General features: G+C 40.0%; 3 protein-coding genes and 4 long non-coding RNA genes across 14 annotated transcripts; 3 read left to right on the top strand and 4 right to left on the bottom strand.

Moving 5' to 3' along the window:
* Positions 1 to 3,322: 3,322 nt before the first annotated feature.
* Positions 3,323 to 5,882, top strand: LOC143881717 (uncharacterized). The gene is made up of 2 exons (XR_013252012.1): positions 3,323 to 3,524; positions 5,502 to 5,882. It is a non-coding gene; the product is annotated as an uncharacterized LOC143881717 (long non-coding RNA).
* Positions 5,115 to 10,607, bottom strand: LOC143881716 (cysteine-rich receptor-like protein kinase 43). Its single transcript, XM_077384966.1, has 4 exons — positions 10,365 to 10,607; positions 10,151 to 10,290; positions 8,788 to 8,998; positions 5,115 to 5,693 (listed from the first exon to the last, which is right to left on the bottom strand). The coding sequence occupies exons 1-4, from the start codon at positions 10,426 to 10,428 to the stop codon at positions 5,305 to 5,307; spliced, it is 804 nt and encodes a 267-aa protein (XP_077241081.1). The 5' UTR covers positions 10,429 to 10,607; the 3' UTR covers positions 5,115 to 5,304.
* A 2,283-nt stretch (positions 10,608 to 12,890) lies between these two features.
* On the bottom strand, positions 12,891 to 18,424 carry LOC143881715 (uncharacterized). Of its 2 annotated transcripts, XR_013252011.1 has the most exons (4): positions 18,237 to 18,424; positions 17,999 to 18,129; positions 13,856 to 13,991; positions 12,891 to 13,283 (listed from the first exon to the last, which is right to left on the bottom strand). It is a non-coding gene; the product is annotated as an uncharacterized LOC143881715 (long non-coding RNA). The 2 variants fall into 2 exon arrangements; XR_013252010.1 differs by having other exon boundaries at positions 17,999 to 18,424.
* Positions 18,425 to 21,767: 3,343 nt separating this feature from the next.
* LOC143881714 (uncharacterized) lies at positions 21,768 to 35,589 on the top strand. Its single transcript, XR_013252009.1, has 2 exons — positions 21,768 to 21,995; positions 35,209 to 35,589. It is a non-coding gene; the product is annotated as an uncharacterized LOC143881714 (long non-coding RNA).
* Positions 34,814 to 39,861, bottom strand: LOC143881713 (cysteine-rich receptor-like protein kinase 43). 2 transcript variants are annotated; one of them, XM_077384964.1, is made up of 5 exons: positions 39,649 to 39,861; positions 39,435 to 39,574; positions 38,428 to 38,638; positions 37,496 to 37,547; positions 34,993 to 35,400 (listed from the first exon to the last, which is right to left on the bottom strand). In XM_077384964.1, the coding sequence occupies exons 1-5, from the start codon at positions 39,710 to 39,712 to the stop codon at positions 35,241 to 35,243; spliced, it is 627 nt and encodes a 208-aa protein (XP_077241079.1). In that variant the 5' UTR covers positions 39,713 to 39,861; the 3' UTR covers positions 34,993 to 35,240. The 2 variants fall into 2 exon arrangements, with proteins under 2 accessions (XP_077241078.1, XP_077241079.1); XM_077384963.1 differs by lacking the exon at positions 37,496 to 37,547 and having other exon boundaries at positions 34,814 to 35,400.
* Positions 39,862 to 42,128: 2,267 nt separating this feature from the next.
* Positions 42,129 to 47,691, bottom strand: LOC143881711 (uncharacterized). 4 transcript variants are annotated; one of them, XR_013252008.1, is made up of 4 exons: positions 47,479 to 47,681; positions 47,241 to 47,371; positions 43,096 to 43,231; positions 42,129 to 42,521 (listed from the first exon to the last, which is right to left on the bottom strand). It is a non-coding gene; the product is annotated as an uncharacterized LOC143881711 (long non-coding RNA). The 4 variants fall into 4 exon arrangements; XR_013252006.1 differs by having other exon boundaries at positions 43,096 to 44,289; positions 47,241 to 47,691; XR_013252007.1 differs by having other exon boundaries at positions 43,096 to 43,758; positions 47,241 to 47,689.
* Positions 47,692 to 51,043: 3,352 nt separating this feature from the next.
* Positions 51,044 to 87,493, top strand: TAF2 (TBP-associated factor 2). 3 transcript variants are annotated; one of them, XR_013252004.1, is made up of 25 exons: positions 51,044 to 51,229; positions 54,854 to 55,226; positions 55,358 to 55,503; positions 55,621 to 55,687; positions 56,693 to 56,892; positions 57,019 to 57,172; positions 57,885 to 57,969; positions 58,068 to 58,159; positions 59,540 to 59,665; positions 59,749 to 59,802; positions 67,218 to 67,286; positions 68,033 to 68,130; positions 68,240 to 68,587; positions 68,700 to 68,787; positions 70,435 to 70,560; positions 70,653 to 70,709; positions 71,315 to 71,394; positions 71,532 to 71,574; positions 74,058 to 74,144; positions 75,743 to 75,832; positions 83,894 to 83,952; positions 84,559 to 84,649; positions 84,727 to 84,895; positions 84,981 to 85,153; positions 85,950 to 86,087. XR_013252004.1 is itself a non-coding variant. In XM_077384962.1 (25 exons), exons 1-25 carry the CDS (start codon positions 51,114 to 51,116, stop codon positions 87,010 to 87,012), a joined length of 4,050 nt encoding a protein of 1,349 aa, XP_077241077.1. In that variant the 5' UTR covers positions 51,045 to 51,113; the 3' UTR covers positions 87,013 to 87,493. The 3 variants fall into 3 exon arrangements, 2 of the variants coding, with proteins under 2 accessions (XP_077241077.1, XP_077241076.1); XM_077384962.1 differs by having other exon boundaries at positions 51,045 to 51,229; positions 84,559 to 84,640; positions 84,976 to 85,153; positions 85,950 to 87,493; XM_077384961.1 differs by having other exon boundaries at positions 51,045 to 51,229; positions 84,976 to 85,153; positions 85,950 to 87,493.
* The last annotated feature ends 14,511 nt before the right edge of the window (positions 87,494 to 102,004 follow it).

Here is a 102,004-nt window from a genome sequence, read left to right as displayed (position 1 = left end):
TTGTAGGATCCACTACTGGACCTATTATATATGGGCGGTTGGCCCTATTAATTTTTTCTGGTAAAAGATTTTCCTCCGGAAATGTATTTTCTGCAATCCAAACAAAGGCCTCTAGGCAGGGGCGATGGCACATGAAAGGGAAGGGGGACAATTGCCCCCCTTAAGTTTTTGGGAAAAAATATATATGAGGAAGTCTAGCGTTTCGGGACTCTATTGGCCAATAGGGAAGGAGGACAATATGAAGCTATTCGGAACTCTATTGACCATAATGTGCCTTGTTGGCTTTCCCTTCTAAAACTACAATTAATACATCGGCAAAAAAATCGCCCATCTCCTCTTGACGCTAAAACTGACAGGCCGGCATTGATTTTGAAATAAATCTTTCTCTTAAATACCATCAATAGAATCCTAAATAGTCGGCATTTTCCTCACAATCCAAACCGTTGATTTGTTGCGCCCTTGCCCATAAAATCATCTCCATTAGATGATCCTAACTCTTCAATCTATAGATATTTCTAAATGTAATTTATCTACATATTAGAGGGTTAGGATAATCCTATGGAGATGATTTTTTCACCTATGATTCCTAAATCAAAGTGTATTAATAGACACACGCAGAATCTAATATTTGCACTCCATTTAATTGAAAGGTCTCAGATCCCTTGAGAGACATCTTTCAGAGAGGGAGATTATATGATGGCCGGTCATGTATGAGGGTGTAGCCCAGGCCCACATTATTTGGGTGATCCAAACCGTTCATTTGTTGGGCCCTAATGTATATAAGATGTGCCCCAAAATATCGTCTCCATTGGCTGATCCTAACCCTCCAATTTATGGAGGTTTAAAATTGACGGTACAATATAGAAATCTGCACATAACAGAGTGAGAGGGTTCGGATGAACAGTATGGAGAATTTTTTCAACAAGTTGACATGTGATAACATAGAAGTCTCAAGTAACTATATTTACTCCCTCAATGCCAGTCAAAAATAACGCTATAACGAGAAAGGTTCATTAAAGAATGGAGCATGGCCGACTATTTTGATCGGTTTTTTTGCCGATGTATTAATCGTAGTTAGAGAAGGGCAAACCAACAAAGCGTATTATGGCCAATAGAATCCCGAGTACAAAATAAGTTTAAAATTTTAATTTTACCATTTTTATATCTCTTCCTTCTAAAAAATATCTTTTTCTCTTCCCAAGTGAGGGTTTTTCTCTTCCTTTTAAAAAAATATGCCCCTCTTTTGTTTGGAGAAAAAAAATTACTATAATTTTTGCCCTCCTTGTGCAAAATTTCTGGCATCGCCCCTGGCCTCTAGGAGATAGTTTTTTAGTGTTTGTTTGGCAACTATGAAAAGGAATGCATGGAACATTGGTTTACACAAGGTGAATGGTAGATAGGGCTGGTGAGAGATATTTGATAGGGCGGTGAATGAAGAGATCATGAGACGAGGATGGAAGACAGAGGAAAAAAAAATCCTTATTTAAAAGTTTTTTATTTTCCCTGTTTTCCTGTCCCATCTCATGTTCATCACTCCCTAAAATATCATTTTTGTCTCTGGTCTCTTACCACCCTCTTACACAAGATAAACAAATATGCTATGGATTTTCTATGGTTGTCAATCATGCACTTGTACGGGATTTTTTTGTTTTTGTTTTTGTTTTTGTTTACAGGGAAAAGGCTTTCCTGGGGCCCTGTTTGGACTTTGGATTGTAGGGAATTTTCTAGAACAGTTTTGAAAGGAAAAATATTTCTAAATTTTTCTACAGATGGAAAAAGATTTTTTGAACCAACCTTATTCAATTTTTACCTATAGGGACCTTCAATTGATGATGGCATCCCCCTAATTTAGGAGAGTGATATCCCCCCCTATGACGGATAAACCCCCCCTTAACGTTTTCCGTTAAGTTTTAAAGGCAAATAAAAATGTTAGAGGGGGTGAATTTATCCTCAAGAAGAGAACCATTCTCACATAAACCGTTACAGGGGGGATTTTATCCATTTAAGGGGGGCAAAGTATCATTTCCCCTAATTTATCCATAGTCATATGATTTTGTCTTCTAAATTTTGGTAAGAAAATTTCTCAGCAATGTTTTACTTGAAATCGAAACGGGGCCTAGAGACTAGGGGTGGACATGGTTCGGTTCGGTTCGGTTTTGGGGTATACCCAGAACCGAACCATATATAATCGGTTCCCTGAAATTGGAACCGAACTAGAACCATATATGTTTGGAACCGAACCGAACCAGAACCATATATAATCGGTTCGGTTCGGTTCGGTTCTGGGTTTACCCGACCTTCACCAAATCAACGGAATTTATTCACAACAGTTTCCTCCTTTGTTTGAATGTTTGGTTATTTTTTTCTTGAGATAGAATAACTTTATGTTTCCAGCCTATCATTGTTGGGAAAAGCAGAGCACAAAAGTCTCTAATGAGATGATGAATATGACTTTGTGGGGGCGTTATACAAAGTTAATATTAAAAAGAAAAGCATGCAGTCACTTTCCCTTCCCACATCTTCTTTCCTGCCATTAAAATATTATGGCTTGTTTGCCAAACATTTTATAAAATCGAGTGAGTGGAATCAGTCCATTCACTTTATTTTTTGGGAAGTGCTGATTAATCTAAGGGTTTTAAGGTGGGTCGGTTCTCGGTTCGGTTCTCGGTTCCGGGATCCCAAATTCAGAACCGAACCGAATTTCCATCGGTTCCAGGTTTTTAGAACCGGAACCGAACCATATAACTATGGAACCGAACCGAACCGAACCATATGTGCCGGTTCGGTTCGGTTCGAACCGGAACCATGTCCACCCCTACTAGAGACGCACTTTCAGGGTTGAAAGACCTTTCGTGTGTTTTTTGGTAGGCAAGCTCTTTCTTGAAATTGAAAGACCTTTCTTGCCAAATAAATAAGCCTCTATCTTCCACACTCTCTCTTCACTCATGCATGGCCTACAAATACACGTGGCAGTCGGTGATAAGGCTCATTGATCTGGTGGGCCCACCACAGTACATTAGGATCATAGGCCCGGGGATCCACCTGATCCTAACCCGTCCATAAAAAAGGCCAATTTTTAGGAATTTTCCAATTAAAAGTTGAACATTACCATTTTCAGTCATAACTTGAACCACTAAGATCGTACGCTCATCAAGGCCTAGCTTTGGTAGGCCCGCTTAATATCAACGGACGAAAAAGTGCCCACAAGTAACATGAATTAGGTCACAAATATCTGGCCTTTTTTCACCGCGAAACTAAAAGGGTAAAAACGGGAAAAAAAAAGAGCCGCGGGGAATCTTGAGCGAGGGCTTCTATAAAAAAGGGTTCCTCTCGCTCACAGCTTAGAGTTGTGAGAGAGAGAGATTGAAAGAGGGGATTTTTGGGTAGGGTTTTTGTGAGAGATCTCCAATGGCAAAGCCTCGAAAGACGAAGAACGAGGAGCAGAAAACGGAGAATTCAGACGCAGTGGTTCGCCATCAGAAGCTCTGAATCTCCATCGACATGAAAAATCGCAGGATTTACGGGTAATTTAGTCTTACCCTACATCCATTTCCCTATTTCAGGTTCCCTTTTACTATCTTTAATTCTGTCATACATGATTTCAATTTTCTCAAAGTTTTGGGTTTTGTCTTGTTTTCCACATCAAGAGGGTTAGTTCTCCTTTGTGTCGAAGAACACAATTTCCTGGATAGATTTCATGATTCATTTGAAATAGACTACTTATATGTTATTTATACCAAATGGAAAACCAACTTGGCAGCTACTTGGCAACTTCCTCTAAAACTATTTACCCAAGCTATTCTAGAAACCCTAACCCTTATCTTTAAGAATACTATCCAAACTCCAAAAAGCTACAAAATCTAAATTAATTTGTTCCGCCTCAAAGATCCCAATATGCATCAGGTGAGCTAAGCCGATTACGTAACCCAGCACTCATGAGTATTACATCCACAACATATATTGGATCATTGGAAATCTATTGTTTTCTTGTTTCCCATAGTTACTCTATCTAGGGTTAGTTCGAAGATCTTGGTTTGCCTTTTGTTATGATCTCTAGGGAGAGGGATGGTGCTTTGTGCTATTGATTGTGTATTTTTTTAAAAAAAATATTAATACACTGCCAGGGGTCCCGCCTAACCCCTTAAACTAGAAAGAGTGTAGCAACCCCATAAGAGACTTGCTACTACCTACACGACAGTTTAATGCACCCGATATTGGGGCAGATCACATCTCAGGAATATTGAATTGGGGGGAAAACCCATAATTGATTGATATCCAAGCTCGATTAATATCTTTTTGAATGATGAGCTTATTATTAATGGGAAAGGAGAAGCGCCCCCACCGAGGAGGTCAGAGCTACAACTAGAAAACAAAAACAAAAGAGCACCAAGTAAAAATAAAACACAACGAAAATATTAAGGCGGAAGAAAATCAAAGATCTTCAAACTGGCCCGGGTAACTCCTGATCTGGCAAGATGATCCGTCTCGCTATTCGAAGATCTCCAAACATGCTAGAATGTGACTGGAAAGCTGGCTAGCTGATCTTGGTTCTCATCAAATAACCCTGCAGACCTCCTTGGGCGGGGGATACGATTTGTCCATCCACGTAATAACTTCGAGGGAGTCTCCAAGCTCGATTAATATCTTGAATAACAACACCTGAAAAAGGGGCTATTCAAGATATTAATCTAATTTATGACTTACAAAGGCTATGGTCTCTCCCATTGAAAATTCTATCATTTCTTTCCTTACAAATAATCTAGGGTTTTAAGGGAAAAAGTCTCTTCCAAAGACTATCAGGTCTCTTGCGTCCACTTTCCCCCCCATGCCCAAAGAGTCCCAAAAACGATAAATCAATTTTATTGGGATCCGGATAGACACGATATAATCCAAAGAAGTAACTCCATATCCGAGTCGACCTCTGACCATTAATAAACAAATGAGTTGGGTACTCATCATGAAAATTGCAAATGATACAATCAAGAGTATCACATTTATTCTTTACGAGCTATAGTCCCAAGTGAGAATCTTTGATGTGGCCCAAGGACGGAGAAATAGGAGAAAGAGGGGAAAATGGAAGAAGAAGGGGAAGAGAAAGGGAAGAAGAAGAGGAATGGGGGAGAATCTATGTTCTCAATTCATTAATCCGTCATCAAAACTAAAAACCCAAATACATGAGGGCCTTATATAGGCCATTGAAATAACTTGGAAACAAAATAACATGGAAAATAAAAGCCTTAAAAACTAAAACATGGAAATAAAAATCCTGGAAACTAAATAACATGGAAATAAATTCTCAAACTGTCATAACGGACAAATTTGTCTCTTATGGGGCCTACAATCTGCATCAATCTTTCCATGAATGACACCACAAGAAATGTTGTGTGTTGGTGTGGTCTTCAAATTTTTTTTAATATTAAGCAAATTAAACTCATCTAAGAGAGGAAAGGAGGCGTACTTGGTGCCCGCCACTCGGGTTTTGACGGAGGTCTGGTCTTCAGGGAAGAGTTTGGCCATCCCGAAGTCGGCTATTTTAGGAACCCACTGGTCGTCGAGAAGGATATTGCTGGCCTTGATGTCCCGGTGAATGATGCAATTGTGGGAGTCTTCGTGCAGATACAGTAGCCCTCGTGCCACCCCGACCATCAACTCGTACCGCTTCTTCCACTCTAATTCCGCCCGCCTCTCTGCATCTGCATGCCATTCAACTCACTTTATCTTATGACATTTAACTAGATAAACAAGGAGAGAGCATTCCTCCTTCAATCCCATATTCTACAACCCATGTGTTTTACTAATTTGAGCTTGATACTGTTGAAGTATAAATGATCGAATCACACCAACTCTAGTGGCTTAAGCTTTTGGAGTAATTGGTTGTTTCACATGGTATCAGAGCGATTGCCTAACAATAGTTCCTGGGTTCAAAACCCAACAGTCCCCTGACAAATATTAACATCAAGAGCTATTGGACATGTAGGGCCTTCAAGGCCTTGCATTGGAGAATGCTGGCCTTAGCATGGGGCACCACACAAGTTTCTCTGCGCAAAAAAGGAAAGGCCCATGACACGTGCTATCAAGGCAGAAGAATTCTGCACAAGCTCAAGAAGAATGCTCTGATAGTTGGTATCAATTGGTTATCAGGTGGCATATCAAAGCAGGTTGTAAATGCAAGAGCTCAACAAGGAGCTGATATAGTTGGTATTAGAAATGACATTAAATGCCGGCCAGCCTTCACCAGTGCAAGGCCATGAAGGCTCTACACGCCTAACACCTCTTGATGCTTAACTTGTGGATGTAATCTCCAAGTTGTTCAACAGGCTACTAGATTTGATCTTGTCATGCACCGCTTGATACTTTGTTCACGACCACCAAACCTTTCATCAAGCTACTAAGCTTGGACTTGCTGTGACCAACTTGGAAGTCACTCTCGTGATCAGCCTGCATCATGAGTCCATCGAACACCAGGCCGTGAAGCCATGTGCAAAGTTCATGATGATGCCATGCACCCATCCGCCAAGCCAAGTCTTACGATATGACAATTCAAGACACAAACCTATGTCATGAACCAATCCACATGGACCAAAGTCCAGCAAAACAACTCCAACCCTAGGGCCATCCTAGAAAAAGGGGGGCCACATGTGTGGGTGTTGAGGGATAAATGATTAAATAACACTAACTCTAACATCTTATGCTTTTGGACAGTGGCGTAGCCAAGATTTATACATACGGGGGGCAAATCCCTAGCAAATCCCATTTATAATAATATTATAAGCAGAAACCTAGATTTTAAGCAAAAAATTGGATTTTAAGCAAAAAAAAAACTGAATTTTAAGCAATTCACTTTTACGTAGTATAAATTTGTAAAATTATATGCAAAAACTTGGATTTAATCAGCCAAAACTGTGATTTTATAATCTTGGATTAAAAAATCCAGGTTCTAGTTGATAAAATTCAAGATTGAAATTGATTAGGGTTGCACCGTCGGAAATGGAGAGTTGGATTTTCTCGAAATGCGATTAGTGGCAACATCCCCTCTCAGGTTGGAGTCGGTCTATAGAATGGTGGAGAGATTGGCGGTTGTCCGTGAGCGCTCCTTTGAGATTTTACATCGGGAGAGATATTGGGGGTTGAAAGATTGTGATCTCAGGGACGAAGAAAAGATAAAAGGGAGACAAAGGGGTGGGTGAATTTGGTAAGGGGTGCCTAGGAGAAACAAAGGGACGGATATGATAAATAACTTACCAAATCGCAACCCAGCTAGGTACTCTTTTCAGAGATTTTGTACTGTGTAAGCCCTTATAGTCCCTTATTTTTCAAAAAGTGCTGGACGGACCGCAGTATAGGGTGATCCAAACCGTCCATATGAGGGGCCATAATGTAAATAGGTTGTGCTATGGAAATGATTTTTGGGGCACAACCTATTTACCTTATGGCCTTTCCATATGGATGGTTTGGATCATCCTATAGTGTGGTTCGTATGGTACTTTTTGAAAAATAAGGGACTATAAGGGCTTACACCATATAAAATCTCCTCTTTTCAACAATTCAAAACTAACAGCAGTGGTCCCCACATGGAACAATAATATCACTCGATTCCTTCTTTCACTTAACCCCTTTGCCTTTATTTTTGGAGTAGTTACAGGAGTACCTTTGCTAGGTAGCTTTAGCTTTAGCAACATTATCTTTCAAAAAGTGACTTTCCTTTTTTTGGTTTGTTGTTGACCAACTTTATCCCTCAATTTACATTGTGCATAGGTAGCTTTAGCTTTGAGCCTTTCAGCCTTAGAAGAACTTGGCCAACGAGTTGCTTTTTCGGATTTCCTTTTAAAAAGAAGTAACCTTTACCCGGTATTCCACTGCCAAGCTGCCCCCCTTATGCAACACGGTAGCTCCGCCCCTGCTTTTGGAGTAATTGATTGTTACACAGATACCCGATTTCTCGACCATGGAAAAACCAAGTCAATTGTGACTCAGCGAGTTTTTAACTAGAGGTTCTTATAAGTTTTTCTCCGACTGTAAAAAATGCAAGCTATCTATCTTTATCGTTGATAATTTTTATATTAAAAACTAAACAACCTCATTTATTCAAGAAGAAATGACTAGCAAGTCAAGGTGAAAACTCAAATTAAATATCGCCCAGCAAAGTGTTGTAATGGTTTTAGTGGAGGAAATTCCTTGTACAAAGCAAGACTTGTGTTAATATGGGATGGGTATATGTCGAAATGTGACGAGCCGTTCTGTAGAAAAGCCAATGCGAAAAATCCAGTCTAATTACACGCAAAGCAATGAAAGATGCAAACACACAAGCAAAAGATTTCCACATAAGAAAATTTGGCCAGAACTTGCGATAAATGTGAAGAAGAGAACCCAAAACTTTTGAGAAATCAAATGAAGAAAAATTGGCCAAGACGCTCACAAAGAGACCAGTGTACCCCTACCAAATTAGCTGAATATGTAATTCACAAGGGTTGAGTTTTTAGATCCCTTAGCTCTTAGGCCTAGCGATTTGTCGTCCATATGCGTAAGCCTTGGTTTTCCATCTCTCGCATGTTCCGAGTCATGGATTGCTTTGTGCCTGTTATTGTATCTTCTTTATATTTATCAAATAAACCGGTAGGGTTCCTGCCTAACTCTAGCTTACCCATTAAAAATAATCCACAAAGAAAAACACTTCCAAAACGGGATTTAGTTTGGAAAATAAAGACGAAAGTGATATTTGTGAAACAACAATTACTCCAGAAGTTTCTCTGGTGAATTCCGGTCGGAAAAGGAGAGAGAGAGACTTACGGAAAAGGAGCTTATCAAGGCTCTCGTTCGCGACATACTCGTAGACGAGAAGCTTCTCTGCGCCATGTGCGCAGTATCCCAAAAGGCTCACCACGTTCCTGTGCTGCACTTGAGCCAGGAGCCTCGCCTCGTTCATGAACTCATCCTTACCTTGTTTTGAGCTCCTTGACAGCTTCTTTACTGCTATCTCCCTTCCGTCTTTCAGCTTACCCTTTTTAATAATTAGAAGAAGGGTGCCCTCATAAGAATAACAAAAGATGCCTTTTAAAAGTTTTCTGATAGTAGTACTACCATGTTTTAATAATTGCACAAAATCTCACTGTCTTTTATTGTTTAAACAGCTGTCCAAGCTTCTTACACTTCCCAAAAAGTTCACAGAAGCTGATTAAAACAGAAAAGACAACGAGAGTTTGTGCAATTATTAAAACATGGTAGTGCCAGTCTCAATAGCCTTTTAAAAATTTTGATAAAGTATTTTAAAAGCACAACCATGTTTTAATAATTGCACAAATGCAGCTTGTCTTAACTTTTTTAAATGGTTTGTCATTGCATTTTGCGAAGGGTGAAAACCATTGAGAACTCTGGGTTTTGCCCAACGTTTTAAATTTCGGTTTCGGTACCCATTTCGGACCCCATCGAAATCCGAAATTTCGGGCCGAAATTCTGTAATGATTAAAAAATATTATTTAATTAATTTTGAAATTTCGGCCGAAATTTGGTTTTTTGCGAAATCCGGAATTTCGGCAAATTTCGGTTTCGGTCTCGGCCGAAATTTAAAACCATGGTTTTGCCCGAGGGCACTTCTTAAGCATCATTTAATGGCCCTCGGCGTAATGAATTTACACAAAATTCGATGGAAAAATCTAAAAAAGGGTGTAAAAGTATGTGTAAAATCATGTTCCCTAGAGCCGTTAAATGATGCTAAGAAAAACCCCTCTTTTTTTTTTGAAAAGGGCAACAGAATATATATATATATATATATATATATATATATATATATATATATATATAAAAACAGAACCGAGGTGGTCTTGAAGGAACAAAGATAATACAAAGATAGCAGTGCAATAATTCAAAGAGGTAGATAGTCAAAGCACTCAAACGCGGCCCGAAAGACTCCTTTCTTGGCAAGGGTGTCTGCTTCCGCATTGGCTGATCTCCTGACATGGCGAAAAACTATTGAGGAGCCCTTAGCTCTGTCCTCAATTTCCTCTAAGAGAGGCAAAAATCACCAAGGGGGGAGAAGCGTTACCCGAAAGCCAGCGAATAACATTTAAGAAAAACCCCTCTTTAAATGATAATATTTCCCAATATCATTCAAAAAATAAAACTATAAAATTAGTGAGAGAGAGAGAGAGAGTACCTTGTAGACGGGCCCAAAACCGCCCTCCCCAAGTTTATTTTTCTGGTTGAAATCTTGTGTGGCAGCGACAAGGGCTTCCAAAGAGAAAAGCTTCTTCTCACGAGCTCCAATCGTCTCTTCATCCTCCTCTTTCCGTGCGTCTGATACAACAACCTGTTAGAATCAAAGATAACAAAAAAAAAATCCTCGAAAGTAAGTGGGTTTTCTGTTTTACCCTCATCTGAACAGGATTTGAAGAGTTTGATGAATTTGCGGAGAAAATTTCCTGGTTTCGTCATGAACGGGGAAATCCTTTTTTTTTCCTTGGTTGGGTCTGTGCTAGGTAGTGTTTAACCCATGAATTTAAGAAATGGGTTTTCTTTTACTTGTTTTTGTGGGAAAGAAGAGAATGTGAAATGGTTCAACTTCATTATAGAAAACAATGAAACTAATAAATGCAAAAGTAGAATAGAAAGCTAACGGGGGAGAAGGAAAGTGTCCCTAAATTGTGTCCCAATAATACTTAACCATACACGTGTTACCACACAGTAGGAACTATGTATGGCTTTCTCACCGTCAGATCAGTCCTTTTTTGCCGTAAGACTGAAGTAGTCATTGCGGGACCCATTAAAATGGAAAGAAGAATCCTGGGTCCCATCATTTTCATTAAACGAAGAATCGTTGCAGCATCAAATTGGATGTCTTTTGGCCATGTTGCTTTTATAAGACTAGTAAAAAGGCACGTGCAACGCACGTGGGACGAAAGCCATGTTTAGCAACAATGAAAATTTTCTTAACGGAATATTTGTGGGCCCCATTATGTGAAAGTGGCATGTCAATGCCAATTTCAGTCGAAGTATTGACCCACGACCAAAACAACCCCTTGTTCTTGTCTTCGGAATCATATAGAGCACCCTCTGGGCTGGCCCTTCTTGGGGGGCTTAGTCTGTTTGCCTTAGGCATAGGGCTTGAACCCAGGAGATATGGCTTGTTTCATGGCAACGGCCAATGCAACCATCTGGTGATTGTGAGGAGTGAGGACCCCTTGTTCTTGTCTTCGTATGATTACAGAGCACCCTCGGGCTTGCCCTTCTTGGGGGGCTTAGTCTGTTTCCCCTTTGGCTCTTAAGGGTCGGGGTTGTGACAACATCACAGTACTCATGCGGGTTTAAAGCTTTCTACGTTATAAAGCCCGGAGACACCAGTTTTCGGGATATTGTTTCTTGATTTTAGGGACTTCACCCTCATCTCCACTTGGAGACGCTGATTTATCATGAAAATAAATTCCTGACAGCTAAACATGCCCTAAGGATTAGCAAATTTACAAGTTCCAAACAGAAAATTGAAGGATCCAAAATGTAGCATTATATGTCACAATAAACTTTGAATTGGGATCTAGAATTGAAATGCAGATGCAGTGGAGATGCAGTGGATCTGGACCAAGCATCCAAAAACCTAACACCCCAATAGAATATAACATCTTAACACTACCATCAATTTAAAAAAGCATGTCCAAAAATCAATCCTAAATATAAAATATTGCAACATTTTACAGTTAATTAGTCTTAGACCTGAACTTGAAAAATTACGTAGTACTTCACGACATCAAGGGCGCAGTATGAGACAGCAGAAAGTCCAACATAAAAAACCAGATCTGCAGATCTCATCCAAGATCGAGATCTGCTACTAAGGGTGTCAATTTTGGCTCGGGCTCGGAAGCTCGCTCGGCTCGAAAAAAGCTCGGCTCGAGCTCGGCTCGAGCTCGGCTCGAATCCTTAACGAGCCGAGCCGAGCCGGCTTGCCAGGCTCGTTAAGCTTAACGAGCCGAGCCCGATTTAGGCCAGGCTCGGCTCGGCTCGGCTCGGCTCGTTAAAGCTCGTTAATAAAACCCGTATAAAATAATAAAATAATAGTAATAAATATAATATAAATATGATAAAGTAGAAACAGCTGGAAGCGTAATTATCATAAGTAATAACTTTTTTCCGTAATTTCCGTAATTGTCATAACTTCGTAAGTTGGTAAATATTTTGTAATTGTAATAACTTTTTAACATCAATCGGTAATTTTCATTTAAAACTATACACATTAAAGCTATTTCACTTTTTTTCGTAATGATTACTTTTTTTCCTTTTTTTTGCTTTTGCTAGCAGCCTTAGCTGGCCTTTGCATGTGCGCGAATCTCGCAAAAATGATGTTTACATGCCCGAGAAGTCCCGTAGGAAAAGTTTGCTAGCAAATTTCTAATATAACCCAACCAAACAGCGGAGCTCGCGAGCGGCTCGCGAGCCAAGCCGAGCCTGACCGAGCCGAGCCGAGCCTAGTTCGAGCCCGAGCTGAGCCCGAGCCTAACCTTTGAGCTTAACGAGCCGAGCCGAGCCTGGCCAAGCTCGGCTCGGCTCGTTTACACCCCTATCTGCTACTGTTTAATAATCCAAAAGTGTGCCCCATTAGCTCATTCGGATCGATAGATAGGAACCCATTACTCGCAATCAAATCGAATATGTTTGATCTGACAGTTGAACACAAAAAACCAAGCATTCATCCAATGACAATCCTTAAAATCCGGGATCTAATGCAAAATTTATTCTTAAAAGGTAACATTCCATCACCTTATTCATGTCAATTGAAAGCCACCCTTTTCTCATTTCCAACCAGATCCATAAAGAAATCTAGTGTAAATGTCACCGGGTTAAGGATCATATTTCATAGATGTGCAAAATTTATTCTTAAAAGGTAAAATTCCATCACGTTATTCATGTCAATTTAAAGCCACCCTTTTCTCATTTCCAACCAGATCCATAAAGAAATCTAGTTTAAGGATCATATTTCATAGATGTGTATATTTCTAAGGTTGAGTGATTAGTCTATCCATAACTTTGCATACATGAAGCTACCATAAGAAGCATCAACACTTGTGCTAGAAGCCCACACATGAGGGATCCAAAGTCCCTGCTTACAACATTTTTAGTGATCAATAGATTTAGAAAGATCATTTGTAGCATGAGCGCATCGACAAAAGAAGATGAAAACCCGCCATTCCTCCAAGTCGAAAGACAAGCAAAGTGAATAGGAAAAGGAATACCGAAAACATAATAAGCTCCAAGATTGATAAAAGCACACATCTTCTGCGAACTGCATCCTCTAGCAGCACCTAAATGTTCAAAGGCACCAGTTAGAATAGAACAACTTTCAGAAAGATGTAGATGACATCGACTTTTAAGATGCTTGGTGGGGGTTAGATTCTTGACTTCAGTAATTCACATTACAATTTTTTTTTGAAGGGTGTAATTCACATTACAAATGGAAGACAAATTTTCAGAAAGATGAAGGAAATAATGAAGAAAACAGAGTGAGAGTAACTTCACTTCGTTGACATGATGAATGAAAGTAACATACCATCCTCTAATTTTTTTTTTCCTTTTTTAAGATGGATAGCAAAGTCTAGTACTGAAGAAACTATAAAACTCAAATTAAGAGAAATTAAAACTTTCTTTTAAGAGGAAAGAAACCAAAACTTCAAAGATGCTAAAAGCATCCAATCTAAATGGGGAAAGACTATAATTGGTTCCACCAAATGACCAAACCAGAGCATGCCTCGTCTCTAATTTACATGGCCAATGTAACTATCAGTCAAGTCAAGGATCCGAAGGAACTAAGATAACGGTTTGAATCTTAACATTGATTCTATAATATTCGGAACCAAGAACAGCTTAGTTTACTCACATTCTAAAATTTAAAGCTATTTATCAACTTTCATTGCTTGGGCAGCTTTGGCCTTTGTCAATGCCATCAATTTGTTCCTCAATTTTCTCTTCCCAACATGAAAATCGCCCGTACTCTTCTTGTTAGTACCACCAATCTAAACATTAGAAAAAGGACCCAAAAATTGTAAAAGAAATCCAAGCAAAAGAAATCTATTTTAGTTTCAAGTTGATTCTAACATCGATAAAAAAGAAAGATAAGGAATCTGGAGAAAGAATAGACATACCGTACAATATCATTCCAATGCAAGAAAGTGAAATTGCAACAAAAAAGGGACGAAAGAGGCAGCAAAAATGTGTTCATATATGAAATGGAATTCTGTGAAAATATAAAGTTCTTGTGATTCTGCCCCTCACAACATGAATTTTCTTTAGACATCATGTGTATGAAACTGGAATGAATAATATATCATCTCCTAGGTGGGGAAATCCAGCCACAAAAGATATGAATAAAAGCAAACATGAAAGCTCAGTTATAATGCAAAGGTCTCATTCATATGCAACGTAGTCAGTTTTTTTAAACGTTGCTTGGGCAGCTTTGGCCTTTTTCAATGCTGTCAATGTGTTTCTCAATTTTCTCTTCCCAACATGAATTGCCAGTACTCTTCTTGTTAGTACCACCAATCTAAACATCAGAAAAAAGGACCTAAAAATTTTAAAAGAAATCCAAGCAAAAGAAATCTATTTTAGCTCATGTTGATTCTATCACCGATGTTTCATCTATAAAGAACAAAGATAAGGAATCTGGAGAAAGAGCAGACATGCCGTACAATATCATTCCAATGCAGAAAAGTTAAATTGCAACAAAAAGGGGACAAAGAAGAGACCCCAAAAATCTGTACATAAATGAAATGAAATTCTGTAAAAATATAAAGTTCTTGTGATTCTGTCCCTCACAACACGAATTTTCTTAAGACATCATCTGTATGAAACTGGAATGAATAAAATATCACCTCCTATGTGGGGAAATCCAGCCACAAAAGAAATGAATAAAAGCAAACATGAAAGCTCAGTTATAATGCAAAGCTCAGTTTTTTTTATACGTACTCATGAGTGAGGAGAATTGCATACAAAAGTCACTTTTATGCTCTTACCTAAAAGACACTGATTGGACCATACTTGTGCCTCATTTATGTGATCAGATTTCTTAATTCAACTAAAACCACATGAACAGCAAAATGTTTACAATGATATCAAATAAATTGTTGATCACAAAATATATATGTGAAACAGAGAGTGCAACAGTCATGATAAAGACTAAAAAACTGATGTAGTCTTTCTCAGACACAAAGCAGCAATCATTAGACAGAAGCTAACCTAAATTCTTGTCAATCCAGACTTTGGCCAGGTTGTTTGCGACTTAGTCATCATTATACATATTTGGGTCTGACTAATCCTGAACTGACTTAATTTTTATAAGCAGTAGAGCAATCCAGTCACAGTAAAGGCTATTCTTAGACAGGCCTGTTGTATTCGACGAGAAAATTAACAATCTGCAAATATAGGTCCATAGTCCCAAATAAAGATATTTTCCAATTATTCTGTTACTTATGGAGAGAACTAATTACAACTGTAGAACTCTTTATATGGTCCTATCTTTTCAGGAAACTTCTATATTATTTTCCTAGATCAGAAGATTTTTTATAACAAGAAGATGATATGGAACAAGCAACAAAATAAACCAAAACTCAGAAAGTATAGAGAAACATTATCTCATCATGATATTATTTTAGTTAAAGAGACATGCAACACTGAGACTTCCAAAATCAGGCCCGGAAGAACTTAGGATATGATTGCTAATTTTTCAAGGTAGTAGAATTTGTATGACAACATGAAGAGACCATTCAGAGGCACTCGTGAGAGATTAGATGTTGAAATGGAAAAATTACAGGATCAGTATTCAGTCCTCAAAATGGACTAAATAAATTCATTCAATTCATCTGAGGTGGCCGCACTCTCATGCAACAGCCCGCCCACGAAATGCCTTATGCGAAGGTCCCGAACAAATCCCAAAAAATACAGCAAAGAGGTAAAAAATTAGATGGAAGAGGAAAGCTTGAGTTGTGTACTGTTGCTTCTGACATGTTTATTCCAAATCTCAACTTTGTAACTATGCACTCAAGTATGAACGGAAGCCTGTAAACCATATCAAATTTGTAGAGAAGCCTGTAAACCATATCAAATTTGTAACTATGAACTCAAGTATGAACGGAAGCCTTATGTGAAGAGACCATTCAGAGGCACTCGTGAGAGATTAGATGTTGAAATGGAAAAATTACAGGATTAGTCCTAAAAATGGAGTAAATAAATTCATTCAATTCATCTGAGGTGGCCGCACTCTCATGCAACAGCCCGCCCGCGAAATGCCTTATGCGAAGGTCCCGAACAAATCCCAAAAATACAGTAAAGAGGTAAAAAATTAGATGGATGAGGAAAGCTTGAGTTGTGTATGTACTGTTGCTTCTGACATGTTTATTCCAAATCTCAACTTTGTAACTATGCACTCAAGTATGAACGGAAGCCTGTAAACCATATCAAATTTGTAGAGAAGCCTGTAAACCATATCAAATTTGTAACTATGCACTCAAGTATGAACGGAAGCCTGTAAACCATATCAAATTTGTAGAGAAAAGGTGCATTCAAAGGGGTCCTCTTCATGATTCCTGATGCCCATTTTTTGTTTTGTTTTGTGCATTAAAGATGTTTTGTAGGTAGTGTGAACTGTGAAGACTCGTATTAACTCCAAGCTCTCCATCGTGAGAAGAAAGCTACTTTAAGTGGGGGGTTCTTATATGATGAATGCACATAATTTTTTGAGGAAAAATAATGATTTGATAGAAGAACAAATGGGTCCACTTGTTCAACAATCCAAGCCATTTCAATTAGTCCTTTGCTATAGATGGGTCATGTATCAAAATCCACTCACATCGGACAAGACCCCCGTGTTAACGACAGGGAATCTGTGAGCAAATCATCATAAACAATATCTTGAAGTCCAACAATAGCAAGATTGTAAGCAACATGATAGGACAGATGTTCAAAACATACACATGACTCTTACATGCAAATCAAAGTGATAGAAATCTAGGAAGTGTAGAATATAGCCAACATGAACTAATTTGTCTGACATTGAAGAGTAATGCAATTAGACTATTATCTTCTTAGTTAAGATTATATAATGTGAGGGGCACGGCCTTCATGTGTCCATGTGTTTTTATCTCTTATTGACTAAAATCCCTCACTACTTCTAAAATGGAGAAAGCAATAAGAATATTGAAATCCAAAAGGGGTATTAGATGTAAAAGTGGGATAGGTGGATTAATTAATTTTCATGTTAATCTAATGGAAGAATATGGCTTCTATCATAAAAAAAAAAAAAAAAAAAACGTATATGGGGCCCTGCAATATTCAATTTGAACGTTGTTTCACTATATCCTATGGTCACAAATACACAGTTCTTTATATCTGTCGTATATGGCTCCAACAGTAGCTTTAAAAGGAATAATTCATGCATTGGTATCTACTACGATGTAAGTTGGATAGAGCCCTTGGAAATGATGCTTGGATCCAAGATTCTCTCTGGTTTTAGACATCAATACTTCGAATGAGACCCTAAATTCATAAATCTCAGTCCTTTGGACACGTATGTATGATCTATACGATAGTTAATGAGTCCACATTAAAATTTCAAGCATATAGAAACCTTTTTTTTTTTTTTGGTCATATGAAAACAGAGGAACTAATAGGACCAGATACAACTATGGTTTTTATATGTCGCAGTTACACAATGCATGATTTTTGTATGTAACAACAAATGCAGCCATCGTCTTAGTTTTAGTATCAGTTAAAGGCAAAACCATGCATTTGTTTCCAGCATAATATAATTACAAAAATTCAAAAAAATTCAAAAAAAAAATTTGCTAAACTTCAGCTCCGAAACGTGCAAAAGATGTAGATACAGAATCACACCTTCCACCTGTTCTTATTGAAGAAGAATTTAACAATATATACCGCATTTGAAATAAGAAATCACATACAACTGAGTACTATGAAGACAAGAGTAATAAATCGAAAGAATTTTAGAAAGCATTATCTGCTACTCCACCTGTAGACACCCCATTTTTTGGGAACTCGTCCTTGGGCCACGGATCCAGACCACCACTTGTATAAATCCCCAAATCGATTTCCAACTTCCGTAGACCACCACGATAGATCTTCAACTTACATTTTCAAACCCTAATTCTCAAATACAAAAGCCAAAATCCATATAAAATGCCAACAAGCAGAACCCTGATTTCGACCAAACAAAAAAGAAAAACGAAGTGCCTAATCTGAATCTCCACCTATAGAGAAGTTGTGCGAGTCGCTCCTTTCGATTGAAGTTTAATCGAACACAGAGAAGAAACGATTCTTGGAACCTATGGTAGAGCATTCCGCCGTTGCTCCAACTTTCAATCCCTAAAATTTAAACGATAAAAGTAGAAAAAACGAAAAAACGAAAAAAGAAAAATCCCACCATGCAAAAGGAATACGACACCTTGCAAAAAAAAGCAGAAGAGGAAAACACATTTACGGAGAGAGACGTGGCAAATGGATATCAAGGGCAAACCAACAGCTGTCCGTTTCAGGGTGGCGAGTTTATTTTTTTTAATGGATTTTTGTTTTTTACGCTAAACAGGAAATGAGGAGATGACGCAGATGAAAACGACGCATGGCTTGGAGTAAGATAGGAATTGAAATGTCGAAAATGGCCCTACAAAAAAGGACATGAGAGGAAGATTTGGCAGCACAGGGGTATGGAATTTTAGCAAAAGTTGGTTGACGAAATTTCACGGCTTTAGGCTTTTAGAATAGTAAGGATTGATTAATTGTGGAAAAATGAGGCATCTAATACAGACAATTACACTTACATGTGGTGTGTGGAGATCTATCTTTGTAAGGTTTGTAAAAATAAATTCAGGTAAAACTTTTCCTGCAGAAACCCTAACCTGGAAATAATAATTCTTTAGATTGCAGGATTTTTTTTTTTTTTTTTTTTTGGAAAAGTTTAGAAAGGAAAACTTTTCCTTGGGACACGTAGCAAACAACAGTGTATCAATGGGGCTGATGTACTTTACAACACAACGATTCAATGGGCTGATTGACACGTACACTGCTGCTGGGTGTCCCAAGTAATCAAAAGGGGCGATATATCACTTAACCACTATTATAATTTGTAGGATCCACTACTGGACCTATTATATATGGGCGGTTGGCTCTATTAATTTTTTCTGGTAAAAGATTTTCCTCCGGAAATGTATTTTCTGCAATCCAAACAAAGGCCTCTAGGCAGGGGCGATGGCACATGAAAGGGAAGGGGGACAATTGCCCCCCTTAAGTTTTTGGAAAAAAATATATATGAGGAAGTCTAGCGTTTCGGGACTCTATTGGCCAATAGGGAAGGAGGACAATATGAAGCTATTCGGAACTCTATTGACCATAATGTGCCTTGTTGGCTTTCCCTTCTAAAACTACAATTAATACATCGGCAAAAAAATCGCCCATCTCCTCTTGACGCTAAAACTGACAGGCCGGCATTGATTTTGAAATAAATCTTTCTCTTAAATACCATCAATAGAATCCTAAATAGTCGGCATTTTCCTCACAATCCAAACCGTTGATTTGTTGCGCCCTTGCCCATAAAATCATCTCCATTAGATGATCCTAACTCTTCAATCTATAGATATTTCTAAATGTAATTTATCTACATATTAGAGGGTTAGGATAATCCTATGGAGATGATTTTTTCACCTATGATTCCTAAATCAAAGTGTATTAATAGACACACGCAGAATCTAATATTTGCACTCCATTTAATTGAAAGGTCTCAGATCCCTTGAGAGACATCTTTCAGAGAGGGAGATTATATGATGGCCGGTCATGTATGAGGGTGTAGCCCAGGCCCACATTATTTGGGTGATCCAAACCGTTCATTTGTTGGGCCCTAATGTATATAAGATGTGCCCCAAAATATCGTCTCCATTGGATGATCCTAACCCTCCAATTTATGGAGGTTTAAAATTGACGGTACAATATAGAAATCTGCACATAACAGAGTGAGAGGGTTCGGATGAACAGTATGGAGAATTTTTTCAACAAGTTGACATGTGATAACATAGAAGTCTCAAGTAACTATATTTACTCCCTCAATGCCAGTCAAAAATAACGCTATAACGAGAAAGGTTCATTAAAGAATGGAGCATGGCCGACTATTTTGATCGGTTTTTTTGCCGATGTATTAATCGTAGTTAGAGAAGGGCAAACCAACAAAGCGTATTATGGCCAATAGAATCCCGAGTACAAAATAAGTTTAAAATATTAATTTTACCATTTTTATATCTCTTCCTTCTAAAAAATATCTTTTTCTCTTCCCAAGTGAGGGTTTTTCCCTTCCTTTTAAAAAAATATGCCCCTCTTTTAGGGATATAACAATGAGCATATGACGATTTTTTTTGGAAACTATAATAGTGCTTTCTTTTGTTTGGAGAAAAAAAATTACTATAATTTTTGCCCTCCTTGTGCAAAATTTCTGGCATCGCCCCTGGCCTCTAGGAGATAGTTTTTTAGTGTTTGTTTGGCAACTATGAAAAGGAATGCATGGAACATTGGTTTACACAAGGTGAATGGTAGATAGGGCTGGTGAGAGATATTTGATAGGGCGGTGAATGAAGAGATCATGAGACGAGGATGGAAGACAGAGGAAAAAAAAATCCTTATTTAAAAGTTTTTTATTTTCCCTGTTTTCCTGTCCCATCTCATGTTCATCACTCCCTAAAATATCATTTTTGTCTCTGGTCTCTTACCACCCTCTTACACAAGATAAACAAATATGCTATGGATTTTCTATGGTTGTCAATCATGCACTTGTACGGGATTTTTTTGTTTTTGTTTTTGTTTTTGTTTACAGGGAAAAGGCTTTCCTGGGGCCCTGTTTGGACTTTGGATTGTAGGGAATTTTCTAGAACAGTTTTGAAAGGAAAAATATTTCTAAATTTTTCTACAGATGGAAAAAGATTTTTTGAACCAACCTTATTCAATTTTTACCTATAGGGACCTTCAATTGATGATGGCATCCCCCTAATTTAGGAGAGTGATATCCCCCCCTATGACGGATAAACCCCCCCTTAACGTTTTCCGTTAAGTTTTAAAGGCAAATAAAAATGTTAGAGGGGGTGAATTTATCCTCAAGAAGAGAACCATTCTCACATAAACCGTTACAGGGGGGATTTTATCCATTTAAGGGGGGCAAAGTATCATTTCCCCTAATTTATCCATAGTCATATGATTTTGTCTTCTAAATTTTGGTAAGAAAATTTCTCAGCAATGTTTTACTTGAAATCGAAACGGGGCCTAGAGAGTAGAGACGCACTTTCAGGGTTGAAAGACCTTTCGTGTGTTTTTTGGTAGGCAAGCTCTTTCTTGAAATTGAAAGACCTTTCTTGCCAAATAAATAAGCCTCTATCTTCCACACTCTCTCTTCACTCATGCATGGCCTACAAATACACGTGGCAGTCGGTGATAAGGCTCATTGATCTGGTGGGCCCACCACAGTACATTAGGATCATAGGCCCGGGGATCCACCTGATCCTAACCCGTCCATAAAAAAGGCCAATTTTTAGGAATTTTCCAATTAAAAGTTGAACATTACCATTTTCAGTCATAACTTGAACCACTAAGATCGTACGCTCATCAAGGCCTAGCTTTGGTAGGCCCGCTTAATATCAACGGACGAAAAAGTGCCCACAAGTAACATGAATTAGGTCACAAATATCTGGCCTTTTTTCACCGCGAAACTAAAAGGGTAAAAACGGGAAAAAAAAAGAGCCGCGGGGAATCTTGAGCGAGGGCTTCTATAAAAAAGGGTTCCTCTCGCTCACAGCTTAGAGTTGTGAGAGAGAGAGATTGAAAGAGGGGATTTTTGGGTAGGGTTTTTGTGAGAGATCTCCAATGGCGAAGCCTCGAAAGACGAAGAACGAGGAGCAGAAAACGGAGAATTCAGACGCAGTGGTTCGCCATCAGAAGCTCTGTATCTCCATCGACATGAAAAATCGCAGGATTTACGGGTAATTTAGTCTTACCCTACATCCATTTCCCTATTTCAGGTTCCCTTTTACTATCTTTAATTCTGTCATACATGATTTCAATTTTCTCAAAGTTTTGGGTTTTGTCTTTGTTAGACCTAAAATCGGTAACAGGTACAGCAGTGGCGTAAGAACTGAGAGCGAGTGACGAGGGAGGTTGAGTATGAGTCCTGTGGTGAGTGCTTAGTCCTGCACAAGGCAAACAAGGTCAGAAGACCAGACCGGATTTTACTCCGGACAGGTCCTTCGACACTCAAGTCAGTATGAGCAAGAGTGAAGGGAAATGTCAGAGTTTTTAGGGAGAAGAGGGTTTTTTTAGCATTACCCATTAGTCTGAGCTTTAGTCCCCTATTTATAGGGAAGATCTGTTGAGGTGTCTTGGACAGGTGTCCAGGACAGGTGGTGGTCTGTGAGAGGCTGGATCTCACCTACTCTGGGACAGGTGGCAGCCTGTGAGAGGCTGGTGTTTTCACACCCCATCAGTTGCCCCCCAGTTTTCCAAGTCATGGAGGGACTTGGGAAAGTGTAGTCGGTTGTTTTTCTGGATGGGCGGACGCTGTTCGGAGGTGAAATGGAGAGCCTGGAGTTCGCAGTCCGGAGATCGCAGTCCGCAGTTCGGAGTACGGCTTCAACCGGACTGGCTCTTGACGCTTTTCAGAATGCGCCGTATCCAGTCCGGAGGTCGCAGTACGGAGATCGCAGTCCGCAGTTCGGAGTACGGATTCAACCGGACTGGCTCTTGACGCTTTTCAGAATGCGCCGTATCCAGTCCGCAGTCCGCAGTACGGAGATCGCAGTCCGCAGTTCGGAGATAGCAGTCCGCAGTTCGGAGTACGGATTCAACCGGACTGGCTCTTGACGCTTTTCAGAATGCGCCGTATCCAGTCCGCAGTCCGCAGTACGGAGATCGCAGTCCGCAGTTCGGAGTACGGATTCAACCGGACTGGCTCTTGACGCTTTTCAGAATGCGCCGTATCCAGTCCGCAGTCCGCAGTACGGAGATCGCAGTCCGCAGTTCGGAGATAGCAGTCCGCAGTTCGGAGTACGGATTCAACCGGACTGGCTCTTGACGCTTTTCAGAATGCGCCGTATCCAGTCCGCAGTCCGTAGTACGGAGATCGCAGTCCGCAGTTCGGAGTACGGCTTCAACCGGACTGGCTCTTGATGCTTTTCAGAATGCGCCGTATCCAGTCCGGAGGTCGCAGTACGGAGATAGCAGTCCGCAGTTCGGAGTACGGCTTCAACCGGACTGGCTCTTGACGCTTTTCAGAATGCGCCGTATCCTGTTCGGTTTTTACCGGACTGTTTTTTGTCGTCTTGCGGCCAGTTCGGTGCGGACCGGACTGATTTTTTGTCGTTTTGTGAGAACGCGTTATATCCAGTACGGTTTTTTCCGGACTGAGTTTTGTCGTCTTGCGGCCAGTTCGGTGCGGACCGGACTGATTTTTGTCGTTTTGTGAGAACGCGTTATATCCAGTACGGTTTTTTCCGGACTGAGTTTTGTCGTCTAGCGGCCAGTTCGGTGCGGACTGGACTGATTTTTGTCGTTTTGTGAGAACGCGTTATATCCAGTACGGTTTTTTCCGGACTGAGTTTTGTCGTCTGGCGGCCAGTTCGGTGCGGACCGGACTGATTTTTGTCGTTTTGTGAGAACGCGTTATATCCAGTACGGTTTTTTCCGGACTGAATGCGGAGTGCGGAGTGCGGAGTGCGGAGTGCGGAGATCCATTCTTGGGACGTGAATGTTTACGCGCGTGCTTGATCGTATTGATGGTGGGAGAATGTGTCCGTCATAAATAGGGGACACGTGGCGCAATCCGGATGACCTCGAGATGCGTGCATCGCATTTATTGCCCCACCGCCTCTTAAAAACTATATAAGGAGGTTTACCCCCCTTCACTTTTTACTTTTTACTTTTCATCTTTTTCCTCTTCTTGCTCTGGGAGTTTCCACTTCTCAGTTCGCAGCTCGCAGTCCGCAGATCGCAGATCGCAGTTCGCAGCCCGTAGCTCGCAGTCGCGTTCCAAGATCTTTACGAGCTCCACTCACCGGTATTCCTCTCAGCCCTTCCTTTTACTATGTCTGGTAGTACTTCCAATTCCGAGTCCGGTACGGGGTCCTCCACTAGCAGTAGTTCGGAGTTTAGGATGCCTCAGGAGCCTGTAGTGGCTAGGGCGTCTGATAGGATAGACCTTGTAGATAGTGACGACGGAGGGGATAGGGATGAAGTGTTCTTAGATCTGAATGCCACTCCACCCTTGACTGGCAGTCTCCCGCGAGCAGGAGGGAGTGTTGAGAGCGACGTTGCTGAAGCGTCCACAACATTCCTTCCTGGCCGGGCGGTGGAGGTGATCGCTAGAGCGCGGATGGATGCCGATCCAAAATACAACTTGCGAGCTCTAGTCGAGGAGAACTACCTCACCAGGTCTATGCTGGGAGATATCAGGGATAAATACTGTGTGCCCCCGAGATTTGAACTGAGGGCAGCTATAGAGGGAGACAGAGCCTGCAACGAGAGCCAGGACCTCTTTATTTATGAGGAGTCACTGAGGGCAGGACTCCGATTTCCGTTGCACCCCTTTTTCTCAGCGGTGCTACGATACTACGGACTAGCCCCGGCCCAGGTAGCTCCGAACTCATGGAGATTATTAGTTGGGTTTTTATACCTCGTCCACGGTCGGTTAGAGAGGAGCGTGACTTTGTCACTGTTCCGTGCTTGTGCACACCTGAAGATGCATAAAGAAGGGGGCTGGATCTACATTAGCCAGCGCCCTGAACGGAAGATAATCACTGGCATTCCTTCGTCGATTCACTCGTGGAAGAATAGATTCTTCTATGTTGTGGATCAGGAGGCCAGTGAGCCCTGGTCCGTCCCTCTAGTGTGGGACACTCCAGATACCTCAAAACTGAGTCGAAAGCCGCTCCTCGAAGGTGAGGACAGGATAACATTCGCCTTGATGCGGAAGGAGATCGAGCAATCGGGCCTCATCCGTTGTAAGGAGTTTTCTGAAGAGGCGATTCTGGTCGGGCTGGGCGTGAGTGCCGCGACTCCAGAACGTATGTAGCTAGACTTGTCTATGCAATCTGTTTATTTTTTATATGCTTGCTTCTGACTGCTTGTTTGTCTGGCAGAAATGAAGAAACAATCGACCGTCGAGAAGATAAGACAAGGAGCCCAGCCACGGGCACAGGAGGGTGCTGCACAGGCACAACAGGAGCGCCAGAAGAGAAAGGCGACTGTACTGGGGAGTCCGGCCCCGTCACAGGGCACTCCACCCCCATCCCAGAGGCCCAAGACTACGGTGAAGCTAATAGGCCCCTTTGCTCAGGGCGGTGGCTCTTCTAAATCCGGTGGTGCTTCTACCGGAACCGGTTCTGGGGCTCGTCCTCCTACGGGGCTTATTGAGCATGTCTTTCGACCCAATTGGGCCGTTTTGAAGGATGACACTGCCCTAGGCGAGAGCCGAGTAGCAGCAGAGCTCATGAGCAAGTGTTTGCTGCGGAAGGACAAGCAACAGGTCCTTTACGAGCCGCCAGCTACAGGAGAGGAGGCTGTGTTATCCTCAGCTTACCAGGTAAGGAAGTGGTGCTTCGATTTGCTAACTTTCTGCCCATTTCTTCCTTTCACCATACTGATGCCTGTTTCTTTCTTCAGATCTTGCTCTACTATAATGACCTCAAGGAGAAGAGTAAGAAGTTCTCCCAAGCCATTACTGCATCTGAAGAGGTGAACGGAAAGTTGGCCGCTGAGGTGCAGGAGCTTCAAACGAGCATCGGACGAATAGAGGAGGAGAGGAGGTTGTTGAAAGAGGATCTGGCCGCAGAGAAGAGGAAACTGGCCAAGGCTGCTGAAGCCATGGAGGCTCAAAGAGGAAGAGCTACTGAAAGGCAGGAGAAGGCAGTGAAAGAGGCCACAGAGGCAAAGGAGGCTGAACTTTTCAGCCTGTCGAGCGAGGCTTATAGTCTTGGATACTACGACTGCTTCCAGGAGCTCCAGGCCTGCAATCCAAACTTATTGATGCAGAACATGACTCTCCCTGCCAGGCCGAAGATTACTGATGAGGAGCCAGATACTCCTGCTGATGCTCCTGCTGACATCACCTCTCTTCCAGATGCTTAGAATTTTTTTTTTGTTTTTGTTTTGACCTCATTTTGTAATGGTCCTTGAGACCCGACAGCTCTTAGCAGCCTCTTTAAAATGAATTTTGTAATGGCCCTCGAGGCCCCACATATTCTGATCAATGAAATCACATTTGTCTGTCTCTGATACTTCTCAACTGAGTGATTTGCTTGACTTTGTCTTTTTAATTTTGATAACCTGTGAATGAGGCTGTTGATGGTCGAATTATGACGAACTGGTCTTTTAACAAGTACCCAAGTTTTGTGAACGGGGTTTCTAGTGAGTACCCAAGTTTTGTGAACTGGGTTTCCAGTGAGTACCCAAGTTTAAGAACTGGGTTTCCAGTGAGTACCCAAGTTTTGTGAACTGGGTTTCCAGTGAGTACCCAAGTTTAAGAACTGGGTTTCCAGTGAGTACCCAAGTTTTGTGAACTGGGTTTCCAGTGAGTACCCAAGTTTTGTGAACTGGGTTTCCAGTGAGTACCCAAGTTTAAGAACTGGGTTTCCAGTGCGTACCCAAGTTTAAGAACTGGGTTTCCAGTGAGTACCCAAGTTTTGTGAACTGGGTTTCCAGTGAGTACCCAAGTTTAAGAACTGGGTTTCCAGTGAGTACCCAAGTTTTGTGAACTGGGTTTCCAGTGAGTACCCAAGTTTTGTGAACTGGGTTTCCAGTGAGTACCCAAGTTTAAGAACTGGGTTTCCAGTGCGTACCCAAGTCTAAGAACTGGGTTTCCAGTGAGTACCCAAGTTTTGTGAACTGGGTTTCCAGTGAGTACCCAAGTTTTGTGAACTGGGTTTCCAGTGCGTACCCAAGTTTAAGAACTGGGTTTCCAGTGCGTACCCAAGTTTAAGAACTGGGTTTCCAATGAGTACCCAAGTTTTGTGAACTGGGTTTCCAGTGAGTACCCAAGTTTTGTGAACTGGGTTTCCAGTGCGTACCCAAGTTTAAGAACTGGGTTTCCAGTGAGTACCCAAGTTTTGTGAACTGGGTTTTCAGATATAAAAGTGACACTGAATTTGCAAGAAGATTATTTATTCATAACAACAAATATACAAATTTACAAGATCACCTTTTCACGCCGGATAATTCGACTACTGATAATATTTCCTGAGGTTTTTGGAGTTCCATGCGTGGGGTAATAGGTGCTCCTCCAGTGTCTCTAGCTTGTAGCTTCCTGGCCGGATAACTTCCTTCACTCGATAGGGTCCCTCCCAAGTTGGGGAAAGTTTCCCTACTTTCGTCGGCTGGGAGACGGCTGCCTTTCTCAGGACCAGATCCCCTGTCCTGAATTCTCTGGGGCGAATTTTGGAGTCGTGATAATTCGACACCTTCTGCTTATAAGCGGCGACCCGGATTCGAGATTCCTCCCGGATTTCTTCTAGTAAGTCGAGATTGGCGCGGAGTCCGTCGCTGTTCAGTTGCTCATGGAAACTGATGACTCTGGGAGATGGGGTGCCTATATCAACAGGTATCACGGCTTCGGTTCCAAAAGAGAGGTTGAATGGTGATTCACCAGTCGTCGTGCGAGGAGTGGTGCGGTAAGCCCACAGAACATGGTAGAGCTCATCTGCCCATCGGCCAGCTTTTTCATCCAGCCTCTTCTTTATCCCTTGAAGCAAGATCCTATTAGTTACTTCCGTTTGCCCATTGGTCTGGGGGTGAGCAACCGAAGTGAATCTCTGTTCAATCTTTAGGTCAGAGCAGAACTTCCGAAAGTTCCGGCAGTCGAACTGTTTGCCGTTATCTGTGATTAAGGCACGGGGAATCCCAAATCTGCAGACCACTGCCTTCCAGAAGAAATTCTGTATATTCTGCTCAGTGATCTGGGCTAGAGGTTCTGCCTCCACCCACTTGGTGAAGTAGTCGATTGCCACTACTACGAATATGCGCTTTCCGGAAGCCGGTGGAAAAGGACCCAGAATGTCCATCCCCCATACTGCAAAAGGGAGTGGACTGATAATTGGGGCCATCGCCACAGCAGGCTGGTGGATGGTGGGGGAGAATTTCTAGCACCTCTCGCACTTTTTAACCAGATTCAGCGCGTCTTGTCGTATGGTGGGCCAATACAATCCTCTGAGGAGTACCTTGATCGCCAGGGCTTTGCCCCCCAGATGTTCTCCACAGATTCCTTCATGAGTCTCTTGCAATGCGTACGCGGCGTTACTTGGTCCCAGACACTTCAGGTACGGGAGAGTGTAGGACCTTTTATACAAAATGTCACTGCTGAGGGAGAATCGGGCGGCTCTCTGTATCACCTTACGAGCTTCCTTCTTATCTTCGGGAAGTTTCGCGTCCCGTAAGTAATGAATGATCTCATCCATCCAGCACGGTTCGTTCTCCACCTGCATTATATCTGCGGCTTCTCTTTCGATGCTAGATCTTTGTAGGAATTCCATACGTATGCTTCCAAGAGTGGTGTATCCAGAAGCAGCCAGCTTCGACAGTACATCTGCTTTGGCATTTTCTGTTCGTGGTACTCTGATGACCTCGAAACTGGCAAACCGGCTGGAGAGTTGATGAACCTTGGCAAGATACTTAACCATACGCTCATCTCGTGCTTCGTAGACCCCTTGGATCTGATTTGCTACCAGCTGTGAGTCGCAGTATGCTTTTAATTTCCGGGCGCCGGTCTGAATTGCTAGGTTCATTCCGGCAAGGAGGGCTTCATATTCTGCCTCATTGTTGGACGCACGGAATCCGAATCTCAGAGCATAATCCGCAGTGAACCCCTCAGGCCCAGTGAGGATGAGGCCTGCTGGATGAGGCCTGCTCCACAGCCGTTTTTATTTGAAGAACCGTCGACATATACTTCCCAAGTTGGTGTGCTGGTCATGGAGTCCTGCTCTGCCGGCGGTTGCAAGATTTCTGTCTGAGTTTCTGCTATGCATTCGTCAGGAACCGCTTTCTCTGCAACTGGGAGTAGTACCGTTTCAGGGTCGGCGACTTGCTGGGGGATGGTGCACTCTGCTACGAAATCTGCCAGTACTTGGGCCTTGATGGCTGGCCTTGGAGCGTACTGGATGTCGAACTCGCTCAGCTCTACGGCCCATTTCACAAGTCGTCCGGAGATATCTGGTCGATGGAGTACTTGCCGAAGCGGCTGGTCAGTCAAGACCTTTACAGTGTGAGCTTGAAAGTACGGTCTTAATTTTCTTGCAGCCATTACCAGCGCGTAAGCCAATTTCTCGACCCGCTGGTACCTTATTTCTACGTCGTGAAGAACCTTGCTGACATAGTAGATTGGTTTTTGCTGGCGGTGCTCTTCGCGGACGAGGACAACTGCCAGTGCCGTGGAGCTAACGGAGAGATACAGAAATAACTCCTCACCTGGCTCCGGCTTTGTCAATAATGGCGGGGAGGACAGATACCTTTTCAGCTCGTCGAAGGCAATCTGGCATTCTTCCGTCCAGGGCGCAGTCTTGAGCCCCTTAACCGCGCTGAAAAAGGGCAGGCATCTCTCCGCCGATTTGGAGATGAAGCGGCCCAATGCCGCTATCATTCCCGTGAGCCGCTGAACTTCTCTGATGGTTCTTGGGGCGGTAAGCTCTATCACAGCTCTGATCTTCTCGGGATTTGCTTCTATCCCTCGCTGACTCACCATGAATCCCAAGAACTTCCCCGAGCTGACACCAAAAGTGCACTTGGTGGGGTTGAGTTTCATGTTGTGCTTCTTGAGGACCTGAAATGTTTCTCTGAGATCAGACACGTGGTCCTGTGCGCTTCGACTTTTGACCAGCATATCATCCACATACACTTCCATATTTCGGCCGATCTGGTTCTGAAAAAGTCTGTTCACCAGCCTTTGGTAAGTAGCTCCGGCGTTTTTGAGGCCGAAGGGCATGACTCGGTAGCAATAAGTCCCTTGATCTGTGACGAATGAGGTCTTTGGTATATCCGATTCGTACATCCTGATCTGGTTATATCCGGAGAAGGCGTCCATGAAGCTCAACAGTTCATGACCCGCTGTGGCGTCGATGAGCTGATCGATCTTCGGGAGCGGATAACTGTCCTTGGGACAAGCCTTATTCAGATCAGTAAAATCGACGCAGGTTCTCCACTTTCCATTAGTCTTCTTGACTAGGACTACGTTTGCTAGCCAGTCCGGATATCGAATCTCGCGAATGAAGTCAGCCTTCAGAAGCCTCTCCACTTCTTCTTTTATTGCCTGTCGCCTTTCAAAAGCAAAGTGTCTCCTTTTCTGCTTCACCGGTCTGCAGGTTGAATCGACACCAAGCCTATGAGTGCTGATCTCTGGATCGATGCCGGGCATATCGGCAGGAACCCATGCAAAGACATCTGCATTGCCCTGGAGAAATTCGGTGAGTTGATGTTGAACGCTATTACTAAGGGAGGAACCGATCAGAGCAACTTTCTCACCGTCCTCCGGGCACAGTGGGATGGAGAGTAGGTCCTCAGCGGGTTGAGTACCCCTGAGTTCGTCCCTTACATCAAGCAGTTCGATTGGCAGTGATTCCACTGCGTTTTTTCCTTTCAGTGCCATTGCATAGCACTCCCTTGATTGAGGCTGATCTCCGCGAACTTCCCCCACGCCATTAGGGGTTATGAATTTCATTTTTTGGTGGTAGGCTGAGGCGACTGCTCGGATCAGATTCTGGCCAGGCCGTCCCAAGATAGCATTATATACCGAGGTGGCCTTCACTACCAGGAAGTTAACCATGGCGAACGCTTGACATGGTGAATCTCCGACAAGAACAGGGAGCTCGATCTGTCCTACCACTTTTACGACCTCTCCGGAGAAGCCGAACAAATCTGAGTTCGCCGGCCTTAGACGGTCGTCGCCTATCATCATTTTCTCGAAGGCATGGTAGTATAGAATATCCGCTGAGCTCCCGTTGTCCACAAGAATTTTCTTTACCTCCCAATTAGCATCGAGCATGGTTAACACCAATGCATCGTCGTGGGGCAAAATAAGGCTGTCCAGATCTGCGTCCGAGAAGGAGATCTCATTCTCCGTTCTTGACTTTTTGCTGGTTGTGTGAACGGCGTTAACTTGCCGTGCATATGCTTTTCGAGCAGCAGAGGAGGTGCCCCCAGCGGCTGGTCCGCCCATGATTGTATTGATAACCCCCCTTGGTTGAGATCGGGGTGCCTCAGGCTGCGCGTCGGTGACCTGAGAAGTCTTATCCTGAGGAGGGGGCTGCTGTGATCTTCGAGGGCTACGGCCCTGGGGACTCTTTCCTTTGCGCTCTTGGGTGCGGCCGTCATTCTGGATGTATTTTTTCAAATAACCCCGGCTGATCAGCTGCTCAATTTCTCCCTTGAGCTGCCAGCAATCCTCTGTGTCATGGCCGTGGTCCTTGTGAAACCGACAGTACTTTGAAGGATCTCTTCTGTTTCCCTTGGAGATCATTCTGGGCGGCCACTTCACAAACTCCTCCTCACTGATCGCCGCCAGTATGTGCTTTCTAGAGGTATTGAGAGGTGTGAAGTTCTCTTCTCTTCTCTGAGGGGGTGGAGACTTCTCTTTCCTGGGAGGTTTATCCTCCCTACGCTGTTTAGGCACATTCTTCTCTTCAGAGGTTATCCTCCGGTTTGAATTAAGAGCTGCCAGTGTTTCTTCCACTGTTATGTACTCTTCTGCCCCGGCCATGAGATCCGCCAGTGAGTGCGGATTTTGCCGAGCCACCGCTCGACGAAAATCATCAGATCTTGCACCGGTGAGGAGTGCGTTCATAGCCGCTGAGGGATCTAAATTGGGCACCTGTAGTGCCTCCCTGTTGAAGCGGCGGACGAACACCTTCAGGGGTTCATTATCATCCTGTCGCAAGGCCATCAGGGATGCAGTCGTTTTCTTCGGCCTACGGCTACTCATGAAATGGCGGACCAGATCCTCTCCAAAATCATCGAAATTGTTGATGGAGTTTGGTTTGATCCTGGAGTACCAGTCTCTTGCCGCGCCAGTGAGCGTCGTTGGGAAGGCTCTGCAGATGAAGCCGTCGGAGGCGCCGTGGAGGAGCATCATTGTTCTAAATGTCTCCAAATGATCCACGGGATCGGTAGTGCCGTCGTACTGAGGGACGGCAGGCATTTTAAATCCTCTGGGTGCTGGAGCACTCAGGACATCACTAGTGAACGGCGTTCTGCTTGAGAACGCTCTGGAGGCGGGCCAGCTCTGATCCTTCGCCAATTCCTCTATTCGGTGGTTCATCTCCTCCATTCTCTGTAGCAGCGGATCCGTTCTGCGGTCTGGGGACCTGATTCTTCCCACAAATGGGCTTGCCGCAGAATCGGACTGACTTTCCGGACTCCTACGACGAGGCCGAGATTTTGCCGGTGGCAAACGATCTTCGTGAGGCCGGCGCCTCTGCGTGGAGCGAGACCGCGATCTTTCGCGGTGATGAGGTTCTGTCTGGGCGTGCCTCACTATGGGGCGATGAACTCGTCTAGCGGAGTGATGAGTTCTGCCCTCCCCATGACGTGATGACTCTCCCCTGTGGACTCCTTGGGCAGATCGCGGGGCCTCTGGAGGAGGTGGAGGGGGTGCTTGAAGTAGTTGTTGGTACTGACCAACAAGGGCCGTCATCTGCTGGAAGAGGGCTTGGACTTGCTCCGAGGTGGGCACGGGATTGTGATGCTCCGAGCGAGAAAGGCTTTGGTCGGCAGATGCTGCCACTACCATCGAGGCGATTCGACCGCTCCGGGTCCTGCGAGGTAGCGCGGCTTGGTCGTTCTGCGCAGAAGCTAACCGCGCACTCTTGCGCCCTGCCATTTTTGTAAGTGAGATATGTAAGAACAGCTTTTAGTTCTTGGTCCCACGGATGGCGCCAATCTGTTAGACCTAAAATCGGTAACAGGTACAGCAGTGGCGTAAGAACTGAGAGCGAGTGACGAGGGAGGTTGAGTATGAGTCCTGTGGTGAGTGCTTAGTCCTGCACAAGGCAAACAAGGTCAGAAGACCAGACCGGATTTTACTCCGGACAGGTCCTTCGACACTCAAGTCAGTATGAGCAAGAGTGAAGGGAAATGTCAGAGTTTTTAGGGAGAAGAGGGTTTTTTTAGCATTACCCATTAGTCTGAGCTTTAGTCCCCTATTTATAGGGAAGATCTGTTGAGGTGTCCTGGACAGGTGTCCAGGACAGGTGGTGGTCTGTGAGAGGCTGGATCTCACCTACTCTGGGACAGGTGGCAGCCTGTGAGAGGCTGGTGTTTTCACACCCCATCAGTCTTGTTTTCCACATCAAGAGGGTTAGTTCTCCTTTGTGTCGAAGAACACAATTTCCTGGATAGATTTCATGATTCATTTGAAATAGACTACTTATATGTTATTTATACCAAATGGAAAACCAACTTGGCAGCTACTTGGCAACTTCCTCTAAAACTATTTACCCAAGCTATTCTAGAAACCCTAACCCTTATCTTTAAGAATACTATCCAAACTCCAAAAAGCTACAAAATCTAAATTAATTTGTTCCGCCTCAAAGATCCCAATATGCATCAGGTGAGCTAAGCCGATTACGTAACCCAGCACTCATGAGTATTACATCCACAACATATATTGGATCATTGGAAATCTATTGTTTTCTTGTTTCCCATAGTTACTCTATCTAGGGTTAGTTCGAAGATCTTGGTTTGCCTTTTGTTATGATCTCTAGGGAGAGGGATGGTGCTTTGTGCTATTGATTGTGTATTTTTTTTAAAAAAATATTAATACACTGCCAGGGGTCCCGCCTAACCCCTTAAACTAGAAAGAGTGTAGCAACCCCATAAGAGACTTGCTACTACCTACACGACAGTTTAATGCATCCGATATTGGGGCAGATCACATCTCAGGAATATTGAATTGGGGGGAAAACCCATAATTGATTGATATCCAAGCTCGATTAATATCTTTTTGAATGATGAGCTTATTATTAATGGGAAAGGAGAAGCGCCCCCACCGAGGAGGTCAGAGCTACAACTAGAAAACAAAAACAAAAGAGCACCAAGTAAAAATAAAACACAACGAAAATATTAAGGCGGAAGAAAATCAAAGATCTTCAAACTGGCCCAGATCTTCAAACTGGCCCGGGTAACTCCTGATCTGGCAAGATGATCCGTCTCGCTATTCGAAGATCTCCAAACATGCTAGAATGTCACTGGAAAGCTGGCTAGCTGATCTTGGTTCTCATCAAATAACCCTGCAGACCTCCTTGGGCGGGGGATACGATTTGTCCATCCACGTAATAACTTCGAGGGAGTCTCCAAGCTCGATTAATATCTTGAATAACAACACCTGAAAAAGGGGCTATTCAAGATATTAATCTAATTTATGACTTACAAAGGCTATGGTCTCTCCCATTGAAAATTCTATCATTTCTTTCCTTACAAATAATCTAGGGTTTTAAGGGAAAAAGTCTCTTCCAAAGACTATCAGGTCTCTTGCGTCCACTTTCCCCCCCATGCCCAAAGAGTCCCAAAAACGATAAATCAATTTTATTGGGATCCGGATAGACACGATATAATCCAAAGAAGTAACTCCATATCCGAGTCGACCTCTGACCATTAATAAACAAATGAGTTGGGTACTCATCATGAAAATTGCAAATGATACAATCAAGAGTATCACATTTATTCTTTACGAGCTATAGTCCCAAGTGAGAATCTTTGATGTGGCCCAAGGACGGAGAAATAGGAGAAAGAGGGGAAAATGGAAGAAGAAGGGGAAGAGAAAGGGAAGAAGAAGAGGAATGGGGGAGAATCTATGTTCTCAATTCATTAATCCGTCATCAAAACTAAAAACCCAAATACATGAGGGCCTTATATAGGCCATTGAAATAACTTGGAAACAAAATAACATGGAAAATAAAAGCCTTAAAAACTAAAACATGGAAATAAAACAACTGGAAACTAAATAACATGGAAATAAATTCTCAAACTGTCATAACGGACAAATTTGTCTCTTATGGGGCCTACAATCTGCATCAATCTTTCCATGAATGACACCACAAGAAATGTTGTGTGTTGGTGTGGTCTTCAAATTTTTTTTAATATTAAGCAAATTAAACTCATCTAAGAGAGGAAAGGAGGCGTACTTGGTGCCCGCCACTCGGGTTTTGACGGAGGTCTGGTCTTCAGGGAAGAGTTTGGCCATCCCGAAGTCGGCTATTTTAGGAACCCACTGGTCGTCGAGAAGGATATTGCTGGCCTTGATGTCCCGGTGAATGATGCAATTGTGGGAGTCTTCGTGCAGATACAGTAGCCCTCGTGCCACCCCGACCATCACCTCGTACCGCTTCTTCCACTCTAATTCCGCCCGCCTCTCTGCATCTGCATGCCATTCAACTCACTTTATCTTATGACATTTAACTAGATAAACAAGGAGAGAGCATTCCTCCTTCAATCCCATGTTCTACAACCCATGTGTTTTACTAATTTGAGCTTGATACTGTTGAAGTATAAATGATCGAATCACACCAACTCTAGTGGCTTAAGCTTTTGGAGTAATTGGTTGTTTCACATGGGGCACCACACAAGTTTCTCTGCGCAAAAAAGGAAAGGCCCATGACACGTGCTATCAAGGCAGAAGAATTCTGCACAAGCTCAAGAAGAATGCTCTGATAGTTGGTATCAATTGGTTATCAGGTGGCATATCAAAGCAAGTTGTAAATGCAAGAGCTCAACAAGGAGCTGATATAGTTGGTATTAGAAATGACATTAAATGCCGGCCAGCCTTCACCAGTGCAAGGCCATGAAGGCTCTACACGCCTAACACCTCTTGATGCTTAACTTGTGCATGTAATCTCCAAGTTGTTCAACAGGCTACTAGATTTGATCTTGTCATGCACCGCTTGATACTTTGTTCACGACCACCAAACCTTCATCAAGCTACTAAGCTTGGACTTGCTGTGACCAACTTGGAAGTCACTCTCGTGATCAGCCTGCATCATGAGTCCATCGAACACCAGGCCGTGAAGCCATGTGCAAAGTTCATGATGATGCCATGCACCAATCCGCCAAGCCAAGTCTTACGATATGACAATTCAAGACACAAACCTATGTCATGAACCAATCCACATGGACCAAAGTCCAGCAAAACAACTCCAACCCTAGGGTCATCCTAGAAAAAGGGGGGCCACATGTGTGGGTGTTGAGGGATAAATGATTAAATAACACTAACTCTAACATCTTATGCTTTTGGACAGTGGCGTAGCCAAGATTTATACATAAGGGGGGCAAATCCCTAGCAAATCCCATTTATAATAATATTATAAGCAGAAACCTAGATTTTAAGCAAAAAATTGGATTTTAAGCAAAAAAAAACTGAATTTTAAGCAATTCACTTTTACGTAGTATAAATTTGTAAAATTATATGCAAAAACTTGGATTTAATCAGCCAAAACTGTGATTTTATAATCTTGGATTAAAAAATCTAGGTTCTAGTTGATAAAATTCAAGATTGAAATTGATTAGGGTTGCACCGTCGGAAATGGAGAGTTGGATTTTCTCGAAATGCGATTAGTGGCAACATCCCCTCTCAGGTTGGAGTCGGTCTATAGAATGGTGGAGAGATTGGCGGTTGTCCGTGAGCGCTCCTTTGAGATTTTACATCGGGAGAGATATTGGGGGTTGAAAGATTGTGATCTCAGGGATGAAGAAAAGATAAAAGGGAGACAAAGGGATGGGTGAATTTGGTAAGGGGTGCCTAGGAGAAACAAAGGGGCGGATATGATAAATAACTTACCAAATCGCAACCCAGCTAGGTACTCTTTTCAGAGATTTTGTACTGTGTAAGCCCTTATAGTCCCTTATTTTTCAAGTGCTGGACGGACCGCAGTATAGGGTGATCCAAACCGTCCATATGAGGGGCCATAATGTAAATAGGTTGTGCTAAGGAAATGATTTTTGGGGCACAACCTAGGACCGCAGTATAGGGTGATCCAAACCGTCCATATGAGGGGCCATAATGTAAATAGGTTGTGCTATGGAAATGATTTTTGGAGCACAACCTATTTACCTTATGGCCTTTCCATATGGATGGTTTGGATCATCCTATAGTGTGGTTCGTATGGTACTTTTTGAAAAATAAGGGACTATAAGGGGTTACACCATATAAAATCTCCTCTTTTCAACAATTCAAAACTAACAGCAGTGGTCCCCACATGGAACAATAATATCACTCGATTCCTTCTTTCACTTAACCCCTTTGCCTTTATTTTTGGAGTAGTTACAGGAGTACCTTTGCTAGGTAAGCAACATTATCTTTCAAAAAGTGACTTTCCTTTTTTTTGTTTGTTGTTGACCAACTTTATCCCTCAATTTACATTGTGCATAGGTAGCTTTAGCTTTGAGCCTTTCAGCCTTAGAAGAACTTGGCCAACGAGTTGCTTTTTCGGATTTTCTTTTAAAAAGAAGTAACCTTTACCCGGTATTCCACTGCCAAGCTGCCCCCCTTATGCAACACGGTAGCTCCGCCCCTGCTTTTGGAGTAATTGATTGTTACACAGATACCCGATTTCTCGACCATGGAAAAACCAAGTCAATTGTGACACAGCGAGTTTTTAACTAGAGGTTCTTATAAGTTTTTCTCCGACTGTAAAAAATGCAAGCTATCTATCTTTATCGTTGATAATTTTTATATTAAAAACTAAACAACCTCATTTATTCAAGAAGAAATGACTAGCAAGTCAAGGTGAAAACTCAAATTAAATAGCGCCCAGCAAAGTGTTGTAATGGTTTTAGTGGAGGAAATTCCTCGTACAAAGCAAGACTTGTGTTAATATGGGATGGGTATATGTCGAAATGTGACGAGCCGTTCTGTAGAAAAGCCAATGCGAAAAATCCAGTCTAATTACACGCAAAGCAATGAAAGATGCAAACACACAAGCAAAAGATTTCCACATAAGAAAATTTGGCCAGAACTTGCGATAAATGTGAAGAAGAGAACCCAAAACTTTTGAGAAATCAAATGAAGAAAAATTGGCCAAGACGCTCACAAAGAGACCAGTGTACCCCTACCAAATTAGCTGAATATGTAATTCACAAGGGTTGAGTTTTTAGATCCCTTAGGTCTTAGGCCTAGCGATTTGTCGTCCATATGCATAAGCCTTGGTTTTCCATCTCTCGCATGTTCCGAGTCATGGATTGTTTTGTGCCTGTTATTGTATCTTCTTTATATTTATCAAATAAACCGGTAGGGTTCCTGCCTAACTCTAGCTTACCCATAAAAAATAATCCACAAAGAAAAACACTTCCAAAACGGGATTTAGTTTGGAAAATAAAGACGAAAGTGATATTTGTGAAACAACAATTACTCCAGAGTGAATTCCGGTCGGAAAAGGAGAGAGAGAGACTTACGGAAAAGGAGCTTATCAAGGCTCTCGTTGGCGACATACTCGTAGACGAGAAGCTTCTCTGCGCCATGTGCGCAGTATCCCAAAAGGCTCACCACGTTCCTGTGCTGCACTTGAGCCAGGAGCCTCGCCTCGTTCATGAACTCATCCTTACCTTGTTTTGAGCTCCTTGACAGCTTCTTTACTGCTATCTCCCTTCCGTCTTTCAGCTTACCCTTTTTAATAATTAGAAGAAGGGTGCCCTCATAAGAATAACAAAAGATGCCTTTTAAAAGTTTTCTGATAGTAGTACTACCATGTTTTAATAATTGCACAAAATCTCACTGTCTTTTATTGTTTAAACAGCTGTCCAAGCTTCTTACACTTCCCAAAAAGTTCACAGAAGCTGATTAAAATAGAAAAGCCAACGAGAGTTTGTGCAATTATTAAAACATGGTAGTGCCACTCTCAATAGCCTTTTAAAAATTTTGATAAAGTATTTTAAAAGCACAACCATGTTTTAATAATTGCACAAATGCAGCTTGTCTTAACTTTTTTAAATGGTTTGTCATTGCATTCTGCGAAGGGTGAAAACCATTGAGAACTCTGGGTTTTGCCCAAGGTTTTAAATTTCGGTTTCGGTACCCATTTCGGACCCCATCGAAATCCGAAATTTCGGGCCGAAATTCTGTAATGATTAAAAAATATTATTTAATTAATTTTGAAATTTCGGCCGAAATTTGGTTTTTTGCGAAATCGGCAAATTTCGGTTTCGGTCTCGGCCGAAATTTTAAAACCATGGTTTTGCCCGAGGGCACTTCTTAAGCATCATTTAATGGCCCTCGGCGTAATGAATTTACACAAAATTCGATGGAAAAATCTAAAAAAGGGTGTAAAAGTATGTGTAAAATCATGTTCCCTAGAGCCGTTAAATGATGCTAAGAAAAACCCCTCTTTAAATGATAACATTTCCCAATATCATTCAAAAAATAAAACTATAAAATTAGTGAGAGAGAGAGAGAGAGTGAGTACCTTGTAGACGGGCCCAAAACCGCCCTCCCCAAGTTTATTTTTCTGGTTGAAATCTTGTGTGGCAGCGACAGGGGCTTCCAAAGAGAAAAGCTTCTTCTCACGAGCTCCAATCGTCTCTTCATCCTCCTCTTTCCGTGCGTCTGATACAACAAACTGTTAGAATCAAAGATAACAAAAAAAAAATCCTCGAAAGTAAGTGGGTTTTCTGTTTTACCCTCATCTGAACAGGATTTGAAGAGTTTGATGAATTTGCGGAGAAAATTTCCTGGTTTCGTCATGAACGGGGAAATCCTTTTTTTTTCCTTGGTTGGGTCTGTGCTAGGTAGTGTTTAACCCATGAATTTAAGAAATGGGTTTTCTTTTACTTGTTTTTGTGGGAAAGAAGAGAATGTGAAATGGTTCAACTTCATTATAGAAAACAATGAAACTAATAAAGGCAAAAGTAGAATAGAAAGCTAACGGGGGAGAAGGAAAGTGTCCCTAAATTGTGTCCCAATAATACTTAACCATACACGTGTTACCACACAGTAGGAACTATGTATGGCTTTCTCACCGTCAGATCAGTCCTTTTTTGCCGTAAGACTGAAGTAGTCATTGCGGGACCCATTAAAATGGAAAGAAGAATCCTGGGTCCCATCATTTTCATTAAACGAAGAATCGTTGCAGCATCAAATTGGATGTCTTTTGGCCATGTTGCTTTTATAAGACTAGTAAAAAGGCACGTGCAACGCACGTGGGACGAAAGCCATGTTTAGCAACAATGAAAATTTTCTTAACGGAATATTTGTGGGCCCCATTATGTGAAAGTGGCATGGCAATGCCAATTTCAGTCGAAGTATTGACCCACGACCAAAACAACCCCTTGTTCTTGTCTTCGGAATCATATAGAGCACCCTCTGGGCTGGCCCTTCTTGGGGGGCTTAGTCTGTTTGCCTTAGGCATAGGGCTTGAACCCAGGAGATATGGCTTGTTTCATGGCAACGGCCAATGCAACCATCTGGTGATTGTGAGGAGTGAGGACCCCTTGTTCTTGTCTTCGTATGATTACAGAGCACCCTCGGGCTTGCCCTTCTTGGGGGGCTTAGTCTGTTTCCCCTTAGGCTTAAGGGTCGGGGTTGTGACAACATCACAGTACTCATGCGGGTTTAAAGCTTTCTACGTTATAAAGCCCGGAGACACCAGTTTTCGGGATATTGTTTCTTGATTTTAGGGACTTCACCCTCATCTCCACTTGGAGACGCTGATTTATCATGAAAATAAATTCCTGACAGCTAAACATGCCCTAAGGATTAGCAAATTTACAAGTTCCAAACAGAAAATTGAAGGATCCAAAATGTAGCATTATATGTCACAATAAACTTTGAATTGGGATCTAGAATTGAAATGCAGATGCAGTGGAGATGCAGTGGATCTGGACCAAGCATCCAAAAACCTAACACCCCAATAGAATATAACATCTTAACACTACCATCAATTTAAAAAAGCATGTCCAAAAATCAATCCTAAATATAAAATATTGCAACATTTTACAGTTAATTAGTCTTAGACCTGAACTTGAAAAATTACGTAGTACTTCACGACATCAAGGGCGCAGTATGAGACAGCAGAAAGTCCAACATAAAAAACCAGATCTGCAGATCTCATCCAAGATCGAGATCTGCTACTAAGGGTGTCAATTTTGGCTCGGGCTCGGAAGCTCGCTCGGCTCGAAAAAAGCTCGGCTCGAGCTCGGCTCGAATCCTTAACGAGCCGAGCCGAGCCGGCTTGCCAGGCTCGTTAAGCTTAACGAGCCGAGCCCGATTTAGGCCAGGCTCGGCTCGGCTCGTTAAAGCTCGTTAATAAAACCCGTATAAAATAATAAAATAATAGTAATAAATATAATATAAATATGATAAAGTAGAAACAGCTGGAAGCGTAATTATCATAAGTAATAACTTTTTTCCGTAATTTCCGTAATTGTCATAACTTCGTAAGTTGGTAAATATTTTGTAATTGTAATAACTTTTTAACATCAATCGGTAATTTTCATTTAAAACTATACACATTAAAGCTATTTCACTTTTTTTCGTAATGATTACTTTTTTTCCTTTTTTTTGCTTTTGCTAGCAGCCTTAGCTGGCCTTTGCATGTGCGCGAATCTCGCAAAAATGATGTTTACATGCCCGAGAAGTCCCGTAGGAAAAGTTTGCTAGCAAATTTCTAATATAACCCAACCAAACAGCGGAGCTCGCGAGCGGCTCGCGAGCCAAGCCGAGCCTGACCGAGCCGAGCCGAGCCTAGTTAGAGCCCGAGCCGAGCCCGAGCCTAACCTTTGAGCTTAACGAGCCGAGCCGAGCTTTACACCCCTATCTGCTACTGTTTAATAATCCAAAAGTGTGCCCCATTAGCTCATTCGGATCGATAGATAGGAACCCATTACTCGCAATCAAATCGAATATGTTTGATCTGACAGTTGAACACAAAAAACCAAGCATTCATCCAATGACAATCCTTAAAATCCGGGATCTAATGCAAAATTTATTCTTAAAAGGTAACATTCCATCACCTTATTCATGTCAATTGAAAGCCACCCTTTTCTCATTTCCAACCAGATCCATAAAGAAATCTAGTGTAAATGTCACCGGGTTAAGGATCATATTTCATAGATGTGCAAAATTTATTCTTAAAAGGTAAAATTCCATCACGTTATTCATGTCAATTTAAAGCCACCCTTTTCTCATTTCCAACCAGATCCATAAAGAAATCTAGTTTAAGGATCATATTTCATAGATGTGTATATTTCTAAGGTTGAGTGATTAGTCTATCCATAACTTTGCATACATGAAGCTACCATAAGAAGCATCAACACTTGTGCTAGAAGCCCACACATGAGGGATCCAAAGTCCCTGCTTACAACATTTTTAGTGATCAATAGATTTAGAAAGATCATTTGTAGCATGAGCGCATCGACAAAAGAAGATGAAAACCCGCCATTCCTCCAAGTCGAAAGACAAGCAAAGTGAATAGGAAAAGGAATACCGAAAACATAATAAGCTCCAAGATTGATAAAAGCACACATCTTCTGCGAACTGCATCCTCTAGCAGCACCTAAATGTTCAAAGGCACCAGTTAGAATAGAACAACTTTCAGAAAGATGTAGATGACATCGACTTTTAAGATGCTTGGTGGGGGTTAGATTCTTGACTTCAGTAATTCACATTACAATTTTTTTTTTGAAGGGTGTAATTCACATTACAAATGGAAGACAAATTTTCAGAAAGATGAAGGAAATAATGAAGAAAACAGAGTGAGAGTAACTTCACTTCGTTGACATGATGAATGAAAGTAACATACCATCCTCTAATTTTTTTTTTCCTTTTTTAAGATGGATAGCAAAGTCTAGTACTGAAGAAACTATAAAACTCAAATTAAGAGAAATTAAAACTTTCTTTTAAGAGGAAAGAAACCAAAACTTCAAAGATGCTAAAAGCATCCAATCTAAAATGGGGAAAGACTATAATTGGTTCCACCAAATGACCAAACCAGAGCATGCCTCGTCTCTAATTTACATGGCCAATGTAACTATCAGTCAAGTCAAGGATCCGAAGGAACTAAGATAACGGTTTGAATCTTAACATTGATTCTATAATATTCGGAACCAAGAACAGCTTAGTTTACTCACATTCTAAAATTTAAAGCTATTTATCAACTTTCATTGCTTGGGCAGCTTTGGCCTTTGTCAATGCCATCAATTTGTTCCTCAATTTTCTCTTCCCAACATGAAAATCGCCCGTACTCTTCTTGTTAGTACCACCAATCTAAACATTAGAAAAAGGACCCAAAAATTGTAAAAGAAATCCAAGCAAAAGAAATCTATTTTAGTTTCAAGTTGATTCTAACATCGATAAAAAAGAAAGATAAGGAATCTGGAGAAAGAATAGACATACCGTACAATATCATTCCAATGCAAGAAAGTGAAATTGCAACAAAAAAGGGACGAAAGAGGCAGCAAAAATGTGTTCATATATGAAATGAAATTCTGTGAAAATATAAAGTTCTTGTGATTCTGCCCCTCACAACATGAATTTTCTTTAGACATCATGTGTATGAAACTGGAATGAATAATATATCATCTCCTAGGTGGGGAAATCCAGCCACAAAAGATATGAATAAAAGCAAACATGAAAGCTCAGTTATAATGCAAAGGTCTCATTCATATGCAACGTAGTCAGTTTTTTTAAACGTTGCTTGGGCAGCTTTGGCCTTTTTCAATGCTGTCAATGTGTTTCTCAATTTTCTCTTCCCAACATGAATTGCCAGTACTCTTCTTGTTAGTACCACCAATCTAAACATCAGAAAAAAGGACCTAAAAATTTTAAAAGAAATCCAAGCAAAAGAAATCTATTTTAGCTCATGTTGATTCTATCACCGATGTTTCATCTATAAAGAACAAAGATAAGGAATCTGGAGAAAGAGCAGACATGCCGTACAATATCATTCCAATGCAGAAAAGTTAAATTGCAACAAAAAGGGGACAAAGAAGAGACCCCAAAAATCTGTACATAAATGAAATGAAATTCTGTAAAAATATAAAGTTCTTGTGATTCTGTCCCTCACAACACGAATTTTCTTAAGACATCATCTGTATGAAACTGGAATGAATAAAATATCACCTCCTATGTGGGGAAATCCAGCCACAAAAGAAATGAATAAAAGCAAACATGAAAGCTCAGTTATAATGCAAAGCTCAGTTTTTTTTATACGTACTCATGAGTGAGGAGAATTGCATACAAAAGTCACTTTTATGCTCTTACCTAAAAGACACTGATTGGACCATACTTGTGCCTCATTTATGTGATCAGATTTCTTAATTCAACTAAAACCACATGAACAGCAAAATGTTTACAATGATATCAAATAAATTGTTGATCACAAAATATATATGTGAAACAGAGAGTGCAGCAGTCATGATAAAGACTAAAAAACTGATGTAGTCTTTCTCAGACACAAAGCAGCAATCATTAGACAGAAGCTAACCTAAATTCTTGTCAATCCAGACTTTGGCCAGGTTGTTTGCGACTTAGTCATCATTATACATATTTGGGTCTGACTAATCCTGAACTGACTTAATTTTTATAAGCAGTAGAGCAATCCAGTCACAGTAAAGGCTATTCTTAGACAGGCCTGTTGTATTCGACGAGAAAATTAACAATCTGCAAATATAGGTCCATAGTCCCAAATAAAGATATTTTCCAATTATTATGTTACTTATGGAGAGAACTAATTACAACTGTAGAACTCTTTATATGGTCCTATCTTTTCAGGAAACTTCTATATTATTTTCCTAGATCAGAAGATTTTTTATAACAAGAAGATGATATGGAACAAGCAACAAAATAAACCAAAACTCAGAAAGTATAGAGAAACATTATCTCATCATGATATTATTTTAGTTAAAGAGACATGCAACACTGAGACTTCCAAAATCAGGCCCGGAAGAACTTAGGATATGATTGCTAATTTTTCAAGGTAGTAGAATTTGTATGACAACATGAAGAGACCATTCAGAGGCACTCGTGAGAGATTAGATGTTGAAATGGAAAAATTACAGGATCAGTATTCAGTCCTCAAAATGGACTAAATAAATTCATTCAATTCATCTGAGGTGGCCGCACTCTCATGCAACAGCCCGCCCACGAAATGCCTTATGCGAAGGTCCCGAACAAATCCCAAAAAATACAGCAAAGAGGTAAAAAATTAGATGGAAGAGGAAAGCTTGAGTTGTGTACTGTTGCTTCTGACATGTTTATTCCAAATCTCAACTTTGTAACTATGCACTCAAGTATGAACGGAAGCCTGTAAACCATATCAAATTTGTAGAGAAGCCTGTAAACCATATCAAATTTGTAACTATGAACTCAAGTATGAACGGAAGCCTTATGTGAAGAGACCATTCAGAGGCACTCGTGAGAGATTAGATGTTGAAATGGAAAAATTACAGGATTAGTCCTAAAAATGGAGTAAATAAATTCATTCAATTCATCTGAGGTGGCCGCACTCTCATGCAACAGCCCGCCCGCGAAATGCCTTATGCGAAGGTCCCGAACAAATCCCAAAAATACAGTAAAGAGGTAAAAAATTAGATGGATGAGGAAAGCTTGAGTTGTGTATGTACTGTTGCTTCTGACATGTTTATTCCAAATCTCAACTTTGTAACTATGCACTCAAGTATGAACGGAAGCCTGTAAACCATATCAAATTTGTAGAGAAGCCTGTAAACCATATCAAATTTGTAACTATGCACTCAAGTATGAACGGAAGCCTGTAAACCATATCAAATTTGTAGAGAAAAGGTGCATTCAAAGGGGTCCTCTTCATGATTCCTGATGCCCATTTTTTGTTTTGTTTTGTGCATTAAAGATGTTTTGTAGGTAGTGTGAACTGTGAAGACTCGTATTAACTCCAAGCTCTCCATCGTGAGAAGAAAGCTACTTTAAGTGGGGGGTTCTTATATGATGAATGCACATAATTTTTTGAGGAAAAATAATGATTTGATAGAAGAACAAATGGGTCCACTTGTTCAACAATCCAAGCCATTTCAATTAGTCCTTTGCTATAGATGGGTCATGTATCAAAATCCACTCACATCGGACAAGACCCCCGTGTTAACGACAGGGAATCTGTGAGCAAATCATCATAAACAATATCTTGAAGTCCAACAATAGCAAGATTGTAAGCAACATGATAGGACAGATGTTCAAAACATACACATGACTCTTACATGCAAATCAAAGTGATAGAAATCTAGGAAGTGTAGAATATAGCCAACATGAACTAATTTGTCTGACATTGAAGAGTAATGCAATTAGACTATTATCTTCTTAGTTAAGATTATATAATGTGAGGGGCACGGCCTTCATGTGTCCATGTGTTTTTATCTCTTATTGACTAAAATCCCTCACTACTTCTAAAATGGAGAAAGCAATAAGAATATTGAAATCCAAAAGGGGTATTAGATGTAAAAGTGGGATAGGTGGATTAATTAATTTTCATGTTAATCTAATGGAAGAATATGGCTTCTATCATAAAAAAAAAAAAAAAAAAAAACGTATATGGGGCCCTGCAATATTCAATTTGAACGTTGTTTCACTATATCCTATGGTCACAAATACACAGTTCTTTATATCTGTCGTATATGGCTCCAACAGTAGCTTTAAAAGGAATAATTCATGCATTGGTATCTACTACGATGTAAGTTGGATAGAGCCCTTGGAAATGATGCTTGGATCCAAGATTCTCTCTGGTTTTAGACATCAATACTTCGAATGAGACCCTAAATTCATAAATCTCAGTCCTTTGGACACGTATGTATGATCTATACGATAGTTAATGAGTCCACATTAAAATTTCAAGCATATAGAAACCTTTTTTTTTTTTTTTGGTCATATGAAAACAGAGGAACTAATAGGACCAGATACAACTATGGTTTTTATATGTCGCAGTTACACAATGCATGATTTTTGTATGTAACAACAAATGCAGCCATCGTCTTAGTTTTAGTATCAGTTAAAGGCAAAACCATGCATTTGTTTCCAGCATAATATAATTACAAAAATTCAAAAATATTCAAAAAAAATTTTTGCTAAACTTCAGCTCCGAAACGTGCGAAAGATGTAGATACAGAATCACACCTTCCACCTGTTCTTATTGAAGAAGAATTTAACAATATATACCGCATTTGAAATAAGAAATCACATACAACTGAGTACTATGAAGACAAGAGTAATAAATCGAAAGAATTTTAGAAAGCATTATCTGCTACTCCACCTGTAGACACCCCATTTTTTGGGAACTCGTCCTTGGGCCACGGATCCAGACCACCACTTGTATAAATCCCCAAATCGATTTCCAACTTCCGTAGACCACCACGATAGATCTTCAACTTACATTTTCAAACCCTAATTCTCAAATACAAAAGCCAAAATCCATATAAAATGCCAACAAGCAGAACCCTGATTTCGACCAAACAAAAAAGAAAAACGAAGTGCCTAATCTGAATCTCCACCTATAGAGAAGTTGTGCGAGTCGCTCCTTTCGATTGAAGTTTAATCGAACACAGAGAAGAAACGATTCTTGGAACCTATGGTAGAGCATTCCGCCGTTGCTCCAACTTTCAATCCCTAAAATTTAAACGATAAAAGTAGAAAAAACGAAAAAACGAAAAAAGAAAAATCCCACCATGCAAAAGGAATACGACACCTTGCAAAAAAAGCAGAAGAGGAAAACACATTTACGGAGAGAGACGTGGCAAATGGATATCAAGGGCAAACCAACAGCTGTCCGTTTCAGGGTGGCGAGTTTATTTTTTTTAATGGATTTTTGTTTTTTACGCTAAACAGGAAATGAGGAGATGACGCAGATGAAAACGACGCATGGCTTGGAGTAAGATAGGAATTGAAATGTCGAAAATGGCCCTACAAAAAAGGACATGAGAGGAAGATTTGGCAGCACAGGGGTATGGAATTTTAGCAAAAGTTGGTTGACGAAATTTCACGGCTTTAGGCTTTTAGAATAGTAAGGATTGATTAATTGTGGAAAAATGAGGCATCTAATACAGACAATTACACTTACATGTGGTGTGTGGAGATCTATCTTTGTAAGGTTTGTAAAAATAAATTCAGGTAAAACTTTTCCTGCAGAAACCCTAACCTGGAAATAATTCTTCTTTAGATTGCAGGATTTTTTTTTTTTTTTTTTTTTGGAAAAGTTTAGAAAGGAAAACTTTTCCTTGGGACACGTAGCAAACAACAGTGTATCAATGGGGCTGATGTACTTTACAACACAACGATTCAATGGGCTGATTGACACGTACACTGCTGCTGGGTGTCCCAAGTAATCAAAAGGGGCGATATATCACTTAACCACTATTATAATTTGTAGGATCCACTACTGGACCTATTATATATGGGCGGTTGGCCCTATTAATTTTTTCTGGTAAAAGATTTTCCTCCGGAAATGTATTTTCTGCAATCCAAACAAAGGCCTCTAGGCAGGGGCGATGGCACATGAAAGGGAAGGGGGACAATTGCCCCCCTTAAGTTTTTGGGAAAAAATATATATGAGGAAGTCTAGCGTTTCGGAACTCTATTGGCCAATAGGGAAGGAGGACAATATGAAGCTATTCGGAACTCTATTGACCATAATGTGCCTTGTTGGCTTTCCCTTCTAAAACTACAATTAATACATCGGCAAAAAAATCGCCCATCTCCTCTTGGCGCTAAAACTGACAGGTCGGCATTGATTTTGAAATAAATCCTTCTCTTAAATACCATCAATAGAATCCTAAATAGTCGGCATTTTCCTCACAATCCAAACCGTTGATTTGTTGCGCCCTTGCCCATAAAATCATCTCCATTAGATGATCCTAACTCTTCAATCTATAGATATTTCTAAATGTAATTTATCTACATATTAGAGGGTTAGGATAATCCTATGGAGATGATTTTTTCACCTATGATTCCTAAATCAAAGTGTATTAATAGACACACGCAGAATCTAATATTTGCACTCCATTTAATTGAAAGGTCTCAGATCCCTTGAGAGACATCTTTCAGAGAGGGAGATTATATGATGGCCGGTCATGTATGAGGGTGTAGCCCAAGCCCACATTATTTGGGTGATCCAAACCGTTCATTTGTTGGGCCCTAATGTATATAAGATGTGCCCCAAAAAATCGTCTCCATTGGATAATCCTAACCCTCCAATTTATGGAGGTTTAAAATTGACGGTACAATATAGAAATCTGCACATAACAGAGTGAGAGGGTTCGGATGAACAGTATGGAGAATTTTTTCAACAAGTTGACATGTGATAACATAGAAGTCTCAAGTAACTATATTTACTCCCTCAATGCCCGTCAAGAATAACGCTATAACGAGAAAGGTTCATTAAAGAATGGAGCATGGCCGACTATTTTGATCGGTTTTTTTGCCGATGTATTAATCGTAGTTAGAGAAGGGCAAACCAACAAAGCGTATTATGGCCAATAGAATCCCGAGTACAAAATAAGTTTAAAATATTAATTTTACCATTTTTATATCTCTTCCTTCTAAAAAATATCTTTTTCTCTTCCCAAGTGAGGGTTTTTCCCTTCCTTTTAAAAAAATATGCCCCTCTTTTAGGGATATAACAATGAGCATATGACGATTTTTTTTGGAAACTATAATAGTGCTTTCTTTTGTTTGGAGAAAAAAAATTACTATAATTTTTGCCCTCCTTGTGCAAAATTTCTGGCATCGCCCCTGGCCTCTAGGAGATAGTTTTTTAGTGTTTGTTTGGCAACTATGAAAAGGAATGCATGGAACATTGGTTTACACAAGGTGAATGGTAGATAGGGCTGGTGAGAGATATTTGATAGGGCGGTGAATGAAGAGATCATGAGACGAGGATGGAAGACAGAGGAAAAAAAAATCCTTATTTAAAAGTTTTTTATTTTCCCTGTTTTCCTGTCCCATCTCATGTTCATCACTCCCTAAAATATCATTTTTGTCTCTGGTCTCTTACCACCCTCTTACACAAGATAAACAAATATGCTATGGATTTTCTATGGTTGTCAATCATGCACTTGTACGGGATTTTTTTGTTTTTGTTTTTGTTTTTGTTTACAGGGAAAAGGCTTTCCTGGGGCCCTGTTTGGACTTTGGATTGTAGGGAATTTTCTAGAACAGTTTTGAAAGGAAAAATATTTCTAAATTTTTCTACAGATGGAAAAAGATTTTTTGAACCAACCTTATTCAATTTTTACCTATAGGGACCTTCAATTGATGATGGCATCCCCCTAATTTAGGAGAGTGATATCCCCCCCTATGACGGATAAACCCCCCTTAACGTTTTCCGTTAAGTTTTAAAGGCAAATAAAAATGTTAGAGGGGGTGAATTTATCCTCAAGAAGAGAACCATTCTCACATAAACCGTTACAGGGGGGATTTTATCCATCTACGGGGGGAAAGTATCATTTCCCCTAATTTATCCATAGTCATATGATTTTGTCTTCTAAATTTTGGTAAGAAAATTTTCTCAGCAATGTTTTACTTGAAATCGAAACGGGGCCTAGAGACGCACTTTCAGGGTTGAAAGACCTTTCGTTTGTTTTTTTTGGTAGGCAAGCTCTTTCTTGAAATTGAAAGACCTTTCTTGCCAAATAAATAAGCCTCTATCTTCCACACTCTCTCTTCACTCATGCATGGCCTACAAATACACGTGGCAGTCGGTGATAAGGCTCATTGATCTGCTGGGCCCACCACAGTACATTAAGATCATAGGGCCGGGGGATCCACCTGATCCTAACCCGTCCATAAAAATGGCCAATTTTTAGGAATTTTCCAATTAAAAGTTGAACATTACCATTTTCAGTCATAACTTGAACCACTAAGATCGTACGCTCATCAAGGCCTAGCTTTGGTAGGCCCGCTTAATATCAACGGACGAAAAAGTGCCCACAAGTAACATGAATTAGGTCACAAATATCTGGCCTTTTTTCAACGCGAAACTAAAAGGGTAAAAACGGGAAAAAAAAAGAGCCGCGGGGAATCTTGAGCGAGGGCTTCTATAAAAAAGGGTTCCTCTCGCTCACAGCTTAGAGTTGTGAGAGAGAGATTGAAAGGGGGGATTTTTGGGTAGGGTTTTTGTGAGAGATCTCCAATGGCGAAGCCTCGAAAGACGAAGAACGAGGAGCAGAAAACGGAGAATTCAGACGCAGTGGTTCGCCATCAGAAGCTCTGTATCTCCATCGACATGAAAAATCGCAGGATTTACGGGTAATTTAGTCTTACCCTACATCCATTTCCCTATTTCAGGTTCCCTTTTACTATCTTTAATTCTGTCATACATGATTTCAATTTCCTCAAAGTTTTGGGTTTTGTCTTGTTTTCCACATCAAGAGGGTTAGTCCTCCTTTGTGTCGAAGAACACAATTTCCTGGATAGATTTCATGATTCATTTGAAATAGACTACTTATATGTTATTTATACCAAATGGAAAACCAACTTGGCAGCTACTTGCCAACTTCCTCTAAAACTATTTACCCAAGCTATTCTAGAAACCCTAACCCTTATCTTTAAGAATACTATCCAAACTCAAAAAAGCTACAAAATCTAAATTAATTTGTTCCGCCTCAAAGATCCCAATATGCATCAGGTGAGCTAAGCCGATTACGTAACCCAGCACTCATGAGTATTACATCCACAACATATATTGGATCATTGGAAATCTATTGTTTTCTTGTTTCCCATAGTTACTCTATCTAGGGTTAGTTCGAAGATCTTGGTTTGCCTTTTGTTATGATCTCTAGGGAGAGGGATGGTGCTTTGTGCTATTGATTGTGTATTTTTTTTAAAAAAATATTAATACACTGCCAGGGGTCCCGCCTAACCCCTTAAACTAGAAAGAGTGTAGCAACCCCATAAGAGACTTGCTACTACCTACACGACAGTTTAATGCATCCGATATTGGGGCAGATCACATCTCAGGAATATTGAATTGGGGGGAAAACCCATAATTGATTGATATCCAAGCTCGATTAATATCTTTTTGAATGATGAGCTTATTATTAATGGGAAAGGAGAAGCGCCCCCACCGAGGAGGTCAGAGCTACAACTAGAAAACAAAAACAAAAGAGCACCAAGTAAAAATAAAACACAACGAAAATATTAAGGCGGAAGAAAATCAAAGATCTTCAAACTGGCCCGGGTAACTCCTGATCTGGCAAGATGATCCGTCTCGCTATTCGAAGATCTCCAAACATGCTAGAATGTCACTGGAAAGCTGGCTAGCTGATCTTGGTTCTCATCAAATAACCCTGCAGACCTCCTTGGGCGGGGGATACGATTTGTCCATCCACGTAATAACTTCGAGGGAGTCTCCAAGCTCGATTAATATCTTGAATAACAACACCTGAAAAAGGGGCTATTCAAGATATTAATCTAATTTATGACTTACAAAGGCTATGGTCTCTCCCATTGAAAATTCTATCATTTCTTTCCTTACAAATAATCTAGGGTTTTAAGGGAAAAAGTCTCTTCCAAAGACTATCAGGTCTCTTGCGTCCACTTTTCCCCCCATGCCCAAAGAGTCCCAAAAACGATAAATCAATTTTATTGGGATCTGGATAGACACGATATAATCCAAAGAAGTAACTCCATATCCGAGTCGACCTCTGACCATTAATAAACAAATGAGTTGGGTACTCATCATGAAAATTGCAAATGATACAATCAAGAGTATCACATTTATTCTTTACGAGCTATAGTCCCAAGTGAGAATCTTTGATGTGGCCCAAGGACGGAGAAATAGGAGAAAGAGGGGAAAATGGAAGAAGAAGGGGAAGAGAAAGGGAAGAAGAAGAGGAATGGGGGAGAATCTATGTTCTCAATTCATTAATCCGTCATCAAAACTAAAAACCCAAATACATGAGGGCCTTATATAGGCCATTGAAATAAATTGGAAACAAAATAACATGGAAAATAAAAGCCTTAAAAACTAAAACATGGAAATAAAAATCCTGGAAACTAAATAACATGGAAATAAATTCTCAAACTGTCATAACGGGCAAATTTGTCTCTTATGGGGCCTACAATCTGCATCAATCTTTCCATGAATGACACCACAAGAAATGTTGTGTGTTGGTGTGGTCTTCAAAATTTTTTAATATCACATGATAAATGTTGATTTATGCATAGTGATAATTCTGTTTAGGGTTGTTTAATCTACGAGTTGTTGTTATTGTTTATTATTTAATGCTTGCGATGATGTTTGTTATGAAACTAGGACAGTTGGTTAGTTTAATCTCGTAATGATCCCCAACAGGTTGGTTTGCTATCGCACGTCAAGACCAACCCTGTTGAGTAAATTTGCATGTGTCGGACACCCTTTGAAGAGTTATGGAGAACTACTTTGGAATCCAAAGGTTTTAGACTGAGTAGGACTAAGAAGGAGTATATGGAGTGCAACTTTAGTAATGTAAGGAGATGGGACGAGGATGTAGTAAATATGACTGGACATGAGGTGCCTAAGAGGGATATCTTTCGCTATCTTGGTTCAATTCTACATGAGGAAGGAGAGATTGAGGAAGATTTTAACCATAGAATAAGAGTAGGTTGGTTGAAGTGGAAGCTTGCCTCAAGAGTTCTGTGCGACCATAAATCCCTACCAAGTTGAAGGGAACAGCTGTGAGGCCAGCCATGCTGTACGGCTCAGAATGTTGGGCAACCAAGAAGCAATATGTGCATAAGATGAGTGTAGCGGAGATGCGAATGCTTAGATGGATGTGCGGCCACACATGGTTAGACAGAATAAAAAATGAGGACATTCATAAAAAGCTGGGTGTGGCACCAATTGAGGAGAAGACTAGAGAGCACCGCTTAAGATGGTTTGGACATATCCAACGTAGGCCTTTGGATGCTCCAGTGAGAAGAGGCGACTTGTGCTAAGAGTTGATGGAGTAAAAAGAGGTGCATTTGCAGATCCTGCAACCGCAACGAGCATTCCTCTATTATTGTCTGATTTTTATATAAATATTTTTATAGCAATACACTTTTCATTGTTATCATGCTACTGTTGGACATGTTGGGAGTTTGCTTTGCCGTGTTGGATAGGCCATACCCTTGATAGTAACGGATACGTGTATGTGTCTAAGCCCTCGAGGTTGTCTATTGATGGTCGAACCGTCGAAGTTTTAAATTTTGGTTTCGGTTTCGCTCGTCAGCGAAACAGAAATATTTTTGTTTCGGTACGAAATTTCGGCTGAAATATTGTAAAATCATGGAACCATTTTATTACGAAATTACGGCCGAAATCCAGGTAAGAGTATTCACCACTAGTTTTTGTTTTTTTAGAAATATCTTAAAGGAATCTCATTGTTCTTTTCTTTTCTGTGAGTGAAGTTGGTTTTTGTTAGGGTTTCTGTCAAAATGTCGGCATTTCGACTGAGACTTTCCTTTTTTTTTAATCTGAAAAGTTGCATGTTTCACATATTCCGACCAAAATTAACGGAAATCTGAAAATTCTGGTATTTTTCGAATCCAAGTGAATTTTGTCTCGGTAGTTGTCAAAATCGAAATATCTCGGCCGAACGACTATTTCTGCCGAAATTTAAAACCTTGCTGATTGTTATACGTTCAATGGATAAATCAATGCATTAGTTGTTACTTAGATGCATGGAAAGGTTATGCAGTACGTATATAATTTTCTTGCATAGCCAGAGGACAGACCGCTATAAACCTGTTGATGTTTTTCTCATTCTATGTGTATCTGTGCATATTTTTTTCTCATAATACCAGCTATAAATGAAGTGTTTGTAGTTGTATATTGGATACTGACATTTCATTGTCATATATGCTGTTCAAAACCGATGAACTGACCCCCTTTCTTCTGGTTCATTTAAGGTACACCGAATTAAAAGTTGTTGTCCCAGAGAGTGGGCTTGTTAGACTGCATGCCGATAATATGACCATTCACAGCATATCTGTAGACGGAGAGTCAGCTGATTTTGATTTCTTTCCGCACCATCAACTCGTTGAAGATGTGGAAAGATGGCGTTCGGTGTCATGCACTAACTCTGCTGCCGATGCTGCGTGCTCGACATATATCTCTGCTCTAGACAAAGAGATGTCTCCTAATCTACTTATTTTGTGTCGTAAGTCAGTGAAGTCTACTAGTGACCAGCAAGGACAAACAAATGTGGGGGACACTTTGCAATCTTCATCTGGTGAAAGTAAGCAGGTTCTTACTGGAAGCAATGGTCATTCAGTGGATGAGGTGATAGTGCTAAGTTAGACCATCTATTTTTGTATAAATTTTACTCCTGGGCCTTCGGCTCTTACATAATAAGCTGCCGTGGAAGGGTTCATACTCATGTGGTTTCTCATGTAGGTTGATATTGGGTGCAGAGTGTGAAATTGGTTCGCATCGACTATTGGGTAGAAAAAGCAGAAACCGGCGTTCATTTCAAGGACAATGTGCTACATACTGATAACCAGATAAGGCGTGCGCACTGTTGGTTCCCTTGCCTGGACAGCAGTTTGCATTGTTGCTGGTAAGATTTATTATGAGTTTAGTGTATTTATTGTTGAGTTATATTCTTCTAGTTTTTTGTATTTCTATTTCTTTATCAATTGTAATTTTCAGACTCATTATTATTATTCTTGTTCAGCTATGATCTAGAATTTACGGTTGACTCCACTTTTGTGGCTGTGAGTAACGGAACCTTACTTCATCAGGTGAGATTTTTTGCAAAAACCCATGCATTTTCAAAACAGGAACTTCATTAACATCTCTGGTTCTGACTGTTGAGAAATTATACGTTGAAAGGGCGTGCAAACACATAAGGGTGGTACAATGGAAGTACCACACTTAGGGGCTGTTTGGATATGTGGATTTTAGAATCCAGGTTATAGTTTGAAAGCGGTGTAAAGTTCTGGATTTTACAACCCATATTCATGGATTTTAAGTATGAAATCCAGGTTTTAGAAATCTCTCCCCCATCCTGAGATTTCTAAAACCTGGAAACACTGGAGGATCTCCTACTCTCTTGCTCGACAGAAAGAAGGGCAAGAAATCAGAAAACGATGGTGGTATCCTTCTCCTCTCGTCTCCCATGCAGGATTTTGAGAAAATCCAAGATTCTAAAATCCGCGTATCCAAACGGCCCCTTAATATTTGAACCAACAGCAGCTTCTCAAAAACTGAGCTGCTGTTGGATCAAATATCAAGGATGGAATGATGAGTACGAGTTTGTATGCCCACTCATCATATAATTTCTCCTGTCTGTTAAATTAGTAGGGCCCCTTTTCCTTGTTGCCCTTTTCTTGTGAAGATGTTGCATCCTTTAAATATTCTGCTTAGTTGTTGGCATCTAATGGTGGAGAGGGTTAAGAGGGCAATTGAAGGATTGCAAGGCAACTGTCATTCATTTTAACAAATATTATATGGTTAAAAGCAACCCGGGTTAAGAGGGCAATTGAAGGATTGCAAGGCAACTGTTATTCATTTTAACAAGAATTATTTGGTTAAAAGCAACCCCTCATCAACATAGCTTTTGTGTATATGGTGCCCCTTTTTAGAACCTTATCAATATTTTATTCAAAATTGATGTTATTTTAATGAATCAACTTTTACTTATAGGAATATTTAGGTTTTATTATTTGAACTCTCTTATTTTACCATTGGATGGGTTTTTATTTGGTTTTTGAAGTTTTCTTTGCCAAATTGGTTTTCTTGTGCAGGTCTTGAGCAAAGATGATCCTCCCCGCAAAACATATGTTTATAGTTTAAATGTTCCTGTTTCGGCTGGGTGGATATCCTTGGTAGTTGCACCATTTGAAATTTTTCCAGACCGCCATAGTAGCCTTTTATCATACATGTGCTTGCCCGCGTCCCTTTCAATGCTCCGGAATACTGTTGGGTTTTTCCATAGTGCATTCAGGTTTGACTCCGTGCTCATATGAACATATGTTTACTGGGATTTTATATTATTTCTCGTTGAAATAAATAACCGTTTTATTTGATATTAACTCATGCCTTTTTTCCTTTCACAATCTTTTTTCTACAGCCATTATGAGGATTACCTTTCTGCTTCCTTTCCATTCGGTTCATACAAACAAGTTTTCATCCCTCCCGATATGGCTACATCCGCTATGAGCTTGGGAGCGTCCATGTGCATCTTTAGTACTCAACTTTTGTTTGATGAGAAAGTTATTGACCAGGTCTTTTCTTATACCCACATTTTATGAAATTTTATTTTAGGCATGTGATTTTGTTGTAGTATACGGCGTCATTGAGTTCAAGATATTGAAATCTAATTCTAAGCCTGTCTAGAAGCCTTGCGCTTTTTTCTTTTTCTTTCTCGTGTTTCTACCTTTGTCTGCAACACTATTCCTGGAAGAACTTTTTGTTTTGGTTGGGGCGGACCCACTGTGATAGAAAATTCATTTATGTTATGCAACTTTCTCACATATGCCTGAGGTGTCTTGACATTGGGACATGACTTCTGCTGTTATTTTTTTTATCATTTATGTCATTTTAAGGTTTTGCTTGACATTAGGACATGCCTGAGGTATCTTGACATTGGGACATGCCTTTAACGATTATATTTTGCTTTCTACTTTTTGGTTTCATCAGTTTTCTCTCAATTTAACTGGTTATATGTTCGGGATCACAGTGATCTATATTCTTGCTCTATTCCGCATTAGCTACGTACTCCTGTATTCTCACTCATTCACTCATTCTTGTAAATCAATTTTCTAGGGATGAAGATTAAATTATTTAAGTTTATAATCTCTGGACATCTTATGAAGCACGACATGCAAAATTGCTCTTAAAATCATGCGACTATTTTTAAGATTTATTGTTTTGTTTTATCTCCTGGTAGAAATCTTTATACGATGGGTAACATTAATTTGCATTCTTTTTACACAGACAATTGATTCTAGAATAAAACTTGCATATGCCCTAGCAAGCCAGTGGTTTGGAGTATTCATAACAGCTGAGGCACCAGCTGATGGTAAGTTTTCGTTAAAATATATTTGCTCTATTAGATTTGTAGGTAGTCTTTTTTAATGTAAAAACTTTCTTTGTATTTTATATGACTGGTTATTGCAGAATGGTTATTGAGTGGTCTTGCTGGTTACCTTACTGATTCATTTGTGAAGCGATTCCTTGGAAATAATGAAGCACGTTATCGGCGTTACAAGGTTTGTTATCTCTTGCTGCATGGAAATGCATTATTATTATTATTTTTTTTACCTTTTTCGTATTTTAGTGTTTTTTTAGAAGTAACGATTTTACTAATAGCTAAGCTGAACTACAACCAAAGCAGGGACAAGGCATCACTCAAACTAGTTGCAGCAAAAAACACTCAAAACAGTTCCCCTCCTAATTCTTAAAGCTCCACCCTTGCTTCCTCTAATAGTCTGTTGACAATCTCCACTTCTTCCTTTTCCATCCTTTTGCCAATTTATTGGAAATTGTTCATTGGCTGATCTCTTTATATGTTGGAATTGAGGTCCAATTTTCAAAACAAGATCCCTGATTTCAGAAAATAATATTTGCCAACTTCCACGGTCCACTTGGTTACTTGTTCATTCTAAAACGTTAGCTGAGTTGCCTTCAATAATTAAGGGTCCAAGACTGGTTTTTTGCATACCATCTTAGACCCCAAAGGAGTGCTTTTGCTGAGGCTTCATTAGCATCGCACACTCTGGCTGGATCAACAATCTGCCACTTGAGTCCCTAATGATGCCACCGATGCCCGCCCTCTCCGGATTACTTTTTGAGCTTCCATCAAAGTTAATGGGCGTGCCCATGTTTCTAGATTTTTAGGGTTTACCTTGTTGGACACCTCGTATCCTTGTCGACATTCTACACATGAATCTGTGTACACAGATCATTGCTTTTATACTAGGTGTATCATCATTTGATCTCTACCTCGCCTCTTGCATATAAATATAACACCAACACCAGCATGCGCTTGGTTAGCAAATAGGCTGCTATCAAAATTGAGAGTGAGAAATCAACAGATACGACATTGCAACTAGGAACCACCTTCTCCATTCTTTTCATTAGGCTATGGTTTTTTGATTTCTGATGATTAGACTCTAAAGAAAGAGTGATTGGTTGGAAACAGGCCTTCGTGATCTCGATCCCAAACCGTCATATTCACTCAAACCTAGAGATGTCATCCCTAAGTCCTTATTATATTGTTTTCTTTATGGTTCTTTCCTTAAGGGAATCAAAATTCGCAACCCTAGTTTCAACATATGTACCCATCTCTTTAGTTTAATAACTTTAATCTTTCCTTTTTGGCTTTACAATTCCCAACAAGCTGTCAGCAGTCAGTCAGAAAAGTTAAAAATAACAAGTGAATGGGACATCGGCTCCTTCCTTTTCTTATTCTTCCTTACTAAATTTTGGTTAGCATAACTAAAACGAGTCACTGATTTGACTTGCATGTTTAGCTTTAATTATTGTTTGAGTTGTTTCGTAGTTACATATCTGCAAATTCGTATCAGTAGACTTCATTCTTCTTTTTTCTCTACTTACATATTGATATTTATCTTTTCGTGTAATTGCAGGCTAACTGTGCAGTATGTAAGGCAGATGTTACTGGTGCAACTGCTTTGTGTGCCTCTGCAGCTTCTACTGACTTGTATGAGACTCAATGCATGGGTTTATTTAGAAAAATTCGTTCATGGAAGGCTGTAAGTGAATTCTGAAATTTGCCTGTCTATACTGTTTTCTCGAACTTCTGAATCATATTCTTTTTCTCTGTCTTCTATAATAGGTGTCAATTCTTCAAATGTTAGAAAAGCAGATGGGTCCCGAGTCTTTTCGTAAGGTAGGAATTCTACTACACTTCTTTTTCTCTCTTGGTTTTTTCCTGAATGATAATGAGAACTTTATTAAGAGAAGAAAAAGAGAGAAAGAGCATACATGGCCGAGATGGTCGCAAAAGTATAAAAGTACATCGAGGGAAAGGAAAATAAATCTTTGCTAGAAGATTTGGCCTGACCATTTTCTTTGATGATTTTTTTGCATCAATAACTATGTGATATTAGATCATTTCCAAAAAAAAAAAAACTTTGTGATATTAGAAGGAATGAACAATAGTACATGCAGTGATCGAGTTGGTCATATAATCTCTGACTCTTCAAACATGAAGCAACAATAAAGGCTGAAATTCCAAGGGTAGGCCCGTGTACTTATTCTAATGGCAACTTATGAGGAGGTAAAATTAGGTTACTAACAAGTTTTAATCTTTTGAAAACTTTAACCCAATTTTGAAGATTTAAGAGATAAAAAATGCAATTAAGCACACAAGTTAAATCCTAAGTGCAATGCAAATATAAAGCAAGAGATAAGAGAGAGTGCACCCGAGATTTAAAGTGGTTCGGTCCTCAAAATGCGAGGCCTACTCCACTCAACCAACCAAACCCGTTGATGGCTTCACTATGTTGATCTTCTTAACTTCGGCGAAGATCGGTGCCAATTACAATTCCAATTGCCTTTAACCTTGGTGGCAATCCTCACCACGGAGAGTGGGCTCCGCTTCTCTGAACACTCGCCCGAATACAATCGTTTGAACAAGAAAGAAAGAACAAAAAATCCCACACAAGTGTTTACAAGGTTTGTAGAAGATGTACAAATTGAAGCCTATGATCCAAATCCTAATTCTAGAGGATGAGAGGCATAAACAAGCTTGATTCACTCTTAGGATATTCCAATAGGTTTTTAGAGTGTTAGGATTGATAATTGAGAAGTTTAGAATACCCATATATATAGAAAACCAAATATGACCGTTTGAGGGGCATAGTGGTAAATCTGGCAAAATCCCCAACAGTCATAATTTTGTTCCCGACATAGTGGTCTCGGAGTTCCGGGAATACAAACAGAAGATGGAAAAATGCTACTGGACCATTTCTCGGAGCTCTGAGGAATCTCTCGGAGTTCCGAGTTCGGAGCTCCGAGAATTATCTCGGAGTTCCGAGAAGCCTATTTCCAGCAGATTTTCAATTCTGTTTCTTGGGCTTCCAACTCTACACCAAGTTGGGATTGTTATGAGGGTTCCAAAGTGTTGGAACACCACAAGGACAATCTCTTAAACATTTTATGCTCTGTTTGGTTGATGGGTTTTTTTTTTACCCAGGATTTATGTGGGTAAAGGTTTAGTGGTCACATCTGCTTTTTCTTGCTGACATCAGCAAAATCTTGTCTTGAAAATGGTGTTCTCTCTTTCTCTCTCTACTCTCTCTCTCCACTCATCATAATATCTTTCTCTAATTAATGCTTGTCCCCTCTTTTGTCTCCTACCTTTACCCACATAAATCCCAGGTAAAAAAAAAAACCCAGCAACCAAACAGAGCATTAGGGTGTATGTTTATTTACTTTATTTATGCCTCTAAACACCTAAACTAGGATTGGATCTTTACAATCTAAAATGACTTCGATCTTCAATTGCGATGCTTCAAGTCTTTATGCGTCTTGGATCTCCGATGTCTTGGCCTTCCGAATGTGGTCCAATGAGAGCTTCTTGGCCTCAATCCAAGCAATCTTGTCTTAATACAATCACGATTTACAACTTAGACATTCAAACACATTAGTGATATAAAATCACTTGTGTATTGGAATCATCAAAAGAAGATGGGAATGCCAAGGTGGGAACCATTGGGCTTACAAAGGCTCCAAAGATTACATTTGTGGACTAAAGAGTAATATGGTCACTCTTGGCTAAACACACACATATCCCTTTGGTTAGTGAATCTGGCACCTCACTGGCTCCCCTCATGATGTGCTGAAAAGTAATCTTGTTAGAAGTGCATGAGGTTCAGCATGTCTCCAAGGGGATTTTAGGCCCTGGGAAACCCACTTAATCACATTTCCACAGATCACCTTTGACTTTCAATCAGTCACTGCTCGGTGAAATAACCAATTGAAATCTTTGAAGGAGAGCAAAAACTTTAGCTTCTTTCACCCTAGAGTGTCTGCAAATGCAACTCTAATCGTACTTGTATGGTATCCAATAGTTTTGCTCTTCCCTTCTTACCATATAACTTGCTCGCTGTTGTTGCTATGTCGTTCCAAAAATTTCTGTAATCACCATTCGATCAAATCTTTGAGTTCCTTATGCTAGCCCATGCATTGATATTCTTTCTTTTCTTTTCCTTTAGAACCACCACACGTTCCCTTTTGTTGTGAAAGACTCGATTGTTTCTTCTTAACAAATCACACCTATTGTGGATAGAAGACTTAGTTGTCACGTGATTCTTCCTCTCATAGAAGGAAGCCCACTGGTCATGCCTCAATGAACGCATCAATTGACCCAGGATTGGTGTAGATTAATCTAAATAGAGAGAAAATTTGACCCCACAACTGTGCGAGGATAGGGAAGGACAACAAAAGATGGAAAACTTTTTCATCTACATTTCTGCACATGATATACCTTTTTTATATGCATATCATGCCTGATGCTTCTAATCATGAATTCCTCTTTAACTACTACATATTCTAACCTATTTTAACCCTTACTCACGAAACTAATATAACCCTATCCATTTCTAAACGTTAAATACGCTCAACGAATAAAACTTCCAGCATTTAGAAAGTTGTAATTCTAATCAATCATGATTTTCTATTTAACTACTCCTCATCCTAAACTTTTTTAACCCTTCCTTCCAAAACTAATATAACCCTATCCATTTCTATGTATATTCATTCGCTTCCAACGAGTCTCCTCACACCCTTCATGTTCACTTCCCATGATGCTCGCTGCATGTTTCCTCTTTACTTTCCCCGTAGCATTGGTTTTTTCTGCTTCCCACAGTTTCTTATTTTTAGACCCCACTCTTCTTGCTTTCGCTTCCCCCAGTGCTTCTCACATTCACTTCACACCGGGAACAATGATTTTGGTATTCTTTTTTGGGGTGCAAGCAACTTATGCGCTTTGCATTGTTAATAATGCTATCCCTTTTCATTTTTAATGGAATGGTGAGGATTGATTCTGGCTTTCATCTGTAGTAGTTTTTTTTTTTTTTTTTTGAAGAATGACATATATATTATAACTGATAAGAGAATTACAGAGGTTAGGGACTAGGAGTCCCTTTGTGATTTACAATATTTGGGATCCAGTGGATCACCAACCGGCCATAATCCCAAAACTCCTCAAGTCACTTCAGCAACATTCCCTCCATCAAGATAGCTCATTCTAAACCTCTCATCATCCAAAAAAACAAAATACCTCCAATCCAAGGCTCCTGAAGAAAGTCTTTCAACACCCTAATGTACACTTGTCTAAGCCTATACATCCTACTATTGAACCTCTTGATGTTCTCCCATATGTGAGCATTTTTGTAAGTTCGATAAGAGTCGTTCAATCTCAGATGCAAAAGCCTCATCGAAACTGATAGCTGTGGCTTCTTCGACATTTAGGTCCTTTTCTTCAGATGCTCTTTTCCATTTAATCATAGCCTCCATCTTCTTAATTCCTGACTCCTTAACTTCTTCCCATCGTAAACGCCTCAATTTCTTCTCATCCTCCAAGACCTTGATGAAGAAGGGGTGCTTATGCACCGATGAGTGGGTTTCTTTAACATTATGCGGCCCAATTACACTAAAAATTATTTCTGGCCTCCTGTTAGCCGCCTCTTTGAAGAGCTTCCACTGTTTCTTCAAGAAGTCAAAATGACTTCTCTCGGCGTTGGCAATAGTTTGGAAGCCAACTCTTCATTGTAGACCATCGCCTTTACCCTGCTCAAAGTTTCCTCTATCTCAATTAATTCCATAGTATGTTTCCTCTTCCGGCCCACCACCATAATACTCGAGAAAGAGGGCCGGGTTAAGGAGGTATTTTAAGTTTTCCATATGGTTTTCTTGAGTGTTTTCTTTTCCTCTACTCTTACTATTTGCAAGGAAATCGAAGAGACGAGAATTCCTACTTTTGTAAATCACCGCCACGAAATGACCACTGACCAAGGGCCAGGTGTCCATACACACACTCATTTTGGCGTACAAAAATCTTTTCCTGCCATAAATGGGCATTAATGGCGCTGTATTACTTATTGACATCCATTCAAACTCGAGGAAACCTTTCCGACTTCCCATGATGAAGAAAACTTCAAAAATTGAATACTTGAATTAAAATTTTTAAAATGCCTTAAATGCTTATCCCAAAACGGAAATCCCTAACCTTCCTTTCTTTAAATAAATATGATCATTCCTTCGTGAAATACCATCTCGACACTGCCAATGGCAGGGTCAATAAATAGTAGATGTACCTTCCTCGAAGCCCTCCCCGATCCCAAGCACCGTCATCCAGAGGCTAGGGAGATCCCAAATAATCTTCATCCACAAGCGGTACATACCTTGGGGATTTGGGGAACCCACCATGAACCCACCCAGAACTCACAAGGGTCGCGGCAATATTTTTCTTTTTATTCTTCAGCCTTTCATCTGTAGTAGTAGTTAACATATTATGAAAAACAAAAATCCTATCTGGCCTTGGAGTACTTTTCAGTTCGTCCATTCGTTAATGGTGACGAGTTATAGGTAGAATAAGGACACAGTTTTTGGAGGCTGCCACTGATTTTAGGCATTGGTGGGGCTTGTCTGATTCAAGAAGATAGCAGCACTAGTGTATGGGCGACTGCTGGTATGATTTTTGTTTAATGCTTTTGGTAGCTATGTAGTTCATAAGTATCAAAATAGAAAGAGATGCTACCTTAACCTAAAAACCTATTTGATTGAGGTATTTGCAGAGGAAGGTGTTGGGAAGTTGGAGTAGGAAGAATTAGGATCAATGGTTTTATAGTAGGATTATTGAAGTGGATGCCATGTTGTTTTGAGATAAAACACCTCTATATTGTTGCATGATGCATGATGCAAATCAGGCAAATTATTTTCCAAAAATGCACGTCCTGTGCAATCAAAAGTGTGTCGGTCCACCTTCCAGTGCTTTAAACAACGGCCTTGGTGACCATTCAAAAAAGGGGAAAAAAAAACACAACGGCCTTGGTGTTTGAGAAGCTACTGATTTGTAGTCAAGGTTTCAAGTTTCAGTTTCAATGTGTTTCGGTCACGACGGAAATTTCGGAGGAAATCCTGTAACATCAAGAAAAACTATGGATACACATGGAAATGATGAACGTTTAAAATGAAACTTCAGGAACTGGTTGAATACGCACAAATACACACTAAAAGCCCATCACATAAGCAAAAATACCAACCATAATGGTTTAACAGCGTCAAGCACCTAGTGACAGGTGTAGTTGCGCATATCTAAGAATTCAGTACCTACGACATTTCACATTTAATTCACATCAATCTGTATACAAAAACCACATTTCATGTTTAATTCTATAAGTATAATTATTTAATATGTATTGGTAGTGTACCGCTAACAATCTTACGGTTCTGGTTTCAATATGGGATGGAAAACAGAAACATTTCGAATGTTTAGTGTCTGTTTTGATGGAAATTTAAAACCTTGTTATTAATACTTGATTAACTCTGCAAAAGTTGGTTGGGTGGAAATTAGATGGGGGAGGGTTTGGGCCTTCAGGGTCCAAACCCCGTCATTATTAATTCCAGGTGCAGTGCATCATCCTTTCCCCTTTGCACAATACAGAAAGGATGTTTATACTCAATCACCAACCTCTTGGATAAAACAGAAAAATAAAATAAAAATAAATCCTGCAAGGCTGAAAAGATTCCAACTTAAAGGAATTAGAGGAGGTAGCAGATCAGTTGATAGTGGAGATCCTTGTACTCTTGACATCTAACTGTTGTTTTATGCATTCCATTACTTACCAACAAGCAAAGGAACAGTTGGAAGCCATCTCATATTGCATAGGTTGTTGGATTTTCAGCATGAGAACTTCTTGATGTCATCTGCCACCCCCCTTTTTCTGTTACTATTATTTTATTATTATTTTTTACTTTATCCATTTTTTCACCAATTAAACTTTAGTATGAGCCATATTATATTTTTTTACCTAGTTAGGAATAGTAAAACTGAACTTATGCTTTGACATGGGGGCTGCAAGACATGCTACTTTGGAAATTATTTTCTAAATTTCCAAAAGGATCGCACACATGCTACTTTCAAAATTTCCAATAGTATCACTCACACATGCCATGAGTTTCTATTATTCGGTCTTTCTATTTAAGTTAGATTTTCTATTATTTAGTGTAGTGTCTTTCTATTATTTGAGTCTTTCTATTAGTCTAGTAGAATCGGCCAATATTTTTTTGTGTCTGACAATAGTAAGTCTAGTGGGACAAGCTATTTTGAATGTAATGGGAGTTTAAGCAGCTATTCTATAAAAGCACCTATTTAGTGTTAGTGTCTTTCTATTTTTTGAGTCTTTCTATTAGTCTAGTAGAATTGGCCAATATTTTCTTTTTGTGTCTGACAATAGTAAGTAGTGGGACAAGCTATTTTGAATGTAATGGGAGTTTAAGCAGCTATTCTATAAAAGCACCTAACATGCAGGGTTGTTGCATGATTGATTTTTTTATGAAATAGAATTTCTTAGCTTCTTGAATAGCCATTTGCTTTGTTCTCCGTGGACTCGTTGAACACCCCTTTGTGGATTCGAAGGTTTATTCCTATCAGTGTTGAAATTAATCATCCTCGACTCGTCCTTTGCGCTTCCGGCTACGCCATGCTTCTTTGAGCTAGTATCAATCATAGGTTGGATGCAGTTTCTCATGGATGTAATGGTTCTTTTGCTTAAATTTTATTTTATTTTTGCTTCTAGCTGAAAATTTCCATGGAGAAGATTCTGTTCTCTTAAAAATTCGATGATGTCCAATGGCGTAAACTATTAATTTTTTTTTTTTTGAATGGTGGTAAACTGTTAATTCTTATCCATTAGTTTTTTCAATCTGTTATGGAAAGTTCCAACTCATTACTGCTCATCTTTCTGTTTCCCACAGTGTATGCTGTGTGCTCATATATTACTTTATGATCGCTTAGAATTTTCAGGAGAATGTCCAATACATAGTCATTATCAGGGGCACATTATATCAGGGACACATTATACTTCACTTTTTCTTACCCAAATGATTTTTTGTGTATGTGTAGTTGTCGCTTTATGGTTTGATGTATCCGTACTGTATAATAAAATGTGCTATTTCATTCTGTACATTAATTAGCTTATTCTCTTCTTTGAATGAGCTAATTTGTTTTGCACAGTAATCGACCTCTTGGAAATGATTTGTATCTCATTCTGATTTCTGCATCTATACAAGTTTCAGATTCTGCAGATGATAATTTATAGAGCTCAAGATAAATCTCGGTTATTGAGAACTCTTAGTACGAAGGAGGTGATTGCATACCACTCTCATAGATATTTTTCTCATCTTGGTATATCGTCTCATTCTTATTTTATCGCATATCTAACATACAGAGAGAGAGAGAGAGAGAGAGAGAGAGAGAGAGAGAGAGAGAGAGAGAGAGAACGGTTTCTACACACTAGTGTAGGTAAGTTATCTACACACTAGCTTAAAATACAGTGGGGGCCCACATTGTTTTGGTGATCCAAAGCATTCATTTGATGGGCCCTCACATGGATAGGATGTGCCCAAAAAATCTGCTTCATAGGATCATCTTAACCCTTCGAATCGTGGAGGCAAAAAATGGACAGATTTGTGAAGGTTTATACACGTCCATTTCACCTCCACAAATTGTAGGGTTGGGATGATCCTATGGAGCTGATTTTTTGTGGACACCCTATCTATGTGAGGGCCAATCAAATGAATGGTTTGGATCACCCAAACAATATGCCTTCCACTGTATTTTAAGCTAGTGTGTAGATAACTTATCTACACTTGTGTGTAGAAACCGTTTTCTCATATGTGTGTGTGTGTGTGTGTGTCTATATATATATATGTGATTCATAATCTATTTCTTGTGTGTATTGCGCGTGCACACACACACACACATACATATATTTCACAATCTATTTCTTGACAATGACTAAGGTGATTCTTTTTGTTTCCAGTTCCAATTTTAAATTGGTGAGGCCTTTGAGAATAATGCTGTTTCTTTTCTTCTCAATTATTGTATACAGTTCAGACATTTTTCCAATAAGGTTGGCAACCTCGAACGCCCATTTTTGAAAGAATTCTTTCCTCGTTGGGTGGGATCTTGCGGATGTCCAGTCCTAAGGTTTGATTGGATGGGCTAGATATACCTTCATGGCTCATTCTTTATTCGAGTGCCATCTGTTACTCCTTTGTTTCGATTGAAATGTTGTTTTACTTTCCTGTACTCGTAGGATGGGTCCTTCTTATAACAAACGCAAAAATATGATTGAATTATCCGTTGTGCGGGGTTGCACTGCGACATCAGATTCACTTAGAAAAGTTTCTAATGGTAATCCTGATACTGAAACACGGGAAGGTGATGTTGGGTGGCCTGGAATGATGAGCATCAGAGTTCATGAACTTGATGGAATGTATGACCATCCAAGCCTGCCGATGGCTGGAGAAACTTTGCAGCTGCTTGAAATACCATGCCATTCAAAAAATTCTGCACGACGCATTCAGAAGCCTAAGAAAGGTGCCAAGGCTGATGGGTCTGATGACAATGGTGATGCTTTTGCTACCGTGGATATGCTTTCTGGGTATGTTTTTTTTTTTTAAAGTGGGACTTTCTGGTATGTTAACATTTTATTTGTTTAGGTAGTCATCATTGATTTTCTTTGTTTGTGATGCAACATGTCTTTTGTTTTGCAGTGTGGACTCCCCTTTGCTGTGGCTCAGGGCCGACCCAGAAATGGAATACCTTGCTGATATTCATTTTCATCAACCAGTTCAGATGTGGGTAAGAACACTCTTCTAGCCAGTTATAGTCCTTACAGACTATAGCTTTGATACAAGTCCTGTAGCCATCATTATCCTTTATTTTTTTTGTTTTTGTTATGCTTTGATACCAACGGGTTGCCGAATGGAGGACTGCTTTGTCTTGCATATATATTGTTCTGCATGCTATTTTGGTTGTTTCATAGTCGTACCCAATGGCATAGAATCCTGAGAACTCAAATATAAAAATAGAATAAACATGAAGTTGTCGGTAGATATTCTTTTCATTAGAATAACGGCGAAGACAAGCTATATCTAACCTTTCATAATCAAGAATCCCTGCTCTAAAGCTCCTTGAATCGATTGCCGAGACCGCGCTTAATTCTCTCAATACGACGAAAGTTTTAATACATGAGGTGTGCAAGGGGATATCATGGAAGCGAATACAAGCTGCACTGAAAGCAATGAAAAGGTGAGGGTTCCATCTCCGCTACCAGACAAACAGGCTTCCCTATTCGCTTCCAAAAGCAGAACGAAATAGCCATCCCACCCTTGGTTGTGCATAACAGTAAGTCAGTAACCATCTTGCACGTCCCATCGGCTTCCACTGGATGGGGATCTTTTCCAATGACTTCGATGTAATCCCAATCCAAGTCATCATCAGTGGACAACCCACGCCTCAGATGAGCCACCGTGCACCTCCAGGGAATTTTCTCCTTTCCAAGACCTTCGTATCTCTCACCTGAATTCTCACCTATTGTTCGATCACTTCCATTTTGAACCCTCCACTGCCGACCCCGGAGCTTCCCAGCGCACCTTTGAAATAATCCCGGTACGTTTAGACAAGCTTGCCTCTCTACTGGGGTTGGAGCAAAATGGAATGCCTGCCATTCTCTTCCCTTTTGAGCCTCTGACCTCACAAACTTGCCTCCTGTAAGCCTCTACCTGAAGTTGACTTAGCGCACTAACAATCTCCAGGCCTGCAATGAAGCCCTTGAATAACATATGTTTTGTTATTTCTATGAATCATATCGTGGGAGTTGTTTGTGAGCATGTAGTATTCACTTGATTTTTTTGGAGCTGGTGTCTAATAATGCATGGAGAATGAATATCTTAGTTGAGTTCTGTCAAGTGCTTTTGAATATTTGGATTTATGAATCTCTTGATTTGTTCGTATTTTGATTCTAATCTCTCTTCGTCTCTTTGTGGTTGCCGCACCTACTCCAAATCAGTTTTAATGTGCTGTTTTTCTTCTTGATTATTTCTTGATGGGTATGTATGGATTCCTTTTATACATTTGGTTTATTGTATTATTCAGTTAATCTTAAAATATATAGTCTACTGCCTACTTTCCTCCTTTAGAAAGTCATACCAACTGTTCAATTTTGTTGTTTGGTGGCTTTTATGGAAATTTCCACTATCTTAAATTTAATGCTATTTTTTGTCAGAGTTCAATTATTTGCGCCAATAATTACATTCTTACTAGCTCCTTTTCTTTTGAATGGCTGCATGCTTACTAGCTTTCAGAACGTAAGATGCACGCATCAATGAATTGGATCTGGTTGTATTATTTGATTGAATTCTGTTATCTTTGCTGCTAACTAAAGAGCACATCTGTCTACATTATTTGGTCCTTCACTGCTTCTAACACAAGGACTTTTTAAATCAGATTAATCAATTAGAGAGGGACAAGGATGTCATTGCTCAGGCACAAGCAATTGCAACACTAGAGACATTACCACAACATTCTTTTGCTGTTGTTAATGCTCTAAATAATTTTCTCAGCGACTCTAAGGTTTTTGTTCGTTTCAAGAATGTTATAGGCACTGATTTCATTTGATTGTAGGACCATCAAATTTGACATTACATTTATATTCTGTTGTTTAGGCATTTTGGAGAGTCAGAATTGAAGCGGCGTTTGCGTTGGCCATTACTTCCTCTGAGGTACTCCTATCCTTTAACCAGATGACATTTCAATTTACAGTGTTATTTTTGTCCAAAGACTGATTTATTTTTTGTCTCTAACTTGTAAGCTGTTTGTTATTTTGTTAGCCATGATGTTCTCTTGTGCCTCTCTGAGGCGATTTTTGTCTCTACTGTATTATGAAACATGTGCAACAATGCATGCCACTGGGTTTTCGATGTTGTTAAACCATTTTGTTTTTTTACTCATGTGATGGTTTTTAGTCTGTATACGTGATTATTCTATCCAGCTTTCCTGAATTTTATCTTAAATGTCCATCATTTGCACATGTTTCCATATGTTTCCATTATTTAACATGATTTTCACCGAAATTCTCATCTGAAACCGACATTTTTTTTTTTTTCTTTTCCATTACGACCGAATCACATACCAAAATCGAAACCTGAATCCTTACCCCTCACTATTCTGTCTTTTTAATAAATGAAACAAGTTCAATGATATGTGATATTGCTGCATGCACTTGTCTGGTTTATGCTGTGTCTTTTATAGATTGCCTTACCACTTTACATGTCAGGTTGTTATGCATGACCTTTGTATGTATTTTCATTAATTTGTTATTTGACAGGAAACTGATTGGGCTGGGTTACTCCATCTGGTTAAATTTTATAAGAGCCGGAGATTTGATGAAACCATTGGACTCCCAAGGTTAACTTCTTTACTTGTTTTATGTTTGACAAGCTGCCTAATAGTATGTTTGCAAATACTAGCACATAGAAATTATCAGTGTTTTGTTTGGTTGGCTAGTTTATAGCATTTAGTTCCATTTGTTTCTTTCTTGCCAGGCCAAATGATTTCCACGATTTTCCTGAGTACTTCGTTCTTGAGGTAATGCAATGAGGTAGGACTTGTAAGTATTGTATGTATTGCCTGACATTGATATTTCATTTTTTTATATTTCAGATATCATAACCTCTTCAAAAATGTAGAGTGATGCTTGTGTTGTGTTTAGTTCTTCCCTTTAGGATTTTGATGATATATTCAATCTAAAAATGATCCATGTAGAAGAACCCAACTAGAACCAGGATTAGAGCCGGGTAGATTCCTTTTACCTTCTTTATGAATTTTTTCTAAAGGATTCATTAGCCGACCCCAACTAGTTTGGGACAAAGGCTTTTTTGAGTTGAGATGCATTCTAAAAATGGTTATTTGAAAGAAAACTTTGTTGGTAGATCAATAATCTTTGTTTGATGAAAATCTTCTAGAGGAACTTATATCATGAAATTTTGTTTGGCTTATGAATTGATTGCTGTTAAGATATTGAAACCCCTATTCTATAGAATAGGGGTAGTATTATAGACGTTTTTACTTTTCACATTTTCATTCACAATTTATAGTAATTTGCTTTTTCTCCCATGAAATGATAATTTGATGTGTTGAGTTTTTATACGGTGCCTGACCGTCAAGTCCCTTGTGGGCGGTACGTCAAAAGTACCGCCCTTGATATTTGATCCAATAGCAGCCCACTTAAAAAGTGGGCTGCTGTTGGATCAAATATCAAGGGCGGTACTGCCCACATGGGACTTGACGGTCGGGCACCATATAATTTCTCATGTTTAGCACAGAGGAAGTGTGTATCCTTTTTTATTTTGCCTTTTGTTCTTTGGTTACTGTGTTTCTTGTTTAACTGTGTTCACTTTCTTGCTTTGCATTTACTTCTTACATTCCTTCACTTTTGTGCTCTGCATTCCTTCTTTCGAGAAAGGAGAGAGTCCATGCCTCCAACCATCCTGGTACAAACCTTGGCATGTCCTAGGCAATATCGAAATAAAAGAGGAAATAATCCCAAATCCTTGAGGTGAATGAGGAATGTATGAAAAGGCTGTCGACTGTTCCACAACACCTAAGATACCTGTTGGGGAGTCTCTAATGTTGTATCAAGCGGCTACAGTCGAGAATTTTTCTAGCTATGAAGTACAACAGAAAAGTGATTACCCTGTGTGCCACTCAAATGACCATGTCCTGTACATGGGTGCTCCTATCTCACTCAAGACAGACAGAGATAAAAGGATTTGATATAAAAAGTACAACTACCACACCGTCCTATCCGCACCCCCACCCAACCTTAAAAAAAGAAAGAGACAATGACTAGAGGTTCACAGGGCCATATCTCTGTCCTTCAAATTCCTTTCAGAAATGATGCTTCCAACTAACATTCCACACTTCCCTAACATAAGCCTGTGCCCCCAATTTCTCTGATATTGCACCTTCATTCTGGGACACACTACCACCAATTTCTTGGATATTGCATCTTCAAGGTGGTACACACTGGATAAATGGTACAAAACGTGCTGATGTCTGGGTAGGGGGGCTCAATCACAAGGTTTCTAACGTTGATGTCACTTTTTTAGGTATTTTGTTAGATTTTAGTTATCTGGTTGGTGGCTTAGTCAGTGTTTTACAGGTCCTTGTTGATAACCTTGATCAAGGTGTTTTGGGTAGTTTTCTGCAAAAATGTGTTTTCACTTTTCATTGATTTTAATTCCGTATGCACCCCAATTATTTGACATGTTGACATGCTTGTCTTTAATTGTTTTGGTAACATTAGTGCAAAGTGAAAATTTTCAGTACTAGGCTTGCTATAAACCCTTCTACCTTTGAGAAAGGTTTCTGCGGAATATCCTTTAGAAAAGCTTTAGCTTAGAAAAAAATATTCTTGTTTTGTATTTAGAACTTTCTTTTGTTCATCTCATAGTGGAGTGATTCAGGAACAATGATCCCATTGTTGATTGCTTCTGTGAATGCATAAGATTGGTTGTTTTAGTTTTGTAGTTCTAGTTACTGCTAGACGTTCTTAAAGTAATCTTCATGACTTTAAATGTCTAAATTATCATTTATCAAGGTCTGAAATATGCCACATTTAGTCATTTACACATTCTTCCTCTTTTTTTTTTTTTTTTTTTTTTAATGGTATTTACACATTCTTCCTTGTAAGAAAATTAGTGGCCAGAAGCAATCAATCTGAAATATGACGCATTTACACTCTCTCTCTCTCTCTCTCTCTCTGTGATCCTAATTCCTAATCCTCCTATTTGTCAAGATCATTGGTGTGGAGTCATCCACATGAGCTGCTGTACCTTTTCAATTATTGTCCAGAAATTGAACAGTAATAATGGTTAGGGCTTGGGATGTCCATGGCAGAGCCTCACGCATGATTGGTTTGAATCATAGAGCAAGTGGCCCTGACTTTTACTGTTGTTTGTTGTATAAAGCATTCACTCCATCATATGTTGTCAATTGATATCCTGGATTATTTATCCTTGGCAAGTCAATTTTAAGTTTAGTTACGCATTGTTTTATTCTCCAATTAGGCTGTTCCACTTGCAATTGCTATGGTGCGATCAGCAGATAAGAAAAGCCCACGAGAAGCAGTTGAGTTTGTTTCACAATTGTTGAAGGTAACTGGTGGCCTTTAGAAATATAATGCCTGCTTATCCTCTTTTAGTTTTATATATCATGCGCCATTGCCATGCCATTTTCCATAATGCCTTGTGGTAATCTGGAACATGGATAGTTGTTTTCCATTATTTGTAAAATGCATGAACAACCTCTGTAATGTGAAATTGGCCAGATTTTTTAATCATTGATTTGTTTCTACATTAACCAACTTTTTTTTTTTGCACCAATTTTTTTTTTGCATCTGCCTTTTAAATAGTAAATTTGTAACATCATGGAGTAGAACTGTACCTTCATGCTTGATACTATTTTTTTCAAAAAGAAATTTGTAACCCACATCCGACTTACTTCCTCGGAACCACAATTCTGTGTTGGGTTTTCTTCTTGCTCCAACTACACAATCACTTATATTTCATCTTTTTTTGTCTCGTATTCTTGGTAACTAGTCTAGAACTTTTCATCTTTACAATCTTTCTTTATGACACCCTAGCTCTCGGTATTGAAGTTCCTTGGTGTAGCAAAATCCCCCCCTCTAATACATCGAGGTCCTGATTTCCTTTTGGTGAGGACGAGTATCATACCTGCGTGACCTCTTCCCCACACTGATGAAACCTGTAACCTCTTTACCTTTTCTACCCACATGCCTGACAGAAGTGACCTCTCAACCTTTATGCCCATTACTCTTCTTTTTTATATTCCCTCCAAATACCCCTACTACCAGTACCAATTACCTTGCTGCTGCATTTCCCAGCTCAATACTACTACCGTTCTGTCTCTCTTTATTTCATCTTATGCCCTCACCAACTTCCCATGTACTACGCCATCCGTAGGTTGACATGCGCCCACTGAAAAGGAAGCAGCTTCTTGTCAGATCATTTCACCCAACCAACTTCTTTACCCATGGTGGCTGGTAACTGCTGCCACAAAGTGGAGGGGGCCCAGTGGATCTCCACTCCTAGGGTCAGTTGAGCTTAAATATGCTTCTACAGATCTCTCCTGACTCTACATGTATGCACATAGCTCCTTCCCATTTTATGGCATGAGATCCATTTCTCTGCCTATGTTTTCCATGTATAGAAACCTGACTGGAGCTCACTTTCATATTAAATGTCATATATTCAGTATCCAGAACACATCTTATTTGAAAATAGGATGTTTACTAAACTATCGGTATCACGCAATGCTGATGTTTGGCATTCTTACTTCACATTAACTTTTCAACCAAACAAAAAAGATGTCATTTTGCATGTTCATAAAAGGCTGATATTTTTATCTGTTTTTTAGTTTAATATCTTTCCCCATGGTTATGGTATTTAGCATTTCTTCCATTTTGCATGTTAATACATTCCGTTTATATTCATAATCACATTATATCATGATGCGTGTGATCTACTAGAATTTAAAGTAAACTATTATTAATAACAGTTTAGTAGCATGCGTGTGATGTACTGGAATTTAAAATATTTTAGTTGTTGTTCTACTGGAATTTAGAATGATTTCTTCGTTCCAAACTGAGGGTTTTATGCTTGATGTTTGTTACCCTAGCATCATTTTCAGTGCTAGGTTCACATGGGATTTGATTTGTTTAATCTCCTTGCAGTATAATGATAATCATGGAAACCCTTACTCTGATGTGTACTGGCTTGCTGCATTGATCCAGTCGATTGGTGAACTGGAATTTGGACAGCAGGTTTGTAAACTATCACTATTTGTCGTGCATGGATTGAAATATCTTTTCCATGTAAGATTTAATGATTTGTTGTCCGTAACTACTGGCATGTTTGCTATGCATGTGGTGATCCTGACACACTGTAATGGCTGTGCCACATTTACTCTTAATTCTAGTCTCCCAGTCGTTCTCGTGGTGTTGTATTTCTAGCATTTGAGGTTCTCCATAAAAGAAGGGATAGGATGGATTCTATTGTAGCAAAATATGAATAAGAGAATGGCGGAAATTAATACATGTCCCCTTTTCTTGCATTGTTTATTGGTTCACATGCTTGTTGCATTCAACTGTCAGAAATCATTCAACTATCCTATAAATCATTTTACACACTTAATGAACTTGTTCCAGGTCCGTTATGTATGGTTGCCTGCCGTGATGTGTTCCTGCCAATTTAAAAACTAATCATATACGCATTTTACCTTTTAATTTTATTATACGTTAGTTCTTCTTGCATGGCTCCATCTAATTTTCACAAGTTACTCATCTCTTCTACCATTTTCAGCTTTAAAATCCTCTAAATCAGTTTTACAGACTTAATGAACTTGTTCTGGGTTCCTTATGTTTGGTTTCTAGGCTGGTTTCTATTATAAATATGAATAAGAGAATGGCTGAAATTAATACATGTCCCCTTTTCTTGCATCGTTTATTGGTTCACATGCTTGTTGCATTCAACTGTCAGAAATCATTCAACTATCCTTTAAATCATTTTTACACACTTAATGAACTTGTTCCGGGTCCCTTATGCATGGTTGCCTGCCGTGATGTGTTCCTGCCAATTTAAAAACTAATCATATACGCATTTTACCTTTTGATTTTATTATACGTTAGTTCTTCCTCCATGGCTCCATCTAATTTTCACAAGTTACTCATCTGTTCTACCATTTACAGCTTTAAAATCCTCTAAATCAGTTTTACAGACTTAATGAAATTGTTCTGGGTTCCTTATGTTTGGTTTCCTGTTTTGATGTGTTCCTGCCAATTGATTTTTGAGATGGTTGATACTTACCGTACACCTTTGAATTACAATATTTACAAAAAAATGTAGATCCTGGATTGATCCCAATCTCTTCACATGCATATTTTCATGCAAGATACTCCAAACAAGACGAATGAAACGAAAAGGTCAAGATGATGTAGACAAAAATAAAAAAAGAATAGGTAGAAAATCTAACCTCTTTCTCAATTGATGCTCATTTTCTCACTTTCCTCTCTCTCTCTCTCTCTCTCTATATATATATATATATATATATATATATATATATATAGAGAGAGAGAGAGAGAGAGAGAGAGAGAGAGAGAGAGAGAGAGAGAGAGAGAGAACGGTTTCTACACACAAGTGTAGATGAGTTATCTACACACTAGCTTAAAATATAGTGGAGGGCATATTGTTCGGGTGATCCAAACTATTCATTTGATTGGCCCTCACATAGATAGGGTGTCCACAAAAAATCAGCTCCATAGGATCATCCCAACCCTATGATTTGTGGAGGTAAAATGGACGTGTATAAACCTTCACAAATCTGTCCCTTTTTTGCCTCCACGGTTCGAAGGGTTAGGATGATCCTATGAAGCTGGTTTTCTGGGCACACCCTGTCTATGTGAGGGCCCATCAAATGAATGCTTTGGATCACCCAAACAATGTGGGCCCCCACTGTATTTTAAGCTAGTGTGTAGATAACTTATCTACACTTGTGTGTAGAAACCGTTTTCTCATATATATATATATGAGGAATAAGAGTGTGCGCTCGACTGCACCAAGCTTAGGTGCGGTCGAGGGCCAAAAACTCATGTGGGCCCACATTGTTAGGATGGCCCAAACATTCATTTGCAAGACCCATCATAGATAGGGTGTGTACAAACAATCAGCTATATATATATATATATATATATATATATATATATATATATATATATATATATACACACTGAGCTCGAGCTCAGATAATCTTATTTGAGCTCGAGCTCAAAAACAGTGTGGGCCCACATTTTGGGGTGATCCAAAGCATTAATTTGAAAGGCCCTTACATAGCTAGGGTGTCCACAAGTTAGGATCATCCTAACCCTTCCATTTGTGGAGGAAAAAATGGGCAGATTTGTGTAGAAACAATATCTGTCCATATGCCCTCCACTTTTGGATGTGTTAGGATGATCCTATGGACTTGATTTTTGGTACACACCCTATCTATGTAAGGGCCTTTCAAGTGAATGCTTTGGATCACCCAAAAAATGTGGGCCCACATGAGTTTTTGACGCTCGAGCTCAGAAACAGTTTTCCTTATATATATATATATTTATAGAGGAAAGTGTCTCTAGTCTCTCCCCTAGATAAGCTTATCTACTCCTCCTTTTAAAAAAACACAGTGGGCCCACGCTGTTTGGATGATCCAAAGCATTCATTTGATAGGTCCTAACATAGATAGGGTGTGCCCAAAAAATCAGCACCAAAGGGTCATCCTAGAACTTCGTTTTGTGATGCCTTATGGTACCCAGAATGGACACATATAAACGTCCACGTTTATATGCGTCCATTTTGGACACGGTGTGCCCAACAAAATGAAGTTCTAGGATGACCCTTTGGTGCTGATTTTTTGTGCACACCCTATCTATGTTAGGACCTATCAAATGAATGCTTTGGATCATCCAAACAGCATGGGCCGACTGTGTTTTTTTAAAGGGAGGAGTAGATAAGCTTATCTAGGGGAGAGACTAGAGACACTTTCCTCATATTTATATATATATATATATATATATATATATATATATATATATATATATATATATATATATATATATATATAGAGAGAGAGAGAGAGAGAGAGAGAGAGAGAGAGAGAGAGAGAGAGAGAGAGAATGGTTTATGGGCAGCTGCTCAGATAGTTATCTGTATCTGAGCATGGTTTTTTAAAAGACGTATAAAATCCTGATTTCATCTTTAAAATCATTTTGGGAGGGTTATTTAGTTATTTGCTAGGGTCGAAGCGTACCTGGGGAAAGGAAGAACATCGTTCCCTTTCTCCAAGATCGGATCTGAAGCAGCGAGGCCTACTCCTTAAGATTCTCTCCCTCCTTTACTTTGGCTCCTTTTTATGGATTGAAAGGAAAATGATAATATGAAAAGTTGATGCAATTTTGATGGAAAGTGCAGGAGAAATCCTCTGAGATTAGCATCTCAGATCAAAGATAATTCATTTTGAGAAATAGAGAACGATGAGCATTAGGGATTACTACAACCGTCGCCGGGATATCCCCCTGTGGCTTTAGGCTTTGATAATAATTTGGAGCAAGTCATCTGTATGTAGCTGTGGACTCAACTTGGAGAGCCTAGTGGAACAATTCCTCGCTTGTGCAAACGGTGGATATTCTGCACTTGAGGTGTTTCAATCTCTTGGGGTTCTCAATATTTGCTGTTGGAGATCGCTAATCTCGATTAGTCAAGGTGAAGGTCTGGTAAGATCATTTTGCCCCTCCGATCCCACTCTGGATCTCTGGTGAGTATTGACGAGTGGGATACTAGAACGAGACGGCTGGATTTTGGAGCTGGAAAGGTCCCTGGTCGAAGAGCCACTGAGTTTAACAGGCATGGGCCATCAAATGGAAGCGACTAGATGTGTTTGCACTGCCTTTATAAAATTTTTGGGTTGCACAGCTCCTGTAGAAAGTGCTCCGAGCCAAAGAGTAAATCTGCTCTAGCCAAGGTATGGAGGCCAAAGCCAGCCAAATCTCAGGGTGTTGAAATTCTGGAAGGTCACCCGGTGTTTGAAGTACCGTTTGAGTTGGTTGCAGAGCGAAAGAGGATTCTCAAAAGCTGCCTTATTGGGATCTTGAAGAATAATGCATGGCTTTTGGAAGATATTCGGGACTGGGCTAAACGTTGCTAAATGTTGCTGGGGCCTTCCTCACTTGAATAAATCTTTTTTCTATCAGTTCATCTGCTATTCTGTTTTGTTTTGAATCTAGCTCCCATGCCACATCTATCCTCAGGCGTGACAGGGATGCTTTGGGAGGGTATCTGTCATTCCTCCAGCCTTGGCTTCCTGCTTTTAATACTGTCGCTAGAATTGTTAGAATCAGGTTTTATGATATCCCTCTTCATGCTTGGTCTATATCTATCGTTGAGGCCCTTGGTTAGCATTTGGGTCAGGTCTCACAGACCCAATTATTTGGCAACCATGACCATTGTCTGGCTTATGCTTCTGCACTGGTCCTCATGCCACTTTGGAATTCTTTACCCTCGTTTATCAACCTTCGGATTGATTCTAGCATTTACTTTGTGAAAGTTAAGGTGGTTGACGTGGAATGCCTTAATAGTGTGGACTTGTCGGTGGTGGGGGATTCTAGTGTTAAGAATTATGTGTTTTTTGAAGGGCCTGAAATCCTTGACGGTGGTGAGGAGTCGCCGGAGTTGGCTGATCCGATGGAAAAAGCTGCAAGTTCTTTTGTTAATCTTGAGGGTAATATTGTTAATGGCAGAGAGCCATTGATGGGACCCCTATGTTTTTTGAATCGCTCCTTGTAGTGCCTTCTGAATTGCCCGTTAAAAAGTCGTCTGGGAAGTCAGGTGGTAGAAAAGCATCAATGCGTGGATCGATGGGGTGGCATGGAGAAGGAGCATCTCAGAGATCCTTAAATGCTGAAACACTTGGCGTTCGGGGTAAGGCCAATCGTAAAGAGCTCGCCGAGAGCTTTATGTTGAAGTCGGCGGAAGACAAAAGGGTGATCAAAATAAAAAATAGGTTTTTCAATGAGAATAAAGGCAATAAAAGAAAGGTGAGGAATTCAAAAATTAATGTCGGGCATGGAAAGAGGGATCGCGCCAATCCATCTCGGCCTTACAAACGCCTTCAGATTGGGAAGGGTGGGTCGACACGTAGAAATTCTAAGTCTAAGGCTCGTTTTTTGGCCACCAGATGTGGTCTCATTTGACGCATGAGAAAAGAGGAGATCAGGAAGAGTAGATTTGTAGCTGAAGTTCAAAACTTTTTACAAGAAGTTGATAATCCTTCCACTCCAATTATGTCTGGCGATGAAGGGAACCAGGATAGGAAAAGAAAGTGTAGTCAGGATTTTGCCTTTGAAGTAGGGGACTTAGATCTATTGAAGGAATTGGAATAAAATGAGAAATTGGCCAGAAAGGAATCCCCTACTCCGAGGGAAATTTCTCTGAGTATTTTAAAGAAACAATGGAAGCAGTTCAATTGGATGCTAGGGGTATTAAGGAGGACTCCATCAATTTATTAGGAAAGAATGATGTCCAGGACACTTGTGCACCTCTCTTCAATCTTTCCCATTTCAAGGAAGCCCTGGAAGAGGAAAGGCGGTCCCGCCGAATTCGTTGGGAAGAGGAGAAGGTGGCGGAAATTCGGTGGTTGGAAATATTGAAGGCGAGATCGCATGAGGAACCAATTTCTTGTGACTCGCTGAATCTGGAGGTTAGCCAACTAGTCCGAGAGCGTTTGCGTTCGGAGGAAGACATCAAAGGAAAAGGAAAAATGGTGGAAGACAGTTCAGGGTTACCGGAGGATCGAGGATACCTATTGGAAGAGTTCGATGACATGTTATCTATTGGGGACGTTTTCGGGATAGGGTATGAGGAGAATTTGGGAGCAACGAATGCAATCTTTCAGTCAATGACTGCAAGGGACTTGAAAGAGAAAAAGGAGAAAGAGGCTACTAAGAAGAACGCGGAAGGGGACCTGGGTAATTAGGGGGCTATTTTTATGGATATGTATAGGAGTTTTTAGGTCTTTGAGGTTAGTTCAGTGTATGAGTCTTTTTAAACCTTCTTCATGGATCAGTGCCTTTCACTAGAATTTGGGCATTCAGAGTGGGTGGGATAAAAATTTGGCGTTTGGGGAGACTACCTTAGATGCTGATGCACATGTAGACAACAATCCCTGTGGTTTTGGTTGTGACCTGAGCTTTATTAGACTGTTCAAGTGTAATACTCGGTGGTGGTACTTGCATGGGAGGTAGGTCAGGTTTTGGAGAATGACAGAATCCATTACAAGGAAAGAATTATAGACAGAAAGGGGGACGGATAGGAGCGACATGAGTCCTTCTGGAATTATTGTTCGCTTTCTAATAAGTGAAGTATGGCTTCAGTGAGTAGAATTTAGTTTGCAGATTGAAACAACAGCAGTAGTATTTGTCCCATGAATTGTATGCATCTAGCTTGGCTATCTATGGCTTTGACCAAATTACAGCTTGAGAGACCATGATCTCTCGCTTAGTTTTGGTTCTCTTGTCTGGATCCTTCTACTATGCTATTAGTAAAAGAATGTGGAGGTGTTGCTGCTAAGGAAGTTTTGGTTTTTTGGAGGAAGATATTGGATGTAGGTTGGAATGATCGTAGTTAGGGGTGCAACTTGGGTCGGGTTGAACCCGATTTTTGGGCGGGTTGGGTTGACCAAATTCGGGTTGGGTCCGGGTCCGGGTCCGGGTTGGGATTTGGCAACCCGACCAAAATTCGGGTTGGGTTGGGTTGGGTATTAGGCAACCCGACCTAACCCGTAACCCGACAAAGAGTAATACATGTTTTTTTACTTTTTGTACTTTGTAGCTTCTGACGTTTTGTTGTTTCTTTCCATCATTTGCAAATATAATAATAGATACTTATCAAAAACAAAAAGCTAAAGTCACTAAAGTAAAAACCCTAACCTAGAAGAGATCTCAACCGCAAGATTGAAGCATGCAAAAATCGATTGATTGGATGATCTCAACCTTCTTTTTTCTAGACTAAACACCGGCATATCCTTGTGATTGTGATTGCCATGTTTTCCTCGCATCATTTGCAGTTATTTAATATGTGCATGTGTTCTAGTAGTGTTTGACTGTTTTTTTCCTTTGGTTTTGAACTTGGGTGCCATTTCCCTTGCTAAATATCTCATCCGAAATGTCTAAACCCGACCCAACTTGGGAATTCGGGTTGGGTTGGGTTGGGTTCGGGTTAGGGAAAAACCAATTTGGGTTGGGTTGGGTTGGGTTAGCCATCCCGGGTTGAAAGTTGGGTTGGGTTAGGGTTGGAGGTTAAGCTCCTCGGGTTGGGTTGGGTTGGCCTCAATCCAACCCAACCCGACCCGAGTTGCACCGTTAATCGTAGTGTAGTGCAAACGGCTGGGCATGATCGGAAAAGTTTTCTTTTCGAATTTATCGTAGACACTGGAAAAAAGGATCCAGATTTTTGCTTTTTTGGTTCTGTCTTTCTGATCCAGGGTATGCCCTGGCCAGTTTATTTGATAATATGTAATGCCAGTTGGGACTCCTGGTCCCCAATGTATTCTTCCTAGTATCAATGAATTTTTGTCATTTTTCAAAAAAAATCTTTAAAATCATTTCGGGACCCCCACTTCACAGACCAATAGGGTGTCTTTTAAAAAACCATGCTCAGATAAGTTTTTGAGCAGCTGCTCATAAACCATTTTCTCTCTCTCTCTCTCTCTCTCTCTCTCTCTCTCTCTCACACACACACACACACACATATATATATATATATATGTGTGTTATGTGTGTGTGTGTGCGTGCGTGCGTGCGTGTGTATTTTCAGGTGACGTGGTAGTTAGCATGATATCATATCACCGTTTGTATGCTCCACTCTGAATGATTGCCGATGTTTATAATGTAACTTTTGTGCATACGCTGAAGAAGATAACATAAGTGCATGTTTTCTATTTGGCTACTGAGATTGGCACTACCATGTTTTAATAATTGCACAACTCTGCTCGTCTTTTCTTCTTTAATTGGCTTCTTTGAGCCTTTTGATGTTTCTATTAACCATTGACAGCTGTTTAAAATGAGTTAGTGGAATTATCAAAACATCGTAGTGAAAGCATGAGTAGCCGTCTATTTTTCTGAATAATAAAGTAGTTCTAACTAATAGATGAAAGGAACAATTGAATTTTTCAGTACTCCTTGTTGCTTCCAAGCATGGTTTCACAATGAGTTGAGTTTCAAATATATAACTACTTCCAAGCATGGCATTTAGTCTTTTGGTAGTGCAAAAATAAGGGTTTCTTTGTTGGTTAACAGAGTATTCAGCTTCTGTCATCTCTTCTCAAACGCATCGATCGGCTTCTTCAATTTGACAGGTTTGTTCATCTCTAGCTTGTGGATCCCGAAACTTGGTTTCTGTCTCATTCACTGCTAAAGCTTTCCATGAAGTATTCTTTAACTAGAGGAATGATAGAATGAAGGGCGCCCTTGCAAAAACCAACTGCTCTTGGCCTCTTAGACCTTCTCTCGCCCAAGCCTCCTTAACTCCTTTTAGCTAGCCTTCTGTTTGAGGTTTTTATTCGTCCATTCAACAAATAGGGGCTATTCAATAATTTATCTTGCACTCCCATCCCTTCCTGCTCTGCCTGTGCTTTCTTAGTCCATCTCCATCGCTCATAGGCAGTCAAAGCCCATCCAGCTGCTAGTTTCATTTTTAAAAAGGGGAAGTTTAGCACCAATTCCACTAAAAGAGGTCAGCTGCTGGATGGACCTCCCCCCATTGGTCAGTTTCAGCAAAAGTCAAAGCCGTTTCCGTTTGTCCCTGTGCCACCCACTTTTCCCAGCTCCATCTTAAATGCACTTTGATGAAACTGACCAATGGGGCGCCCTTGAAAGTTGGTTTTTGCAAGGGTGCCCTTCATTCTATCATTCCTCCTTTAACTAGTTTGTGCTTATGTGTTTTTTGCCCATGCTTGTATCAGGATGATGCCCAGTTACAATGGAGTCTTGACAATCAGCTGCATTCGCTCACTTACGCAGATTGCACTTAAGCTTACAGCCTTGGTGCCACTTGTAAATCTCTTCATCAGTTATAAGCTTTTTCATCTATCAAGGGTTTTAAAATTAAATTGAGTGTACTACTCCTGCAGGATCGCGTATTCTGTCTTATTAAACCTTTCCGTAATTTTGAGACGGCACCATGGCAAGTTAGAATTGAAGCAAGTAGAGCACTGCTTGATCTTGAGTTCTACTTCAAAGGCATTGATTCAGCCTTGTCATTATTCATGGAATTCTTAGATGAAGAGCCATCTTTACGAGGTCTGAGGCTGCTCATATCCATTGTATGTGTATGTAGCATGTGCGAGAAGTCTTTTTGCTCATGTGCGCTTTGATTGCAGGACAGGTGAAGTTGGCTGTGCATGTGATGCACATGTGTCAAATAAGGCATGAATCTTTTAGTGATATACAGAGCCTCACACTTGTGGCATTGCTTCGTCTGCTTGAAAGCCGTAAAGCATTCAACAATGTCTTCCTTCGACATCACTTGTTTTGCATTTTGCAAATCCTTGCGGGGAGGTGGGCATGCAATCTTACATGGAAGAATATCAACTTTGATGATGAACTTGGTTTTCAGAAAATGACTAAAATATGTTTCCACTATTTGTTTCTAAATGATATGTGATTATTGTACACTTTTTTTTTTTGATGACATAGGGTGTCCTCACCCCAATTTTTAGGGTGGGACTATTCCCTACGGATGCACGCAATCACTTGATATTGCACATATGATAGCAACTTTTCCACTAATTTTGAAGCAACTCAACTTTACTGCGAAAAACCTGAAAGGTGTAAATAGCCAACTCGGGTCTGGTTGGGTTGAGGCCAACCCGACCTGACCTGAGCAACCCTTTTTTCCAACCCGACCTGACCCGATCCGATTTCCAACCCGACAAGGTTCAATCCGACCCGACCTGAGGATCCTTTTTTTTTTCCAACCCGAACCCGACCCGGTCCGAGTTCAACCCAGTCCAACCTGAGTTTTTAAGCTTACCAAAAAATAAAAAATGTCGGTTTTCAGTCGGATCGGGTTGCTCAAACCCTCAACCCGAACTCAACCCGGCTTGGGAAAACTCAACCTGAACCCAAAGTTAACCCGACCAGACCTGACTTTTCTGGGTTGGACCCGACCTGAGTTGCACCCTTACGCTTCATTTAGAATTAGGGAGTTTTTATTTATTTTCAATTCCTGATTGTGATGTTGAACTCTTTTAATTTCCTACTATAGCTTACGTATGATGACTCGCGAGGTACCTTCTGTTATTTCTCTCGTAAAATAATGGACGCAATTTGAAATCCTTGTTCTTATTCTCAGGCCTCCAACACTTTATGGTGTTCCAAGAGTTCAAATACAACCTGTGGTGGATGCTGAACCGTCCACCGATGAGAAGATTAAATCTGCTCCTCTGAAGCTAAGGATATCTATGCCCCAAGAAGCTCTCACAGGTACACCAGAAGCCAAGCATACACATATCATCATCTCACCCGATGGTTTGGCCATTGCAGAAGCTTCCAAGGAAGCTGATACTGTTTCTAACGGCAATGAGCGGAGGGTTCCTGTTGTTAAGATCAGGGTTAAGCAATCAGCAGCATCCAGTCGAGCAGAGGACTTGGATAATGTATTGGACAACTCTCGTGGTGACCATAATGAAACCGAGTTGGCAGCCAGCAGTTCTGTGTCTGTTGATGCGCCTCATAGGCTAACGAATGTGCCAATGAGCACTAGCAATCACAACCTTGAAGAAGTCCACTCTTGTCATGATCAGGGTTCTCGAATGACTGCAAGTATTGGAAGTGCAAAATTCGTGAACGATGATGAGGTCTCTAAGGAATTGCAGTGCACTGCTGACTCGAGAAAAGGTAATTCACATGGAGGTCAGCTATCGCCCCGAGTCAAAACTAATGGAGAGACAGATGCTGAAAAATACGCTGGTGTTCAAAGTCTTCCCGTTGGTGGACAGGATGAGGTCGGAGCTTCATTGGCGTTGGGAGATTCAGATTTGGGGGTGAGAAAAAAGAAAGAGAAGAAGGAGAAGAAGAGGAAGCGAGAGGAGAAAGCAGATGATAAAGGACGTCGTGATGATCCTGAGTATTTGGAGCGGAAGCGACTGAAAAAGGAGCAGAAAAAACAGATTAAGAAAGAGAGGGTAAAGATGCAAACCACGGATGCAACTGCATCTTCAGCGGCTTTGCAAAATTTAGGAGAGATTACAGAATCCAAAGCCACGTCAACATCTGTGGAGTTGAAGAAATTGAAAGAAGCCAGTGAAGCCAGGGTGGCAAAGAGTGGCGGGGAAGGCAAAGGTGAGGCCACTGTAGGGTCTTCGGTACCGAAGCTTCGGATCAAAATCAAAAGTCGTACTATTGGCAATTCATAATGAGGATAGGTGATATGGAAAGGTTGATGAATGAGGCGGTATATGGTTAAAGGAGAATGGACCAAGTCCTTCCATGGAAAGGATCACTGAATCCACTGCCAAGACATTGGCGGAGCTGAAGAGATTGGAAGAAACCGGTGAATTCAAAGGGCGATGGGGAAGGCAGTGGTGGCTCCAGTATTGATTGACGCTTCGGATCAAAATCAAAAGTTGGATTATCGAGCAATTCAAAACGAAGATAAGCGAAAGGTGGATGAAGAGGCAGTGTATGATTAAAACTAGAATGAAGTCCTTTTTGTATCTTCTATCTAGAAAAATGTTTAAGTCTAATTCCGTGCTCGATGTACTTCCAGCATTGTTTTTCATGTATGACTTCATGGAATTGAAATGTTTCAGTCCAATTTGTTGTAAGAAATTGTTCATCGCATATACGGAACAAGAGAAAATATAAAATGCATCATCGCGGCCCATTTTCTCAAAATCTGTCTTGTCTATAGGACATACCACTTTTGCTGGTTTTCCTCCCATCTGTGATGGTCTGTTTTTGCACTCTGGTGATGTTGATGTTGGTTAAATGATAGCTGTTTCGCTAGCAAAGGTTGGTGTTAGCAGAAGTGTTCTTGTGGAGGGGCAATATCTGCCCTTTGTTGTAATTTTCTCTTTGTTTTTTTGTCAAAAAGGTCCGTCTTCTTCGAAAAAATAGATTTGCTAAGCTGAACCAGGTTTCATCACCCCAAAAAAACTGGTAGACAAGATATGATGAAACATAAACCACTAGATTAGAAGAAAGAAATACAATAGCAAAAGTAATGTGCTCATCTATGTTGATGAAAAGATTTGTAGGGGATGAGGAATATTTGGTGGAGATATAAGAGTAAATGATGCTGGGAGGCACTCTACTAAGTTGCTTTCCTCAAGACAATTTTAGCTCTCCCTATTAATGAATTGATGTGCACTGGTTTTCCACGAGTTTGCCTCCAATGTACATTGAAGCTATAACACAAATAGAAAGAGACTCGAAACACCTCGAAAACAAACACATGCACCAAGTTTCCGTCAGTTTGCGCTCCTAATAAGTCTGCCTATTCTTGGGAGGAAGTCAGTGTCCCTTCCTATGAATTAGATCAGTATAGTTCTAAAGCATTTGTGGAACGAGGGTGAGTGCATGGCCTACGTAGATAGAACGCATGATCGCCATGTTAACCAGTACCCATAGTACATATGACTGTAGCCTTCCTATGAAAAATTCAAAAGTTAAGATCAATGTTAAATGTCCTCTTATCATTTTAATTGTAGTAGGATATACTGACTTAGCTATCCTTGTCTTATTCTCAATATTTTAAAATTAGTGGGGGATATTTTGAAAATAATTTTATTTTTGATTTATTAAAAAAATCCTTTTTTTTTTTTTGAAATGTTATTTCCAGTCAAAAGACACAATTGTTGTGATTTGTGAAAGGGTATCTTGTTTATTCAAAAGGCACTTCTCTTGTGAACGGGTAACTCCATGCCGTTTTATTTTCTATAAAGGAAAACACTTTGAAAACGGGATTCCGTTTGGAAAATAAAAATGGGAGGGATGTGACCTTTTCCAACCTCTATTTATTGATTTATGGAGATTTGAGCCCCTTACTTTGTCTTTTAGTGGACGTGGCTCTAATGATTGATGCCCATTTATCCACCTCCATAAGTGAAATTCTTTGAGGCCCGCTTGGATTGCTTGAATTTATTGGAAGAGTTTGGAAACGAAAAATATTTGGAAAATCTCTACTCCTTTTTAACACATGAAAAAAGATAACTTGAACCAAACTTATTCAATTTTTATGTAGATGGACCTTCAATTTATGATGATATCTATATAAATTAACCATAATCATGTCATTGCCTTCCATATTGTGTAATAAAAGAATTTTTCCAAGAAATATTTTCCGTCATAAATGTTTTTCTTGCAATCCGAACATGAGAAAGCCTTATTTGGTTTGCCTTGCTTAACTTCTAGGGATCACGTGTCTCCCAAGCCCCACGAATCGTACAATTCCAACTCATGCATTTTCTTTTCCCTTGCCTGTTTTGAGTTTGTCTTTTGGGGTATCATGACCTTGGTTGTTCTACCCTCTTCCTTAGACATTGCTTTAAGGATTGGGCAGTGGTCTTTCTCCTGATATTGTATCCTCTTTTCTTTATTTAATATTCTGGTGGGGTCCCGCATAACCCCAGCTTACCCATCGGAAAAAAAAAATAAAAAAATACCACAACCACTCTAAGATCATTGCACATGCCGGCCCGAAAAGATAGCATTATGTTTCCTGAAAATGTTTCACCTTCGCGAGAAAGTGGGACACGCGTTAATCACTCTTTTCCTTAATTAAACTGAGATTACTGCCATGTTTGGCAACTATGGATTTTTTTTGAGAGGGCCTTTTTTGGTTTGTCTGGCATAATTCCTATTTTTATACTTCCTTACAATTTCATTTGTGTTTCATTCTTTTGATCCTTCGTATCTCCATGATCATGCATTATACTAATTTGTCCCAACACCACTGACCACTCTAAGATCATTGCACATGCCGGCCCTGGAAAAGATAGCATTATACTAATTTGTCCAAACACCACCAACTACTCATAAGATCATTGCACATGCCTGCCCGAAAAGATAGCATTATGTTTCGTTAACATGTTTCACCTCCATAGCGACTAACTAGATCACTGCACTCTTTCCCTTATAGGCTGAGATTAAGGCCATGTTTGGTAACTATGTAATTTTTTCCCCATGAAATATTAGTTTATCGAGTGGTGAGAAGGTGGTATGAAGCGTGGAGAAGTAGACTTGTGAGGACATGAATGAGGAAAGGATGAGAAGTGGCTAAAAAATAAGGAAAAATAAATTGTACTGAGATAGTTTTTTTTTTTCCTTTTAATTTTCAGCCCTTTTCTAAACCTCTACTCCCTTCTCAAATCTAATCCGCACCATTGCTCTTCTTTTTTTGTTTAAATGGCAAGACCTATATTAATAAAAAAAACAAGTCTCAAGACCAAGTAGGTCTTGGGGAAGAAGACAAGGCAGTTGAAAACAATGCAATAAAAAAAGGGAAATGATATATGCGCCAAGGTGTTTCGATAAACAAGCGCTCCACTTGTTTGTCGTGTAGTATTTAAAGGGTTTAAAGAGCTTTTTGAGAACCGTAATATCCTCTGAAATCTCTTTAAATACTACACGACAAACAAGTGGAGCCTTTGTTTATTGAAGAACCTTGGCGCAGGAATCATTTCCCTAAAAAAAACAACAATGAATGAGTGTGTGTGTGTGTGTGTGTGTGGGGGGGGATTCGAATATCTCCAAAGATGCCTGATTCACCGATTCCCTAGTTAAACGAACCACTTCGCTATTAGCCGAACGAAGGACGTGCTGAAAACATAAAGTGGTAATCCACACAGTCCCAAATCTCATCGTGGGAGTCCGTGAACGGTGAATCTCCACAGATATTGCCTGCTACCATCCATCCATCAAAGGCGTTAAGGAAATTAAATCTCCTTCACAATTGGTTAAGCTAATATTACATGGTGAAAAACTTTATGGTTGCCAAGCATGGCCTAAAAACATGTTTTTTAGTGAGATTAATTTCGATCAGCCCTTTAAAAAAATCAAAGGAGATTATGAGCGACGTCCTTGGTCGTGAGTCGTGAAGGTGCTGTCTTGGCGCATTGGGAATCACCATTTTACTTTTTTAGTGGAGGCTGAGATTGCAAAACATGTTTTATTAGTGAGATTAATCTCAGCCCGTTACAAAAAAAAAGTATGTTTTCCTCCCATGTTGATTTACATAAGAAATTAACATCTATATTAAATGTGTTGGGTTTTTCACCAAAGAAAATCCACTTTAATTAAGAAGCAAATAAATATGTGGATAAAAGAAACCAAACCAACAAGAGAGCAATCACACAAGAGAACACTGAGATTTACGTGGAAAACCCTCCAATGAAGAGAGAAAAACTACGGGCGAATCCGACGAAATATTCACTAATCAAAATAAGTAATACAAAACTTGAGTAACTACAAGAAATAAGAGCGATAAAAGGGTTATCTCGTTGCGAATAACAAAACCCACTTTCTCACCAAAAATACCTACTTCGATCTTCAAGTCGAAGAAACCTAAATCCTCACGAAGTCTCCGTGCAACGAGAGGATCTAACGGCGTGGTGAAAATCTCCAGGAAGAACGCTCCAAACCCTAGGCTTTGATCCCACAGAAAACCTCAAAAAAGAGCACCCAAGAAAAATCCTTGATTTCTTCTTCTTCTTCTTCCCTCTATCTCTCTTTTTTTCTCTTTTTGTCTCTCTCTATCTTTCCTTTTTTTCCTATTCACGTTTTTGCAAGACCTCTCACCCAACCACCAAGTCTCTCTCTCTCTCTCTCTCTCTCTCTCTCTCCTTTTTCAACCAGGAAAGTTTACTTTTTTTCCTATTCTAATGGTAAAAAGTTTACTTTCCTTTTTCAACTAGGAAAGTTAACTTTCTCTATCTCTTTAATGGTTTCTGGTGGGGGTCTTGCCTAACCCCAGCTTACTCATAAAAAAAAAGTTTCCTTTCCTATTCTAATCGGATTCGGTGGGTGGGTGTGGGGTCTGCATGGGCTGGACCCCACAACAAAATGCAGCCGCCTCATTTTTCATAATTTATTTTTCTTTTTTCATGCAAGAGATCCTGTTTTAGATATTAAACACCTGGTTGTTTTTTCTCTATCATTAAATCCAAGATGTAACTATTCTTAGTAGAATGGGGGTTCAACTGTTAGTTCTCACCTTCTAGTAAAAAATATTCTAGAGGGGTCTGCCTCGAGTCAGAAAAAGGTGAATATCACTTCCGACAAAAAAGGATCCATTTTGAATGCTTATGCTCTGTTTGGTTGCTTGTTTTGGGGGATTGTAGGAGTTTCAAATGCATGAGATCTCCCAGAGATCTCCCCAAAGCATGTTTGGTTGTCATTTACACCTTTGACCACTAGACAACTTCTAGACATCATTATTGGTTTTTATCCTAGGTAGCGCCTACGTGGCGGAGATGTTCCCCTATAATCTTCTCCCCTTTTTTCACCAAAATGAAAAAATGTGTTGGGGGAATTAGGAGAAATTCTTGTCTTATTCTTTTCTCTCTTTCTCTCTCTTACTTTTCTCTCTCTTCCACCTATATTTTGATAATGACACCCTACATCTTCCGCTAATTTCCTTGCGCAACCGAACCCTACTCGCAAATCTCCCTCCTAATATTCTCCCTATCTTCCATTCTCTTCCATTCTTATCTAATTCTCTTTGACTTATTTTTCTCCTATTCTCCCAGCCATCTACAAGCAACCAAACAGAGCTTTAGGGTTATCCCATCGGGGTACTGTGGTTGCTACAAATTTGATTTTTTTTTTCGTACTGAAGACTTGAACGGGACTAATTGGTCTTCTATTGTTTGAGTGCAGTTGTATTCCCCAGGAAACTTTATACTGGAATTTAAAAAAAAAAAAAAAAAAAAAACTTTCCCTATTTTTTACTCTTCTTCCCATTTTCACTCTTCTTCCCCCCCCCCCCCCCCCCCCCCCGAGAAGAGGATGCAAACCAAGTTATTTACGTGGTGGTTTTGGGTACAAAAGCCAGTGAGTGAAACAAAAGGTCCAATGCCCCTCACCGGTCAAGCTTCTTCTTTTTTCTTTAAAAAAAAAAAAAATCTTTTTCATTGGGAAAAGTGTAAACAGAGATAAGGGTGTATCTACCTAAAATTAGGACCTTAAATTGACTAAAAGATCAGAACCAACACAAAATAATGACTGTTTGATGGTTGAAATGGTGGAAGTGCATGGTTGATATTAGAGAGAAAAAATAAAACAAATGTCGATATGAGATAGAAAAATTGCATGGTTGATATGAGAGGGAAAAAATAACATAAATGCGGATATGAGACAGAAAAATTGCATGCTACGTTGATATGAGACAGAAAAAATAAAATAAATGTGGATATGAGACAGAAAAAATGCATGGTTGATACAAGATTTCTGGTTTGTTAGGTTGTCACGTCGTTTGTTAGTTTGTTAGAGTCAATCAAATCATTCTTCTGTTTGCCCAATTTAAATAGGACATGCCTCAAATAGTATTTCCGTTTAGATGATCCTAACTGTTCCAAAGATGCCTGATTCACCTGTTCCCTAGTTAAACGATCCACTTAGCGGAACGAAGGACTTGCTGAAAACATAAAGTGGTAATCCACACAGTCCCAAATCTCATCGTGGAAGTCCGTGAACGGTGAATCTCCACAGATATTGCCTGCTACCATCCATCCATCAAAGGCGTTAAGGAAATTAAATCTCCTTCACAATTGGTTAAGCTAATATTACATGGTAAAAAACTTTATGGTTGCCAAGCATGGCCTAAAAACATGTTTTTTAGTGAGATTAATTTCGATCAGCCCTTTAAAAAAATCAAAGGAGATTATGAGCGACGTCCCTGGTCGTGAGTCGTGAAGGTGCTGTCTTGGCGCATTGGGAATCACCATTTTGCTTTTTTAGTGGAGGCTGAGATTGCAAAACATGTTTTATTAGTGAGATTAATCTTGGCCCGTTACAAAAAAAAGTATGTTTTCCTCCCCTGTTGGTTTACATAAGAAACATCTATGTTAAATGTGTTAGGTTTTTCACCAAAAAAAACCCACTTTAATTAAGAAGCAAATAAATATGTGGATAAAAGAAACCAAACCAACAAGAGAGCAATCACACAAGAGAATACTGAGATTTACGTGAAAAACCCTCCAATGAAGAGGGAAAAACTGCGGGCGAATCCGACGAAATATTCACTAATCAAAATAAGTAAACGTCTTTCTCTCAAGTTTTTTCCCAAAACTTGAGTAACTACAAGAAATAAGAGCGATAAAAGGGTTATCTCGTTGCGAATAACAAAACCCACTTTCTCACCAAAAATATCTACTTCGATCTTTAAGTCGACGAAACTTAAATCCTCACGAAGTCTCCGTGCAACGAGAGGATCCAATGGTGTGGTGAAAATTTCCAGGAAGAACGCTCCAAACCCTAGGCTTTGATCCCACACAAAACCTCAAAAAAGAGCACCCAAGAAAATCCTTGGTTTCTTCTTCCCTCTATCTCTCTTTTTTTTCTTTTTTTGTCTCTCTCTATCTTTCCTTTTTATCCTATTCACGTTTTTGCAAGACCTCTCACACAACCACCAAGTCTCTCTCTCTCTCTCTCCTTTTTCAACTAGGAAAGTTTACTTTTTTTCCTATTTTAATGGTAAAAAGTTTACTTTCCTTTTTCAACTAGGAAAGTTAACTTTCTCTATCTCTTTAATGGTTTCTGGTTGGGGTCTTGCCTAACCCCAGCTTACTCATAAAAAAAAAAGAGTTTCCTTTCCTATTCTAATCGGATTCGGTGGGTGGGTGTAGGGCCTGCATGGGCTGGACCCCACAACAAAATGCAGCCGCCTCATTTTTCATAATTTATTTTTCCTTTTTCATGCAAGAGATCCTGTTTTAGATATTAAACACCTGATTGTTTTTTCTCTATCATTAAATCCAAGATGTAACTATTCTTAGTAGAATGGGGGTTCAACTGTTAGTTCTCACCTTCTAGTAAAAAATATTCTAGAGGGGTCTGCCTCAAGTCAGAAAAAGGTGAATATCACTTCCGACAAAAAAGGATCCATTTTGAATGCTTATGCTCTGTTTGGTTGCTTGTTTTGGGGGGATTGTAGGAGTTTCAAATGCATGAGATCTCCCAGAGATCTCCCCAAAGCATGTTTGGTTGTCATTTACACGTTTGACCACTAGACAACTTCTAAACATCATTATTGGTTTTTATCCTAGGTAGCGCCTACGTGGCGGAGATGTTCCCCCATAATCTTCTCCCCTTTTTTCACCAAAATGAAAAAATTTGTTGGGGGAATTAGGAGAAATTCTTGTCTTATTCTTTTTCTCTCTTTCTCTCTCTTACTTTTCTCTCTCTTCCACCTATATTTTGATAATGACACCCTACATCTTCCGCTAATTTCCTTGCGCAACCGAACCCTACTCGCAAATCTCCCTCCTAATATTTTCCCAATCTTCCATTCTTGTCTAATTCTCTTTGACTTATTTTTCTCCTATTCTCTAAGCCATCTACAAGCAACCAACAAATATGATTTTTTTTCGTACTGAAGACTTGAACGGGACTAACTGGTCTTCTATTGTTTGAGTGCAGTTGTATTCCCCAGGAAACTTGATCCTGTAAAAAAAAAAAAAAACTTTCCCTATTTTTTTACTCTTCTTCCCATTTTCACTCTTCTTCCCACCGAGAGGAGGATGCAAACCAAGTTATTTACGTGCTGGTTTAGGGTACAAAAACCAGTGAGTGAAACAAAAGGTCCAATGCCCCTCACCGGTCTAGCTTCTTTTTTTTTCTTTTCTTTTAATCTTTTTCATTGGGAAAAGTGTAAACAGAGATAAGGGTGTATCTACCTAAAATTAGGACCTTAAATTGACTAAAAGATCAGAACCAGGCCAAAATAATGACTGTTTGATGGTTGAAATGGTGGAAGTGCATGGTTGATATGAGAGAGAAAAAATAAAATAAATGTGGATATGAGACAGAAAAATTGCATGGTTGATATGAGAGAGACAAAATAAAATAAATGCGGATATGAGACAGAAAAAATGCATGGTTGATACAAGATTTCTGGTTTGTTAGGTTGTCACGTCGTTGTTAGTTTGTTAAGAGTCATTCAAATCATTCTTCTGTTCGCCCAATTTAAATAGGACATGCCTCAAATAGTATTTCCGTTTAGATGATCCTAACTGTTCCATCTGTAGAAGGTAATGTGTTATCCCTCAACAATTTGGATGATTAGGATCATCCTATACAGAAGATTTATGAAGCACGACCTATTTAAGCTTAATTAGTTAAGTTAAGCTCATGATTATATGAATGATTTGGATAAGAAAAATGATATATTCCCCCCCCCCCCCCCTTTTCTTACCCGGGCCATACCACTGTAGCGTAAAAGTAGTCACAATTCACAAATACATACGGACACCATATAAAAACTTCTAGTTACACACACACAGTTCATATTCGAGTACAAACAGGAGAGAAGGACTATGGAACAATGCCAACATCCATTTTCAGGTACTCACCAAAAAAAAAACATCCATTTGCTGGTGCCACATGTACGTGAAATCAAGACAGTTGATCTTGTATAACATTGTGTGAGGCCATCCACAATTCCACACGGTCTTGCGGTGCATGAGAAGATAAAGGTTCCTGTCACACGTCACAACAACAAAGTTAGTCTAATACAGAATCGTGACATCAACTGAAGACATTTCTTACCCGTTAACTGGTCACATTAGTTCATAGAGAGCATGATAATGCTTTTTTTTTTTTTTGAAATGTCAAATACTATAAAGGAATAAGAAGGGACACCCGAAAATGAATCCCCAAAGTTACAGAGCAAAGAAAAAAAAAACTAATTACACAATGAAAAGAACATCAAATAGGAAATTGGTCATACCAATTCATCGAGTTGCATACCACCCCTCTTCTAGCCAACGCATCCGCCTTCTCGTTAGCGGACCTTCTAACATGGATCAAATCAATATCTGATTCCGCCAATATATCTTCCATTTCGTCAAACAGATTCAAAAACCTCCAAGGTAGAGCCATTCTACCCTTCAGCCACCGGATAACATTAAACGAGTCCCCTTCAACAATTACACTCTTCAGACGGTCCCTACTCACCTTTTTATGCCATTAAAAGCCGTTTGGACTTCTGCTTCCGTAGCATCAGTCACACCTAAAGGGCCCCAAAAAGTCCAAAGAACCTTGCTGGCATCATCACGATATAAACCTCCCACTCCGGCTGGGCCAGGATTCCCAAAGCAAGCACCATTGGAAATTAAAGTCTTTTCAGGGAAGTTGCTAGAAAATTAAGTAATTGACACCATATGGTGTATAAATTCCCTGAGAATTAAAAAAGTCATCTATAAAACATCTGTGGAGGAAGGATTGACAAGTCCGCATCCCTCGGAGAGAACATTAGCATGCTCTTTGGATTACTATACCCTTACCATTTCTCATTCTTCCGTAAATCCATCAACTTGATCCAGGCACCCCAAGTTTTTAGTCCCACCCCAAGTTTTTGGCAGGTACCCAGGCATTCTTGCAGAATCTTCATCCAAGACATATGGTAGAGGAAATTTTGATTGATTCATAAAATTTTAGGGTTCAGCTAGAGATTGTTTCAACTCCATCACCAATAAGTGTGTCCTTTACCATCAAGTGTGTCACAGAGAAATGAAACTTTCACTTTTTTGTGAAGGGCTAAGATCAGAATCAGTAAAAAACATTTTTTTGTCAAAGAGAAATCAACCTTTCACTTTTCTGTGAAGGGCTGAGATTAAAGAATGGTTTTTTATTGGGTATGATCTCAACCCTTCACAAAAGAGTGAAAGGTTGATTTCTCATCTTACACAGAAAGAGCTAATTCTTATTGTGGGGCTCACAACTCACAACTCACAACTCAGAACTCACAACTCACAACTCACAAGCAACGTTTACTTGAACTAGAACAAGTCCTGTATAAATTTCTCCATATGTAGCCTCTCTCGTGGGGCAGCTAAAATTAACAAAAGAAAAGCGACTGTTCATGGGTCGAATCATAACTTTTCATGTCGATGAAGGCGATGGGTTCGTAAGTCGAGTCAGTCTCTCGGGATCCTCGACAAGTTATCGAGGATCCCAAGAGACTCACTCGTCCTCCTCACATTTATTATGTAGCAAACCCATGTGTTGGTCTCCTCCTCACCAGTCGTACTCTTGGTCTCCACAATGATGATGTAAATGGAGAGATTCTGTAGTAGGTGCGCGTGAAGTTAATTATTTTTCAAAAAGTACAATGGGGCCCACTTCATGTATCCAAACCGTTCATTTGTTCGGCCACCATGTGAATAGGTTCTAACCTGTAAATCATCTCTATGTATAGAGGATTTTTTTTTTTGCCATTCTTGCTCTGGCATACTTTTTTTTAATAGATACAGTTTTTACCCTATTAACGATGTATTTTTCTAACTAGGAATTTGACGTCATTTCCGACAGATTTAATCTTACTAAAAATAAACTATTTCCAATCAGTTGACATCAGCTTATTAACCTTTTTGTTCTTCATCCCCGTAATCTATGAATTTTGAACGGTTATTTTAGGTGCAAATCTTCATGGGATTTAGGGCTGGCAATTTCACCCGGGAAAGCAGGGATCCGCTCCGCTTGGAGAGGGGATTCCCCGATTTGAGCGGGGAAGGAGAAGGGGAAGAGGATTTAAAAAATTCCCCAGTGCGGGGAAGGGGAGGAGAAGGGAATGGAGTTGGCCGCGCCCCGCCCCGCCCTCATTAATGTCATTTTTTTCTTGTATTTTTTAAGTGTTTTTTTTTTTTTTTTTGGGAAAACTACTAGAAACCCCTTGGATTGAAACATATCTACAAGATTTCCCCAAAATTTTCATAATTTCTGTTAGTACAGTTTTGTCCCTGAAATAGCTTTTTATGTTTTCTTTTACCCATAATCCATTGGGCATTGTCCCTCATTATATTAGTATATTAACCTTAGAACCATCACTGTAAGGCAACATTAAATCCTTTGAAAATCTTCCTCCCCAATTAAAGGCAACATCTCTTTGATGAGTGATGAGATTTTATATGGTGTGCGCTCGTATAGTCCATTATTTTTCAAAAAGTAATGTATGGGCTACGCCATAGGATGATCTAAACCGTCCATTTGATAGGCTACAATTTAAAAGTACTTTACAGGCCACACCATAGATCATCCAAACCGTCCATCTGATGCGCCACAACGTAAATAGATTGCGGCCCAAAAATCATTTCCATAGGATGATTGCAACCCTCCTATCTATAGAAGGTACCATAATATGCAATTCCTCTATAGATCAGAGGGTTGGGATTATCCTATGGAAATGATTTTTGGGCCACAACCTATTTATGTTGTGGCCCATCAAATGGACAGTTTGGATCATCCTACAATGTGCCCATCAAGTGGAAGGTTTGGATCATCCTATGCCTATGGTAGTATGGTGTGCCAATCTAATGGACGGTTTGGATCTTCATATGGTGTGACAAGTACAGTACTTTTTGGCAAGTGGGATTGGAAATTAGGAATCTGCTAGGGACTATCGATCAATTAAATGAATTTGAGAGCAACCACCTTTGTCCCAGGTTAATAAAAAGAATAAGACAAAATCTTATCCTGTGTGGGTTGTGTGGCTACTCTCACATGCAACAGCCAAGCCGCAACATGCCTGAAGTGATTGTCCCTAGCAAATCTTTAGTTTTAAACCTAATATTTAACAAAGTATAGTGAGAAAGTAAAGTGATTGTCCCCGAAGGATGCGGGGCGGGGAAGGGGAGGGGATTAGATATTCCCCGTGGGGAGGGGAGGGGGATTCCCCACCATCCCCGCAGTGGGGAGGGGAAGGGAAGGGGGGGAATTCCCCGCAGAGGGGAAGGGGTAGGGGACCCCACATCCGGCCCCGACCCGCCCGTTGCCAGCCCTAATGGGATCGCTAAAAATAGCAAAAAAGCTAATGTTCACGGGCTTGTAACGTATCTCTTTGAGGATCCTAGAGATTCGGTTGTTCTCTGTGACAATTGAATCTCTTGGCTTCTTTCATGATGTGACTGGTTTACCTTTTTCTTGGACGGGTGAAAGAAGAAAAAATCCAAGGAAGGACAACGATGAAGTCTATAAATGGGAACTTTCTGGTCCGCTGAATGCCTTCTGCGATGGTCCCTAGCAAATACCTTATCAATGAAGTCATGAAGAGCAATTTTATGGTGTGTGCCTATGAAGTCCAATATTTTTCGAAAAAAACTGTGGGCCCACTTCATATGACCATCCAAACTGGTCATTTGTTCGGTCACAACATGAATAGGTTGTACCCGTAAATCACCTCTGTGGGATGATCCCAACCCTCTGATCTAGAGATTGGAGGGTTTGGATAATCCTAGTTAGATGATTTACGAAGTTCAACATATTTGTGTTGTGGCCAAAAGAATGAACGGTTTGGATCATCATGTGAAGTGAGCCCCAATGTACATTTTTGAGAATTACTGGACTTCACGTGCACAACCCATATAAAATCTTGTAAATGAAAAGTTAGGATTTCTTGAGATATTGTGTGTCCGCAAGTACTTGCAGGCATTTCTTTTCTTTAAAAAAAAACTGTCGGGAAGGCCACGCGGTTGGAAAATGCGAACCGTTCATTTGTTATGTCCTTACTTAAATAGGCTGTGGTCCAGAAATAATCTCGGGAAGATCTTTAAACCTCCGATCTGAAGAGATTTATGTAATGTATCTCCTTGTTTAGGATTATTATCAAGGGATGATTTTCTAGGGCACGGTATATTGGGCCAAATAATGGATCATCCAAACATGTGGGCCCTACCGCATTCTTTAAAAAATATGTTCAAGTACATGCCTGCATAGTATAAAAAACCCTCTTTGTAAGTTATTAAGTATATCATTTCTAAAGTCAAAAACCCCCTAGTCATAAATACACTAAAGGAAATGGCCCGGGGAAGAAAAGGGGATGAGTATATCACTTCCCTGTTAAAACATGTATTTCCTAGCTAGCAAAACTTATACATGTGGACCCCGATCTTGAGAGGACGGTGAGGGACGAGTCCCCTACATCCTCTGGATCTCCACAACGTGTAGGAGAGCTCTACCAAGGAACTCTCGAAACTGTTGCGACCCTCACAGCATAGCATGATTGGCGATATAAAAAGAAAGAGATACATCTTGATCTAGAGCCAGGGCTCGAAACTAAGATATATCTAGAAATAACTCAGAGTCGTCATCCATGGATACACCATGGAACCAAAACAAATGCTCTGTCTGCAACGGATAACCAGAGATACAAAAGGTCCGTGCCTGATCACGAATGGGGAAGGTCCGAAGAGCACCCCCAATTCGTCCGAGTGCGAACACTTGGTCTCTTATGCCATTTATTATTAACCTCGAAGAGTTTCGGGCGAAAATCATATATAATTGGAACAATCCTCAGGAGTCGTCTACCTAAACATGCATTTCCTGAGGATAAAGTAATAAGCATGCACAAAATAAAATGAAAGATGTGCCACCTAAGCATAGCTAGGTTATGAGTGACATACCTAACTGGTGTCTAAGTTCTGGTGAACAAACACATACATGCTACAGCTAAAGGTATAGGTCTGCACAAGAAAGTAAGAAAACACAACAAAATATACAATATAACAACACAACAAATCATAAGATTCTAAATGATTTAGCCAGAGCCTCGGATGGTCTGGTATTCATCCAAAGAAGCCTACGTATCCCCGCCTCCAGAGAATCAAGGCAACGTAGTTCTTCGCACCTATTCTAAGCTATGATGCCTAAGACATCTAGACCTCTATCCTAGACTTGACCTAAGAGACCAGACTAGTTATTAAAGCTTCTTACGCGATTATTTAAATTCCAGTGGATTGTGGATTTTAGGACATTCTATATGCCCTAACTAAACGTAGGTTAGCCCTAAGCTAATGCAGGTGGTTCCTACAACCTATGTGTAACTAGGCTGTGCGTCCTAAGGAAAACAATGGGATTACTAACGCATCTTAGACCTAGTCATCAGTCGGTGATGTGAATCGCCAACTGACCGGACGGAGGCGCTCCTAGCTAGGACAAACTCCTAACTCTAACACAAACACACAACAAGCACACAACAAAAGACAAACTCTTAACTCTGAAACTCTCTATCTAGGACAAACTCCTAACTCTAGAGGAAGATCTTTAGAAAACAAGATTTTCAAAGGTTTTTGAAAGATTTTCAAAGTTTATTTACAAAAGTTTGGCTGGATTTGGGATAAAGATCCCAAGTTGCACTACGTACCTCTTGGAAGAGGATCAAGCCAACGTAGTTCGAAAATTGAACTCTCCTAA

This window comes from Tasmannia lanceolata, unplaced genomic scaffold (assembly GCF_043159265.1).
Source record: "Tasmannia lanceolata isolate RefF3 unplaced genomic scaffold, GAP_Taslan_0.1 ptg000007l, whole genome shotgun sequence".
Lineage (NCBI taxonomy): Eukaryota > Viridiplantae > Streptophyta > Magnoliopsida > Canellales > Winteraceae > Tasmannia > Tasmannia lanceolata.
Note: the sequence above shows the minus strand (reverse complement) of the source record. Positions and strands in the feature narration are given on the sequence as shown.

What these genes read in the sequence shown, in the direction of transcription:
- TAF2 (XM_077384961.1), top strand. Translation starts at nt 51,114, where the DNA reads ATGGCGAAGCCTCGAAAGACGAAGAACGAGGAGCAGAAAACGGAGAAT. An exon ending in AAAAATCGCAGGATTTACGG is followed by an intron (nt 51,230 to 54,853) that starts GTAATTTAGTCT and finishes GGTTCATTTAAG; the next exon opens with GTACACCGAATTAAAAGTTG. An exon ending in CTGAGTACTTCGTTCTTGAG is followed by an intron (nt 71,575 to 74,057) that starts GTAATGCAATGA and finishes TTCTCCAATTAG; the next exon opens with GCTGTTCCACTTGCAATTGC.
- LOC143881716 (XM_077384966.1), bottom strand. Translation starts at nt 10,428, where the DNA reads ATGACGAAACCAGGAAATTTTCTCCGCAAATTCATCAAACTCTTCAAA. An exon ending in CAAATCCTGTTCAGATGAGG is followed by an intron (nt 10,291 to 10,364) that starts GTAAAACAGAAA and finishes TTGTTGTATCAG; the next exon opens with ACGCACGGAAAGAGGAGGAT. An exon ending in CCTTGATAAGCTCCTTTTCC is followed by an intron (nt 5,694 to 8,787) that starts GTAAGTCTCTCT and finishes AATGGCATGCAG; the next exon opens with ATGCAGAGAGGCGGGCGGAA.
- LOC143881713 (XM_077384963.1), bottom strand. Translation starts at nt 39,712, where the DNA reads ATGACGAAACCAGGAAATTTTCTCCGCAAATTCATCAAACTCTTCAAA. An exon ending in CAAATCCTGTTCAGATGAGG is followed by an intron (nt 39,575 to 39,648) that starts GTAAAACAGAAA and finishes TTGTTGTATCAG; the next exon opens with ACGCACGGAAAGAGGAGGAT. An exon ending in GTTTTGGGCCCGTCTACAAG is followed by an intron (nt 38,639 to 39,434) that starts GTACTCACTCTC and finishes ATTATTAAAAAG; the next exon opens with GGTAAGCTGAAAGACGGAAG.